A 143,516-nucleotide genomic window follows, 5' to 3' on the forward strand; every position below is an offset into this window, starting at 1 on the left:
TCCTGGCCACCATGGCTTTTTCCTGGTAGATGTATCGGTTATTGTCCAAGTCATTTATCACAGGAGATCAGAAGCCCAAACTCCAAGATGGTCTGAAGGCTAGCTAGATGGCTGAGCTTCTGTTTACCTCAAGCTCTGAAGAGGAATTGTACAGGACTATCAATAATATTATTCTGTATCAGCCCATCCTTTGGAGTGGTCTTTGATTTTGTTTTTGTTCTGGTGACTTTGTGCCAAGGGGCAAGAGTGATCACGTACTGTGTATGGGCCTGCACTCTCCCCTGAAGGTAATAAACATTGTCATTGTCGGTCATTCTAGAAGAAATGAGTATGAGGCAGGGCTGGACTCCAGAGCATTTCTGTTGCACTCAGGTCATCTGGCCTCTGGAGCATGGGGAGGGGTGGGTGGAGCTGAGGGCAGGCAGAGAAGTATCCAGGAGAGGACCCTGGTGTAGACCCCAAGAGCAGTGATACTTGGCTTCTAAGTTCCCACTTTGGCAATATACTTATCACATCACTAAGCCTTCAGCAAAGTCTTAACAAAACTTCTTTCCTGATCTTAACAGTCACTGTATGGAACTGGAGGTAGGATCAATCTCAATCCCCAGGTTGGGCAAAATGGCACAGGGAGAACAGAGGAAAATGGACATAACTGTGGAAAGAGAGGGCAGTAGTTTGGATCCCTATGACGATGACAAGCAGCTACCAGAATTGGTCTGTAGAACATGTAAATACTTCTTAAGGGTTTCTCAGGACTCCCTGGAAACAGGAGCCTGGTAAAAGATAGTAAGTACTTCTGCCATGAAAGGAGACAGAGTGTAGGCTATGGTGATTTTGGGCATGAGGTTTGGACATTTGGATTACAACATGTTCTTTCTAGTGCTCGCAACCCCCACGGCAAGGTGATTTTATTATCTCAGAGGAGAGTGAGGCTCAGGGAAATGCCAGCCTCAGGCTTTGGGGCAAGTAAGCGACAGGTAGGGCTGAGTCCAATGTCAGTCCATTCTGCCATGCTACCTCCCTGAATAAAACTCCCTTGGGAACTTCCTTTCAAGACTTCCAAGAAAGGCTCAAGTCATTTTCCTTTTTTTGTTGTTTTAAGATTTTATTTACTTATTTGACAGACAGACATCACAAGTAGGCAGAGTGGCAGGCAGGGAGAGAGGGGGAGGCAGGCTCCCTGCTGAGCAGAGAGCTGAATGCGGGGCTCGATCCCAGGACCCTGGGATCATGACCTGAGCGAAGGCAGAGGCTTTAAACCCACTGAGCCACCCAGGTGACCCATGTCATTTTCTTTCTGCTCCACCACCAGACTCTGGGAGAGTAACCTGTGGAATAATGTGGGAAATGGCAGCTACAGGAAGAAAAGAAGAGAAAAACTTTTAGCAGAAACTGAGGTGTCTTGTTCTATCCTCTAACTTCTCACTTTCTCATCTACAAAGCTGTCAGCATCCTACCCATTCTCATATCCTGCTTTCCCCTTCACATAAAGTTCTCTTTTCCCTTTTGAAGCCAATCTTGTACCTAGGCCGTCTCCCCTCCTCTTAGACTTTGATCCACCTGCCATTCTCTTTACTTTACTTCCTGTCCCTGTTTGTTCCCATCCCTAGGCTTATATAAACACCTTCTTATCTTTTCCATTTTAACCCAACATTTCAATTAACTTTCCTAGTGTTGTCTGTACTTCCTCATTCTCACCTGGCTTATCCCTTCATTTATGTCACCCTAGGTCCTCATGAGTATTTTAAGAATCCTTTAAAATTATACTCATATAGGGGCACCTGGGTGGCTCGGTCTGTTGAGTAGCCAACTCTTGGTTTCGGCTCAGGTCATGATCTTGAGGTCGTGGGATCCCACCCCATATTGAGTTCTTCGCTCAGTACAGTCTGGTTCAGATCCTTTCTCCCTCTCCCTCCAGCTCAGACACACACACACACACACACACACACACACTCTCTCTCTCTCTCTCTCAAATAAATAAATAAAATCTTTTAAAAAATGAATAAGATTAAATTAAACTCATATGCATATAGAAAAATACATAAACATGTACAATGCAAAGAATGATCACATAGTGAACACATCTGTGTATCTGCCACTAGGTAAAGCCTTAGGACATTCCCAGCACCCCAGAAGCCCTATGTTGTTCTTCCAATCATTCCTTCCTCCTTCCTTCATAAATCTACCATCATCCTGGTTTCTCATACCATGAATTTGTTTTGCTTGTTTTTAACTTCATGTAGATGGAACCTTACATTATGTGCTGTTCTGTGTCTGGTCCTCTGGCTCAACATCACATGTGTGTGATGTAACCATGTTGCAGGCAGCAGGGGTTTTACTTACATTTTAACTGCTGTATAGTACTCCATTGTAAGATTATTCCACAGTCCATACATTTCACTGTTTAGGGACATTCGAAATTATTTCCAGTTTGAGGCTATTTCAGATCAGATTTCCATGAACATCCATGCATGCCTTTTTAGTGTGAACATGCCCATATTTCTTCCTCTGTTTTTAAAGGAAGGAAGTAGTTTGGTTAGCACCACCGTAAAATAGGTTGGGAAAATTAAGGCACAATAATATTCAACCATCTTGGCAAGTTGATCATGAACAATCACAATACTTACACAGAGAAACACAGGATACCAGGGAAGCCAAGAGAAGATACTTAGGGAAGAGATGTGTCCTTGCACGAGGGTGTAACACACAGAGAATAGAGAACAGAAACTGACCATGTAATTAAGTACAAAATTGCATAGGCCCAGAGTACAGACAACTTTTAGAACCTCCTGGCAAAGACTAGACAGTTTAATACCAGGGCTGGATTCTCCACTCCTGCTCACCCACCCTGTCTGTGACAGAAGAGGTACCTGGAGGCCACTCATGGGAGAGGGAAAGGAGCTGTAAGTCCGAGGGTCATTTCTATAGATCCCAGACATATTTCTGGCTGTGTCTTCTGCCCTTTGCCTCCCACCCTAAAACTGAGACTAAAACCTCTGTGAATGGAGACACCTCCGATGGACTTTGCATGCATCCCACCCTTCCCACCCTACAGAGGTCCACCTGGGAGGGAGAAGAGAGCCGGCAGATGGCCCACAAGCCAGTGGGGTTTATCAGATGCAAATTTTTATGTCTGACCACTGAAGCCTGAAGTCTCTGTGTGTTTGGAAGCCAATGAATATAAGGGTGGAGGAGGAACTGAAAGGCTGTATGGGATTTGGGATTAGACCCCGAGTGCAGACAGCTGCCACTGACATCATCATTATCATCCATCATCATCATGGTCACCACCACCACCATCATCATCCCTTACATTCCTATCACAGAAGAGTCTACAAAGAACTTTCTGTTCCTCAGCTTTCACATCTCTGTGGGGGCCGCAGGGCAGGAATTACCCCCACTTTGCTGATTTGCCAGAGAACGCTCCGGAGGGAAGGCAGGGTCAGAACTCGCGAAGCGCCTCTCCTGTCCCTCCTTGGGAGCCCAAAGGGCAGCCGTTGGCTCGATGGCTCACTGCTTCTTACGGAAGTGAAACAGGGAAAAGAGGGAAGGACACGTGCCCTGCGGTGCAAGGACTCAGAACGCCAAAGTGCTGGAACTGGCCAGAGGCTAAAGCGGCTGCAGGGTGGGGAGAGATGAAAGGTGGAAGCCTGTGCTGACTCCGAGAATTCTGTGCGCTCTGAGGTAAGTCCGGAGCCACCTGGAAGAGGCACGGGTGCCCAGAGGGGTGCCCAGTGGGCACTGCCAGCCCGTCCGCCGAGGTAGGGCGCGACCGCGTCGCACCCGCGCGTTTGGGGACTGCGGGCTCCGGCAAGTCGAACTTCCCGGGGTGCCCCACGGAGGGTGGGAGCGCGGTGGCGCCGCCTCCTCGCGGACGCGCGTCGAGCGCCCTCTGTCACCCACGCCACCCCGCCGGGGGCCCGAGGGCAAAGCCGGCCCGCCCAGGTGCGCCGGGGGTTGGCCCGCAGTCCGGAAGGTGCGCCGCCTCGTCCCGGGCCTGTGCCCTCGGCCTCCCCCCGCGTGAAAGCGAAAGTGCCGGGCCCGCGAAAGGCGAGCTTTGGGGGCGGGGCCGGCGCGGACCCGGGACCGGCGCCGGGCACTCGCCGGGCCATGGACGGGCTCGGCCGCCGCCTCCGAGCCAGCCTGAGACTGAAGCGCGGCCGCGGGGGTTAGTGCGGGGCTGGGGCGCGGGGGCGGCACCGACGTCGGAGGCCCGGCCACTAGGCTGGCGGGGCTGGGGGCGGGGGGAGCTCGGCGCGGGGGGGCGGCTCCGCCGGCAGTCCGAGGGCCACTAGGAGCGCAGCCTTGGCGCCAGGTGAGCGGGAGGGCGGACACAGGTGCAAGGGACGGGGCCAGGTGGCCGCGGGGTCGGAGGTCTGAAGAGCGGCCGGGCCCTTGGGGGCGAGGGGGAGGTGGCGGGCCAAAGGAAGCCTTTGTGGGGCCCCGGGGCCACGTGTCCTTCCAGCCAGGAAGCTTGTGGTGCAACCGCAGTGTGCTCGAGGCGCCCTCCGGGAGCCCCCGCCTCAGTCCCGCCCCGCCCCGCCGCTGGGCTCGACAGGAACTCGGCTCCCCGACGTGACCACCCCCACCTGCGGGTGGCGGCGGGGCCGGGGAGAGCGTGGCCCCCAGCAGACGGGGACAGACCTGCTTTGCTGCTGCCTTAGAGTGTGTTATCCAGACAGGGCGCACCTCCTGTGGCTCCTGACACCCGCCACCACCCCCCTTCTGCCCCCCCCAGGTGAGGGGAAAATAATTACAGGGTTGTGGGGTTTCAATCAGAAGTCACTGCTCGATCCCTTTCTTCTTAGCAGGGGCACTGGCTTTGCAAGAACGCCATTAGTTGTTCATTCATGTTTTTAATTCATTCAACAAACATTTATTTCGATTTGCTAGTAGCCCGTCTTGTGGCTGGGCAGCAGGAACCCTTAGATACTTGCCCAGAGGTCCTACCGACTGAGGAGAAAGTAGCCAACTAGAGAGTAAATTGGGGCCATTCCAAGCTGTCTAACATTGGCAATCAAAAAGTTGAGTGAGAACCCTTCCTACTCCAGGCCTGGGAAACGGGGAGATCTGGGAATGAGATCAGTGTCCCTTCTACCATCACTCCTGCACCCCCCCCGCCCCACCCCCACAGACCTTGCTGTTCACCCTAAACACAGGCTTCCAGTATCTGGTCCCTTTCAAGGCAAAGAGGTCAGAGACCAGAGTGGGGACCCACTCTGGCACCCCTAGTGTCCTCTTTTCTATGGAGACTTACTGGTCTGCTCTTTACTGGGCACCCTTAACTCTCAGAAATCCATGTGAATGGAAGAGTTCTGCTTTTTGCAGCCACGAAGAGACATTCCAGTTGTTTCCACACACCCCAGCCCCCAAACTGGGCTGATGATTGCAGCTGAAGCAGCTACCTGGGCATGAGAGTAGCTGTGAGATGAGCAGCCTGTATTACCTGTTCTGAGGTCAGCCACCTGTCAGGCCAGGAGAGTGTGCCCTTTTCATCTTCCATACCATCCTCCACCTTTCTAAGGAGTTCCCGTCTTCTTTTGCCCTTTTGTCCTCAGGGCAATTGTGTGATAAGAGGTGGTGTGTGTGTGTGTGTGTGTGTGTGTGTGTGTGTACATGCATGTGTAAGTCATCCTGGTGCGAAGACGTGGCAGTGGGGGTGGTCCTGAGTTGGGAGCTGCTGAGCTAGAAAAGGAAAGGCCAGCTTTCCAAATCAAAGTTCCAGAAAGTTCCCTCACCTATATTCTAGCTGGTTCTGTAACTTTACTCGGGTGCCTGTGGGAGGAGTTTCCTGGTGCAGGAACAAGTGTAACCAGACTCCTGACTTCCCTGGAAAGGGTGGCTCCCTCCTCAACTGAAAAACTCAGGACAGTAATTTCATTCCAGGGCTCTGGGGATTAAATGAGATGGCCTATATTAATAGGGTAGAGTGTTTTCTTTTCTGCTTTTCTCTTGTGTTGATAAACCTCTTTGAAAGGAAGAAGAAAGCAATCCTTTTCTGGATTTCTTGGGTTGCAGCCCAAAAGTTTAATAACTTCTTTTGTTTGATTTTGCGTGTTTTGCTGTTCTCCAGGCTCTCCTGATAATGCAGGAGGAAATGGGCTGAAAATGCAACCCCTAAACCCAGGGTTTAGGGAAAGGAATAATTTCCTGAGGTTCTGGAACGATCAGTGAAAAGATTTGGGTTCTCAAAGACTTTTGCAAACAGGAGGCACCCTACATTGGTGGGATATTTGGAGTGTACTGCATCCAGAAGGTGGGAACATAGACATGGAACTCTCATAATTCCTACTCCAAACAGACTCTGTTAATAGTCCCTAAATAGCCCCTGAATTATTCTGTGCCTGAGTTTCCCCATCTGTATCAGGACAATACTTGTTCCTCAGACAGGTGGTGAGGATTGTGAACAAGTCTGCCCGTTTTGAGTAAGACGTAGCGACAATTCTGAGTGTTCTGGGTCATTGTCCTCACCATTACAGCTTTTGTGACATCCTTATTTACTGTGATTGGGCTTCTCCCCAGGAGTCATGTCTGGATCCCCAAGTATTGGCTCTTACTAGTCCCACAAAAGCCTGGTCTGGAGCTCTTAAGAACAAGACAGCCATCTCCCCATATTCCAGCAACCCACTTTCTGCCAGAAGTCTGCTAATTCTTTGCTGAAGCACAGACAGGGCCACCAAACCCTTTTGCCTCCTGGCTCTTAGCCCACAAATTTGCTCATTCGGAAGTTTATGTGAGACTCCCAGGTGACTTAGTGCTATTTTTCTTTTTTCCCCAGCCTCCAGACACAGCGTTGAGATACCACTAGAGCTCAAGGGGCCAGCTGCTCTGCTCTTAGCTGACCTGACCCAACAGGGATAAAAGACTGAGCAGGACTGGGGGTGGGGCCAGGATCACCTCGTAGCTTTCCACTGTCACGGAGTTAGCCTCAGGCTGCTGATGCAACCAGTCCCCTACTGTGGGCCACGGGGTGGGGGTGGGGGGAATGTCCTGACTCAGTGCTTCCTATCTGGGAGGAGGCATTCTTTGCTGGAGCCCCGGAGTGGGTCCCGTGAGAGAAGTCAGTCTTCGGATATATTGCAGGGGGATGCCTGGGCGACTCAGAGGTTTAAGCATCTGCCTTCAGCTCAGGGCATGATCCCAGGGTACTGAGATGGAGTCCTTCAGCGGGGAGCCTGCTTCTCCTTCTCCCTCTCCCATTCCCCCTGATTGTGCTCTCTGTCAAATAAATAAAATCTTAAAAAAAAAAAAAAAGAAAAAGGATATATCATAGGTGGTAAGAGATGCACCATTGTAGATCATCCTGACATACCAGGAACTCACCAGCTCAGAGATGGATTTGCTCTCTTTTTTACGTCCAGGAGAGGAGGGTTTTAAGGTTTGGATCGATTTCCACAACTCTTTAGCTAGAAAAAATTTTCCATGGAGGAAATTAATGAGCCGAGTCTATTTATCTTAATCAGGAGAGGCAGTGGCATGCTGGCTGTGGGAAAGGTTTGGTATCGTGCGCTTGCTTGCAGTCCTGAAGTTCTGGAAGCTTCCATGTGCAGCAGGGGGGCCTCGCAGGGTTTTTTGGCCATAGTGAATCAAGTTGAGATGTGAAAGGTCAGGAATCAAAGTTACAGGAATACAAAAATCCCTGTCCTGGGGCTGGAGAGGTTCTGGTGCCCAGTCTGCTGCTGCTGCGCATTCTTCACTGTCCCAAGGTTGTCCATAAACCCACGGCACAGTCCGCAGCACAGGATTCAAAGCCCTTAGCCCAGAAACAGCTGGGCCTTAGAGGTGTTTGCTCATGACCTTTTTTCTTGCCACACCCCGGGGCTCTTGGGAGGAGCTGAGGTCAGAGCAGCAGTGCCAGGATGCTGCCTCTGTCAACGCGGGCGTTCAGCTGCCTTCCTGGGTCCCGTCACATCCTTCTTGCTCAATCATTGGGTGCTCAGCATGGAAGCCGCTCTCCTCTCTCTGGAAGGCAGCGCCTGGCGTGGCTTCATGGAGTTGTGGCTGGAGACGGAAGCGGCAGCCACTCCTTAGACTTTCTGTAGCCAGCCTGTGTCCTGAGGAAGGGGAGACGCTCCATGGCCCCCGCAGGCTGGAGGAGATGGAAGGACAAGTGGTAGGCGGGATGCTCAGGCTCTTCCACAGCCGGCTGCCTCGACTCCGAGCAGGTCTGGACTGGACTGCCCACTTCCTGTTTTCTAGGGTGACCCTCTCCCACGGGGCTGTTTCCTCCTTGAAATGCTTCTTCCTTCTCTTCCACATAAAGTCTCTATAGCCTGACCTCCACTTGGTCCCCCATGTGCGTAGGCCAGGATGCTTCCCCTATTAGATTGCAGAGCCGGTCATGCCAGCCATAGGGGCCAGTGTGGCCACAGACACATGGCCCTAGGACCTGCTCTGATTCAGGTCCATCTCTACGTAGTCTTTCCTGCTTCGGGTCTTGCCCTGGGCGCCTTTGAATGGGCCCAGTCTCTGCCTCCACAGTGGCTCCCCAGTACATTTCCTTGGCTTCCAAATCAGCGGTTTCTGTTCTCCTCTTGGCTCCCTGTGCTTTCAGAAATCTCCCAGGGCAGGCATGAAAACCATCCGGGTGGCTCTCCCCGTGCTCCGGGCACTAAGTCATTGGGCAGGCTCCGGGCATCTCGGCGTCGGCATGGTGGCCTTGAGGGGCGAGGCTCTCTGGAGCCACGCAGATCCCTTGGGGCACGGGCCACTGAAATACCAAGTGGGCCTTGGTGTCTTGCTTTCAGGATCTCTTCAGGATAATCCAAGGGACCCTGTAAAGGAGCCAGAAAGGCCCCAGGAGCACTGTCTGCCCGCCTTCGCTGGAGGGCAACACTTCTTTGAATACCTCCTCGTGGTTTCCCTCAAAAAAAAGAGTCCGGGGCCTGACTATGAGCCCACCATCACCTACCAGTTTCCCAAGGTAAGGATGGAAGGAGGAGGCAGGGTGAGGCAGGATTTGGGTGTTTGAGAGGCGGTGGGGGGAGGGATGCCCTCTTCCCCACTCCACCCTGCCAGGGCTTGAGTCTGGAGCCGCCCTATGCTCGGTGCTCCCGTTTCCTTCAGGCCCAGCCCCGTTTCCTGTTATCACCCACAGAATCTAGGTCTGGCTTCTTTGTGAGGAACTGACCTGGGCTCCCTGGCAGAGAAACGAGGCTGGTTCTTCTGCCCCTTTTGGGGGGCCTCCTCATTCTTCCAAATTCTGTCCTCAGCCACCTTTCTCTGTAGAGAGGCCTGCCTTCCACCAGACCTCCTGGCCAGCATCCCCTCTCTGGGGTGGGTGGGAAGGAGAGGGTGGGGCCAGGTCTCCGCTGGTGGGCAGGCTCTGTCTGCGGCTGCAGCCCAAACGCCAGGCTCCTTCTAGTCTGCTCTGGGGGTAGGGTCAAGGGTGGGGATGGGGTGTCCTTCTTGTGCACCCCGACGGCTCGACAGCTGAATGAGTCACTACTCTGCTCTGCTGTGGTAGCTCTCCCACGTGGCCCTCCCAGGAGGCCAGGCAGCCTCTGGGCCTTTCTGTGTTCAGTGAAGCCCTGGCTCCCTTCCTGCCTATGTGGGGCCTTAGGGTCCTGATGTCTAACTTGGGCTCATGTAGATTTGGCCTAGGAGGGACTGTTTCAGCCTTGGGGTGCATCCAGCGCCAGAATGAAGTTTCTGTGGGGAGGGCTGGTTAGAGGCACACTCTGAGCCACCATGCCAGCAGGAAGGCTTATCGTCAAACTGCCCTAGATCCACAAAAGAAGCCTGCCAGCCATGAGGCCCTCTCTGCCGGCCGGCCATGACCTCCACAATTCCCTGGTCTCTTGCTCTTCCTTCTAGAGGGAGAACCTGCTTCGGGGACAACAGGAAGAGGAGGAGCGGCTGCTCGGGGCCATCCCCTTGTTCTGCTTCCCAGATGGCAATGAGTGGGCCTCACTCACAGAGTATCCCAGGTAACCGCTCAGGCCTCGGACCGAGGAATCTGGGACAGGGGGAGAAGAGAGAGGTGCGAGCTCCCTGGGCCCTGTGGCTCCCTCCCTCGCTGTATACGCCAGTTTCTCACCAGCTTCCCTCCTGAAGGGGAGGGACTGGAGTCGACTCCCTTATAAACATCTTGCCTGGAGTCCCCCAGGGCCAACGATCTGGGCCAACCACGTTGACCCATCTGTCATCTGTGTCCAGAGAAGGGCAAGAATGTCTCACCTGTCCTGGGAATGACGGTTGCCACGGTTGACTGCTTCTTGCCAAAGCTGGACTTTATGCAAGGCCTTTGGCTTCTGAGAAGGCAGTGTGGCAAAGTCCCTCTCAGCATCAGCCCTGGGATTTGGCTGCCTGAGTTTGGATTTTGCCTCAAAACATTTGAGTCGAATGACTTTGGATAAGAACAACCTTCTCAGCCTCGATGCCTTTGTCCTTAAAGTGGGGATAACAACTGAATCCACCTCAACGGATTGTTTTGGGAATGAAATGAGGGGGCATGTTTAGAGCTAGCTACCGATACGCATTTAATAAATTACTGATGTGATTATTACTCTCATGATTCATCAGCAGCTTCCGCTGCCCTCCTGACCCCCCTCAGCATCTGTCTGAGGCCAACCACCTTCCTCTCTTAGGATCTGGTGAGTAAATGCAAACCATATGTCTTCTCTTCCTCAGGGAGACCTTCTCCTTCGTCCTGACCAACGTGGATGGGAGCAGGAAGATCGGCTACTGCAGGCGCCTCTTGGTCTGTGCCACTCAGAACTGCCCCCTCCTCTCTGCAGCCCACTGCGCTCCACAGCTGGGCTTGCTTGAGCTTCAGCTGCAAAAGCCTCGGCTCCCTGGCAATGGCGGTTGCCTGGAGAGCCCGGTCCAGCCCCTGCTGTCACGTTAGCGCCCTCTATACCCCTGCAGTACGGGGACGCAGGCCCCTCCTTGCCAACCCACGGGACCTTTGCTGGCCCGGCTGTGGTCTCCGCTGTCCCCAGGCTTCCAATAGCTCGTCCTGTGGGAGGTTCCCACCAGATCCTCTCTCTAGCCTCCGTGCCCATGCCTAGCTGCCTTGGCCCCTGGAGCCTCCTGAAGCAGGGACCAGAATTCAATGATACTTGGGTCTGCAGAGGCTTCTCCAAGTCCCTTGTACAGTGTTGTTGCCTCTAGCCTGTCCCTCATCTCCACAGCATGCTTGCTCCCTCTCTCTGCAGACCCCAAATGGTGCTGGCACTGATGGCGGCAGTGTTTGGCCCCTTCCAAGCCATTAGCTTTTGACTTTGGGGGCTGCTCTGGCCTTCCTGCTGCCCCGCCTTGTACAGAACTTCTGCCCGGCCACGTCTTTCTTCCTCTGACCCCACTTCCCCCTCTGAGTCCCCCAGCCCCCACCTCTGGGCTTGCGCCCCATCAGCCCCAGTAGGGAGAAGCCCTGGGGAAGGCGGTGGCCCTGAGGGAGCCTCTCTGTCCCTCCCCAGCCCACCGGCCGTGGCCCTCGCCTCCCCAAGGTGTACTGCATCATCAGCTGCATTGGCTGCTTCGGCCTGTTCTCCAAGGTACAGGTGCAGCGGGATTCCCCGGGGCCTGCAGGGCCTGTTCAGCTCCTGGGTCAGTCTGCCTGGCTGCCTGACCTGTCTGTGCTCCCTGGGCCCCAAGCGGAGCTTTGCCCTCAGCACTGGCGGGCAAAGCAAGGCAGAGAGGAGCTTGGGCTCGACTTGATTTCGGAGAAAAGTGGGCACTGAACCCAGGGGACTGTCTCCCCTGCCCTGCAGAGAGCCCAGGCCCCGCCTCGGGTCAGGGAAGAAAGCAGGGGAGCGGGACAGCAGGGAGAGCCCCAGGTTAGGAGGCAGGAGTCTCCCGTTCCTCACCTGGCAAAGGTGTGTGACATCCCTCACTTCCCTGACTCGTGGTCGGGCATGAGACTCGAATGAAGTGACAGGAGAAACGCGGAACACTGAGCAGATATGAAGACAGTTACTATACGGAGTCATAACATGCTTTTCCGAGACTCGCTCTGACTCCTCCAAGGGCAGAGGTCTCTAGGGCTTCTCCTGCCGGAGTAACTGGAGTGCCAGGACACCTGAGGAGGTCCTTAGAAGGGACCTTCTAAGGAAGGTCTTGGTGGCCACAAAAGAGCTTCAGTGTGCTTTATCTCCCCAGGCCCTTGGGAGGATGAGGGCGGGACACGGTCAGCCTTTGCTTGCTGGAGTGCTCCTCCACACAGGATTCCGAGGGATGGAGTCTGCCCAGGTTCCCAGGCTCCCGCTGCATCCAGCTTGACTGGACATGGTGCTGTCATGGATGACGGCTTACCCTGGGAGGACTCCGGCGGGGGGGGAAGGCAGTTTACATGAGGCGCTAGGAGGAATGGGGACCGGTGAAGAGGATAAGAGGAAGAAGGTGGCAGGTCTCTTGCAGCAGGTCAACAGCAGCCTGGGCTCTGCCAGGGAGGAGAGGGGAGCAGTTGGCGGAGGGGCCTGGAAGGTCCTCAAGGATTGGCTGGACCAGGGCAGGGGTGGGGTTGGTGGGGTAGTGGAGGGGGGAAGGCCTCTGCCACCTCCCAGTGGCTGCCTTTGAGCCTTGCCTCCCAAGGTCCCGTGCCTTGCAGATCCTGGATGAGGTGGAGAAGAGGGACCAGATCTCCATGGCGGTGATTTACCCCTTCATGCAGGGCCTCCGAGAGGCGGCCTTCCCTGCTCCTGGGAAGACTGTCACTCTGAAGAGCTTCATCCCCGACTCGGGCACGGAGGTGGGTTACTGAGGGTGTGAGCCCCTCCCTGGCTGGAGAGGGCAGCCTCTGGGGGGTGCCACTCTTTTAGTCCTGCCGTCCAGCCGGTTAGCACAGACAGACTGAGCCAGGCGGGGACAGGGGCCCGACGGGACTTGTTGACAGAGCTGAAAATCAAACCCATGGTTTCTGATCCTCCCAAGCACCTCCTTACTTACTGTTCAAGTCACCAAGACTTGTATTTATAGCGACACACGTAAGCTGAGTTTCCTGGCACTAGAATGGATGCTGCCTGCAGCCCCCAAATTGCCGCTTGTCCCCAGTCCCCATCATCTTCCCGTGGGTGTCCAGTGTCTCTATCTGATGGCCTCCATCTCTCTTCTTGTCATCCATCCCCACCCCTGCGTCCCCACCCATGCCTCACGGCGATGCTACCGTTGCAGGCACTAAGCCCACTGAGGCCGCAAGTAGGACATTGGTGTAAGCATCCCAGGCCTGACCCTGGGGACTGTGGAAGATCAGTGTGTCCCTCTGAACTTTGGCTCCCCCACATAAAAATAAGGGGCGAGGCTTTTCCCTTTCTCCAAAAATAAGCATAGAATGCTTGCCATGCTCCAAGCGGTACTATTTTCTGGATGGAAAGTGGTGAGTACAATCAATGCGATTCCTGACCTCCTGGAGCTGAAAGTCTAGTGGGGGAGACGGATGTTAAATGTTCAACACACAAATGAAGTACAGAATTTATAAAGGTGTGACAGTGATGAAAGGGAAGAAACGGGATGCTGCCTGGGTACATGATGGGAAACACGCATCGAATTAGGGGGGCCTCTGAGACAGAGGGAGGGGGAGACAAGAAGAGTGACCCGGGGGGCCCAAGCTGGGGAGGCCCTCAAGCAGAAAGTGTGTGCAATGGAGGGGGGCTCACAGCCAGCCTGTGGGCCAGGCTGGGGATGGGTCAGCATAGCCCTGAGCTTGAGGGAAAGGAGGGGAGGGGCAGGATCCGATGTAGGCAGGTGGGGAGAAAGGAGCGGAGGCTGGTGGAGGCCCAGAACTCAAGACCTTGCGATTGTTCAGCGTGGTGATGCCTCCTCTCTCCAATTCCCCTGCAGTTTATCTCTCTGACTCGGCCCCTGGACTCCCACCTAGAACACGTGGATTTCCGTTCTTTGCTGACGTGTCTCAGTGTTGAGCAGATCCTTCAGATCTTTGCATCTGCGGTGTTGGAGAGAAGAATCATCTTTCTGGCAGAAGGTCTCAGGTGGGTCCAGCTGCCGAGCAGCTCTCCTGGGCTGCCTGGCATTCCTGGGTTCGGGGGACAGGCCGGAGGGCTCTCTGAGGGAATCAGGCTGTAGGACCTGTGGGCTCACCCTTCTGCCTCCAGGTCTGATTTTGTACTAAGCCTTGTAGAGAAACACCTGTTGCAATTCCCCTGCTTCTGCCTCCAAACTTGATTGCTTCCTGCGCCTGAAGAAAGTTCCAGATTTATCTCTGAACAGGGCCCGGAGTATTCCTGGGACAGCTGAGGTGGAGACCAGTCAGAGCAGGTGCAGATGTGATGGCTTAGGGAGGGCACAGGACAGGGTGAGAAGGCTTATATTGGTATGGAGGTAAAGCCCGTCTGTCATCCTTAAGGGCAAACACATCCATCCATTATTCACTCATTCAACAAACATTTATTGTGTGTCAACTGTCTGCCAGATGTCAAACATCAGGGAGATGCAGACAAACTTGACCTGGTCTTTGACCTTAGGGTATGTAGTATTCTATAGTGGTTGAAAGCAGAGGTGTTGAAATCAGCAGAACAGGGTTCCAATCCAATATATTCTTCTACCTTAGCTATGTGCTTCCCCTTAGGTCAGTTTCTTCACTTCTTGAAGTCATGATCTCATCTGTAAAATCAAGATCACGATTGTATCATAAGGCTGTGTCGAGGGTTAAACGAAATAGGGCACACATCAGGTACCTACCACTCTAGCAGGCACACACATACTATTAAGAGCTAGCTGGGATTTTTTTTGGGGGGGGCTGTTCTTTATTTTTACTTATTTCATGTATTTTTATTTTTTAATTACTTTCTATTAAGTATAGTTGACATCCAGTGTTATATTAATTTCAGGTGTATAACATATTGATTCAACAATTCTATACATTGGGGCATCTGGGTGGCTCAGTAGGTTGGGCCTCTGGCTTCAGCTCAGGTCATGATCTCAGGGTCCTGGGATCCAGCCCTGCATTGGGCTCTCTGCTCAGTGGGGAGCCTGCTTCTCCCCCTGCCCCCACCTGCCTCTCTGCCTACTTGTGATCCCTCTATCAAATAAATAAATAAAATCTTTTTAAAAAAGCATTTCTAGACATTATGCAATGCTTACCAAGATAAGTGTAGTCAGCACCTGTCACCATACAATATTATTATAATATTATTGACTGTGTTTCCCATGCTATACTTTTCATCTCCATGACTTCTTTGTTTCATAACTAGAAGTCTGTACCTCTTAATGCCCATCACATATTTTGCCTGTCCTTCTTCACACCTCCATTCTGGAAACCACCAGTTTGTTCCCTGTAGGTATGAGTCGGTTTCTCCTTTTGTTTGTCTTGTTTTGTTTTTTAAATTCCACATAGAAGTGAAATCACATGGCATTTATCTTTCTCTGTCTGACTTATTTCACTTGGCGTGATATCCTGGAGGTCCACCCATGTTGGTATGAATGGCAAGATCTCATTATTTCATATGATGTATAATAGTCACTGTACGTACTTCTTTATCCATTCATCAGTTGGTCGCACTTAGGTTGTTTTCGTATTTTGGCTATTGTGAATAGTGCGGTCATGAACATGGGTGTACATATAGCTTTTCCAAGTAGTGTTTTTGTTTTCTTCAGGTAAACACCCAGCAGAATTACTGGGTTGTATGGTATTTTAATTTGTAATTTTTTTGAGGAACCTCCATACTGTTTTCCACAGTGGCTGCACCAGTTTGCATTCCCACCAACAGTGCACGAGTGTTCCTTTCCTCCACATCCTCGCCAACACTTGTTATGTCTTGTCTTTTTGAGACTAGCCATTCTGACTGGAGTGAAGTGATATCTCATTGTAGTTTTAATTTGCATTTCCCTGACAATCTGTGGTGTGGGTCATCTTTTCGTGTTAGGCCATCTGCATGTCTTCTTTAGAAAAATCTCTGCCCATTTCTTTTCTAGAATTTAGGACTACTACATGAACACTTTTTATTTTATTTAAATTTTTATTTTATTTTTCATTTCATTTTATTTTATTTTTCAGTGTTCCAAGATTCATTGTTTATGCATCACACCCAGTGCTCCATGCAATACATGACCTCCTTAATACCCACCACCAGGCTCACCTAACCCCCCACCCTCTTCCCGCCACAAACCCTCAGTTTGTTTCTCAGAGTCCACAGCCTCTCCTGGTTCCTCTCCCCCTCCGATTTCCCCCAATTCACTTTTCCTTTCCTTCTCTTAATGTCCTCCATGTTATTCCTTATGCTCCACAAGTAAGTGAAACCATATGATAATTGACTCTCTTTGCTTGATTTATTTCACTCAGCATAATCTCTTCCAATCCTGTCCATGTTGATACAAAAGTTGGGTATTCATCCTTTCTGATGGAGGCGTAATATTCCATTGTATATATGGACCACATCTTCTTTATCCAGTTGTCTGTTGAAGGGCATCTTGGTTCTTTCCACAGTTTGGCAACTGTGTCCATTGCTGCTATGAACATTGGGGTGCATAAGGCCCTTCTTTTCACTACATCTGTATCTTTGGGGTAAATACCCAGTAGTGCAATTGCAGAGTCATAGGGTAGCTCTATTTTTAATTTCTTAAGGAATCTCCACACTGTACTCTGCCCATTTCTTAATCACCTGATGGTGATGATTCTTGGTGCTGAGTGGTAGGAGTTCATATATTGTGGATATGAACCCTTTATCAGATTAGATCATCTACACATGTTCTCCCATTTAGTAGGCTTCTCTTTCATTTTATTGATGGTTTTCTTTGCTGTACAAAAGCTAGCTGCTATCCTTAATATTAAGTTCTCTGTTGACTATATGTCTGGGCATAGTCAAAGAAGGATACTGTCATGTCTTGGTCTCTGCCTCTTCGGGGCTTCAAATGTGAGAATCCTTGGGGAGACATGTGACAGAATGGTGGAGAAAAATAACATGGAAAGAGTGGGAGGCTGACCTTCTGTGGCTGTGTGGGAAGGAGAAAGCCAGTGAGACTGGGCTGACATCCCTGGTTCTGTCTTTTAGGGAAGAAGAAGAAAAGGATGTTAGGGACTCAAAAGTTAGGCCAGAGGGTCAGGTGGATATCATGGGTTTTAGAGGAAAGGAAGTCTGGGCAGGGAGTAAGGGCTGTGGGTTGAACCTTTTGCAAAATCAGTGATAACCAAAAAGGCACTAGTTGTGAGCCAAATCCTTAAGGGAAGTGGTGTAATCTTTTGCTCTGGAAACAGTGCTTCCACTTTCAACCCTGTAGAAAAATGAGAAGGTTCTGTTGTGGCTAGAGCTGGGGTTCCTGCCTTCCCCCTGCGATGAGTGTTCAAGAAGTGAAGGTGATTCCAGGTGCCAGCTAATCTGGATCGAGGCCCAGGCTGGCAGGATTTGTCTCTCGGGTGCTCACTTTCTCCAGGGAGATCCCGAGACTCCGCAGTTCCTTCCCACACTGCGTTTGTCAGGGCCCCGAAGCCCAGGCAGGGAGGGGACTTCCAGGCAGCCTCAGCCTTGGCTGGACCCTCAGAAAACCAATCTTCCTAACTCAGGAAGTACAAGCTCCATACCAAGAACTGAAACAGGTTTCGGCATCCGTGTTTTTATTGGCCTTGGTTTGAGGCTTGTTTGGAGGAACGAAGAGCCATCCATGAAGAGGCTGTGGAGAGGACAGAGAGCGGGGCTGGGTGTGTGTGCTGGAGGGCGGGGTGAGGAGTCCGCCTGAGCCACACAGGGAATCACACAGGGAATGCTTTACTGGAAGGGTGGAGGGCTCACCTCTCTGGGACTTTCCGGCGGGCAGTCGCCGGGCAAAGGTTCCTGGAATCTAGGAATTTCCCAGACTAGCTCAGGCACCGACCTGTTCACTTGAAATAACCTCGAGGGGCCAGAGGGAGCTGTGAGACTTAAAGGCTGGGGGTGAGGGTGGAGAGCCTCCAGGAGGAAATGGGGCTTGGCCTCTCTGCTCTGCTCCACTGTTTACATGTTTGTCTCCTTAACTACGCTGTGAGTTTGTCAAGCCGGGTCAGTGCCTTGGACTTCCTGGTATCCACATCCTTAGCGCCCGGGCGAGCCTATAGATGGGCTCACCCAGTGATCTGCCCGAGTGAAGGCATTTCCTCTTTCCTCCTCTTTGGGGCCACTAGTGTTGTGCGGGGGTGAGAGAGAAGACTAACGGGGAAAAGAAAGATCAGAGAGAGAGAATCCCTGTCTTTGATGAGAGGAGCCTCAGCCTCTTCTGGCTTCTGTCCCTCCCCTCCCAGCTACTCAACAACCTGCCCTGCTCCCAGACTCGCTTCTACGGTCTGTGGGGAAGGGACTGTGGGCGCTGCACAGGGGTGGAGGCGCGGGCAGGCCTCTGTGACTCATGTTCTCTGTGCCCTGTCCCTAGCACCCTGTCTCAGTGCATCCATGCTGCTGCCGCACTACTCTACCCCTTCAGCTGGGCACACACCTACATCCCCGTTGTCCCTGAGAGACTCCTGGACACTGTCTGCTGCCCCACCCCCTTCATGGTCGGAGTCCAAATGCGCTTCCAGCAGCAGGTCATGGAGAGCCCCATGGAAGAGGTACGGTGTGGGAAGGAGGGGGTGTGACTCCAGGACCACTGGCGTTGGACCTGGGCTCTCTGTGGCTAAGGGCGGCGTCACTCGGAGCAAGTTGCTTCACCTCCTTAAGCCTGAGCTACTTATCTGAGAAATGCGGACAGTGGTTTTCAAGTGCTAGCTAGGGATTAGAGGGGACATAACATACAGAAAGCTCATAGCCTGGAGCCTAACATAATTGATGCTCAGTAAGCGGCTGCTTCCTCCTGCCGAGCGGTTTCCTTTTGGGTGTAAGAGGCAGCTCATGCAGGGGTCATCCAGCTGTCCTAGGTCAGTTACCAAAGGGCAGGGTCTGGGCTGTCCCGTCTCTCATCCGAACGGACAGGCACAGCTGGTCTATACAACACACAGCCCATTAGAATTCATTCGCATTCCTTGCAAGTGAGCTAATGTAGCCCTCCTACAAACTATGAGTCTTGAAAAATGCAGATTTATGTAGCAAGAGTTCCTTTTTTTTAATTTTAATTTTAATTTATTTTAGAAGGGGTGTGTGTGCACGCAAGTGGTGGTGGGGCAGGGGATGCACAGAGGGAGAGGGAGAGAATCTTAAGCAGAATGTGTAGCCCGATGTGGGGCTTGATCTCACAAACCTGAGCATGATCTGAACTGAAATCAAGTCAGATGCTTAACAGGCTGCGCCACCCACGTAACCCAGGTTATTTTTCTGACTACCTCAGTGTTCACTCAGCCAATGAGAATATAGGTCCAGATCCCACTTGATTTTGTCATCTTATTTCTTTGCAATGCCCTGGACACACCAGAAGTGTCAGTTGTGAAAATGGGCATTGGTAGCATAAAGCTATCTCCAGTGTTGGAAAGACAACTCAAAACATGCACTCCAGTTTCAGTTGTCAGTAGCCACTTTCTGAAGATCAACTTACTCTATACTCTCAAGCTAAGAGGATTCCTTAGGTCTATCTGCATTGTTACCCTGCGCAAAGGGCTGACCAAAGGAAGAGGTGGGATCTCGTCTTAAGCTACTGAAGAGGCAGGAACCAGCCCTGGTGGGAGGACTCCTTCTACTTCCATAAGAAATAAGGGAGGTCCAGAGAACTCAGTTGACATATTCTAGGCCCCACAGGCAATGAGGGAACCTAGCACCCCAGGGAGAACCAAAGCCCTTCTTATACAAAATATTGCTGGGAAGTAAAGAAGCAGGCTGTTTCCCTTCCTGCTTCCTTGGCCTTCCCAGCCCTCCTCAGAAGTGCTGAGTAGACGGGCCCTTTGAGGGAGTCTTTGCCATGTGACTAACTGGGTCAGAGTATCAGCCCCATGTTTGGCAATGACTTAAAATGTCCCAACCCTAGGAATTATGAAACTTGCTGATGATGCAGTTCTAGCTCCTCCCCTGACAGCCAGGCAGGAAGACACCCCAAGGCCAGCCAGACTGCAGCTCCTGCTATCCAAGAGCCTTGGCCCATTTTAGTCCTCAGCAGCCGCTCTGTGAAATGGGCAGGGGATGAGGAACGGGGGAGGGCCAGGGCCCACTGTGGCTGTGGGGGGATTCTCTGCCCACCAAAGCTCTGGAAGGGATTACTCGACAGACAGTAATAACGGCAAATACTAGAAAGATTTGGGGGAACTTCACAAAAAAATTCTTCATGCACATTCTTAGCTCCCTGAAATGAAGAGCCTTCCCTGATTAAAGAAAGGCATCCCAGCCTGTGTATTCAAAGTGGTCTCAGGCCTGAACTAGTTCAGCTTTTCTCCCCTGATGATGAATGATTACGCTGCCTGCGCTCTCTTTTGGCACACTTTCCAGTTGCTCTTTTCCTTTATTTGGAAGAAGGGAGCATAGAAGGAGCGTTCACCGTACTGACAAGACCAGAGTCTAAAGGAAAAGACAGGCTCTGCAGGCATTTAAATGGCCAGCCCAGGCTTTGGGGGATCCTGGTAAACTGTGGAGCACAGACCTTCCTAAGGGAGGCAGCTGCCCTCCGTTCCATCTGAACGCGGTCCTTTAGAAACGTCGTCAACCAACCAGTGTTAGAGCCACTGACTTTTCAGAAGCACCTAAAGCAAACTTGATGTGAAAATTTCCAATTTAAATATTGGAAACCAACTCCAATTATTTAAAAGCACTCTGAGGTTTCGAGAAACAGATCAGCAGGTTGGAATCTAACCAGCAGGATGCCAATTTATAGTGTCAGGTCTAGATGGAGGGCCCCTCGGCAGTGATGAACTCAAAGGCCAGCCCTGTGTTCGCCTTTCGCACAGCCCGCAGACACACAGTCTCCTCACTGCCTTTCCATCCCTGTTCCTGTTGCCCTTGGCACATTTCCTTCTCTTCCTATTTCCTGCGGGAAGGCCCAAAGATCCCAGGGAGTTTTTAAAGTAGGATTCCCAGGCAAGTACATCAAGTTGTTGCAAGCATTAAAAAAAAAACAAAAATTATGGGGCACCTGGTGGCTCAGTGGGTTAAAGCCTCTGCCTTCAGCTCAGGTCATGATCCCAGAGTCCTGGGATTGAGCCCCACATCGGGCTCTCTGCTCAGCAGGGAGCCTGCTTCTCCCCACTCCCCCCACCTCTCTCTGTGCCTGCCTCTCTGCCTACTTGTGATCGCTGTCTGTCAAATAAATAAAAACAAAATCTTTAAAAAAAAAAAAATCAAAAAGTGTCCGGTGCTGGCCAAAATCTGACCAAGACGGCAGGGAGCTGAAGGCGTGGGGAGGACAGGGATGCGGTATCTAGAACAGCTCCATCTACGCTTGGAAACCGGTTCTACTATTTGTAGGAACTTGGGCGACTTCTTTGCCTCATCTGCAAGATGGGGATAGTGGGAAGGATTGAACGAGAGAAAATCCTTCCTATGGGAAGGATTGAACGAGAGAAAATGTGCAAAGCCCATCATGTGTGCCATGTGCTAACTGTGCCATATATAGAAGTCATTCCTAGGATCAGTGTTTCATTAAGGGAGTGACTGGCTGTGGTTTCCCCAGTTGTATTCCCTCCTACCGTAGCACTCCTCCTCCCGTTCCTACACCCTCCTACCTTTTCCCAGGAAGGCGACTGGGGGTTTCCAAGGATGGTGAGAAAGGAGGGTATCAGGCAGGAAGGGAGAATTGCTGATCTTGTTGCCACCTGGGCTGACAGGTGCAGCCACAGGCAAAAATGCAGATGCTAAGTGCTCCTGGGGTCTCTGACGGGAAGAGAGAAAGCCATTTGTTCTGTGTTTATTTCAGGTCCTGTTGGTGAATCTTTGTGAAGGAACCTTCTTAATGTCGGTAAGTGTCTGGGCTCCGGCACCCTGCAGGCCCACCGCCAACTCCATCGCTCCAGTCCCTCCCATGCTCCACTTACTCGCACAAACTTGAAGTGCTTTTCCTGGGTGAGAACCCGTGCTAACAAGACCTCTCTGGAGGAGTCCTTGGCAAAGACGGCTCTACTACCAGGCAATCGGTTTGGGTGCTTCTAGATCAGGGATGTAAATCGTGTGCCACAGGGATGCAGGGGAAACTTGCTGATGTTTACAGTCCGATGGAAAGCCAAGAAGCAGCTTCTGTTGCTTCTCACCCACGTGGCCAACTTGGGGTGGAGTTGGGGTGTAAGTTCCATGCCCCTCTCAGGCTTGTACAAACACTGCACCTCCTCCCAGTCTGCTTGACTTCTGAGTCTGAGCTCTTCTCTCCTAGGTTGGTGACGAAAAAGAGATCCTTCCGCCTAAGCTTCAGGATGACATTTTGGACTCCCTTGGTCAGACGACCAATGAGCCATGGAGTAAGTCCTAGGTCCCCCCTATTTTGGGTTTCTCCACAGAACCTGAGGGCGGGATTCCCAACCATCCCAGCCAGAACAAAAATGGACTCACTCAGCAGTCCTGGACTGGTCCCAGGGGCATAGATTCTAGGGCAAGTATGAGTGTGAGATTTTATTCTTCCCAAGCGATGGCAGAGAACCTATACCCAGTCTCCCATTTTAATCAGTAATCATGAGCCCGAACCCAGCTGCCTCCCTGGGAGCTTTCCGCCTGCCTTGGAAGCCACCTGGAGGCAGGAGTGGGTGGTTCTTCTGAGACGGCCTCTGTGTGTCCTGCAGCTTCAGAACAGCTCAATGAGCATGTTTCGGGCCCGTTTGTGCAGTTCTTTGTCAAGACGGTGGGACACTATGCTTCCTACATCAAGCGGGAGGCAAATGGGCAAGGCCACTTCCAAGAACGGGCCTTCTATAAGGCTCTGAACTCCAAGGCCATCCGCCGATTTGTGAAGAAGTTTGTGAAGACACAGCTCTTCTCCCTTTTCATCCAGGAAGCGGAGAAGAGCCAGACTCCTTCTGCAGGTATACGGTGACAGGTCCCTATCATTCAAAGCCCAGGGAGGGTCCAGGTCAGGTGTGGCCCTGGCTCTGGAGGCCTACAGGAGAAGTCTTATCGGTGGGGTTGGACTGAAATAACCTAAAGCCTCAGAAAATGCCTCTGGGATGCCATTTTGTGGAAGTTGCTCTTTGTTTTAATCTGGAGCCAACTGCTATTAATTATTCTATTTGAAAAAAAAAAATCCTATTTGTAGCCCCAGTTTTGGGCCAAACTGAATACCCCGCTCTCCAGGGGCCCATGAGGACATGGGGATCCTGACAGGAATGTAGATGCGGCAGGGGAGCACGGGGAGCAGGGAGGTTATTTCTGATTCTTACCCCTGAGTTTATCATCGTCCACGTGGCCAGACGACTTACCTCTAATACCTGTATCTGAACCTGCAGGCTACTTCCAACGGAAGATACTTGAATATGAGGAACAGAAGAAACACAAGAAATCAAGGGAAAAGACTGTGAAGTAAGAGCTGTGGTCAACCGGAGGGACTGGACTCACAGGCCAGTTTTGGACTTTGGCGCCTGCCAGCACGGTGGGACTGGCAAAGCACGCCACCTCCAGAATCCACAGCCTTCTTCTGGGTCCTGGTAACCAGGTCTTGCTTTGAGCTGGCATCTTGGGTTTGGGATCCCTGGAATCAGTTTCTCTGGACTCTGGAAGGCTCCAAGCTTTGTGCTCACAGGGCTGGGCTCCAAGGGGCATGGCCTGCATGGGAGATGCGGAGCGGCAGACGGTAGTAGCACAGGGTTGGCGAGCCTCCGAAGTTGCTGTGACGGTCCTCTTCCAGGAACCACTATTACTAAATCCTCAACACGGAGAGCAGTTGTGGCCCAAAGGCTCAGTCTCTCCACATAAAAAAGAAGTCTGTGGGCATGTGAAGCTAAGAATAAAGATGAATATCTCCTTGTTGTTTATGTGCTATCTTTGGCTTTCCCTCTGGGGGCTGTGGAGAACCGGGAGTATGAGGCTGCAGATGTGAGAGTCAACTGGACTGGGAGTGGGGGACCTAGGCATAGTGACCCAGAACTCTGGGGCTGTGTGCGGAGTGGGAGAACTAGGAAGTCAGCAGCTGAGCTTCTAACAGGAAGGTGGGGGACACTGGTAGAAATAGCTACAGCACTGGGACAGGGCAACAGTTCTTTGTTCCAGTCAGGTGTGCCTTCCAGAACCTGGGAGGAAAGCCTGCTGGCCAGGGAAGCATCTGTGGTCTAGGGCAACTTAAGGGTAAGACATTTCAGCTTCCAGAAGCCAGGGAAGAGCTCTACATTGCCTCCATAGATAGGTCTGTCTGCCCATCACTTCCGGTTTGGAGCCTTCGGTTGTAGACATCCAGCTTCCTACCTGGTTATTTTGAGAAGCCTGGTTCAACTCCTCAGCTGAAGGTAGGGGGATTGTTTCTCTGCCATTTTTCTCCTTCCAGAGAAGAGTATTATAATCTTAAGAGTCCAAAGGAGTTTAGTGGTCACCTCAACCATCTTCCCTCCATACTTTTTCTTTTTTTTTTTTTAAAGATTCTATTTGAGAGAGCAAGCGAGCGTGGCAGGGTGTGGGACAAGCAGATTTGGCACTGAGCACGGAGCCTGATGTGGGGCTCAATCCCATGACTCTGAAGATCATTACATGAGCTGAAATCAAGAGTCACCATGGCTTAACTGACTGAGCCACCCAGGTGCCCTTCCCTCTATACTTCTAATGACAGCTTCTGTTTCAATACCGTGAGGGATGGAAAACTTTTAGAAACCTCTTGTCTTTCAGAACTTTCATGTTTTTTTTTTTTTTTTAATTTTTTAAAAAAATTTATTTATTTATTTATTTGTTTGTTTGTTTGACAGATGGAAATCACAAGTGGGCAGAGAACCAGGCAGAGAGAGAGGAGGAAGCAGGCTCCCCGTTGAGTAGAGAGCCTGATGCGGGGCTCGATTTCAGGACCCTGGGATCATGACCTGAGCCAAAAGCAGCAAAAGCAGAGGCTTTAACTCACTGAGCCACCCAGGTGCCCCAGAACTTTCAACTTTTTAATGTGTGATGTGCCCTGGCATTTTCCTGCATGCAATTCTCTATCCCAGATGCTGGAGAAGTTGCTAGCAAGCAAAAATAGAGAGAGGTTTCTCTTTACTTCAACACTATAGCCAAGAAATCGAAGGTTTCACTGTTACTGCTACTCAAGATTACACGGGATTAATGGAGACATAAAAAGTGCGAGAAAGCAGAGTTCTATCAGCTGAGGCAGTACAGCTACTGTTCACCCAGGATCATGGCAACAGTATAAACAAACAGCAGTAAGAAGATATCTCGTTTTAGCCAACAGTTTCTTTTCTGCTGTCCCCCTCCATTCAAGCAACTTTACTATCTACATACCATGGAAACAGATCTGGATTATAATTAATGAAGATATCTGGTTCTCATTTCAAACTATAGTATACTGAGGAGCCAGAACAGGAGTACAACTTTTCAATAACTGCCCAGAGAGGCCTAAGCCTCTCGAAAATTTGGGAGAAAGGCCTGAGATTCCTAAAAGACATAATCTTAGGGTGCCTAGGTGGCTCAGTTGGTTAAGCATCTGCCTTCAGCTCAGGTCATGATCCTTGGGTCCTGGGATCAAGCCTCGAGTCGGGCTCCTTGCTCAGTAGGAAGCCTGCTTCTGCCTCTCCCTCTTCTGTTCCCCTTGCTTGTGCTCTCTCTTCTAAACAAACAAATAAACAAACAAACAATAAATCTTTAAAAATAAATACATAAAAATAAATGATACAGCCTTTAAAAAAAAAAAAGCCATAATCTAAAGGGTGACAAGTACAACAACAACAACAACAAAAAAACTTGTCAAGAGGGAAAATGAACACAGTTCTCCTATGTTTCATTTTTTTGTTTTCTGTTTTTTAGTTCTCCTAGGTTTTGAGTTAAACAACTTCAACAAAATAGAAAGATCGCAGGACACATAATGACAAAGCAGCTGACCGAATTTCCTTATTTATTAAAGAAGAGAAATAAATTTTGCTTGAATTTTAAAAAATGACATCAAAACTTAGTTATTTTTCCACTGAATAAAATTGAGAAAAAGGCTGGCTTTCAGGTCATATATTTATTTAAAAAAATAAAATGGATCAACAAAGTTACCACATTATTCTGCATGCTAACAGGATTTCCCAAGCCCATGAGAGATACCATTTCTTGAGCAATAAAATAATGACTTCCTCAACAATGTAAAGATAGGAAACCTTTCAATCCAAATTCAAGGTCTTTATCACTAATTCCATCTCACAAGCTCGTGGGATATGTGCCATAAGCTGAGCTCCTTAGTTAAAGAAAGCCTGAGAAGACACTAAACAAGGATGTCACTAAAAGATGATGATTTGTTAAAATTATAAAGCAACCATCTTTTGGCCTGCAAATATTCTACATTAGAAATCTCCACCACTGGGGATCTGCCCCCCAGGACAATTTTATTCTGAATCCAGGATAATTACAAACACATGGCAAATTTTCCTGCATGCTTCCTTGGGCCAAACCCTGTATGACAACATGTACAATTACAGGACAGGACTTGAAATTCCCATTCTCACACAGGATAGTTAAGGAGTGTTACTGATAACGAAAAGTTATACAACATTGATTATTATAAATTATATTTGTTCTTATCCACCCCATTCTCCTCAATATGTTTGGATTCTTTCCTGCAGAAAACACAAGGTTCCTATATAACACCGAGTTAACATCATTAATGATGATTAGAATGAGCTGCAGAGACCTTGATTCTGAAGACATGTATGTGCAGGTGAGACGCAATCTGATTGCAAACACTGACACAGTAGCGGATCAAATCAAAGAAAGAGAAGACCTGGAAAGAAGAGACACTGTTAGATTCTCAGGACCTTCTTAGGCCTTCCCTAAGCTTCCTGAAAGTAAAAAGGATGGGCTTCTCTGACTTTCTTCCCTTCTTTTCAGATTAGACTTCAACTCCATATGATTTGATAATTTCATTTTCTCAAGGGTTTTTCCTTTACACTAAGGATCATTAAACTCTTTCTCAGAGAGACAGTAAATATTTAAGGCGTTGTCTTCATTTCAACTGCTCAACTTTGCCATGCTAGCTCGAAAGCAGCCACAGACAATACAGAAATGAATGGCCATGGCTGTGTTCCAATAAAACTTTATTTACAGAAACAGGTCACTGGCCCACAAGATGTAATTTGTCAGTTCCTGCTTGAGTCAGAAATCTGGAGTTTCTGAGCACTGACGAAGGCAGGACTAATAAGAATAATGAAAAAAAAAATGGCTCACAGACGAAGCCACAAGGCACTCTTGCCAAGTCCCCTAATTGTGGTTTTTCTGGCATACCAAATCATGATAATTATATGATCTTTCAGGACTGGCTGACAGAAACAAGAAAACAAGTGGCTTCCAAATCATGAAATAGGACACAGTACAATACTTACCAGGGCAATCCAAAGTACAATATATTCATCAATAAAGCTGTTGAAATACTGGTCCAGAAACAAAAGTGCTGGGCCTATGAAAGCTGTGTCGAGCAAATGCATTTCACTTTTAGTCATGTGAGCCACCTGCAAATGAAAGAGAAACCATGATGCAGGTGCTTTCATGCTAGAGCAACTGTGTGCTACACAGTAAATCAGGTTTGTGCTCAAATCACAAGTTTCAAGAATTATTTAGCAATACTTAATAGAAAGTTGCATTTCCAAAACTATAAAACTGACAAGAAGTATGGGTAAGAGCTATACACCAAAGGGACAGCCCAAGTAGCGAAGCCCCCCAAAAGATGCGTTTCATAAAGAGCCTTGAGTGTACAGACTAAGATTGGAGAAGGCACATAAACTAAAGCACCAAATTAAGCTGCAGTAGAAAGAAGTGCTGCGGAGGTCCATGCAGAGGTCCAGGCGGAGGTCCACGGAGCTTCTGGTAATGTCAAGCTGTAGCTTCAAAGAGAAAAATGGCTCCCATGTTGATGGAGGAGAGCAAACTTCAGAACAGAATGGAATAAAAACTAGGGCCATAAAACCAAACCAAGATGAATATTAAAAACAAAACAAATAAAAACTCTAGTGCTTACCACAAGCTTATTAGTGATTTTAGCAGATACAAAACCAAATGTCAGTATATAAAGACAGGGATGCTTTTCAAAAAGCTGAACTGCCGATTTCTTATAGATCATTGCAGCAAGGGTAATCACTGATCCAATATGGAGAAAAGGAGAGAGGACGCTTGTTCCCTGTGCAGAGTAAAGAGAGGGGAGGGATTAACAACACTCAATACCGTCAGATACTACTTGGATCTGCTTAAGGCAGATCAGATCAAATTTTTAAGAACCTCATGGTGCCTGCCAGCCAGCAGTATCTGTAACTGAATACCAGACCAGCTAATGAAGAAAGCAGCAGCAGGGTTAGGCACACACTGAGGATTTTACTTACACTGCCAGGTTTATTTTACAAAGCAGATCATAGTTCTCTTTACTTTTAAATTTATTTTGAGAGAGCACAAGTGGGGAAGCGGCAGAGGGAGACAGAGAGAGAAATATCAAGCCGACTCCATGCCGAGTGTGGAACCTGATGTAGGACTCGACCCCAGGACCCCCAGATCATGACCTGAGCTGAAACTAAGAGCCAGGGGCTCAACTGACTGAGCCACCCAGGCGCCCCCAATCATACTTTTAAACATATGTATGTGTATAAATGCGCGTGTGTCTGTGTGTGCATACACAAAGAAATGCATGTAGGTGTATAAACATATGCATGTATAGATAAAACTGAGAAGTTTTGGATATCACTTTTATTTAAGACTAAGCAGAAACTCTAAATTAACTAGTATTTTATACAATTCAAATGAAAAAGCAATTACAAAACCAAGTCCTGGTATAAACAATTGCTGGAAATCTTAAGATGTACTCACTGCTATTGTTGATCCATTTTTTCCAACACCACCTGTGAAGATTACACGGAAGTAATTTGTACAGGAAAATATTGTCCCTGCTACAGTACAAAGTGCAGGAAAAATTTTCATTTGAATATTCAGCACTGGAATCTTTAATGGGTAGAGAGAGAGAACAATTAAAATCTTTACAAGTTAAAATAAGAAAAATACAACAGATGTTTGATTCATAATGCCAAATATCCTCCATTCCCTCCAGTTTAGCAAATACTTAAATTAATGAACATTTCCCTCTTTCCATTATAAACGGTATAACCAAGAGAAGAGGCTATATAGAAATTAATCTCACTTCTGACACCAACTTTTAAAAATTACTGATTCAACTTCATTAATTTGTGCCACAAGCTAAGCAGAGTTCAACTAAATCCCAGAAGTCTGGCAACAGTGGAACAGGCTGTCTTCTGGACTTTGTATAAATGAAGTGTACTTTGCCTTTTTCTCTGTACATTTTTGGAATTCTGAATTCAAATCTGAAGTTTGTTATTAATTGTTATGGGAGAGAAAGTGTGGAGCATAAAAGACTAGTAATAGTTGCAACTAGATTTTTAAAAAATCTGCAAACTTAGGTGCCTCGTTGACACAGTAGGTAGCACTCAGTCTCATAAAAAATCTAGGGAATGGAAGATGAAGGTTGTACGATTGTACTCGGAAGAGTTCCCAACTCCCAACTGTTAGGATACAAGCAGCTTGAAAATGCAGAGGGCAGCCAAGGGACATTCATATACAGGGCAAAAAAGACGTCAAGCACATCAAAGCAGATACAATTGTGTATCCAAAATTTTAACATGTTAAGTTTCCTTATATAAGCAATAAGCAAATAATGTATCTTTGTAGTTTACTGCAAACACGGATTGATTTACCTAAAGTAAGGGGTGGGGTGCTGTGGGCACTGGGATAATGTATTCAATCTTGCAAACACAATATCCACCATTTCAAATGAAATACATTTGTACTAATTTTTGAAAATCATTTAAGATTTTCTTCCTTTTTGCACTTCTCATTCCACTTTTAAGAAGGCTCACATTTTGTCCAATATGGGTTGAAAATAAAGCAACATAAAGTGATATATTCTATTAACAGAAACAAATGACCACAGCTACAAAATTCCAAAAGCCCACAGGGTTTAATAAACAATGGGTTCTTATAATGAAAACATTTTAATTAGGGCTATTTATACTTTTTAGGGATACCATTTCAAAACCAAATAGGAAATGTCACATTTCCTACTTTTTTTGGTACATATAAAACCCAAGTAATATTGGTAGACATAAATCTTTATCTTTAGATACTCCATTTCTTCAAAACTCTGAAGAACTCAGTTTGTTTACACAGCTCTATGACCTCTTGCAAAACTGCAGCTCTAAAAAAAAAAAAACTGTAATCAGCTGTTCAAATTTCAAGTTGTAGTATGGCAGTGTTTAGTTTTCTAAAATGAAGTAGGTCAAATTAAAAATTAAGCCCAGAACATTAAGGAGTATCCTAAATGGTCTTCTTCCTTCCCTAATTCATTTCTAAACCCAACAGCCCAAAACAAAACTTGTTTACAGTAAAGGAGAAAATCAACACCAGGGATCCTTTGAGCTCCAAGAGATTTTTCTGCTCTAGTTCAGAAAACTAGGGATATTGCAATCTTAATCTGATGCACCTGGCTTAAATTTAATACCCTGGCTAGTTTCCTTTTCCCTCCAGAGACAAAGGACCTGTATGGCAAAGGGGGAAATACTATACTCCCTCAGATTTCAAAAAAAGCAAAGCATTAATCCATTACAGAGGTATGCCTGTGTTAGGGCCAGGATATCACATGAGTGCCAACCCTGGTGTAGCAGTAATCTGTGCCATAATACTACTACAACTATAATTAAAATTTGGTGAAAATGCTTTCAGGTAAATGGAAACTCTTGCCTGTTGAAAGAAGAAAGAATACATAGAAATATTAAAGAAGCCAGGCAAATTAGTAAATGCCTGAGCCACATTAGTGAGTTATAGACTTAGGAGGAAGGTATCATAAGCATTCTTAGGACGCTCTCCATTTCCTTCATAGAGGATAGCTATATACACCAAACCATAAGCTCCTGAATGTTTGCACTGATTTTTATATTCTCTCTACAGCCATGCTTATTATAAGTGCTCAATATACACTTGTTGAATGAAGATTAAGATCTCCCTTTCTCTTAACTCTCTATGCAGTCTTACTGTTATGGGAGAATATGAAGACAGATCTTACCCTCATATTAAGAAGAAAAAGGATGTTAGCTACAAGAAAATCTAAGGCAAAGTGAAGGGAAAGCTAGAATGAGAGGAATCCCAAGGCTCACCAGGCAATCCCTTAAAACTTAGCACCAACTGAACCATTTATAAAAAGCTCTAAAATTGTTGCCATTTTCACCTCCCACCCAAGATCGAGGAGGGTGGGCACATTCTATCTTTCTCAATCTTTCCTTTTCTGTCTTCCTCCTCTTGGAACTCATCTAAAGCAACTCACGGGCATCCACTCTACAGAAATAGCAAGAAAGCTACATTGAAAACACCTTTATCAGAGCTCTGGGTCTTTTAGACCTTGAGTCATGGTGTCTGCTCTATAGCCAGGGGAAAAGCCTCTAGATTCATGCTGCCACATTATGTGTTTAAATAGTATCATCCAATCTAACTGATCTTAAACAGGGTTAGAGATGGAAAAGCAGTTTTAAATTCTCCGATTTACCAGATTACAATGGACGTGTTTTGGTTCAACAGTTTGGATTAATACAGAATATCAATTATTAATTTGTTAAGACAAGTTTTCTTAGGGACATAATAAAATGTTCTTATAAGCTTTGCAAATTTCAGCAGAAATATAATGTATCACTTTGAGATTAGATACTATTAGCTGTCTTCGAAACAATGTGGCAATGACTGTAAATACTTTTAATATAAGTGATTTCCATCAAAATTCAATATAACAATGATTACAGTGTCTACCAAGTGTTTTATGAGAAATCACCATGTCTGAATTATTTAATTGTAAGGGCACTTTGTCAGTCTTTTAGTTTAAGAATGAGACACAATTAAATTATACCACATAGTAAGTCTTTAGTTCTACCTAAACAATTCTGAAACTTCACCTGAAGTCTTTCACGACTTGCCTTAACTGGATTCCAGAAGGTATCTCACGGTTTAGTAAACATTTAATAAACTACTACATTTAAAAGAATCAAACATCAGTGAAAGCAACCATGAGGGGATTACATGTGGGTCCCTTTCAAAGTGATGAGATTCTCCTTTAAAAAAAAAAAAAAGAGTGATATGATAAAAAATAGTTTCAAGACATTCCAAAAGAATATATACTCTTTCAGGAAAGCAATACAAAAAATCCACATATTATGGGCTGTTGTTTTGTGTCTTGCAATGTGTTAACGTTGCACTGACTTTTGTGCATGAAAATAATTTCTTTCCTTCGAAAAAAGAAAAAAAAAACACAAAAAATAACCAACCAAAACCAACAGAACTAATTACAGACTTTGGTAAAAACCCACCTTCTCTGAAGAAAAAAAAAAAAAGCAGCAGAAAAAAATGGGTAATTCATAAACAGCAGATATAAATCACTTATCTTTGCAAAACAGCTGATCTTTTGGAATCAGCTATATGAAAACATTTGTACTGTTTTTGTTTGTTACCAAAAATCTGCTTCCTATCAATCAGTAGAAGACTTTTAATGATGATTTGGAAACCAATTTCCATTTTATGCCTTCAACTTTAAAAGAGACAAAGATTTCACATTTGGGCCCGAAACCGGTATCTGCCCTCCATTCTGGAACACAAATAAGTCAGAGTATTACATATAATCCTTCCTAAATTAACATAATGCCATTTGAAACACCACATTCAATGATGAATTATGGGCTATGTAAAAAGAAAAAAATACAGTGGTCTGAGGCCAATTATGGGAATCTGTACTGGTAATAGCTCAAAGTACACAGTATTTCTCTGAGCCTCCAAATATCACCAGAGAAATCAGGCCCTTCCCTTTCAGCTTAATGTAGGGCCAGTAACACTAAGACAAAGGGAATCTGTCTCCCTACTGCAACCTAATCTCACTACTACTGGAACTAGATTGCTGGGCCTGGGGATTTTCAATCTTGGATCTGACAGTAACTAAGGTTACTTTTTAAAATATCTAATAAAAAAGGATGATTATATTATTTAATTATCAATAAAGATAGGACAAAATATTTGATCCTTTTGAAAAAAAATCATTCTGTTAAGTACTTTGATATAAATCCTAGTAAAATAAGGTAACAAGTGCACTTGAAGCAAATTCACTGCCAGACACCACCTAAAGAAATAGCGATATATAGGGACTCAGTCAGTTAAGTGGCTGATTCTTAATTTTGGCTCAGTCATAATATCAGGGTCGTGAGATCAAGCCCTGAGTTGAGCTGGTTGCTGGGCACAGTGCCTGCTTGGGATTCTCTCTGTCCATCTGTCCCCCCACAACAATAGTGCACTTTCTCTCTTTCTCCTCACACACTGTAAAAAAAAAGGATCCTGTCTCCCTCTGCCCCACCCCCCCATCTTACACCTTTTCTCTCTTAAAAAAAAAAAAAAAAAAGGATGTGTGTATAGCCTATAACTTTATTTGCAATGCTTTATGCATTTCCATACTGATAAGGATAATCAGGTATATATGACCAACACTGACTTGTTTTCCAATGATCAAGCAAGAAATCAGTTTTTTGGCTATTGGTATGACAAAACTCTACAGGTAATTTATACATGTTTAAGATAAGATACTTAAAAAATTTTTGGAAGAGGGGAGATTTTGGTATAAAGCACAAAGCCTATGAACATAATAATCAACATGGTCAAGAGATACAAAAAATTTAAGTCAACATACAACTGACCCTCAAATAACACGAGGGTTAGGAGTACTCAAACCCCACTCCAGCTCCACGCAGTTGAAAATCAGCATATAACTTTTGACTCCCCTCAAAACTGAACTACTAATAACATACTACTGACCAGAAGCCTTACGATAACATAATAAATTAACATGTATTTTGTATATGTATTATATACTGTATTCTTACAGTAAAGGATGTTAGAGAAAATAAAATGATATTAAGAAAATCATAAGGAAAATACATTTACTGTACTGTATAAAAAAAATTTTTTTTTTTTTTCTTGTGGGACGCCTGGGTGGCTCAGTTGATTAAGTGGCTGCCTTTGGCTCCGGTCATGATCCCAGTGTCCTGGGATGAAGTCCCACAATTGGCTCTTTGCTTAACAGGGAGCCTGCTTCTCCCTCTACCTCTGCCTGCCACTCTGCCTGCCTTTGCTCTCTCTCTCTCTCTCTCTCTCTCTGACAAATAAATAAAACCTTAAAAAAATTTTTTTTTTTTCTTATAAATGGACCCTCATAGTTCAAACCTGTGTTGTTCAGGGTCAACTGTAGAGAGTAAAAGTAATAAAATTCTCTGTATCCATTTATCTCTATGTATGTATGTCCATATTCTATCCACAGAGCTCAGATTTCACTAGAATATATCTTAGATTTCACTAAAGACCCTACTGGCTTTTGAGACTAATGTGTAGGAAAGATGTGAATTTGAATGATATTATATACATAACTGGATAGTTTCAGAATTTTCCTGGTTGACTATGGATTATTTTTATTCCTTTATTTCCTCCCTCCTCACAACCCTATCCTCCCAACAAAAGGCATTAAACAATTTCTGGTGATGAGTATACAGGGAAGTATGTCAACTACACCTTCTCACTAATTTACCATCATAAAGTGAATCAAGTGTGGGAAAGATCTTGTTCAGTCAATTCCCTTATACCCTAAAATCAATCTGATATATTTTTTTTTTTTAAAGAATTTTTTGTTTGGAGTAGTACATCTTTTGGTGAGATGACACCAAATGAACTGTAAGTTCTGAAGCGGTGTTGGTACTGACCAGCAATTACCTGGACCAGGGCTTACAAACGACTGTGACTCAAATCTGGAAGGGTAAGTTGCAACTGTAAGAACGGCTTTCACTGATACTAGATACACACTGTCCTAAAGGCTTTACATGCATTACTCATTTAACAAAAAAGAATAACACTATGAAAAAAGTACTGTGATTGTCCTCATTTTACAGAGGAGGAAACTCAGCCACAGAGAGTTGAATAACAGATGGTGTTCACATAACAGGCAGCAGAGCCTGATTGAACTCAGGCAGTCTGATTCCTAAGTCTTGGCCCACATATTATATATATTATGTTCCCTCTTTCAGAAATTTGTGGAAAAAAAAAAAAAACTGTGTTTATGGGTCAGGCTGAAAATCAAAGTCCTGGCTTGTTGAAAAAATTCTATGGCACAATTTCAGTAAGCATTTGTTCTGTTTTGGGGCTAGTTTATCTACTACCCCAAATTTGTTATTCAGCTTTAAGCATATGACAGAAAAACTAGTAGACTCATATAGCTCAGAGAGAGAGAAAAAAGTCTCACCTTGTCTTTGGTTAAGTTGTTATACCACCTGCTGTTTCCTCAGATGTAAAATGGGTCAACAAATAATAATCGAAATACCCTTCAAAAACAATAGCCAAGGAATGGACCTAATGTACCACCTAACTCTAATTAATAAAATTCACCATGTCTTAAAGAGAAGTTTGTGTCCTACCATTGCTGTGGTTTTTCATTTTCATAAAGAGTAAAATAATTTTATATATCACCCTTTAACTGGATTATCCTATACTGGAAAACACAAGCGAAAGACAACATGCATTACACGGGATACACAATGTGAACAAAGTTACCATAGATTGCCAAAAAGGTGGTCCTCCAATCACTGCCAGCAAATGCATGATTATTATGAAGATTTGCACTTCAGTCACATCAATTCTGATTAGGTACAAAAAGCCAAAAAAGCAGAATTACTCAAAACAATTTCAAGTTAATTACTTGCAAGCTTAGCAGCATTCCTCTATCATGCACAATAGAAAAAAATCTCAAATATTGAGGAAAGGGGAAAAGGAGGTATCAAAAATTTGTTATGAGCAAAATCAAATAAAATCCAGAGGCTTTTAATTTAATTTGATGAATTTCACAGAGCAATAAAAACCCCTCCTTTCCATAGGAAATTTCTGACTCATTGAAGTTGGGCTGAAACTACAGCTTCACCTTTCCCACCAAAAATATAAAAACAGACAAAAACAAAACAAAACAAAAAAACACCAAGAAACAAGAAAAAAGGGGTTGGGCAGGATATGTGTGTATTAAATTTCGAGTCTCAAGCAGAGAGGACTGCATTGTACTGCTATATAATATGAAATCTTGAAACAAGTGCTTTGTAATACCAAGTGAAGGAAATGGTGAGTTTTTACAAAAATAACATTATCACTGATATCTTACAAAATTTACTGCCCTTTAGTTATATTCAGTTAATGCCTTCAATGGTAGGGGGTTTGAAAAAAACTTTTTTTCTCTCAATTCTCAATCAAATTCTTATCCTTAGGTCAACTACTCTAAGATTTCTGGAAAGAAGAACTGAAAGCAGCCAAGAATTAGTTTTGAGGTTGCTGAAAATGATCTTATAGTCAAGAAAAGACAAACCTGGTACAAAAACAGGGCAGTAGAAATTAGAAGTCTGAAAGTCTGAAAAAAAAAGAATATGGACAAAAAGACTGAGGAGCAAAGCACAAACTGGTATTCCTTTCTTTCTATAGACTAGCACTTTGTATAATCTTGAAATCATCATCCTCAGATTACTGGATCCAAACTAAAATTCTCAGAACTTATCTTAGAGAAATGATTGCACAAAATGTTTACACAAGGTTATTTATTACAGCATTATTTATAATAGGAAAATTTTAAAATAGCCCTCAGTGAGGAAATAGTTACAGAAACTCTGGTACTTCCATACAATGGAATATTTGGTAGTTCTTAAAAAAGGAGTGGGCAGCTCCCTACATAGTGATATTGAAAAATATCAAAGGTATATTAGGTGAAAAGGAATGCTGCAGAGTGTACAAATAGTATCTTTTTTGTGTAAAAAAGGAAAATAATATTTTCTTTCTTTCTTTTTTTGCCAGCAATTACATAACAAATTTCTGGAAGGATACATTACAAACTAAGAACAGTGGTTACCTATTCAAGAGGACAGTGTGGGAATGGACAGCTGGGAGATGAGGATGGGAAGGAGACCATACACTGCATACCTTTTTTATGTTAGTTTTAAATGAAGTGAATAATCTATTAAGGTAAATTTTTAAAAAATTAGTCTAAGAAAAATAGGTATCAACAGTAAGGGGATTCAACTCCCAGAATAGAATGAAACCCCCATTTCTAAAATTGACACTTAAAACATGTAACATGAGCTAGATATGTAAGCTTTCATGCCCATAATAAATACTAACCTGAAACCAGTCTCTCACAACTAAAAAAAATTGAGCTTTCTTTTCTTTGCTCAAGAATGTTTTTTTAACAGAAGCTTATTAAGTTGCAAACAAATTGTGATGTAGTTCTCTTTAAATACACATTTATTGGGGGAAAAATGGACTGAATTAGGCTAAAAAGAATCTGTAGAGCTGACCTGATGAATGGTGTTGCCAATAAGGGGAATTACACTCAGTAGCAGATTCAGGAGACTAAGCAGGTGTCAAAGATGATCGACTCTGTCTTGGGTGGAGGAGGGCAGACATCTTACAACATTTTGCTGGATATATGAAGTAGCCTTTTGGGAGGGGAAGGGCCAGAAGTATAGAATTACAAAATAAAAATGGAGGGAACCTCATGCAATTAATCTTTGTACCTCGGATGAATGTAAAAGAGAATAGGAAACATGAAAGATCTTTACAAAGCCCCAAATGGGATTCCTAGGTAAAATTTTATGGATTAGCTTGTTCGAAAATTTTGGAAGATAGAATTTTCAAACCCATCCAGATACTGTCATTGTATTTAGATCAACAATGCCTTAATGTTAGGAGGGAGAGCTCAGGAAAGCTTACTTACCAGTTGTAGGTAGTTAGGAATATTTTTTCCTGTTTGCTTATCTGATTTAGAGGAATACTCAGTACTCCTGGATAAGCCCCTCCTGCTCTGAATCAGAACTGCCTATCACCACTCCTGGAGGTGTGGCTCTAATCTTGACTGTCAATCTAAAAGGTGCAGTAAGAGGCCATCCCCAGAGGCAGGAACTGAGTAAGCTTATTAGGGGACAGGAGGCAGAAGCTATTAACAATGAACAAAAAAGTCAATGATTCTATTAAGGAAAGAGCTGGTTATGTGGCAGTTCACCTTCCCACCTTTCCACTAAGACGTTTCTTAGTGTGGGCTGAACTTATTGTAACATGTATTTGGACAGGGCTCATTTCTCTCCTCTCGGCTGGGGAAGAAAGACAGTTATCCTGAAGGAAGACTGTTAAGGAAAGCCAGGAATCTGGCATTTCTGTAGTCACTTCCTTATTATTATTTTCAAAATAATAACATAGGTGATAAAATTCCCAAATGTTGGGATTACTCAAAAAACAAATAAACAAAATCATCCTCTATAACTATACCAAAAATAAGCCCTTCAAGATACAAAGAATATATGGTACAACAGCATCCAAAACACCAGAGTGATTTCTTTTACAAGACCTATGGGAAAACAGGTCTCTACAGCATTAGATTGCCACAACCTAAAAGTTTCTGAGGGGGGTAATCTGATGATAATCTACTTAATTTTCTATAACCATGAAGGTATTTGAATATCCTGAATGGTACTGCTTTAAATAATTTCTTATTTCCACTTCATTGTAGCACAGGTTATCAAAGTACAAAAGGAACTTCCCCAATTGCTGTGTAAAATCCAACTAAATTGCTACCACAAGCCAGCAATAAGCAACATTCTGATTACTGATAGCTGCCACAGAAGACAAAGGGAAAGAAGCAAGTCAGTTGTGGAGACTAAGCTCCCTCATTCTTCTGGTGGGGAGGCTCTAATATGGCACTCAAAATAACTTTGAATATTCATAATAAATCCCCTGGGCCCAACACTTCGAACAACATCTCAATGGTCTATTGAATGAAGAGGTAAAGAGATCAAGGTATCTTAAATGAATATGAGTAATTTTAACTTCTAACCAGTGAACAGAAACTCTCTAGTTGGACAGAACTCATGGGGCCTTCATCCCAACAGAAAGGCAGCCTAGATCAGTTCTTACATCAGAATTACAGGTTTAAAATGTGACTCAGGGGTGTAACAACCCCAAACTACCTATGTTAACTAATTATGAAGAAAATTCCTATTTTGAGTTTTTTATTTCTCAGTGTTTAGTGAGATACCTAACAAATGCATTTGGTTTGAATCCCAACAAGACTAAGGAATAACTGAGGTATGTAAAGGGATTTAACTGACATTCTGTGAAATTCGGTAAGCATGTTAACCATCTTTTCCCAGAATGTTTTATGTATTTCCACTCTAATATCAGAAATAAGACAAGTTTATTTTTCTTGTACAGGTAACATACGCATTCAAAGATATATTTGCAGCTAATTTGCAAACATAATTTGTTTGTTAAACCACACATGGTAAGTAAATATAATTGTGTTATAATTTGGGTTGGCTATTACCTTGGTTAACACAGAATTTGCACTAGGGTTAAATTCATAACATCAAACAACCCCAGATTTGTACGACTTAACTTGTGAGCTATTGATTATTTAAAAAGAAGAATTTTGTTTGAAAAGACATTCACTGAGGGTGTCTGGAATCCAATTCAAGAATTAGATTGTTATTAACCACAGATTTGCAAGTATCTATAAATGGATCTGAAGTTCTAGGGAGCTTTTACATAACCAGAATACTTATTATACCAGAAACAGCATGGGTGGAGTGAAATCTTGGTAGACTGCCATGAAGAGTGGTCTAGAAGTTGATCATACTCCCTTCCAATACTTTGCTTCCTACCCTTGATAATGGACAAACTGGGTAAGGCAAGCTAAATGTTAAGTAACATTAACCAGACAAGTGAATGATAACTATATTTTAAAATCAAGTGGTACATACAGAGAAAGTCTAAGCATCTATTTTTGAGATAAGCTGAATTATTTAAAACCGAATTATCTACCACTTGAATTATTACATGGATCTTTCGATTATTTGAGAAGAATAAAAACCACAAACAATAGTAACCCATCCAGTGGTTTTTGAATAGGAAGACAAAAACACCCAAAGGCTAAAACATAGTCAGTCCTCTAAGAGGAACTAAAATTCAGGTCTCACATTTAAGGGGACAGCAGACCCTTACATCCTTGGAAATGGAAGAATTAGGAGAGTCCTCTCACCTCTTTAGTAATAATGTTGATAGAGTTAAAGGAAGGGATCATGGACCTACTGTTCCTAGCACAATGAATTCTGGAAGAAATCTGGAAACTGTAGGGAATTACTAACACAGGTCTTAAAATTAATATAATAATAGTGGTAACAAACACTATGCACCAGGCACTATAGATAACACATTACATTTTGACTCTTAATCTTCACAACTATCCCAGGAGGTAGAACTTCTGCCACCATTTTACAGATGAGGAAATTCAGTCACACAGGTTAACTGACTTTTCCAAGAAATTGGAAGTGTTGTACCTACAATAGTGCTAAAACTCTTTAGTATGCTGATCAATTGGGGTAAAATATGTCCTAAGTTTTTAACTTTTTATCACTAAGCAGCCCACATAGGATGATGCTTCTTACATACTAACACAACTTTCCTTAAATTGGAAGAAAACAAAAGCAACAGAATAAGAAGTTTAAATGCTAATAAATTAACTGGAAACAAAATATAATGAACAACTAACTCTTTCTTAAGCTTATTTCCCCCTGAACTTTGTAAAAAAAAAAAAAAAAAGAAAGAAAGAAAGAAAAGAAAAGAAAAACCCACAAAGAAACTATGACAGTCTCATCTCAATGATCAAATCAAAGCAACAAATATTAAAAGCAAATCTGTGCAAGTTAGCAATTGATAAAAGAATGTATTTCCAAAAGATTTTTTAGGATGTTAAAATTAAAATGCATTAGTTTCTAGAAACATTTTAATAGGAAGGCTTTATATATACAGGTACTTTGTTATCAGAAACAAACAAGATGAAAGTAATATGGTCAATACACTGATTATTTTCATTAAGAACACTGGGGAAAAAGACCTTTGGTGAGTGTAACTAATAATAATCATAAATGAGCCAACAAAAATGATAAATCTAGACAACTGCAGTAAGTGTAAGTTTCAGGTCTTTGAAGAAAGTACCAGAAGACAGGTTATGGGTAGAGGGGTGCTAACAGTGACACATTCTGAACTATGCACATTATTCCACCCTAGGAAGGACTCCCACAAATAATTGTGCAAATACATTGTGAACTCAAGTAAAAATGGCTTTTGGTTTTGCTTCTAAATCATGCCTAGAGTACTTCTCAGTATTTTCCAAATTCTAAGCTTATTTTATGTGTGGGGGAGGAAGATTTAGACTATCATTATTAATCTGTCCCCAAAGACGTCACTACCACTACTGATTAAATGGATTTACAATGCTACAAGATACTTTTCAGAAAAGAACTCTGCTACTAGACTTTAACTATTTCTACCACATTACTGAAACATTTTTAGGCATGGGATTCAATATAGGAAACCTAAGGCAGCCTTGTATTGCTAGAACGATCTGTAGGTGTCCACATGAACAGTTCCCCAATGTTCCGTGAATGCAAAATAAATGGAATTTAAGCTCTCTTTTTCTTGTGAATAAACCTTTCATACTGAAGTGTGAAGAATTCTTGGCTATTCTACTGGAAAACCATTTTCTAATAAATCTTTCTGAACTTTTAGAATTCTTAAGGTCAAATTATAATTCTAATATGAGAGGAAAAGGAGAGGTTATTCACTCAGCATTAACTAAGGAAATATGTGTTTATTAAAAACAAACCAAACCTGAAAAAGAAGGGTATTCAAAAGATGGCTAAAGTAACATGAAAAGCGAAGGACACTAGTTTTAAAAGCACAACTAAGAGAAGAAAACAATAAACGATACAAATAGAAATGAGAATAGCTTCAAGCATTAATTTTCTAAAAAATGAAGATCATTGAAAACAGAAGCAGAAATGGTACTAGATTGCTTAAAGAACATATTCTAAAAGATTTAAGAGAATACACAGAATCTCTCCTACTACTGTTAAGAGTCCCCTCAACTTACTAATCTAAAGGGAAACTCTGCTTACTTTATTCTGTTTTCAAAATATAAATATCAAAAAAAAATCTATTTAATGGTGGAAAGGTATCTGTTTTTAAAAAAAATACTACATAGAGCAAAAATTGTATTAGGTATAGTAGGTGAGAGAGAATTTTTTTAGCATCAAATCACCAGAAATATTATTTTCAAAAAATTTTAATAGGGTGGATTTTTATTGCCCTATATATATTAAAATTATTTTCTATTAACCTGTTTGTCTGTGAAATACCACCAGAAGGCTTTTTATTTTTTACATTTCAATTACTCTGTGCATGACAAAGGTGCTGTCTTTATTGAGTTCACGCCACTGTTCATTGGACAGCATGAATATTCTAGCAGTTACCGTGAAGTTCCAGAACCAAGGTCCCAGGGTTCCTGTGAGAAGCTGGCATATTATAATTATGATCTGGGACTCTGTAACATCGAATCTATGCATAAGGAAACAAACATTTCAAAACAACTTTACTCAGAGCTTTTGCCAAAGAGCCTTACAGGTAGCAAAAACAGATTTAGAAGGTAGCATTACCCATATAACAACATGTAAAGATTCAATGATACAATTTATACAGTACTATTACTATCCTTATGCAAACATGTATATTTCTTACCCACACCAAAATAGTAGAAAAGTTTAAAAATTCTAACTGTAACAAACTGAATAAATGACTTGTTAAAAGGGAGCTGGTAACACCAGAACTAAAAACAGAGTCAACTCTTAATTACCTAAGTAGTGAATACTACTTGCCAAATAATCACATTATCTTTAACGTAGGTCCCGTCCGTGGCAGAACCTACCCAGACTTCTCTGGAAAGGAATGTTTTCCAGAAGCTCCAGTGCACAGTCATCTATGTGTTTGAAGAAACACTAATCTATCCCCTCCACTGCCCCACATATCATCATACTCCTACCTGTGCTAATCTCAGTAGAATTAGCCCATGTATATGGAAAAGGTAAGGAGAAACTGTGACTACTTCAGATACAATTAGAACCCAATCAAACTGGTCAAGTCCTTGTCCTGTTTCCTAATAATCTCTAGTCCAGAATTTTATCCTTTTCACTCTTTCTCTTCCCTTAATTCCAACCAGCATTATAACTCTCTACTATACTGGATTAGTTTATTAGTGGTAAAAATAAGTAAAACATCCAATTCAATCACGAATGAAGTTTTGGAACATAGATGGTGACAGAAAAAGACTAGCGGTACGGAACAGGCTTCAAATCAAAATCATATCATCAAAATTAAGAGCTGAGGAATGCTAAAAAAGACAGAAACTGGTCTATGATTTTACCTGATGATCCAAGAGTCCAAACTGCAATCTAGGCTTTAGGTTAATGTAAGTAGGTGTTTTAAGATATGTTCTTTAACAACTTAATAAAATTAAAATGAGCACAGTCCTAATGACTGACTCATTACCAACAGCAACAAAAAAATACACAGGGAAACTAAAATCTGCAAGGAAAATCTCTGATATTTTTCAGTTTATGTGATAAGTCTTTAACTTTTAAGGATAAAAATACCCTATACAGGCATTCAATAGGAAGTTTCCTAATTCTTAATCCATAAAGAGTGGATCATACAATAACAGACAGTTTGGATTATAACATGAACAGTTTTTAATTAATAGGATATCTGCAAGTATTTATTCTTTAGAGGTTTCTTGGGAAAGAAATGAACTGGATTTGTCAGATTACCAATAGAGCATAGCCTATTGACTTTTCTTATTCAACTAGAAAAGAAAAATTCAGAAGTTATCAACTTACATAGAAATAAATGTGGTAGCAGAGTTATTAGCTAATTTAAATGTGAAACATTAGAAGCATGAACTGAAAAATGTAATAAATACTCTGCCTGTTGTAAGTAGTAACTACACTGGAAACAACATCTGTGAAATTAATAGACTCACAGAAGGAACCTTAGATACCATCAAACACAAAACTCTGATTTACAAATTAGGAAATTAAAGTTATAGGCCTTGCCCAAGCTTATATACAGTATTATAATTTGGAGATAACATTTGAGGCAAGATATACTGATCTAGTTCAATTCATTATAATTTTTTTGTCTTGTGAAAAGAGTATCCTCCCCATTCCCCCAAGCTCCCCACACAATGATAATTTAAGTAAGAATTCTACTTTTCAGGGTGGAGGATTTTTTTAAGTCCAGTACTTTGCATAAATAGTTTTATCGGAGATTATTTAGAGTTTCTAAAAATTTAATTTATAAAAATGATTCCATATATATATGTAGAAATTATGGATTTTAAAATATCTAGATACACAGGGTTTAAGCCTTAAGAGAGGAAACATGTTCTCTTCCATTTAATATAATCCATAAACATTTTAAGAAATATTTTACAAATATTTACAAATGAGCTTCAACTCATAATTCTTATTTTTTTTCCACCCACTTGTTCCTTCTGTGAAGTTCTAGTTCCTCCCCAGTCTTTCAAATTCCGGCTAGTAAATATCCTAACGAGCCCAGCTGGACCTAGAAAGGTCCCAATGAGCAATTCTCATCTAAGTCAGATCTGTACTAGCTCAGTCCAGGACTGTGAGGACAGGGGTCTGTCTAGATGTGAAAGGTAATAATATTCTCGCAGTTTCCAGCTGTGATCAGAGCAAAGTGTTGAAAGATTTAGCTCATAATTTCAGGGATAATGTATCCAAATCACATTGGCTTTCTCATAATATCTGACTTTGAAAGGAAATTACTTATTATAGAGGAATTAAACTATGGAGCCTATTTCTAGTCAAGATATTATAAGCAAACTTAATAGTAACTAAAAATTGTGATATTAAAAGACTAAGCAAAACAAAAATCTCTTATTTGGCAAATACAGTATGTGGTTATTAAACACACAACAACCTATATTGGTTATATATAAAAAAGAAAATCTTGTGATCTTTTTCACTTGTGTGTAAGCATCAAAATAAAACAATTAAAATAAAAATACTTTAAAATAAAGCTCCTAAGGTACCTAAAGCTGCTTTCACTTTCCTCCAAAAAAGAAGTAAGAAAAAGCAAGGAATTAAAAAAACTTTTTTAGTCTAATTCCATTTCAGAGTTTACCTTATTATTTTCTAATTAAACAAAATAAAGTTTGGACTTTCTCCTCCACACATATAAACTTCACTTCAATATTTAGCCTATTATACATCTGCCTAGTCTCTTTGTTCTTGAAAAGAACATGAAATCTAAAGTGGCATTTAAAAAAAATTCTTCAGGAATATTGCTATTATTCCATATGCTATTACACTGCTATTTTGATAACTATCTCCTTAAATAAGCACTCACAGCACATTACTATGACTGTTGAGAACTGCTTTTACTTTAAAAAAGAAATAGTGCAGCTTAAATATGAATATAGGATTTCAGAAAATTGTATTCAAATTTTCCAAATGAAAATCAATTCCTTATAATAATAATATGTAATTTAATTGAGATATTAAATTCAAACTGTCCCCAATATTTCTATATATATTTTCATCACAAGGAAGCATGAGAGTCTCAGGGGGAGAGTGTCCTCCATCGAGCCCCTCTGCCTGTTACCCTAAACTCTGGTCCTGCATCCATGTATCTAGCAATCTAGCTAGATACAACAATCTAGCTCCATGTATCCATCTCTCTTTTTTCCCCAAATATCTTCAATCTCTTCTCTAGTCAATTTCTTCTGCATAAATACAAAACCCTCCTTCCTTTGAGCCTAAGTTTTATCTTCTAACAGATGCCTTGCTCCTTCCCATCATCACAGCCATACATTTTGTAAGTCACCCGTATTAATGTGTGCTTATTTATTCTCTTAATTTGTCATCCCCTACAATCTGGCTTTTACCCTATCTGCTACAGAGAAACGCCTCTGGATGGCCTCACACTGCCAAATTCAGTGTACAATTTTCTGTCCTCGTTCTGAGTCTTGGCAACATTTTGCATTGTTCTCTTTTGAAATCTCTGGCTTTTTATTCTGGTATGCCTCCTCCTCTGACTGTTCAATAATTTTCATAGGCTTCTTTCTAGGCTTGCTTTCTAAGTTTTCTAAGCTATTTTCATTCTATTTGGATGTCTAAAATCCCTCAGATACACATTCTAGGTGGAACTCTCCCTTTCAAATTGGTTCTTCTGCCGATAGGGCCTTTCTCCGCCTTCCATCCAACCACCCCTGGAGGGGAACTGGAGTTACTTCAGTCTCTGCTCCCTCATTCATTCCCCATATGCAGATAGAGATGAGGTCCTACAGTTTCTACCTCTTAAGCCTCTCTCCAACCTGTGACTTTCTCTCTGATTGTGCTGTCATCGCACTAGCTCAGGCATCAGCATTCCTCACAATAATGATGCTGATGACTCCTAAGGGTCTCCTTACCTCTGTCACAGCTCACTCTAATTCATCCTCCGATTACTGCCAGCCTGCTCTTTCCAAACTGTTGTTTTGTCATTTCCCTGGGTTAGGTTCTACTAAGGTTCCCCACAGATTCAGAACAAAAGCCCATATTTCTCGGCAGGACACAGAAGTCCTTGATTCTTTGGATCTTCTCCAGCTTTGTCTCCTGCCACTGCCCTACAAGCATCTTATGATTTAACTGCTGTTAAGACAGAACTACTCATAGTTCTCCAAATACATATTTAATTAAAAGAATACACCACAAGGGACCTTCCAGGACTAGCAAATAGGCGTGATATCAAATTGCTCCTAAAAAACACTATTCTCCCCCTACTTCCATGGTTCCTTCGTCCTCCTTCCTTCAGTTCCCGTACCACAAGGTTGGCGCTGCTTTACTTGAAAGGGAAAGATCGTTATATTTCTGATAATTAATCAGAATTTCTAAGCTGGTGATCAATAAGCTTTCAAAATAAGGGCTTGAAAGTTAACTATGAGATAATAACCAATGAAACAAACTATATAAAATCTAGGTACTATAAATTCTGCTATTTTTGAAAACAGTAACATCACTAAAAACTAAAGGGTGAACCACATGTTCTTAGAACTCTAATATTTTGTAGTTTCACCAATGCAGAGAAATGCTATGAAAACATTACTGAGATAAAGGCTATAAAAACAACATTGAGAAAAAAACATCTGTACATAATATTTTCAATTACTGCTTTTTTTCCTATCAGAAATCCATAGTATTTTCTGAGCACTGATCATTTTATATACTGCTAAAGAACACAGAGGCATATAATTTTCAACTGGACACACATATCTGCTATTGCACAAAGGGTATTACCTTAAGATGGGCCTTAAAAATGTTTTCTAAGCCTCCAGGACATACCTTTTAATTAATATTCAAAATATTAATAAGTATTATTACTGCTATAAGTTAAGAATATCTTAAGTTCTATTTAAATAAGTTTAACAAAAATCATTTGAACTAAACTTGTAAGAACAGCCGAATTTCTGTGCATCCCAGCTCTTACAAAACCTAGAAAACTAAGTTTATGTGGGATCTAAAATTGAAATATCCATTAATGATTCATCTTAAAGAGACTAGGTTAAGATGTTCCATCATCTGCAATCAGAGATTTTTATTTGGATATTTCATGAAGTATTTAGTCTTTTCTCAAGTTCTTTGTCTTTTAATCCTACACCAAGAAAAAAATAAGACTAACTTGAGCAGTGTAAACAGGATCTGTGATACTTAATTAAACACCAGTTGATGAATTCCATCCTTCACCTCATTCCAAGACTAGTTTACTCATTAATATTTATAGAAAAGTACTGATCACCAGGTAGGAACCATTCATTTTGGAGTTTGAAAGCAGTTTGCTATATCATTTTTTAAATTCTTGGGCATCTTGTTGGTGGTAGTAATCTACATGGTATGTCATGTCAGCTGAATTATCAAGAACTTATATTTTTATAGTCATAAAGAATATAGAAAGAATAAAATTTAATTAAACTATGATATTTAGAGATGAAAGTTGCTCTGTGCTCTCATAAACTATCTTATTTTTCCTGAAAACACATTTTCATGTGTCAAAATAAAACACAGAGTTACGGTGAATAATAGGAAAAATACAGTGAATTTATCTGAGGGAAAAATAAGTGGGTATTAGTGAGGAGGGACTCCTGCTTTTCATGTTATTGAAAAGAACAATTGGTTGGGAGGTTCTAATAGTTCCTTTTAGGCAGTATGATAGAACAACAGACCATTAGGCAGCTATAATAATGAATTTTAAATTTCTTTGATTTGTTAAGCTAAAATTGTGCTTTGATCATTCCTAATATTGAAATACCTAAAAGCAACATTCACCATATCTGAAAGAGGAGACAAACAAAAAATTACCATTAATTGTTACTTACATTCCAAATCGCAATGTTCCAGAAACATATGTCTGCCAGTGTGCACAATAGAACATGAATGTCCCAGCAAAACAACAAAAAAACATCCAGTCAGGATTTGTCCCCAGCTGCACTGCAATACAAGTTCCAAGAACCACGAAAACTGCAAGAGAAAGATCACAATAAAAACTGAATAATCTGAAAAATCAACATTAACTGAGCCGGGAATGTTGTTAGATGAGGCAAAACGAAGACATGCTATGAATGTACAATTTTCTCTCAGTTATTCAAGGTACCAGAAAAGCAGGATGTAATCTTTTACCCCATAATTTCAATTTCTTCTTTCACTACACCACATACTGGAACCAAAGGTAACTTAAAAAAAGGTAACCAAAAGTAACTAAAATACTTGAGCATTTCTGAAGTATTCTCCCAACTCAGTAATAGTGATACTAATGAACAGTAAAAATTTACAGACCAAGGTTAAAAAAAAACAAAAAAAAAGAAAAAGAAAAAGAAAAAGAAAACCACCCCCTGTGCCTTAGTTTCCTCATTTGTAACATGATGATAATAACTAGATAAAATGTATCAGTATTATAAGGGATTTCAAATAGTGCCTGAAACAGAGTAAATACTACATAACTGTTGAAAACAAAAAAACAAAAAAACCTTAAGGCCTACATAATTCACAAAAGGACTTTTTTAAAAAAGATTTTATTTGTTTATTTGACAGAGAGAAAGATCACAAGTAGACAGAGAGGTAGGCAGAGAGAAGTAGAAGCAGGCTCTCCACTAAGCAGAGAGCCCAATGTGGGGCTCGATCCCAGGACCCTGAAATCATGACCTGAGCCGAAGGCAGAGACTTTAACCCACTGAGCCACTCGGGTGCCCCAGGACTGACTTTTCTTAGATTCATAGCTATTCCAAGTCTGCAACATAATCTTAAACGTCCACAGAATATCCATTTAAATATAAATACCATGAATTTCCTAGTCTCCCACTATTGTACTCATCTATAATTTATGAGACTTTTTTTTTTAATTTTTTATTTTTTATAAACATATATTTTTATCCCCAGGGGTACAGGTCTGTGAATCACCAGGTTTACACACTTCACAGCACTCACCAAAGCACATACCCTCCCCAATGTCCATAATCCCACCCCCTTCTCCCAAATCCCCTCCCCCCAGCGACCCTCAGTTTGTTTTGTGAGATTAAGAGTCACTTATGGTTTGTCTCCCTCCCAATCCCATCTTGTTTCATTTATTCTTCTCCTACCCAGTTAAGCCCCCATGTTGCATCACCACTTCCTCATATCAGAGAGATCATATGATAGTTGTCTTTCTCTGCTTGACTTATTTCACTAAGCATGATACGCTCTAGATCCATCCATGTTGTCGCAAATGGCAAGATTTCATTTCTTTTGATGGCTGCATAGTATTCCATTGTGTATATATACCACATCTTCTTGATCCATTCATCTGTTGATGGACATCTAGGTTCTTTCCATAGTTTGGCTATTGTGGACATTGCTGCTATAAACATTCGGGTGCACGTGCCCCTTTGGATCACTACGTTTGTATCTTTAGGGTAAATACCCAATAGTGCAATTGCTGGGTCATAGGGCAGTTCTATTTTCAACATTTTGAGGAACCTCCATGCTGTTTTCCAGAGTGGCTGCACCAGCTTGCATTCTCACCAACAGTGTAGGAGGGTTCCCCTATGAGACTTTTGATGATGACAATTATGCCCTAAGATTTTAAAAACAAGAGGTACCAAAAGAATACTACTTAGGTTTAAAAATGACTTCAGGAGGTGCCTGGGTGGCTCAGTGGGTTAACCCTCTGCCTTCAGCTCAGGTCACGATCTCAGGGTCCTGGGACTGAGTCCCGCATTGGGCTCTCTGCTTGGCAGGGAGCCTGCTTCCCCCACTCTCTCTCTGCCTGCCTCTCTGCCTACTTGTGGTCTTTCTCTCTCTCTCTGTCAAATAAATAAATAAAATCTTTTAAAAAAAATAAATAAAATAAAAATGACTTCAGTAGAAATTAACATAATTTCTAAATTTCCCCTTATAGCCAATAATGAACAAATATTAACTGTATTTATAGTCTTTTGAAAACATTAAAAGTAGATATAAATCACTTATTCTGATAACTATCAAAACATCATAAACCTCTTATTCATTCCAATTTTTTTCACATTAATTTTATCACTATTAATCATTAACATTTAAAAAAATCAACAATACCTGTTGATAGTGAATCACAACCATGATCAAAAAGTTCTCCCAAAGGAGAACTGCTATTGGTTCTTCTTGCCTGTTTCCCATCTATAGCGTCCAAAGACTGGTAAATGAAAAGGCCACATGCACAAGCAATATATGCCCACAGAGGAGCCTATGAAACAAAAAGTTAGAAACACAAGAGTTATAAAGACATTCGTTACTATGTTTCGCTGATATATTTTTACTCACAGGTATTTTATCTTTACTCTCCAGAGAAGAACTGCTGGTTGGAAGCTATAGGAAAGAATCCCAGGGCTATGTAATGGAAAACTTTTTGGGACAATCAGAACTATAAGAGAATCAAATTCTTTGCTTTGTAGGGGTGCTCAAGCAGATGCTGGATAACTACTACCATGTAGGTTATATAAGAGATCACACTAGGTGACCTCCATAACATTCTTCCTAACATTTAGACTCTAAGAGTCAACTAAAAAAATCATCTAGTGTAGTTGTTTCTAAACCGTATATTTCAAGATGTTTACAGGTCTTATGTGAAGAATATGAATTCCATGCTAAGCTCACATGGGAAACACTGGATCAAACAATGTTAAACAGATCTCTACTGCAGGACTTCTTCCAGCCCTTAATTTTGTTAATACATACTGTGAATACTCAAGAAGGGGGACACAATATGCTGCCATTTTCCAAATTTATTTGAGCATGTAATCTATTTTTCAACACACCTCTTCAACCTCTTCCTAGAATAACACTAGGAAAATGATGATCCAGTACACAGAATGTTTAGAACATTATTTTTCAAACATTTTTGGACAACATTTTCAAGGAACCAATTTCTCTTTTCCCAGACAGAAATTGAACCACTAATACTGGATTTAAATGTGTTAAAAAAGGAGAACTTCTATTTGACATCTTTTTAAGAATGTATAAGAGTGTTTTATATCACTTTTCACTATTTTCCGATGCCCAAGCCAGGAAAAAATTTCTATAATCACAAAGTATTTTCTCAGTATTGGTTATCAAGTTAAGCTGAGTGTTAAATGTCACAGCAGCATATTAAAACTACTCAGAGCTGCAAATAATATTTATATTCTGCATTGCAAAGAAGTTTCTCTCAAAATCCTATTTAGTTCTCAGTATTAAAGGTAAGGATCTTCTCTTAAACATTTTCTTAAAGTCGCATGTTTTAGAACACTGAAGCTGTCAAAAGGACCATAGCATAAACCAGAGTTACAAACCCTGAAAGCAATCACTGTGATTGTGTAATCATACTTTATGTGCAAGCTCACTGTACTGATAAATCTCAACTGACTAAGAACCCCACCTTCTAGACTTTGAGGCTACTACTTCTTGCTCCTAAAGGAATCTAGTAACTCTCTAGAGCTGCTCTGTCCTACACAGTAGCCATTAGTCATATTAGTTTAGATTATTAGATATATTTTTTATTACTTTATTTTCAGTTTAGATTATTAGATATATTTGGATTAGTTATTTTAGTGTAGATTCACTAAAATTAAATAAAACTACAGACTCCATTACTCAGCTACACTAGGCACATTTCAAGTGCTCAACAGCCAGATGTGGCTCTGCGTACCACACCAGACCACAAAGACACAGACAGAACATAACCAGCATCACCAAAATTTCTATTGGACAGTACTGCTTAATAGGACTAGAAAGCTAGGGACTTTTTGGGGTCTAAACTCTGGATTTTAATGGGGGCAAAGTGTTAGTCTGAAACAGAGACAACTTCAACCATCAGTATACACACAATCCTAGGAAATGGTAAAAAAGTAATTACATATATATGAGAAAGCAAAGTCTTGTGTCTTCCGATCGTTCTTTCCTCCCGTGAATCTGCAGAATACTAAAACTAATATTTATATATTTCTTCATTGTTCCCATTGTTTACAACTCAGATTTGTTTTAGGAAGCAAGCTTTCTTGCAGAGCCTGGGTGGCTCAGTTGGTTAAGTGTCTGCCTTTGACTTAGGTCATGATCCCACGGTTCTGGGATTCAGTCCCGCATTGGGCTCCTCTGCTCAGTGGGAGTCTACTTCTCCCTCTCCCTCTGCATACTGCTCTCTGCCTACTTGTGCATGGGCACTCCCTGTCTCTCTTTCAAATAAATAAGCAAAATCTTAAAAGAAAAAGAAGAAGGAGGAGGAAGCGGCTTTCTCACTCAGGAATAAGCAGTGGTTTCAGCTGGTTTAAGAGCCTGAGAGATACACTGCATCAATAAAGGACACATTTATCATTCAGAAAACCATCACACCCTGATAGGCAGGAAGAGAACAATTAGCATAGGAAAATAATCTTATCACAATCAGGCAATAAACTGACTTGCAAAATCTTGCAGAGATGTTCTCATATGAGTCAACTCAGGTGAAAAAAATCTAAGAAACATGGTTTTAGGGAGCTTTTGAAACAGAACTGTGGGGTTTACATACATACAATTGTGTACATATACTGAGCAAGAATGTTTCTTTTCTTTTTCCTGGGAGGACATATCAAAAACTTGTTTACATTATGTACAAAAAAGAGGAATTAGAGGTAAGAGTGTAAAGAAAAGTCAGGTAAAAAAGATTTTACTTTCTTTTATACCATTCTGTTTGAATTTTTCCAATATGTAATGTTTCCCCTTTCTTTTTCAATGTCAGTAGGAGTTAACTGGGCAATAAGATTATGCACAATGTGCCACTTTAATTTTCTTTCCAATCTTGTATATTAAAAGGAAAAAAATCTAAGAAATTTCTTAGCAAGTTAGATCAAAAACATTAAATATAGCAATATAAAACAGTAACAAATGAATATTAATACAAAAAACTCCGTCTCATCATATTCCAAAAAGTTTTATTTAAACTTGATAAGAGCTCCTATTAGTAACAGCTATTAGTAACAGCACATAGCTCAATTCTGGTTTTCCTGTTTATAAGATAGCTAACACTAATTTCTTTCATCTATCTTATGTGGCAAAGATATGTCAAACATATGTAAAATTAACAAGCTGCAATATAAATTCTAAATTAACTTATGAAACTAAGACCAAAGCTACTAGCTGATGAGATTTAAATACTTAGTCTCAGAATTAGATCACGAGGATATTTTGGTATCCATAAAAAAAGGGCTAAGTCTACATTTCTATCTTAGAAATATGAAAAATAAGGGCTGATTTTCCTTTCTTATCTACTGTAAAGTTATTTTCTAAGAAGAATGGCAAACTCCACTGAAACCATTACGATGACATTCTTTTCTAGGAGAAAGACTGGTATCTGAAACTATTAAGAAAATATCAGTAACATGAAAAATATATGGAAACCTCACAATACCTGGAGACATGAAATTTAATATTCACCCACTGGGACAAGGCCCAAAGGAATTAGACCTAAAATGAATGAGAATGTCCCTGAGTAATGGAACTCTTTTGACTTAAGGAACTCTTTTGACTCCAAAACAGTAATTAAAAAAAAAAAAATAAGAAATCAATAAGGACTTATATAATTTGTGATTCCATATATATGTATTTTTAGAGGAAATCAGGAATAAGAGGAAGGTTGTAGGGAAGAACAGGTTACATACTTAATGTTCTTGACCAATGAAATATTAACCATTTATTGAACTTTGTATGGTAGGTACTCTAAATGGATAATTTTATTTCTCTTAATACTACAAAACAAAATTTCAAAGGATAAATAAACTGTGTCTTAGAAAATTCACATAATAGGGCACCAGGGTGGCTCGGTGGGTTAAAGCCTCTGCCTTTCGCTCAGGCCCTGATCCCAGGGTCCTGGGATTGAGCCCTACATCAGGCTCTGTGCTCCGCAGGGAGCCTGCTTCCTCCTCTCTCTCTGCCTACCTGTGATCTTTGTCTGTCAAATAAATAAATAAAATCATTAAAAAAATTAACATAATTTACTGAAGATCACAGAGATAATAAGAACATACCATGGAAGACAGCTATGACCTATTTTAATGCACTGTGATCTAAAGCCTAACTAGGATTTCTACTGTGCAGCTATAAAGCATCCAGGCATGGCCTTTGTGGGACACTACCTTCCCTAGCAGAGCACGAAACAGTGGCTCAGTCATGTTCTACCTTGATTCCTCCTAGCAGCAATTCTAAAAAGTTCTCTGTGATTAGAATAGTTTCCATTCTGGAATTTTCTTCAAAGATTTAAACTAATTCGAGGATTACTGTAAAAATTCCAAATCACTTAAGTACAGAGGCTAAAGAAAAGTATTATAGGGAACATGGTACCTGGTACACTCTGGGGTATTCAATAAATAACTAGTAGTGGCTGAGCTACCTTTGAACTTGCTCTCAGTCCCTGATCCCCATCATGGAAATAGCTTAGGATTGTGGGAAAAACTTCCTTTGGAATCAACACACCTTCCTGTTGTTCTGCTGTATCTCTAAGGATGTGTGTGATCTGGACCAAGTTCGTCTGAAGTGACTATCAGGTCCTCAAGTAAGCCACAGATACAATAGTCCAAAGGACATGTTATGATAAAGAATCCCAGGACACATTTAAACAATCACACTGGCATTTAAGTTTCCTGATTGATATAAAGGAAGATAGTTAAGAAAATGATAAAAATTAGAAATATATTCATACAATCTGTATGGACAGGATTTGTATAGTAAAAGAGGAATTAAAATAAAAGTATTTAAGGGTGAGGAAGAAATGAACATCTGGAAGAAAACAACAAAAAAGTAAACGTGTTTTATAGGTAACTGTGATGTTCAATAGCTATTTACTTTAAGAGCGCTATGAGGAAACAAATTAATTGATGATAACCAAAAGGAATAGAGAGTTGGAGGGCGATAATTTTATCACAAAGAACGAATCATCTGAAAAGACTACTTAAATGATTACTTACAGCTTAAAACAAGATAAGGACTATTGTGACCATTACGATTTCTTATGATTCAGAGTCACCTCTGACCCCTTTAGTTGAGGATCACCTTCTATCTTCTTGGTTACCTGGGACTGATCACTTGGATTAATAAAGGCACAATAAATGTTTCTGATTCTCTTCCATTTACCTTACTGTTTAGCTCCCTTCTTATCAAGGAAATTTTGAAACCAAAGAGATAAACACTAATTTACTTATTCTGATGAACAGTTCTAGTTTCAGTTTTGGTTTTAAGTAACAGGTACAGAAGGAAAAGAGGGACCAGCAGTAGACTTTTACTTAAGGCGGCCCAGGGAGAAAGTCTTTGTCAGCAATAACTACTCCCCTTCTTAACAGCAGCTGTTGCATAATACAGAACAGGAAATGCATTCTATTGACTTTTTCTTGTATGTCTTTTGCTTTGTTAGTATAACAGAAATATGCCTGAGATCTATCAGTCACAAATATTTATAGGAAGAGAAAAGGGATAGTCAAGTAATTCTTAACAGGAATGGAGAGGAAACCACTTTTGGTAAAACCGATTTACAGGTGTGCCATCTCACTACTTTTTCTCTCTGGTCATCTTAAACTTTTCTAAGATTTCATTCAGCTATTAAAAAATACTTTAAAAATTCATTCATTTTTTGAAACTTTTTTTGTATTGAGATTTACTGATTTTAAAAGGACTGTCTTAACATGTTAATCCCTGATAACATTAATTTACCTACTAGAATCAGACTGTACCTTTTGCTTCTGGTTTTCATAAACAGAGGGTATAAAGCAGACTGTTATAACTTTATTAATAGTATGTGTGATACAATAATACAATAATAAAAAATTTTAAAACAGTTGATAAACAATTGTCGAATCATCTTATCTTTAGCTAAAATGACCTAAAAGTCCCAAGTACAGAGTTTTTTGTATATAACAAATGCGCCTAACTGTTAAGAAATCCATCTTACCTGCTCTGTAGCTGTGGGACAGTAGAAGACTAACAAAACGGTTGTACAGATGTTTATTGACAATCCAATGATGGTGATGAGATTTGGGGCAATCCAGGAGGGAACTCTTCCAACTAGCCATTCCCAATACCCCTGCATTAAGGGCTCCAGCAGGGACCGTCCAGCACTCTGATATCTGTGTTCTTCTAGCCGCTTTAGTTGGTGTCTTGATAATGGTGGTGTAGGTAACTGAAACAATTTATTTAATACACAACCTGGAGTACTCATATGCCCGAAGCCCACAGGGGACTCCGGGTGAGAATCTCCACATCGTTTCCTCGTTGATCGATGCCCACTCATGGATCTTGGCTGTCTTATGTGAAGAGAATAATTTATCTTGTTTCACGACTTTTTTGCAGCTGGTCTTTACCTGAAAAAAGAGAAAAAGACACATCTGTCAGCCACCATTTATATCAATGTCAGTAGTAAATTAAAAAGAAAAAAAAAAAACTGGTAACAGTAATATGTATCAAACAGATCAGAACACCAGGGATCTGCTTTTAGTTCTTGTTCTTATTAATGGTATAAGCCAAAACAAGTCCTATAACTTCACCCTCAGGCAAAAAATATTAAGGGATTTTAACAGTAATATGCTTCCTAATACCTTACAGCTTGTGTGACTTCAAAGCTCTTGCCTTTTTTTTCCTTTCTCACACTGATTTCAGTAATATAAAGGGACAAATCTTAGAAATGACTTAGTCATTTCACATATATGGACACTGAGATCCACAGACATCCCCAAAGACAGCTAGCAAATTAGTATTAATATCAGAGGAATGACTTGAATAATATGGGTCTTAAATCAGATTTTAATTTAATGTTAATAGCTAACACTAGGCACCTACTACACACTAATGCTTCAAGCATTTCACATTTTTTAAAAAAGATTTTATTTATTTATTTGACAAAGAGAGACACACAGAGAGAGGGAACACAAGCCAAGGGTGCAGGAGAGGGATAAGCTGGCTTCCCACCTAGCAGGGAGCCTGATGTGGGTCTTGATCCCAGGACCCTGGGATCATGACCCAAGTGGAAGGCAGCTACTTAACGACTGAGACACCCAGGCACCCAATAACATCATTATAAGTTACTAAGCAACATAAGAAAATGACAAGAATATTCTCAAGATTAAAGGGTAGTTATATATATTAATCAGACTGCATGCAAAATGTAGTATTAATACTCAAAAATTAGTATGGTGACTTCAAATGTTTGAAGTGGGGAGTGCCTAGAAGAGGGTGGTAAAAATGGAAATGTGAAAGTCAAATCTCTAAGTAATTTCTATGTAGAACGAGAATCAAAGGAAAGCACTTAGGAATTAGATATGAAAGGTGAAGGAGAAGAAAACACAAATCAAGAGACTAAAAAAGAGAAGTTAGGGGGAAAAACAGTTATTTTGGCTTGGAAGGCGATGGGAGGGGATCTGGGGATAGAGGTTAGAAAAATATAAAAGTAGCTTTTAAGTAGGTATGTTTTAGACAAGATCAAACACCTGGAGTTTAAGCAAGAGATGAAAATTTCAAGTTATCAACTCTGGATGCTAAAGTCTAGTGCTTGTTTGTTTGTTTGTTTTTGAAAGAAAAGTTCTTAAAGGGATTAAGTAGAAAGAAAAAAGGAAAATAATAAGAACTTGTGGGAAACTTGGTTATAGAGCAGAAGAAAGGGAAGCCATAAGAGGATGGGAGGGAGGGGGGGAAGGAATCATGTCAACAGAACTGAAAGGGTAGTGGCATCAAACCAAGAGAGGTGTACTTTGATATTCTGGTAGAAAGCTATCCAGCACGCAATATGAAATTCCCAGAAATGTTCCACTATGAGAATACAGAATGTGATACAAGAAGTAGGACATTTCAACAATGGACACGGTATCAAACATGCCTAAGACTACTTCTCTCTTTTCTCATATACATCAAGTTCCAAAATTTCAGTGTCACCAAGGATCTAGAGTGACAACCAAAATCTCAATCATGTGTCTCAATAACTGGTTCAGAAAATAGTTTTTTAATTATCAACTGCCTTAAATAAATTTTCAAAAATCTTAAAAGAATCAACAGTGCCACGATTTACCTAAAGTGTGAGATAAAAATACTGAAATAATTTTCAAACCAAAGCAAATTATTTCAAAGAATACTGCCACTCACTCAACTATATCACAAAACAACTGATTAATGTCAAAGAACTGGTTACAAAATCATTTTAGAGAAAGTGACAGACATAACCACCCAAAACTTAATTTTGTAGTAGTCAAATTTTCTGTAGTTAAATTAAATGACACAGCTTCACATTTGGTGAGCTATAATAAATCAGCTTCTACAGAATTCAACTTAAACGTGGGAATAAAAAGTTTATTCATCTCAATTTGTACTTTACTATTGTAGTATTCACTTATCCTACTGTAAAAATGAAGTGACATATTGAGGGTGTTGGCTTCCTTTTGGCACTAAACAACTACAAGCAACTGATCCTAATGGTTTTAAGTTTGAGCATTTGGCAGGATTATATGATAAACTGATACCTTCCTTCTGAGTGTTTTCCCCCTCTGACCTAGATTTTTTTTTTTTACCTTTTAATTCTCTTAGAAAAGTCTACAGTTTGACAAACCTTAATAGATCCAGCCATTACTTATTTCATACATGAAAAAAAGCCAGTGAGTTTTTAACTATTTCAATTTGGCAACATTGTTTCTGTGAAGCTACTAGCAACAAGATTGCAAATATAAATTCAGGTACATGTAGCCCAACCTACAGATAACCACTTTGCTTTCAATACATGCCTATAGACATAGACACAGAGGGTGTTGTCACTGCTATAGGTCCATCTCCACTCTTCTTCATCTGATTACATCTGAGACGCAGAGGCTACTGCAATTCAAACCATCTCAGGAAAAAACAGGAGCTTCTGAATTTCAGCAAAGGAAAAGCAAGCATATCTCAAGGGAATGCAACAGGGTAGGTGACTATTATAGGAAGAGTGAACTTTATGTAGAAAAAGGGAAACGTGATGTGGGATGGGAATATGCAATGGAGAAGCAAATAGTATAAAAATTATTCTAGCCACTTGAGATTTTTTAACCTAGTCAGGCTTATGCCGAAAAGCGTGAAGAGAAAATGTCCTTTTGTTGCCATACTACAAGGAACTAAAACAATTAATATAAGGAGCTAAAATTTATTGCTGGCTAGCCTAGAAACCACCAGTCATAAGTTTTTATGAGAAAATGAATTCTAAGTTCCAAATGCATTCAGCCAACATTGAGTGCGGTAAGCAAGATAGACATCCTCCTGGTTCCCATGTTCAGCTGGAAAATAACTAAAAACAGGTAAACAAGCAAATAGCATTACACACTGTAATGGGTGCTATGAGGAAAATAAAGTGTGGAGCCAGAAAATAGTTAGGGGTGCACATTTTAGATAAGGTGGTAGGAATCTATGAAGAAGTAACATTTATATCAGATTCAGAGGATGAAAAGGACCTAGTCCAAGTAAAGGTAACAGGCCCTGAAGCAATAAAGAGCTTGTCTTATTCAGGTGCCTTTGAGATCACTACGGCTGGACAGCAACAAATCAGATGGAAGAGTGACATAAATAAAGTTTGAAAAGCCAGACAATGCAGAGGATTACAGACCATGATAAAGAACTGAGATTTTATTTTGATGTTTTCAAAAGTCATCAATGAGCTTATAAAAATTTCTATAATTTTGTAGCACAACCTACTTATTAACTGAGGATGTGTTTTCATAAATCGTAATAGTAAAAGTGAGTATTTTAGCTGAAAAACTTCCCATCACCTGGAATTTATTTTAGTATAATACTGTTCACAGGTCTATAGCTATTGTAACCTTTCCACTTATTATCAGCAAATTCCCCTTCTCTGTTATAACCTGGCTCTACTGCAATACTCATTTCATAGCACTTAATACATTGGGTTTTTCTGTTTGTTGTATTGTTTCTGGTCTTCTCCCCACATTGGTCTATAAGCTCCAGGAATGCACAGGCCATGCCTGTCTAACATTCTTTTCCCACACTCTCATACCATACCTAACATTAAGTAGGTAATCAGGACTTATTTGTGGAACAAGGAACAAAAATGGCTCATTATTATTTAATGAGCACCTAGTTGTTCTAGACCCTGAAGAAACAGAGACTAAAGTATGGCCATCCACGATCCCAAGAAACTTAAAGGGGGTGGGAAGGAGAGTCTTATAAACAACTAAGTTATAGTGTGCTGTGAACAAACTGTTGTGGGAGTCCAGAGAAGGGGGGTACATATGGTATAACAAAAAAATTTTCTTTGTGCAGGCATGAATATTTATGTGAAAAGCCCAACAAAGGTACAAAAATATAATCAGAGCTATTTAGTGAATACCTTACTAAAATTACAAACAAATTGTGAAGCTAAGTCTATGACATAGAACATCTGTGCTCATAGCAGCTGAGGAAAATGGCATGCTGCCTACATTATTCCTGTGTTTAGCTTTGGGGAACATCTGACAAGTATCCCACTAAAAAAGGCATCTCCAACTGCTCAGCAGAGCATAAGGTAAACTTACACAATATCCAACCTGTAGTGTGAAATTCCAGAATTCCCATCCCCCACGTCTAAGGGTGCCAAGGTTTAAACTCCACCGATTCAGCAGTGTGTTTACAGTCCTTTCACGGGAATTGGTGATTACACAGTTCTTTCCAACCTTTATGGCACTAATAAAGAAAATTACTAATGGCCAACACTATTTGGAAGGCAGAGCAAATTACAAAATTTTTTTTAAGAAAGGAAAACTAATAGGATCACAGGATTACATTCAGCATTATTTAACAAGTGGTACATAGAACAAGTTAGCAAAAACAAAAGCCTTTTCAGCAGTCTCGGAAGCAAAAACAGTACTGTGTAATACAATTTAGATCTACTGTTTTGAAGAGAAATCTTGCATTCCTTCAAAAAAAAAAAAAAAAAAAAAAAGGAAATAACTTCCCCCAGAAAAAAGAAGAAGAAGAAAAGCAAAAGCCTAGTATTTTATAGATTATTTTCGTATTCCCCTAAAAAAGACAGCACAGCATGACCCTCAAAAGAACATCACCAGCACTTTTAGCCAACTTAAAGAACAACTCTACTGCTGCCTAGAAAACAAACTGACTGTGCAATAAAATGTAATTTGGCTTATGGCAAAGTTTAGAGTTACAGATATCAAACATTTAAGTGTTTATAATGTAAATTTGAAGAGACTGGGTGTGGGAAAGGAAGGAGAATAAATTTATGAAATCATAGTTGTAAATATTCAGAACAGTCTTTTAATTGGACAAGAAATAAAGACACCTCTAGTGGAACAGAGGCAGATTTGTCACACTTATTTCTCTAATGGAAGCATTGCGCAGACAAGTTGTACAAGGGACTCTGAATAGTTTTTCTCACCACAGAACAGATAAGCAGCAAAATAAATGCTTTTAGGACTTCAATCGCTGGAACTTTATGTGACTGCCAATGTTCCAAAGTAGTAAAGCTAAATATCCTTACCACAGTCTAACTTGTGGTGTTAGTCAATTAAATACACACAATGAACACAATTCTATCCTACTAGTTTGAGTGCAGAAACTGAATCTTTATTCTCTGCCCACATACAAGATAAGACATTAATATCTGCTGAAAGATAACTATGAATTTGCCTATCATAATATGGATTCATTAATAAACTAAGAGACCTCAAACAAAACTATATATTCGATACCAATGATCCAAAACAGCTAAGTGACATAACGCCAAGCACCAAATTGGAGAAGACAAGTTAAACACAGCTAATTGTAAAGACCCCATCCATCCAGTGTTCCTGGGAACACCTGCAAACACTAGCAACCCTCCTGTCCTTTCTCCTTCCAAGAATACTGCTGAAACAAACCCCAGCTATTTATACGTAAATATACGCTAGTATTTCTAGAAAAGTTGCTGAACAAGAAGCGTGGCCCAGCCACACGAGCACCGCATTCCAAAAGGCAGGCCACCCCGTCACCGAATGCAACACTGTTTGGGGACCTGGAAGCACCTGAGCAGGAGGGTGTGGACCCGACATGGCACGGTCGGTTCCACGCGAGCAGCGTCCCCGCCCGCCCAGCCCGGGCCGGCCGAGGTTCTCCGCGCCACGACTCCCAACTCCTACACTCAGCAGTCCCCGGACTCCCGCGCTAGCACTTCGTCACCTCAGTCTCTCCACCTGGGGCCAGAGGGGCAAGCGCCCCTCGCCCTCCCCACAACCCCGCGCGCGAGGCCAGCCGGCGCGAGGAAGCGCTGCGTTCGCCTCGCCGAGTCCATACACACCTATATTCCAATGCCCCACCCCAGAGCATGCAGCTCTCTCCACGCCTCTCGAGAGTCGTGCCCCCCAACACGTCCGTCACACCCGGCCATCTTCCCAAGGCCGAGCCCCGCAGCCTTACCCCGACCCCCGAGAGCACACCGCTAGAAATAAGCCCTCCGCCTCCAGACGACTGAGTGACTCCGATCGGCGGCAGCCCGTTCGCGACACTTTCGCGTTGCCGTAAAGGGATACAGGGTCGGAACGAGCGGCGGCGCGGGCGCGCTCCTCCGGGCGGTAAGCGCGCCCCAGGCCTGGCCCGGCTGCTCGGGAGCGCGCCCTAGGGTCCCGCCCTGTCTCGGTCCCGCCTGCCGGCTTCGAACGCTGCGGCTGTCCCTGGCGGGGTCATCCACACAAGGTAGGCCAAAAAGGGCATGAAGGCGGGCCCCAGCCCCCTGTAGGGGTGTGGGTCAGAGAATGGGATCGGGCGGGTTTGGCAAGTGGAAGCCGCCCGGAGCTTCACCCCAGTGGCCCGCGCGCGAGTCGCTTGCGGGCTGGCTCTGCCTCCCGGGACCACACTGCGAAACGCTGGAGAGGGACCCGCTGGTGGCCGGAGCGCAGGCGGGCTCCTGGGGACCTGAGGGACGGGGGCGGGGGCGGGCTGGGCTCAGGTGCCCTTGCTTCACCTTTGCCTGTCCATCCTCGGTGTCTCCGGGTTCCTCTCCCCTCCTACCCCCGCGCGGGCCGAGTCAGGCTCCGCCTCCCGCATCTTTTCCTGGCCGCAGGCACAGCCCGGCCGAGATCAGAGTCCCCGGGCTTTGCGCCCCTGGAAGAAGGCAGCCGTGTAAATAATGCCTTGGTTTTCTTTTAAGCGGCTACGGAGAACCCTCATCCCAGTCCCACAAAAACTGCGGTTGGGTACCGTTCCAGTTTTCACTCCTAGGCTCAGATTCCTTTGGGGGGGGGCGGTAGGTTTGAAATTGAGATCTGTGGTGACCTTGTGTTTATCTGAAGCTCGTCTACCACGCGGAGTTCTGGTTTACTGGGCGCACGTGAGGGGTGTGTGGGCCCAATACAGAAAGGTAGATGGCTGGTCCTTTGTAGCCTCACACTGTTCGTTCTTTACATTAGGATACATTTGAAAACCAGTAAACACACCGGGGAAATACTTTTTCCAGTTCTCCCAAATTTTAATTTATAAATCAGTACCCAAATGCAGTTTTGTAATTATTGTGGCATCATCAGATTCTCTTCCCACCCCCTTTTCTCCCCTTGTAATTTTTGATCAAACTTATTAAAAAAAAGTTACTTAATTTTCTAGACTCTTTGGGATTTAACAGTTACGAGAATATCACATTTGTCAGAAGGCCAGCTTAGAGTTTAGAAAAATAACTGTTTTCTCTTACGCTTTGCTTTGGGCCTGGTGGTTTTGTGGACTTTTAAAAAAGAGCTTAAGACTATCTCTCTTTACTTGGAATATCCAGAATTTACTTTCTTATTGTTTCTTAGCAGTCACCGCTTAGAGGAGACAGTAAAAGGAATTAATCTTATTACCAGTGGCTTTCAAATATTTGAGAAATTTAAGAATTGTGACTGCAGTTCTGATTCATGGATCTTCAAAGAAAGCAGAGAAGGTAGGTGAGAGAGCTGGGATAATTCATTAAGCACTCTTACTTCTAGATGGAGGTTATTCTTTCATATTTTCAAAGGCTTCTTAAATCATTAACCGTTCAAATTTTAACTTCGCTTGCTTGGCAGTTAACCAGCCACACTTCTAGCTTTCCACTGTGAAAATGCATGGGCAAAAGTAGTCTTCCTCACTAAGTCAGGGCGCTTAAGTTTTTCAGTTGTCCTTAGGAGACTGGTAAATCATTTCAAGCCTTGCTTGTCTTCTAAACTGTTAGTTTAACCAAGAACCCTCAAAGCCTGAGGAGATATGAAACCCATGATTCACTCTAGTAAAGAATTAAGTGTTGTTCCCATCCTTGTGGCTAGAATTGACAAATCAGCTATCATTGTTATATTGTATGCTTTCTCTGTTCTATTCGAAGGAACAACCCTTTGAGATAGCTACTTTACAAATCAGAATACTGTAACTAAGAGAAGCTTAGTAACTTTCCAAAAATCATACAGCTGGGACTTGATAAAGCTAGGATTTGCATTTGGATAAAGCCCATCTCACAACTGTATTCTTCCCTTTGCATCACACGGACTAGTTAATGTTTTATTTTGCTTAATAATAAACTATCCTTTCCTCATTTTTGTCTTTCCTTCCATAGGAGGAAATTCAGTGTTTTTCCTTTTATTTTATCTTTTTGATGTCAGTGAAAGGTGTCTAATGTGAGAAAGGATAGGAAAATTGATATCCTAGATTTGAAATATTATTTAATTTCAGATGGTACAATATCATTATAAAACACACTAGTACACTTAACCCGATCAGCACCAGGTACTGTATGGAAGTTTTGAATCACTGTTTACACACCTGAAACTAATATAACCTTGTATGTTCACCAAACTAAATTTAAAATATAAAAATTAAACACATGTATTGACTCTTTAAAGAAAAATAACTTATTAGTAATTCTATAGCATAGTGTCCTACCCATGGACAAATATTGGTGCATTGAATTGAAATTGTACATGTTTAAAAGAATGTGGTTTGAAACATTTTCTTATTTTCTTTGTATGTAGATTTCAGGATTTACAAAGGTACAGGTTTGTGCAGATTTGAAGACCAGTATCTTACGAGCTTGTAAAACAGGTAATTTATCTTTTACAGTCTAAAAGAGAAACAGCCATTTATTGATCATCTGTGACAATGTTTTACATATATTAACTCATTTAGTTCTTGCATGAACCTCTGTGAAGCGGGTATTATTTTAGACCATTTAACAGTTAGTACTAAAAGCTACCACTTATTATGTATCAGTAGTGTGTTTCTTTACTTGTGCTGTGTCAGTGCAGTCCCTGTAAGAGCTACTCAGCATTGTCCAATAGAACTTTCCCATGATAATGGAAATGTGCTCTATGTTCACTGTCCTTTGGGGTAGCCACTAGACACATGGGTCTTTTGAGCACTTGACATGTGCCTAGTATGACTGAAAGACTGAATTTTTAAGTTTTATTTTAGTCCATTGAAATTTTAATTTTTTTAAAAAAGATTTTATTTATCTATTTGACAGAGATAACAAGTAGGTGGAGAGACAGGCAGATAGAGGAGGAAGCAGGCTCCCCGCTGAGCAGAGAGCCTGATGTGGGGCTTGATCCCAGGACCCTGGGTTCATGACCCAAGCCAAAGGAAGAGGCTTAACCCACTGAGCCACCCAGGCACCCCTGACATTTTAATTTAAATAGCCACATGTGGCAAGAGGATACTGTCTTGGAACCTTGGGTTACTCGTGAGATCTCAGAATCTGGATAACCTGGAAAAATGACAATACTCTTGACTGAAATAGAAAAGTCATGAATCTTTTTGGGGTTTAAGAATCAATTTGGTTTTGGCTGTTTGTTCATTCAGAAAATATTTTGTGATTAACATGGGGAAGGCCCTCTGCTCTGGTTAGGGAAGTGGAGTCTCTCCTCAAGGATTTTATCCACTTAAGACCCTTTACTTATTTGTCATAGTGTAGAAGACAATAGCCACAAGAGATGTGCAAATCGAGTATTCTCAGAAGAAGGAGTGCTTATTTCTGGATGCAGAGAGATTAGGGAAGGTTGCTGTGGAAGATCATATTTGAGCTTGATTTTAAAGAATAAGGGACATGTGCATACAAAAATGGTTAAAGAAAGGGGGGTTATGCTTCTAGCAAAGGGATGGACACAATGTTTTGGAAATCCCTTTTGCCAGAACACCTAAATGCTGAATAAATTATATTAGCCTTTTAAATACACTGTAGGCCTGTAGAACAGAAAGGGAAATCCCCAGGGCTAAAAGGTCAAAGAGAGAATAGAAACCAGAGTAGTAAACTAGCAGTGTGTCTTTTGGTTTGGCTGATAGCAGAAATAAAGCACAATTAAGGACTAGTAATAGGCTCCTCTTGCTCCCCACCCAAGGTAGAGAGAATTCAAAGCCCTTTGACCTTTCAGGTATACAATTCCAAGAGGCACCATTCACATGGTAGTTTGTATAAATGTGTTTCAGGGGATGATTTTGTTCATAAAAGTTAAAATGTAAATATTTCTACTTGAAATTGTACAACCCATGGCCTTGGAGAACCACCTTTCCCCAGATTCAGCCAGGATTCTCAAAAAACTACTCAGTGAAAGGTAGGCTAGGAAAAATATCTCCTTCCTGGCAAGGGGGATCACAAAGAAATTTGTTCATTTTCACCCAGGTCCAGGTGGGTGAGTAAAGCTACTTCTTGAGAACTTGAAACTACAGGGTTTGCCAACACTCAGATTCAAGGTTCAAATTTACTTATCTACATGGTCTAAAAAACCTGGAAAAAAGTTGGCCCAGGTTGGTAATGCGCCAGACTGTCTGGCAAAAATAGATATAGACCCACCCTCTTTGAAAGAGACCCATTCTCTTTCAAAGAGAATAAAGGAGAAGAAATAAAGATTTTAGAAATAATTTAAAATTTGTAGAAATTGAGAATTATTATCCCAGAAACTTATGCTGGGGAAAACACTATAGGAATGTGGCAAGGAATTATCACGTTTAACTAGACTGATGAAGAAAATTGTTAGAATGTTAAAGACTAAAAAGGAAAAAAAAAACCAGAAAGGAGGAGATTTTGATAATTCAAGGAGGAAATTACTCATATCGAGTCTATAATGGTGACTTTAGGGAAAAAGGAAAAGAAACTTAACTTAGCAAGACTTAAATGTATATATTTAGCAACAAGTCAGATGATCAGAGTAAATGATGAGTACAAGTCAAAAGTGGCTGAGATTTCATTATTTGGAAGAAGCTGAGCACATTGGAGGATTATGCATGTAAGAGTTGTTCTTACAGCGGCACCTGGGTGGCTTTGTGGGTTAAGCCTCTGCCTTTGGCTCAGGTCATGCATGATCCCAGGGTCCTAGGATCCAGCCCCACATCAGGTTCTCTGCTCAGCAGGGAGCCTGCTTCCTCTTCTCTCTCTGCCTGCCTCTCTGCCTACTTGTGATCTTTGTCAAATAAATAAATAAGCTCTTAAAAAAAAAAAAAGTTATTCTTACAAAGTTCATGGGAAATATTTAATTTCTGTCCATCAAACTATGAGAAGATACTCCTCTAAACATGACATTTTCATATGCATAGCAGTAATTTCTTATAACTTGAGGGTATTTCTGTATTTATTTTTAAAAATTAAGTACCTTCAGATACGTTAGTATCAAGTAATCATTAGTGAATTCGGAAACAACATCCTCAGTCTGGAATTTAAGAGAGAAAGTGGTGATGTGTGATATGTGTGTATTTAGGTACTCTTTTTCTTTTCCCCCTCATGCAGGAGCTGGAAATATAATGGTGAACAACATGGTTGGTTCCTGCTCTGTCAGAAGTTAAGGTTTAGTGAGGAAGATAAAACCAAGCAAACAAGCAACAGTTAAGTGAGATGAATGTCTTGGTTGGGGAAGTCAAGGGTGTTCTTGGAAACAAAGCAGGGACATTCAGCTGAAGCTGTAAGAGTTAGTACTTGAAAATATATAGGAGTAGGGATGTCTGGATGGCTCAGTCGGGCATCTGCCTTCGGCTGGAGTCATGGTCCCACATCAGGCTCCCTGCTCAGCAGGGAGTCTGCTTCTCTCTGTCTGCTGCTCCCTCTGCTTGTGCTGTCTCTTTCTCTCTCTCTCTCTGACAAATAAAATAAAATAAATTAGAAAAAAAAGAAAATATGTAGGAGTTAGCAGGTGGTAGTGAGGCTGAAGGGTGATATCATGGTGGTCTGTTACCCAGTCAGAACAGTGTACATGAAGGTCTGCGAGTGTACAAGAGAGCATAACAGATTTGAACATCGGAAAGAAGTTTCCTATAGCCATATAGCACAGTGATTGGTGCTGGAACAGAAATGCTTTAGTTCAAATTCTGAGTCCCAGCCCTGTGACCTTGGACAATGCTCTTAACCTCTGTAATTCTGTTGTGAGAAGTAAATGAGATCATTTATTTAAGGTGATTAGTAATGTGCTGACACAGAGTAGACACTGTGTTTGCATTTGTAATGATGATGAAAGCTAGAGCAAGGAATTGGAAACAAAGAAGTAGCCAGAGATGAATTACCAAAAGTTAAGTAGAGATCAGACAATGCAAAGACCCTGTAGATTGAGTTAAGGAGGAAAGACAATTTATAAGGGCACAGGGAGGCCCTGAAATATTCTTTATAGGAGAACAGGTAGATTGATATTTCAGAATTTTAGAATGATCACTCTGGCTTTAGGGTGGAGTCTAGATTGATCATGGTCCATACTACAGAAGAACCATTTGGGAGATTATAATAATAATTGGGCCAAGAAATGATGGTATTTTCGGTAGAGTAGTGGCAGTGAAGATGGAAAGAAAGGGTAGATTTGAAGGAAACTTAGAAGGTTGAATAAATAGTGCTTACTACTTGATTATGTGTAGAAACCTGAGGGAGGAAGAATGTTTCTGGATATGGCAAGTGGGTGAAGTTTGGTTCCATTTACAGAGAAACTGAAAGGAAGCAGGTGTTAGTAGATGGTGTGGGGGATGATATCAGAAGTGGAAAGCTCATGGTGATAAGTATAAGATAGTGGGAGTGGATGGCTAAAGTAGAAGAGATGAAATACTTGTGAATAATTTTCTCTAATTTGCTTTTTCTACCTCAGAAGACCTGTTTGAGATGTGGTGGTTTCAACAAGGTCTCAGTTTCCTCCCTTCTGCCCTAGTAATTTGGACAGCTGCTGCTTTCATATTTTCATACATTACGGCCATAACACTTCACCATGTTGACCCTGCTCTGCCTTATATCAGGTCAGTGAAATGTATTTTTTTATAGGAGATTGTTTATGTATCATTCACATTTTAACAGTGAAGCCAACATTCCATGTTAACATTTTAAAATTCAGGTTTTATGTTCGACATTATAACAACACAAAGAGTCTAAAAAGGAAGTTGTTTTTGGTTCTTTCCATGTGATAGAGAAAGGTGGAGACAGGGATATGATTTACTTAGTGAATTAGTTAGTGAGTTAAGACACTTTAAGTGTCTTGTCTCCCAAATAAATATTTGAGGTTGTCTCAGAAGATAGAAGTAGAATTACTCTCCCTTTAAAATTCAAAAATGCTGCAAACAGCAATAGTAGTATTAAAAGATAATGGTAATGACAACTATTTATTGGTCTACTTGCTATGTACAAGGTTATGTTCTAAGCATTCTTCAGATGATAAATAATTGAATCCTTACAACTACCCTATGAAGTAAAAATTGTTACCCCCATTTAAGATAGAAGGAAATAAGTTATTTGTTCAAGGATTCATGACTCAGTAAGAGGTGGAACCAAAATGCGGTTTGGGCAGTTTAACTCTAGAGACCCTGCTTTTAATCTTTATGACATATTGTCTAGGTCTTTTTGACACATTAAGTATCAAAATTTATCAGTAATATTTTTGAAATTTCAAAACTAATAATGATATAAGTATGGGTACTCAGTTGCTTGTGCTATGTTTGTAGCTCTCTTTTCCCAGTTATAAAGACAATATATACTTATCCTAACAAATTTTAAATAATACTAGACTGATTATAAAAGTAAAAAGTGAAAGTCTGTTTCAGCCCCTCTCCTGCTCCTGCCTGTCCAGAGGTAATTAATGGTTTGGTTGGTTTCCTTCCATAGTTTGTTTTGTTGTTATAGTTGTTTCATTTATTTATTTGTTTATATTCTGAAAAAAATGACCTATCCAATGTAGAAAATAGTGAATTTTTAAAGGGTGATGAACCAGAAGGCTAAATTTATCTTTTTTTTTAAATTTTTTTTTAAGATTTTATTTATTTGTCAGAGAGAGAGAGGGGGAGAGAGCGAGCACAGGCAGACAGAACGTCAGGCAGAGGCAGAAGGAGAAGCAGGCTCCCTGCCGAGCAAGGAGCCTGATGTGGGACTCGATCCCAGGACACTGGGATCATGACCTGAGCCGAAGGCAGCTGCTTAACCAACTGAGCCACCCAGGGGTCCCTAAATTTATCTTTTTAAAAGTATCAAGAAGAGGGGCGCCTGGGTGGTTCAGTGGGTTGGGCCTCACCTTCGGCTCAGGTCATGATCTCAGGGTCCTGGGATCAAGCCCCGCATGGGGCTCTCTGCTCAGCAGGCATCCTGCTTTCCCCTCTCTCTGCCTGCCTCTCTGCCTACTTGTGATCTCTGTCAAATAAATAAATAAAATCTTTTAAAAAAAAGTATCAAGAAGAGATCAGAATCTTACTATCTACATTTGTTTCCACAGTGGTATGGTATGGAGCAAAAGATAGCAACAAATTGGGTACACTTTGGGAAGATGTACAAAAACCAAAGATATTTTAGAATTGAAGGTTCCGATTCTAGGAATAATTTGTTGAATAATCACCACTGATCATAGCACGCTGCTACAGAAACATGTAGCTTAAGGAGACAGTTCATTCTTTAGTAACTTTTTAGAGAACATACATCAGTAATTTCTGAGTGCCTTTCAGCATTTTTATTTCCCCTTTAAGAACTTGTCTGCTTTCACTTTAAAAAGCTTTTAATCATTTAAGAGGCCTTTGGGTTCTTTTTCAGAGTTTCAGTTCTCTGATGGTACTGCATGTGATTTTCTGACAGTACCCTAGACACTTCCTTTTCTGTCCCTGTTCTACCCTTTTATTTTTCTGCGACTGACCTAAGTATTATTACCCTGGGACCTTTCTCCGATGTTCTAATACATTTAAACTTAGTACTTAATTTTACTTCTCGGGCTCATTTCCTTCATCTGAAGAATGATTAAGTTAGACTAGATGCTCTGCAAAGTTCCTCTCAGTTCACAGACCCCATCTAAAAGGTTTAATTGTTAACAGTCCCAAAAGACATAACCAAATGTAAATTTCTACACCAAAGACAATTTCACAGCAAGTATGTTTCAGGTGTTCTCTTAGTTTGTTCAGGTAGTGGATGCCTGCGTAGAATGCAGGAGATGAGTACTGGGGGAAGAGAACAAATTAGAATATCTATGTATATTTTAAAATCTTGTTAATTTGAGCTTAACTAATAAATACATATATTTTGAAGTTACACAATCAGACTTTTTAATTTTTTTTTCTTTTTGATGGTGTGTGATCAAAATAGTTTGATGATCACTGGGTTGGAGTGCTGTATGATGAGGTGATGGACTTGGCTGATTTTACTTGTAGTCCAGTTTGTATCAGACTGTTCCAGAGCCGAGGCAGGAGCACACTTAGCCAGCCATCTTGGAAATGCATGCTTTTGTTTCCTTACAGGGTGTTTCTAAACTGTAGCATCTCTTGAAATACAACTATTAAAATTTTAGGAAATCAGAAATTTTTTGATTATAGGAATGTATATACATTATTTTTTAAAAATTGGAAGGTAGAAGAAACAAGCAGCTAAACCATAATTCTCACTACCTGAAGATGATCAAAGTAACAGAATTTTTTGTTTCTAAAGATACATCTTAGAGTTGGAAGGAGCAATCCTTATATGTGTTACTTCACTTTCCCTAAACTAACCCAAATTTCACCAAACACTATTGATTCCTTACCAGATGTGACTTTCCCTCTCTTTTTGATTCCAATTAGATTGGGTTAGCTGAGATCCTTATTATCTCTTTCCTTTAGTACTTCAGTTTGTGGCCAAAGACTTTGTCTTTTTCATCTTTACTGTAGTTTGAGGGAAGGGAAAGGAACTAACATTTAATGGGTGTCTCTCCTGTGTCTGCTGCTGTGCTAGATCTTCACATGTATTGTCACTTTCATTTCCTCATGTTGCAGATGAGGCTGGAGGAAATTAATAGCCCCATTTTGCAGACAAGGAACAGTCATAGAAAGATAAGAGAGCATACCCAAATTTGCACAGTAAATGGTAGTTGTTGATCTGGATCTGTGTTTGCCCTGAAGCACAAGCATGTAAGCTGATACATTGTAATACATTGTGATCAGCAATTTTAACAGAAGTCTGGACAGGTGCTCTGTGATTTCTCATTCTGCTAGAGGAGTTGGCCAAGGCTCTGGAGGGCAGAGAAAAAGTGGTCTCATGTGGAAGCTACAAGATGGGAAGGGCTTTGTCTCTTTTACTGACCACTGTACTCCTGTTCCTAAAATACTGTCAGGCACATAATAGGTGCTTGGTAAATGTTTTTGAAATTAACAGGACATGATTAGGTATTAATTGAGTTATAGACAGGGTCAACAACAGATGACAAAAGCAGAGTTGTGAAAGGATCTGTAGTGTTTCGAGAACATCCAGACAGAGGAACACACCTGACCAATTGATGGAAATCAGTAACACAGCCCTAATGTACCCAGGGTAGGTATTTTTTGTTATTTTTTAAAAAAGATTTTTATTAATTTATTTGAGAGAGAGAATGAGCAGGGAAGTGGGGCAGAGGGAGAGAGAAGCAGGCTCCCTACTGAGCATGGAGCCTGATATGGGCCTCAATCCCTGGACCCTACAATCATGACCTGAGCCAAAGGCAGCTGCCTAACTGCCTGAACCACCGGGTGCCCAGGTTTGTTTGTTTTTAATCAAGTTCTGTTGATTTCTGTTATCTGAAAAAGAAGTAATCTTGGGGTGCCTTGGTGGTTCAGTCAGTTAACTGGCTGCCTTTGGCTCAGGTCATGATTGCAGGGTCTTGAGATCAAGCCCCGAATCTGGCTCCCTGCACAGTGGAGAGCCTGCTACCCCCACTCTCTCTGCCTGCCGTTCTGCCTACTCGTGATCTCTCTCTCTCTTTCTGCCAAATAAATAAATAAAATCTTTTAAAAAAAAGTAATTTCAAGTGGTAGGAGAAAGAAGTGAATTAGGGCTACTGGGTGGCTCAGTTGGCTAAGTGTCTGCCTTTGGCTCAGGTTATGATCTCAGGGTCCTGGAATGGAGACCCACATCAGGCTTCCTGCTCAGCAGGGAGCCTGCTTCTCCTTCTTCCTCTGCCATTCCCCCTGCTTGTGCTCTCTGTCAAATAAATAAAATCTTTTAAAAAAAGAAAAGTGAACTAGATAAATACTGTGAGTTCAAACTGTCATGTTCTCATAAAATTATATGAGTTGAACTTAGGAATGTGTAAAAAGATACAGGATTTGAAGTAATCCATTATTTCTTACTCCTTAGAAAAAAATACACATGTATATTTAGTGTGAGAAATCCACATACCTTCTTTTTTTTCTTTCAGTGATACTGGTACAGTAGCTCCAGAAAAATGCTTGTTTGGGGCAATGTTAAATATTGCTGCAGTTTTGTGTAAGTAATGGAAATTGTTTTAAAAATCAAAATTAATAGCAAAATTGCCCTTTCCTTCTTTAAACACTTGTGTTACTTGTTTTACTTTCTGATTATACCTTAGGGAATGTTATCACTAAATTATTGATCCCAGATATGTTCCTTTTCAAAGAAAGGCAGTTTCTAAAAATACTAAATTATAGAAATAAACCTTAAAAAATATCTATAAGGCTATTTGACTACTCATCCAAATAGAAGTTGTAAAGTATAACCAAATAGTTTTTGAGACCTTAAGTGGATTTCTTAAGTGACCAGTAGAGGACAGAAAGCTTATAAACACACTGACTACAACTAACACCAACTAAATTCATTTAGGATAAACAATTTATAAGTTTAAGAGTAGTGGTAGAACTGCGTTTTGATTTTTGAACGATGTTCTAACGACAAAGGACTGGAATTCTACTGTAATTTACATTCCTGTTCATTATTTATTTTTTGAATCAAACTTGTATTAATGATTAACTAAAATATTTTTTTCATCAATTGTGATTATTTTAAATATTTGCACTTTTCCATATGGTATTTACTATCTCCTTGGTTCAAAAATTGAAGTCAAGGAAATAAATGATTCAGTGCGTAGAAGTTGATCTTATGACTAAAGTTTTCAAAAACATGTCAACAGAAGCATATCTCTGTTTCATTTTCTATACTTTCAAATTATTTGGCAATACTTTTGTAGTGGGAAATTTGACTTGATTTGACCCTTTGCTGATAACAACTATCGTAAAATTGGTGTTTTTGTTCTGTGTAATTGACTGCTATATCTGATTGAACCAAGTTATAATAATTTGAAATAAAATGAAATGGGAGTGAGGCAAATCACCTTTTAGTGTTTCTTTTTTTCTTTTCTTTTTTTTTTTTTTGGTTGGTTGATTTTTGTTTTGTTTTGTTTTTTTGCCAGTACCCGTTTTATCCATATTTTAGCAATAATTACTATAAATGTTAATGCTAATCATCTAGAAAATTTTGTTTTATATAACACTTATCATTAGAGATTTTCAGAAAACATCAAACTTATCTCTTAAATTTTGTCCTAAATATTTGTAAATGTGAGGCCCATGAGAGTGCCCTTCAGTCACACAGAGATATTACTAGTTCCATAATGCAACCTTAAAGGTTCTTTAAAATCAACAGCTATTTGTTTTTTGGTTTTTCTCTTCTCTCAAATTAACTTTGAAAGGAAGTTTTATGTTAGGTGACCTTTGTTAACTCTTTGTTGGCAACTTTATTCCCTGGTTACTTATTACTTTGCTGTCTTTTGGGTTATCTCTTCCCAGGCATTGCAACCATTTATGTTCGTTACAAGCAAGTTCATGCCCTGAATCCTGAAGAGAGTCGTATCATCAAATTAAACAAGGCTGGCCTTGTACTTGGATTACTGAGTTGTTTTGGACTTTCTGTTGTGGCAAACTTCCAGGTTTGTATTTTAGCCCAGCATAAGTATTTTCCTGAGGTACATAAATTAATACATGTTCAAAAGGAAACCTGAAACATTCAGTTACACACTGTTATTGTTTCTTTGCCTTAACAAAGTAGAATCCCCTGCCTTTAGATCATTTGACCTTCTTAGGGTTCACTACTTTCACAATTAGAAAAATTCATTCTCAGTAAACTCCTGAAAACCTGAAAACCTATAAATTATTCTGACCTTTTAATCATTCACAGGGCTCTATTAGACTCTTCATTACTACTTAGTTGGAGATTACTCCAAGACCAGAGAGAATTGATATAAATTGTAAGCGACACAATTATAGATTTGAACTTTGAAAAAATATATATTGCTAGGGGCACCTGGTTGGCTCATCTGGTAGAGCGTGCAACTCTTGATCTCGGGGTTGTGAGTTCGGGTCCCGTGTTGGGTGTAGAGATTGCTTAAAAGTAAAGCTCTTTGGGGGAAAAAAAATATGCTAACAAACTACACTCATTTACCTATTTTATATTCTTGTTTAGATGTTCCCATTGATCACCTCTATTTCTGGAGGTGCTCAGCCCCTCATATGAGGAAGTAAAGGGAGTATATGGAGCTTTTCACCTTTTTCTCAGGGAATTCTTAAAATAGCAGGTTAACTTTCACAAAATTTGCAAACTCTTCACATTCCTTTCAACTGACATTCTTTCCGATGAGTCTTCGGTAATACCAGCTATGTCCTGGGCATACGGGTGTGTTTTGCTTAATGGCTCTGCAGTCTTCAGAGTTTCAATTTAGACATCTAATAACTATTTATACACCCTCATACAAATACACATATAGAGGCATATTCATGCATCCACTGCAGGTATTTTTGCCAGATAGATGGCTTTCCTCCCACAGTGATTTAAGGCACAGACATCTTTGAGCTCTCGCATTCCCTAAGTCCTTACTGTCTTCTGCATCCAGCCAACTGGAACAGTCAAAGAGAATATGCAGAAATCACACCTGCTTCTTAACAACCTTGACCTGACAGTGACTCACATCATCCTACTAACATTTGCTAGACACAACAAGAGGGACTGGGAAGTGAAGTCATGCTGAGCATCAGTTCCTGAGACAACTCCATACTGTGGAAGGGACACAGGACTTTTGGTGGCTAGCTAGCTAGCGGTCTTTGCCACAAATAGGATTCTGTCTTCACTAATCACTTTCTGAAGCTCAGTGTTAAAAATATGTTTTGGGGAAATTTTAGTATATGGATAGTGATTCTTTCTTCCAGTTGTCCCTTTACCAATTTAACAGTATCTCTCATCCCTGTGTGGTAAGAATGGATCCCAAAGTGACCTCCACACGTAAGATGCTACCTGTGTTAATAATTAATACTTGTTTATGCAATCCAGTAAATTCCAATGGGAGTTCCTAGTTGTGGCCTGTGCACGCTGCCTTTCTGCCTTTTTCTCATTTACATATAAAAATGGTTTATATACTTTTATTGCTATGTTCCTTTTAGCTTTAATTCTAATTCACCTTCACCACAGGGGTCCCTGGGCTTTTTAATTTTGAATCAAATTCCTTTTTTCTCTCTTGATCACATCCCTTTTCATGTAGCTTTGCACCTGTTGAATTTCCTTCACATCCTTCACTGATGGCTTCATTGCTGGGCCCTATTTATAAGCAGATTCTGTAACAATACCCCAATATCCTTCCTTGTATAAACTTTTAGTGCTTAAGTGGTGAGCGTATTGCCCCTGTCTCTTCCCACTTATGTGTTGCAGAGTTTGACTTGGAAGAGACTCTAGCACTGTTTTAAAGTAGGGACTTGTTGGTTTTACCCCTTAAACATTTCTTGAAAACATCTACTTCTCTGCATTTCCATCTCTGCTTGCTCTCCCTACCATCTCTTCAACCAGTTCAGATTTCATTATCTTTCATACCCTGGTCTAGTACCATAGCCGCCTAAATGCTTCCTCTGCCTTCACTCTTACCTCCCTTTCATCTTAATATTGCAGCCAGTGTAATCTTTTGTAATTATATGTACATCTCACTCTGTTTCCCTGTACCCCATTTAAAGCTGTACAGCTCCAAGCTTCCATGAAAAGAGATGTAATCAAGAGAGAAAAAGGAATTTGATGAACCGCCAAGCTTCTTAATTAATTCAAAGGTCTTGCATGATCTACTTCTCCAGCCTCGTTCTTTGTCATTCCCCTTCTTAATATCCTCCCTTGTACATAACACTGGACTTTCTTTATTCCTTAAATAAGACAAGTTTCTTTCACTCCATTTCACGTTTCTTTTGTTGGACATTTCACTACCCCATACCTAAATAGATCTAGGTGTCTTCAGGTTTTCCGTGCAGACCTCTTCCTCAGAGAGATCTTCTCTGTGACTAGACTTGTTCCCATGTAGAGTTTTCTTTATTTGTATTCTTTGTGTTCTCTTAGCCTCTGGAAACAAATTCTTCACAGCACTTACTATAGTCTAATTTTTTTTTATCTATGGTTTTAAAAATTTTTTAGTTGATGTGTTTCTCCATTAATTATGAGCACAATGGTTGTGTTCATCGCTGTATATTCATCACCTAACGTAGTACTTCAAACAAAGATGTTCTCATTGTTTAGTGACTTATTAAAGAGGCTAAAGGGACTAAGCAGGATGAATAAAAATTCTTTTGCTACTGCTGTGGTTGTCGGTGCTTAAAGAGACCTCATGTGATTTGGAAAACTCTGACTTAAAAAATGCAGATTTAATTTCTTTGAAAACAACTCTGTATAATAATATTCAGTAAACACAAACACATGATAAGCATCCTCAGTGCCTACTTAGAGGTATTTTTCCCTTTGAAGGACATTTATCTTTGAGGAAAGTTGGAAAGAATAAGTAAGCAGAAATCTGTATTAATTTCGTAGGGCTGCCATAACAAAATACCATAAATTGAGTGACTTACAGTAACAGAAATTTATTCTTTTAAAGTTCAGGAGGCCAGAAGTCTGAAACTAAGGTGTTAGAAGGGATAGTTCCCTTTTGGGGACACATGCCTCTTCTCTAGTTTCTAATAGTTACCAGCCATCCTTGGTATTGCGTGGCTTATGGCAACAAAACTCCATAATGTGTGCCTCTGTTGTCACATGCCATTCTTTCTTCCTATAAACTTTATCTTCAAGGAGACTTCAGAGAGAGGGTAAGGCTAAGAAAGCAGAAGATTAGTTCCTAAGTTTCATTAACTGCTTATAGGTAAAGATTACAGACCATTCATTGTATACTTTTTAAGTTCTTTATCAGACATTTGCTCCTGACCACACATATCGCTGTAATTTTTCTTGTCTTTGTCAAAGAATAAGTTTTTGTCTTTGCTTTGTGAAAAGATATATTTTTAAAGAGAATAATATAATGACTTTTGTACATGTTATTTAACTTACTAATTAATGAGGGAAATAGTAGGTAGTACAAATCAGCTGAAAAGAGAAGTCAAGGTACCACAGGTTTGTAGTCAAATAAGGAATGCTAAAACAAATTTATGATGTAAAACTGGACATTATTCACAGTGATAATTAATAACATTCAAAAAGACACAATTGCATTTGTATAGTTATGGGTTATTTGCATTTCTATCAGTTTTCTACAAATTAACTTCTGTCTCTACACATAACTTCTATCATTAAGGAAGTTTTCAGAGTCGAGTAAAACTGACATTCGTGTAGAACCAGTGCCAGAGGCTTTAACATTCCACTGGAGTACTCTCTGGCCTATTTCAAGATCTTTTGCTGTTTCCCTGGTCTCTAAAGTAACAAAACTGAATGTCCAAGCAGAAGTACTGCCAGTTAAAACCAGTTTTAAATGCCTTTATTTTTAATCATAAAAATACGGTAATAAGTGCCCTCCATTCTTTGCTTTTACTTTTTTTTTAATTTTAAAAGATTTTATTTATTTATTTGACAGAGATCACAAGTAGGCTGAGAGGTAGGCAGAGAGAGAGGAGGAAGCAGGCTCCCTGCTGAGCAGAGAGCCTGGTATGGGGCTCGATCCCAGGACCCTGAGATCATGACCTGAGCTGAAGACAGAGGCTTAACCCACTGAGCCACCCAGGCACCCCTGTTTTTACTTTTTAATTCACAGGATTTTGTTGTTGGAACTATGTACTGATCACAGTGGGCATCAATCAGGCTATATCAGTATTTAGCTTCATCAATTTATATGAGAATTTTTTTTTAAAGATTTTATTTATTTATTTGACATAGAAAGAGAGATCTCAAGTAAGCAGAGAGGCAGGCAAAGAGAGAGGGGGAAGCAGTCTCCCTGCTGAGCAGAGAGCCCGATGTGGGGCTTGGTCCTAGGACCCTGAGATTATGACCTGAGCAGAAGGCAGAGGCTTAACTTACTGAACCATCCAGGTGCCCTATATGAGAATATTTTTAAGGGGAAAATTTATCCATATTCCTGCTTGTGGCCCTAAAATTGTTAATTTCGTTTTTGCCTATATTTTTCTAGACTTTAATCATATGTATAGATAAATTCTCAGAAGAAGGGCGCCTGGGTGGCTCAGTGGGTTAAGCCACTGCCTTCGGCTCAGGTCATGATCTCAGGGTCCTGGGATCGAGTCCCGCATCGGGCTCTCTGCTCAGCAGGGAGCCTGCTTCCTCCTCTCTCTCTCTCTGCCTGCCTCTCTGCCTACTTGTGATCTCTCTCTGTCAAATAAATAAATAAAATCTTTAAAAAAAAAAAAAAAAATTCTCAGAAGAAGATAATACCATTTTGTATTATGTTTTATGGGTACTGAAGTTTTTTTTTTATTGTTACCCAAAGTAGTAATAGCAATGCATTCTTTTCTCTTTCCAGCACTCGTAACTTATTGCCAGTTAGAACACCACAAACCAAATCAAAATAGCTCTTCTTCTCCAAAAGAAAACCAATGGCTTTGGCAAAAACATGATTACCTTTTACTTACTATAGCTTCAACTAAGAAAACTGGGTGCTATGTTTGTGAATTAGCACAGTCAGTTGTGAAAGAAGGGACCCAAGTCCTAACCTTTCCCCTCTTGTTACCCCGTCCTACACTCTGCCAGGTGCTCTGCAGTGCCTTCTCAACCAAGCGAAATACAGGCTGCATCAGCTTCGAAAACTAGAGCAGTTCAACCAAAAACATTTGTAGAATTTTTGGAGAGCTACCGTTGTCACTTTTAAGCAGAGGGTACATGTAGTAAAAAGTAAAATGTAAATGGATACTGATAAAAAGGAGGAAAATATTGGAATTTACGGTAATCTCATGTATAATTTATCCAAAACCAATCAATGTGAGCCAAGAGGGAATGCTTTAATTTTCTGAGCCTTTAAATTGCACGCAGATTTAAATTAGATTTAAGTTGAAACCCTCCCTGCAGCTTCCCAACCATCCTGATCCTCCTTTGCCATGTACTATCCTTTTTCTATAACCCTAATTACCATCTAACAAATGATGGACTTCGCTTATTTCTAAAGTTTGCCACTTACTGTTTTTGCTTCTTCACTTGAATGTAAATTCTGAGGGCCAGATTTTTGTCTGTTTTGTCCACTAATGTATCTGAGTACTTAGAACAGTGCTTGACATAGAAGAGGTACCCAAATAAACATATTCATGAGTAAATGAATAATTCTTGCCATGTTTTCAGTCGTGACTACTGATTTAACTGCAATCTTCTGGCTTTTGTGGAGTACTCTGGGAGAGAATTGCTTCAGGAAGTAGTCTCTGGAATTCATAGTGTTTTTCCATTCAGCGACTGTTTTTTTGAGATCACTAACCTGTGCTTTTAAATATTGTGTTGGCAATATGTTTTGAGCTTCTCTTATTTATTTCTTCTTTCTACCTCTCAGAAAACAGCCTTTTTTATTGTACATGTATGTGGAGCTGTGCTCACCTTTGGCATGGGCTCGTTATACATGTTCGTTCAGACCATCCTTTCCTACCAAATGCAGCCCAAAATTCATGGCAAACAAGTCTTCTGGATCAGACTACTGGTGGTTATCTGGTGTGGAGTAAGTGCATTTAGCAGTATCCTTTGCTGTAAAACGTAGCTGTACTTGGAAGGGAATTAAATAACAGAATATAAGTGAACACTGTTGGCATATTGTGAGCAGGCATTTTGTGGGGGAAGATTCTTGGGTTACTAACCCTAAATTAAAGGACGAGATTCAAATTTGACATAGGATCTCAGTAATTGAGCTGGGAACAAAGATAAAATTCAGCCCGATCATACTCACTTTAGAGATGTGAAGGATGAGTTAATGCCCTCCCGAGAACAATTATTTAGCAGAATCTTAGGCTAGTACTGCTAATTTACTGAGCAAAGAGGGATTGACTATGCAAACCATTTCATAGTAATCCTCTGGGTACATTTTAATCTTCACTACTACTATATAATATCGAGTCTTTAAGGAAATGGGTTTGGACCTTGGAAATGAATGAATAATCCTTGTGGAACTTTAAAGTGATTTTTATTTTGAAACTAATTTAAACATACAGGTTTTCTCTGAGATTCTCCTTGACTTACTTTTTGTATAGTGCTGACTTGCTCATCACTTTTGTACAGTGGGAATTTTGGCACAGATATTGTACAGAAACTCCATTGGAACCCTGAGGACAGAGTAAGATCTTGGAATCTATAAAACATAATTTTATATTAAAGATGACTATTTTGGTTGATTTTGATGTATTTTTCATGTCATCACTAAAAATACTACTTTTCTAGAGTAATCATTTTGTTAAATTAGGATTATTTTCTGTGTCTGATAGAGTTTGTGTAGCACTACCAGTATTTTCTGTCTCAATTCAACAATGAACATTTTCAAGACACAGGAGAATTGTGATGGCGAAGAGTTTTCTCAGAAATTGACTCCTCCAAATATGGATGTAGTGTACAACATACCCAACTGAGCTCTTTTATTATTGGAATACTTGTTTCCTGAATTACCATCTAGAAGTTTATTATTACGTACTCTTCATTTAGGTTCCAGTATAATGCATATCTGAATGGAGATAACATCTTTGACCCTGAGGGAAAAAAGAGGAGGGACATATACTAACTAGATGACAAAATTAAGTTAATCTGTTTTCACAAACCTCTCAGTGGCATTTCATTTTGAATTATTTTTAAAGAATTAGCCCTGGATAGGACATGTTTGTAAGAATAAAAGAGTGAAATAATTTGCTAGTTTCCCTCAGTTATAATCTATATATTATTTAATGCTTTATTTTTAGTGTAAAAATAACACTAAATTTATTATGAGTATTTTTTACTGAAACATTTTTAGTGACATTTAATGAATCTTATGGCTGTGGGAAAAGCGGTAGCTTCCCAAGTATAGAGTAGAGGTTCTCCGTTCTTAGTTCTTCAGATGGAAATTTTATTCCCTCTAGATGAAGTTACGACAGCTAGATCATTTAGGAAGACTTTCCTAATGCCTTTCTTCAATTCTTGAGATATGTTCATCATCATTAGCCATCAAGGAAATTCAAATCAAAACCACATTGAGATATGTTCAATAAATTAGGATTGTTTTGTTTTGTTTTTTTTTTTTTCTCCAGAAAGTTTGGATATGGAATTATTTATAAAAGATAAATAGAATTAAGTTTTTAAACAAATGTTATTTTAGACAGTTTTATATTTACAGAAATATTGTGAAAACAGTGCAGAGGGTTCTTATCAGTATATTCTGTACACACACTTTTTATTAATATCTTTAGTATGGCATGTTGGTTACAATTAATAAACTCACATGTATATAGTTTTTGACAAAAGGCCATAGTATATTAATATGTCCTTAGTGTTTATCTCATGTCCTTTGAATTTCAGAAGACAGATTGGTTTGCAGATTTTATGGTTCTTTTATTTGAGAGAAATTCTAGATCACTCAAGTGAAATTTCAAAAAATTATTCTGTTTTTCCATTGTCACTCAAGGGTTACGTGCTTCACATGATTACCACTGCAGCAGAATGGTCTATGTCTTTCTCCTTCTTTGGTTTTTTCCTGACTTACATCCGTGATTTTCAGGTAAGAAAACACAACATTATATTTATGTAAACTTCCCTCAGGTGGCATAAAAGAAGATGCTATAGTCAAGTCTCCAACGTTTTTGAAAATTAACTTCATAAGCAGCGATGCCATAAGAAGAGCTGCGCAGGTAAGTCATTTCTGTGTTTGGGAAAACAGTGTGTTGTTAGTAAGGGGTTCATCCTTGAAAATCAGATTGTAAAACAGGTCAATTTCATCAACTCTGCCTATGTTTATGTAGGCCAACCTCAATATTTCGTTTCACCAATTCCTTTTAGAAACCAAAGAAAAATGAAGAGCTTCTGAGTAGAAAAGCTTGGTTTTCCTAACTCTGTTGGTACTACAGATGATACCTTTGGCAGTACAACATCTGTTCAGTCTTTTTACTCATTGGAATAGATTTACATCTCCAATCCCAAAAATATTCTTCAGAACATTTTGAAGATGGAAAGTTGAAGACGTTGAAGATGTCTTTAAGGAACAAACGCCTATGTATAATTTTCTTTTCTGTTACAGAAAATTTCTTTACGAGTGGAAGCCAATTTACATGGATTAACCCTCTATGACACTGCTCCTTGCCCTGTTAACAATGAACGGACACGGCTACTTTCCAGAGATTTATGATGAAGGGATAAAATACATCTGTGATGATTACGATTCTCAGGGATTTGGGGGAAATGTTCATGAAAGTTCCTTATTCTGCTCTGAAATTTTTAACCAGTTAATCAAGGCTGACAGTGATATCGATGAATACTGATAATCAAGAGACATGAATAAAGCCATTTGATAAGTTATTTTCAAGGATATCTTCAAGAAGACCCTGTAAAAACATTTATGCCTATACGTTCTTTTTAATCCCAGAAAATAAAACCAAAGGACTACAACAACACTGTAGATTTTTTTCTAATTTATTTGAGAGAAACAAGATGTGCACCGAGCAATCTACAAAATCCAGCCTTTCATATTTTCTAAATCACTGTAAACCATGTTTTGCTTGGAACACTCTTCTAAGAGACATTTTCCAAGGACCCCGGATAATCATTATTACTCAACAGCTCCTTTAGAATTGGATTTTGAAGTAATAGTTTAACCATTTCAATACATTTCTTACAGTCTTTATAAATTTTTTTTTTTTGGAATCCACTTACTAATGGGAGCAGAACTGAATTCAAGTGCTTTCATTGCTTAAGTTTTGCACAAGTGCTTCTGTAGGTATGGACTTGATTCCTGCCACAAGGCCAAATACTATGCCAAGTGGTCTGTCACAGTTTCATGAAGCTTAGTCTCTGAAATGAGATTTTAATTACTATTGCATGAGAGAAGTAGCTGTAGGCAGATTTATTTCAGTTGTGTTTTACATAAAACAAAGGTTAGTGTTCATACGTAAGGCTGAGCAATTAGTGAATAACAGTAGATATGATTAATATAAGTAACCACAAACTGTAGTCAAGAGCTTCTTAGATTTTCATTTATAGCAAATTATAATTACTTATAAAAGTAGTCTTGAGTGGGCAGATATTAAGTCTTTTGAGCAGGGTGTGATCTCTGTAGAACCCAGATTCTATTAGCAATAATCGCGCCTCGGATAAACCTCATTGGCTACGATACTGCCACTGCGCAAAGCTTAGAACCCAGATTCTAAAGGACAAAATCAGTCCCCAAAAAAACAAGGCACAAAATAATTTTGATACCTGTATCCATCAAAGCTGTCTTTTTCCTCTCTCTCTGTCATGCAAATGATCATATAGCTTCTACTTGGATCCCTATCTGGGCAGATAAAGGATGGTTTACAAATCCCAGATAAAATTCATATTCAAATTATTCATCCAGGAGGTGCTCAGTGACTGGTTCTCAAAGGATCTTTGAAGATTACCGAGGTTTATCATTTTAGAAGAAAAGGTTCTGTAGCCAAAATAAAAAATGGTGAGAACAAGTTTAAAGCACATAAAGAAGGAGCACTTTTAAAGGAACAATGGATATATGGTGGAACCAGATCTTAATTAGGAATAAGTTGCTAGATATAAGACTGTGTAAATAATATTTCTGAAGACTTATGAGCCCATAAGACAAAATGGAATAAAATACTGTTTACATACATCATGCAGCAGTGAACATGGGAGATATTTCAATAAATACTGATTCATTGAAATCTGGCATCACTAGAAGAAAACGTGGATACAAACCATGAAAAATTTCTGTCATGCCTCTGAAAATTTATGGTGTAGCCTCACCTGAGAAACAGCATTCAGTGCTGACTCCTGTACATCAGGAAGTTGAAATTCAAGTTGTGAAGGACAGCAGTGTAGTGAGAGAGGGATTGATAGAATCAAAGTTTACAAATTATATATGGGGAGGATGGCATAGGGAGAAACTTGGATTTACAGGTCCATACTAGAATATTAGGCTTAAAAATATGCACTAACACATTAAAGAAATTATTTTAAAACAAAAATGTTACTTTGATAGTGTTTTAATTCCATCCTTTAACCTTAACCCTTAGAGGCTGAAAGAGGCTGAAAATACAAAGTTCAAAGGGGGATTATAAGCAGAGATTTTTGAATGTGTGTTTATCCTTCACTTATGGCTGAAGTAACGGGAAGGTAATGACCCCCTCCCTCAAAATATGCCTTGCCTCTACCACCAGTACAGTAGCTTGGATAAACAGATAAGATATTCCTTTTCAATTCAATCAACACTTTTTTATTGAATGTTTATCCTTAAAAAAAGAAGGTCTTAAGCTGACAAAATTAGTAAGTTCTATGAACTGAGTGTATCTATTCCTTTTTTGACCTGAATATACAGCAAGACTATATTTCCCAGCTTCCCTTTCAATTAAGTATGAGCATGAGACTGAATTTTAGGCAGTGAAATGTAAATTAAATGGATGTTCATTATTTTATTAGGATTCTGAGAAATGGTAATGTTCTTATCCAGTTTTTTCTCCTTACACTAAAAGGATATTGATGACAAGATTTTAGGAGATGGCAAAAATCACATGATAAAATGAACCTGAACTAGTCCACTTCTAATTTTAGATTTTAGAAATCAAATGAGATCTTTTATAATTTAGGAGCTCCATTTTTATCCATATCCCAGTTACTTAAATTATATTGTATGTTGCCAGAATAGTGCCATATATTGTAAGTGTTCACTGGATTTGTGAAAGAGAAAGAGAACTTTTCTTATCTCTTCAATGTCCTGTATAGACTCACTGTGAAATGAAGTTCAGTAAACATTGGCTTATTAGTAACTTTGTAAATCCATGATGTATGTCTTACTTCTTTTCATCCAGCCAGATTGCTACTTTTAGTAAACTATTCATTTACTAGGAGGATAAGAACATATAACAGAACTAAAATAAAGAATAAAATATTTCTGAGACATTGTAAGTGTAAGCAACTGGGTCCTCCAAAAGGCGTGGTAATTTGAGAGAAGTCACCTACTGAGGAAGCCTGAGTAGAATACAAAGAGAATACTTCAGGAAATCTAAAATATGCTATTGAAATGTAGTGCAGAGAACAAGTCCCCATGTTTGGATATCAGGCAGTTTAGCTAAAAAGCACAAAGATTCCACTCATCAGTGCTCAGATCCGAATCTCCACTGAAAGGCAACTCTTTTCATTTAAAATATTTGAAGCAAGTGCTAAAGTTAAACTAAATCGGCTGCAGAGCTCATCTCTACCTCAACTGCAGGTGAGATTAACTGAGTTTCCCACTCTAAGAGCCTGACAAAGGAACATCCATGCCCTTTTGTGGCAGTAACTATTATTTATTTTCATTTTATTTTTTATTGTTCTTTTATGGAAAATACCAGCACACAGCAAGAAATTTTAAGACCCGGAGAGAAGCAAAAAGTTTGATCCAGAGAGCAGACAGTCAACAGAAGCAAACTCAGATTCCCCAGATGTTACAGTTATCACAGGTAGATATGATAAAAATGCTGAAGGAAGTAGTAAAAAGGGTGGTAAACATGAAGAGATGGGGAATTTTAGCAGAGACATGTAAATTGCGGGAAATAAAAAAAGAATTCTAGAATTGAATATGATAGGATTACACATAGAAGAAATGATTTTTTAAACTTGGAAGACAGGACAATTGAAAATAAAAAGAAAAAGGGAGTGAAAATAAAATGTATAGAGTATTTGAGTTTTGTAGGCAAAATCAAATGGCCTTGAATCTCATAACTGAGTTTCTGAAGGTGAAGATAAAGAATGATACAGAAGAAATGTTTGAAGACATGATATTGACTGAGAACTTACACACAGTTGTTGGAAATTAAAACAGAAAAACAAAAGTGAGATTTTGAAAATTATAAAAATTGATAAACACCTATCAAGATTAATATACTGGCTTGAGTAATATTTCCCAAAAGGTCATGTCTATCTAAAACTTCAGAATGTGACCTTATTTGGAAATAGGATATTTGCAGAAATAATTAGTTCTGAGGTCATATTAAATCCAGTGATTTGGTATCCTTATAAGAAGACCATAGAGACAGAGAAACAGTAGGCCAAGTGAAAACAAAGGCAGAGATTGGAGTAATGCATCCTCAAACCAAAGAATGCCAGCAACCAGAAACTATTAAGAAGTAAGGAATAATCCTCTCCTAGAGCCTTTAAAAGGAGCCTTGATTTTCTATTTCAGTCCTCCAGAAATCCGAGAGAAATCTCTGGTTTCGAGCCACTCAGTTTATGGTAATTTGTTATGACTGCATAGGAAACAAAACAAACAAAAACCTGATCAAGTGAAAAAGAGAAAATACAAATACTAATATAAAAAACGAAAAGGAAGGTATCACTACATAGCTTGTTGGACATTAAAGATAATAGCATATTATGGAAAACTTTATGCCATTAAGTTCAACTACTCAGATGAAATGGACAAATTGCCTTTTAGCCCATAGCTTGTGAAAAATACAAGAAGAAAATAAATCTAAAAATATTTCCATATTTATTAAAATATTGAATTTGCAATTACATATTATTCCAATAAGAAAACTTCTAAACCCTGATTAATTCATTGGTGAATTTTGTTAAATATATTAGTTAAAAATAACACTGGATTTTAAAAAAGCAAACACTGAATTCTACATAAACTCTTTAAAGAAATAAAGAGGACTTTCACCTTGTTTTATGAGGCCAGCATAATTCTAGTAACAAAACTTGACAAATATGAGAAAAGAGAAAAGATTAATATCCCTCATGAATACAGATGCAAAAATATTTAAAATAGTAAGAAACAGAAGTTAACAATGAAAAAAAAATTATATAGCATGACCAAGGTGGGTTTATCCCAGCAATATAATTCACCAACTTAACATAAAGGGGAAATGACAGTAATGAGAATAGTTTGACAAAATTAAACACTGAAATTCAAAAACTCCCAGCAAACCAAAAATAGAAGAGAATTTTTACCATTCGATAAGGACATCAATGAAAATCTAACAGCTAATATCATGTTTAGTGATTTCATATTAAATCCTTTTCCCCTGGAATGGAAAGGAGGCAAAAAATATCTGTCCTTGCCCCTTGTATTCAACATTGCAATAGAAACCCTACCTTCTAGGTAAGAAAAAGAAATAAAAAAGATTAAGAGAAACAAAATGCAAGTATTTGTGTATTTACAAAGTTATATGAAATTTTCAAAATTACTAATTTTACATGAATAAGTGAATTTAGAAAAGTTACAGGGTACAAGTTCATTAATGATAAACTGCAATTCTATATTAATAATGAAGACTTGAAAACTGAAATAATATGATTTAAGCATAAAATAGTCTTATCTAGGAAGAAATCTAATTACATATGTATGAGAACTTTATACTGAAAGGTAAAAAAGTTGCTGTGAATAATTTAAAAATGCCTAAATAAATGGAAAGTTATGTTGCATTCCTATGTTGGAAGACTCAGTATTGTTAAGATGCTAATCTCTACTTGATCTATGGATTCAGTGTAACCCCTAAAAAACCCCAGCAGGATAGTTTGAGGAAATTGACAAGCTGATTATACAATTTGGAAATTTATAACATCTAGAATAGCAAAACCAATCTTTTTCTTTTTAATTAATTAATTTATTTTCAGCATAACAGTATTCATTATTTTTTCACCACACCCAGTGCTCCATGCAACCCGTGCCCTCTATAATACCCACCACCTGGTACCCCAACCTCCCACCACCCCCCCCCCCCGCCACTTCAAATCCCTCAGATTGTTTTTTCAGAGTCCATAGTCTCTCATGAGCAAAACCAATCTTAAAAAAAATTGGAGGACTAACATTACACTATCCAACTTCAAATTGTATTCTAATTAAAATAAGGCAATATAGTATTGGCATATGGATAGCTAAGTATACCTTGGAACATAATGGAGTCCTAAGTTAGACCACACATTACATAGTCAATTGGTTTTCAACCAGAGTCAAGAAAATTAAACAAGAAAAGGAAAGTTTTCAGGGCGCTTGGGTGGTTCAGTGGATTAAAGCCTCTGCCTTCAGCTCAGGTCATGATCCCAGGGTCCTTGGACCAAGCCCCCCGTGGGGCGCTCTGCTCAGCAGGGAGCCTGCTTACCTGCTACACACCCCCACACCTGCCTCTCTGCCTACTTGTGATCTCTGTCAAATAAATAAAATCTTAAAGAAAGGAAAGTCTTCAACAAGTGATTTGTGATTTTACAAACTACACCATCCAAATGGAAAACAGTGACCTCAACCTTTACCTAGTTCTAAATAGACATTTTGAGGTATTTCATGGACTTAGAGAAAAAGCCCAAACCATTAAGGTTCTAGATGAAAACCTTTGAGGATATATTTGCAACACTGGGAAAGGCAAAATTTCCCTAGAAATAAAAAAGAAAATGATACAGAGGACTTTTTCAAAATTTAAGATTTCTGTTCTTCAGAAGATACCTAAGAATCTAAACAGGCAGACCACACACTGGGTGAACATATTCACAGTATGTACATTTTACAAAGAATGTTTTTGCAGAATATATAAACATGAACAAATAAAAAATAAAATGAACCATCCAGATTTTTTCATATGTGCAAAGTACTTAAACAGATACTTCACAAAAGATATATGAATGGACAAACTGCACATGAAAAGACACACAACATGGAGTAATAGAAATAAGGGCCAGAATCAGGTCATCCCCACTGGTGACTTACACAACAAATTTATTTTTTATTACAGTTCTGGAGGCTACAGGTCCATGATCAAAATGTCAGCATGTTTGGTTTCCTCTGAGGCATCCATTTGGCTTCCAAATAATTGCCTTCTTGCTGTGTCTTCACACATGTCCTCGTGTGCATTCACATGTGTCTCTTAATGTGCCCAAATTTCCTTATAAGGATACTAATCAGATTAGATTAGAGGCCACCCTAATGGCTTCATTGTAACTCAATTACCTCTTCAAAGCCCTGTCTCCTGAGACAGTTTTATTCTGAGGAACTAGGGATTAAAACCTCATCATACGAATTTTGGGAATACACAACCCAATACCTAACAGTCCACCCTCTGGACCACCAAAATTCATGTACTTATATGCAAAATACATTCATCATCAAAACACCCCATCATCATCTAATTTCATCCTGCTAATTTCATCATCAACTCTAAATCTTAAATCTCAACTAAGTATCATCTAAATCAAATGACTTGAAGTATGTATGATTCATCCTCAGGCAAAATTCTCCAGTTGTGAAACTATGAAAGCTATATAAGTTATCTACTTCCAAAATACAATGATGGAAGAGACATAGGTTAGACATTTCCATTTCAAAAGGGAAAAATTAGAATGAAGAAAGGAGTCATGGTCCCATGTAAGTTCAAAACCTAGGAGGGAACATTTGACTAGATTTTAAGATTGGAGACTAATCCTCTTTAGCTCAGTGCTGTGTCTTCCAGGCCCATTGAGGAGTAATCCCACCTTCTTAGCCTCCTAGGGTAATAGTGTGTTCTCCCTGAGTCCCTGGGGCAGTCTTTACAGCCCTGGGCAGCAATCTGGCCTACTGAAAAGCAGGAGATGGCTCTGACCTCTGGAATCAAAGGAAACAAAGGCTCCAAGAGGAAACAAAGCCTTGACCTGTGGACCTGTGCCTTATGATCCCATAGTAGCTAACAGACTTACCAATCTCTGAATACCTTCAGGGTCATTGTTCCCTTTTCTTGAAGTATAAAATATGTTCACAGATGGATAGTTCTGAGATCTAGTTCTGTAGTATCCCAGAAGTCTGATAGCCTGCCTTTATATCTTTCCCATCTCTGTCCCCTTCAGTCCAAACTAGCAATATTCTACTAGTATAAGCCCCATCCCTCTATTCCTAGCTACTGTTGAGACAGCTGATTGGATCTATGAGTAACATCCTGTCTTAGTCCTTCAGGCTGCTGTAATTTGGTTTATAAATTTGGTTTATAAATAACACATTCTATCTCACAGCTCTACAGACAGCTCCAGTCAATCAAAGTGCCAGCAGTTTTTGGTGTCTGGTGAGGGCCCTCTTCCTGGTTAATGTTTTTTTTTTTTTTTTTTTTTTTTTTTTTCCCCTGTATTCTTACATGGAAGAAGGAGAAAGGGAGCTCTCTTGGGTCTCATTTTTAGAAGGGCAGTACTCCCATTATGAGGGCTCTATCCTCATGAACTAATCACCTTTCAAAGGCCCTACCTCTAAATACCATATTGGGGAATAGGTTCAACATTTGAATTTTGAGGGATACACACACTCTTTATCAGATGAGTACTTAGCCATACCCTTAGTGTTATCTCAAAACATGGTTTCTTGATTTTTGTAAAATGACTGGGCTGGAAATAATCCAAATTATCAAGTTTAGGGGAGGAGCAGGAAATGGAGAGAGAATTTCAAGCTGGCTCCACGCTCAGCACAGAGCCTGTATGGGGCTTGATGTCACAAACACTGAGATCATGATCCGAGCTGAAATCAAGTCAGAAGCTTCACTTACTGAGCCCCCAGGTGCCTGACAGCTTCATCTTTTTTCCCCTCTTGTTTATTTTATTATTTTATTTTACTCTATTTTATTTTATAAATTCAATGAATTAACATATAATGTATTATTAGTTTCAGAGGTAGAGTTCAGTGATTCATCAGTTGTATATAATACCCAGTGCTCATTACATCATGTGCCTTACTTATTAATGCCTGTCACCTAGTTACCTACCCCATCAGCCCACCTCCCTCCCCTCTGGCAACCCTGTTTGTTTCCAAATGTTAAGAGTCTCATGGTTTGTCTCCCTCTGATTTCATCTTATTTTTCCCTCCCTCCCTCTATGCTCCTCTGCATTTTTTTTCTTTTTGTTTTCTTTAAATTCTACATATGACCACTCTATCGTCCATTATCTTTCTCTGGTATTTTACCATAAGTAGTAAGTAAGAGCAGGCCACTTTAGCAGCACTTTGCTTAGAAATCTGACTTAGGGGGGGCACCTGGGTGGGCTCAGTGGGTTAAGCCTCTGCCTTCAGCTCAGGTCATGATCTCGGGGTCCTGGGATCGAGCCCCACATCAGGCTTTCTGCTCAGCAGGGAGCCTGCTTCCTCCTCTCTCTCTGCCTGCTTCTCTGCCTACTTGTGATCTCTGTCTGTCAAATAAATAAATAAATAAAATATTTTTTAAAAATCTCACTTAGGGGTGCCTGGATGGCTTAGTTAAACATCCAACTCTTGATCTCAGCTCAGGTCTTGATCTCAGGGTTGTGAGTTTGAGCTCCACATTGGGCTCCACCCTGGGCATGCAGCCTACTTAAAAGAGAGAGAGATAGAGAGATCCCTTAGTTAGATATTCAATTTCATCACCTACAAATTCTACCTTCCACAAAACACTAGAAAACAATCTAGACAAGTTCTTTGTCACTTTTTAACAAGGATCACCTTTCCTCCAGTACACAACACATTTCTCATTTCCACTGAAGGCCTTCTTAGAAGCACCTTTAAGATCCATATAACTGCCAATTGTGTCTTCAAAACAGTGTAGGCTTTTTCTAACATGCACTTTAGAGGTCTTCCAGTCTCCAGTCATTAATTAGTTCCAAAGTCACTTCTTTAGATATTTGTTATAGTAACTTCCCACTTTTTAGGATTACAACCTGTATAATTTTGTTAGGGCTTTCTTAACAGAATTCCACAGACTGACATCATGCAGAATACCTTCTTTGACCACAATGGGATGGCATTAGGAATTAATAACAGAAGGAAAACTAGAAAATTTACAAATTTCTGGAAATTTAACAGCATAATTTTTGTAAAAAATGGGTCAAAAGAAATCACAAGGACAATTTGAAAAATGTAGGGATGAAGGAAAACAAAGAAAAAAAACACCAAAACTTGAGGGACACAGGAAAAGAAGTGCTAAAGGAGAAATTTATAGTCATAAATGCTTACATTATAAAATGTAATAAAGTACATTATTACAAAGTACTTCAACAACCTAATTTATAATTTAATGAACTAGAAAAAGAAAATAAAGTAGCAAAAAGGATATAATAGAGATTAGAGATTAGCAAAATAGGAAGCTAATAGAGAAAATCAATTAAAAAAGAAAGTTGGTGTTTCAAAAAAGTCTGCAAAATTAATAAGCCATTACCTGGATGGAGAAAGAAAAAGGGGAGAAGATTCAAATTACTAAAATCAAAAATGGAAGTGGGAACATTCCAATTGATTCTACAGAAAATAGGATTGAGTCTACAGCCATACAACCCTGAATGCACTCAATCTCGAAGCTAAGCAGGGTCAGCTAGTACTTGGATGGGAGAAATAAACAGGATTGTGAGTACTATGAATAATTGAATGCCAACAAACGAAATAACCTATATAAAATGAACAAGTTCCTAGAAATTCAAAATGCACCAAAACTAAATAATGAAGAAATAGAAAATCTGAATAGACCAAAACTCCTAAGGAGAGTGTATCAGTAATAAAAACATTTTCAAAAAAGAATACCCCTGGACCTGATGGATTCATGGTGAATTCTGCCAAGCACTTAAAGAAAATCTAATACCAACCTTTCCAAAAAGTGAAGGGTACATTTCCTAACTTATTCTAAAGGGCAGCATTACCCTTAACACCAAAGAAACTACAAGAAAACTATAAACCAATATCCATTATGAACACCAATGCAAAAATTCTCAACAAAATACAAAGAAGCAGAATTTGGCAGCATATTTGAACGATTACACAACCTGAGTATTAAAGTTTATTCTTGGAATGCAAAGATGGTTCAACATACAAAAATTGATCAATGTCAGGGCACCTGGGTGGCTTAGTCAGTTAAGTGCCTGATCTTGATTTCAGCTCAGGTCATGATCTCAGGGTCGTGAAATCAAGCCAGGGGTCGGGCTGCATGCTCAGTGGGAGTCGGCCTGGGATTCTCTATCCGTCTTTCTCTCTCTCTCTCTCTCTCTCTCACCCTCACCCTCCATCCTTCCCACCCCTTTAAAAAATATGCTAAAAGTAAACAATCTGAAAAGGAAATTAAAGCAATTTTATTTAAAATAGCATGAAAAAGAATTTAAAAATTGGGAATTAACTTAATCAAGGTGGTAGACAACTTGTATAATGAAAACTACAAAACACTGCTGAAAGGAAACGAATAAATGGAAACACGTACTATGTTCCTGGATTGGAAGATTTGATATTGTAAAAATGTGAGTACTACACAACGTTATCTACAGATTTAATGTGATCCTTAACAAATCTGCGATGACTTTTTTTCAGAAACAGAAAAACGTATCCTATAATTCATGTGGAATCTCTTGACCCTGCATAATCAAAAGAATTCTGAAAAATAAAAAAGCTGGAGGAATCATACTTCCTGATTATAACACTTATTATGGAGTTACAGGAACCAAAATAGTGTGGGTTGGCATAAATGCAGAATTATAGATCTATAAATAGATGGAGAATCCAGAAATAAATATTTATTATATAAAGATAGACATGGCCAAAGGATTTTTTCCCCAATGTTTTATTTAAATTCCAGCTAGGTTAAATACAGTGCAATATTAGTTTCAGGTGTACAATTTAGTGACTTATCAGTCACATACAATACTGGGTGCTCATCATGACAACTGCCCTCCATATTACACATCACCTACTTAACCTATCTCCCCACCAACCTCCCCTCCAGCAACCCTCAGTTTGTTCTCTGTAGTCAAGAGTCTTTGCTGGTATGCCTCTCTCTCTCTCCCCACCCACCCCACCAATGTTCATCTGTTTTGTTTCTTAAATTATACATATGAGTGAAATCATACAGTATTTGTCTTTCTCTGACTGACTTATTTCACTTGGCATAATATTCTCCTGCTCTATCCATGTTCTCACAAATAGCAAGATTTCATTCCTTTTATGGCTGAGTAATATTCCATTCTTTCTCTCTCTCTCTCTCTCTCTCTCTCTCTCTCTCTCTCTGTGTGTGTGTGTGTATACACAACACATCTTCTTTATCCATCCATTGATGGACATCTGGCCTCTTTCCATAATTTCACTATTGTTGATAATGCTGCTGTAAACATCAGGGTGCATGTGCCCCTTTGAATCACTATTTTTTGTTCACTTTGGGTAAATACCTACTAGTGCAATTGCTGGGTCTTTGGGTAGCTCTATTTTAAGTTTTTGAGGAACGTCCATACTGTTTTCCATGGTGTCTGCACCAGTTTTCATTCTTACTAACAGGGTGAGAGGGTTATCCTTTCTTTGCAACCTCATTAACATCTCTTGTTTCCTGAGCTGTTAATTTTAGAGATTCTGATCAGTGTGAGGTGGCATCCCATTGTGGTTTTCATTTGTATTTCTCTGATGAAGAGTGATGTTGAGCATTTTTTCATTTGTCTGTTAGCCATTTGTATGTCTTGTTTGGAGAAATGTCCACGTATGTCTTCTGTATTTCATTTTTTTTTTCCAATTTTTTTAAAAAATTATTTTCAGTGTTCCAGAATTCATTGTTTATGCACCACACCCAGTGCTCCATGCAATATGTGCCCTCCATAATACCCACCACAAGGCTCACCCAAACTCCCACCCCTCTCCCCTCCAAAACCTTCAGTTAGTTCCTCAGAGTCCACAGTCTCTCATGGTTCATCTCCCCCTCCAATTTCCCCCAACTCCCATCTCCTCTCCATCCCCCCATGTCCTGCGTGTTATTTCTTATGCTCCACAAATAAGCAAAACCATATGATAATTGACTCTTTCTGCTTGACTTATTTCACTCAGCTTAATCTCTTCCAGTCCCGTCTATGTTGATACAAAAGTTGGGTATTCATCCTTTCTGATGAAGGCATAATACTCCATAGTATATATGAACCACATCTTCTTTATCCATTTGTCTGTTGAAGGTCATCTTGGTTCTTTCCACGGTTTGGTGACTGTGGCCATTGCTGCTATGATCACTGGGGTACAGATGGCCCTTCTTTTCACTACATCTGTATCTTTGGGGTAAATACCCAGTAGTGCAATTGCAAGGTCATAGGGTAGCTCTATTTTTAATTTCTAAAGGAATCTCTACCCTGTTTTTCAAAGTGGCTGCACCAACTTGCATTCCCACCAACAGTGTAAGAGGGTTCCCCTTTCTCCACATCCTCTCCAACACTTGTTGTTTACTGTCATGTTAGTTTTGGCCATTCTAACTGGTGTGAGGTGGTATCTCAATGTAGTTTTGATCCGAATCTCCCTGACGGCTAGTGATGATGAACATTTTTTTCATATGTCTGTTAGCCATTTGTATGTCTTCTTTGGAGAAGTGTCTATTCATGTCTTTTGCCCATTTTTGACATGTTTATCTGTTTTGTGTGTGTTGAGTTTAAGGAGTTCTTTATAGATCCTGGATATTAGCCTTTTGTCTATATGGTCATTTTATTCATGTTTTCTGCATTTCTTGAATGGATTTGTGCGTGTGTGTGTGTGTGTGTGGTGTTGAATTTGGTAAATTCTTTTTTTTAATTAATTTTTTAATTTTTTCAGCATAGCAGTATTCATTATTTTTGCACCACACCCAGTGCTCCATGCAATCCATGCCCTCTCCAATACCCAGCACCTGGTTCCCCCAACCTCCCACCCCCCACCCCTTCAAAACCCTCCGATTGTTTTTCAGAGTCCACAGTCTCTCATGGTTCACCTCTCCTTCCAATTTCCCTCAACTCCCTTCTCCTCTCTAACTCCCCTTGTCCTCCATGCTATTTGTTATGCTCCACAAATAAGTGAAACCATATGATAATTGACTCTCTCTGCTTGACTGATTTCACTCAGCATAATCTCTTCCAGTCCCGTCCATGTTGCTGCAAAAGTTGGGTATTCGTCCTTTCTGATGGAGGCATAATACTCCATAGTGCATATGGACCACATCTTCCTTATCCATTTGTCCATTGAAGGGCATCTTGGTTCTTTCCACAGTTTGGCGACCGTAACCATTGCTGCTATAAACATTGGGGTACAGATAGCCCTTCTTTTCACTACATCTGTATCTTTGGGGTAAATACCCAGTAGTGCAATTGCAGGGTCATAGGGAAGTTCTATTTTTAATTTCTTGAGGAATCTCCACACTGTTTTTCAAAGAGGCTGCACCAACTTGCATTCCCACCAACAGTGTAAGAGGGTTCCCCTTTCTCCACATCCTCTCCAAAACATGTTGTTTCCGGTCTCGCTAATTTTGGCCATTCTAACTGGTGTAAGGTGGTATCTCAATGTGGTTTTAATTTGAATCTCCCTGATGGCTAGTGATGATGAACATTTTTTCATGTGTCTGATAGCCATTTATATGTCTTCATTGGAGACATTTTTTGATATGATTGTCTGTTTTGTGTGTGTTGAGTTTGAGGAGTTCTTTATAGATCCTGGATATCAACCTTTTGTCTGTACTGTGATTTGCAAATATCTTCTCCCGTTCCGTGGGTTGCCTCTTTTTTTTTTTTTGGACTGTTTCCTTTGCTGTGCAGAAGCTTTAGATATTGATGAAGTCCCAAAAGTTCATTTTCGCTTTTGTTTCCTTTGCCTTTGGAGACATATCTTGAAAGAAGTTGCTGTGGCTGATATCGAAGAGGTTACTGCCTATGTTCTCCTCTAGGATTCTGATGGATTCCTGTCTCACGTTGAGATCTTTTATCCATTTTGAGTTTATCTTTGTGTACGGTGTAAGAGAATGGTTGAGTTTCATTCTTCTATATATAGCTGTCCAGTTATTCCAGCACCATTTATTGAAGAGACTTTTTCCACTGCATATTTTTTCCTGTTTTGTCGAAGATTAATTGACCGTAGAGTTGATGGTCTATATCTGGACTCTCTACTCTGTTTCACTGGTCTATGTGTCTGTTTTTATGCCAGTACCATGCTGTCTTGGTGATCACAGCTTTGTAGTAAAGCTTGAAATCAGGTAACGTGATGCCCCCAGTTTTCTTTTTGTTTTCCAACATTTCCTTAGGGATTCAGTGTCTCTTCTGATTCCATACAAACTTTAGGATTATTTGCTCCAGCTCTTTGAAACATACTGGTGGAATTTTGATCGGAATGGCATTAAAAGTATAGATTGCTTAAGGCAGTATAGACATTTTAACAATGTTTATTCTTCTGATCCAAGAGCATGGAATGGTCTTCCATCTTTTTCAATTGCTTTTATGAGTGTTCTATAGTTCCTCAAGTACAGTTCCTTTACCTCTTTGGTTAGGTTTATTCCCAGGTATCTTATGGTTCTTGGTGCTATAGTAAAAGGTATTGATTCTCTAATTTCCCTTTCTGTATTTTCATTGTTAGTGTATAAGAAAGCCACTGATTTCTGTACATTGACTTTGTATCCTGCCACGTTACTGAATTGCTGTATGAGTTCTAGTACTTTGGGGGTGGAATCTTTTGGGTTTTCCATATAAAGAATCATGTCATCTGTGAAGAGAGAGAGTTTGACTTCTTCATTGCCAATTTGGATACCTTTTATTTCTCTTCATAGTCTGATTGCTGTTGCTAGGACTTCTAATACTATGTTGAACAAGAGTGGTGAGAGTGGGCATCCTTATCATGTTCCTGATCTCAATGGGAAGGCTTCAAGCTTTTTCCCATTGAGGATGATATTTGCTGTGGGTCCTTCATAGATAGATTTTATGAAGTTCAGGAATGTTCCCTCTATCCCTATACTTCGAAGCGTTTTAATCAGGAACGGATGCTAGATTTTGTCAAATGCTTTTTCTGCATCAATTGAGAGGACCATGTGGTTCTTCTCTCTTCTCTTATTGATTTGTTTTATCACATTGATTGATTTGCAAATGTTGAACCATCCTTGTAGCCCAGGGATGAATCCCACCTGGTCATGGTGGATAATCTTTTTAATGTGCTGTTGGATCCTGTTTGCTAGGATCTTGTTGAGAATCTTAGCATTCATATTCATCAGTGATATTGGTCTGAAATTCTCCTTTTTGGTAGAGTCTTTGCCTGGTTTGGGGATCAGGGTAATGCTGGCTTCATAGAAAGAGTCTGGAAGTTTTCCTTCTGCTTCAATTTTTTGAAACAGCTTTAGGAGAATAGGTATTATTTCTTCTTTGAAAGTTTGGTAGAATTCCCCAGGGAATCCATCAGGTCCTGGGCTCTTGTTTTTTGGGAGGCTTCAATCTCATTACTAAATATCAGTCTATTCGGGTTGTCAATTTCTTCCTGGTTCAATTTTGGGAGTTTATAGTTTTCCAGGAATGCATCCATTTCATCTAGGTTGCTTAGCTTACTGGCATATAACTGTTGATAGTAACTTCTCATGATTGTTTCTACTTCCTTGGTGTTCATTGTGATCTCTCCCTTTTCATTCATAATTTTATTAATTTGGGCTTTCTATCTTTTCTTTTGGATTAGTGTGGCTAATGGTTTATTGATCTTATTGATTCTTTCAAAAAACCAGCTTCTAGTTTCATTGATACATTCTACTGTATCTCTGATTTCTACCTCATTGATCTCTGCTCTAATCTTGATGATTTCCTTTCTTATGTGTGGAGTTGGTTTGATTTGTTGTTGATTCTCCAGTTCTTTAAGGTGTAGAGACAGCTGGTGTATTCTGGACTTTTCAATTTTTTTGAGGGAGGGTTGGATGGCTATGTATTTCCCCCTTAGGACCGCCTTTGCTGTATCCCATAGGTTTTGGACCGAAGTGTCTTCATTCTCATTGGTTTCCATGAATTGTTTCAGTTCTTCTTTGATCTCCTGGTTGATCCAAGCATTCTTAAGCAAGGTGGCCTTTAGATTCCAGATATTTGTGTTCCTTTGGAACTTTTCCTTGTGATTGAGCTCCAGTTTCAAAGCACTGTGATCTGAGAATATGCAGGGAATAATCTCAGTCTTTTGGTATCAGTTGAGTCCTGATTTATGACCCAGTACGTGGTCTGTTCTGGAGAAGGTCCCAGGTGCACTTGAGAAGAATGAGTATTCTGTTGTTTTAGGATGGAATGTTCCGTATATATCTATGAGGTTCATCTGGTCCAGTGTGTCATTCAATGCCCTTGTTTCTTTATTGAATTTCTGCTTCAGTGATCTGTCTGTTTCTGAGAGAGGCATGTTAAGATCTCCTACTATTAATGTATTCATATCAATATGACTCTTTATTTTGATTAACAGTTTTCTTATGTGATTGGCTGGTCCCATATTGGGGGCATAGATATTTACAATTGCTATCCATCTTGGTGGATAGTCCCTTTAAGAATGATGTATTGTCCTTCTGTATCTCTGACTACAGTCTTTAGTTTAAAATCTAATTTGTCTGATATGAGAGTTGCTACCCCAGCCTTCTTTTGAGGCCCATTGGCATGAAAGATGCTTCTCCATCCCTTCACTTTCAGTCTGGGTGTATCTTTAGGTTCAGAATTGGTCTCTTGTAGACAACATATGGATGGCTCCTGTCATTTTATGCAATCTGTAACCCTGTGTCATTTTATGGGCGCATTTAGGCCATTCACATTGAGAGTGATTCTTGATAGTTACATTTTTATTGACATCGTGTTACCTTTGAAGTCTTTCTGTAGATTGTCTCTATATTTCTGTTCAATGCTCTTAAGATTTTTCCTCTTTTATAGTACCCCCCCTTAATATTTCCTGCAGTGTCGGCTTGGTGGTTGTGTAGTCTTTTAAGCCTTGCCGGTCTTGGAAACTCTTTATCTCTCCATCCATTTTGAATGTCAGTCTTGCTGGATAAAGTATTCTTGGCTGCATGTTCTTCTCATTTAGTGCCCTGAATATATCTTGCCAGCCCTTTCTGGCTTGCCAGGTCTCTGTGGACAGGTCTGACGTTATTCTGATGGGCTTTCCTCTGTAAGTAAGGAGCCTCATTGTCCTAGCGGCTTTCAAGAGATTATATCTACAATTATGATTCCTCAATTTGACTAACAGAAGCCTTGTTGTTTTTCTGATATCTATAATCTTGGGTGGAGACCATTATGCCTCTAGTACATGAACGCTGTTTCCATTCGCAAGATTGGGAAAATTTTCATGAAGAACTTGTTCCACTATCTCTTCTAGACTTCTTTCTTTCTCCTCCCATTCAGGGATTCCAATAATTCTGACGTTGGAATGTTTCATGTCATCATTTATTTCCCTGATTCTGTTTTCGTGGCTTTTAAGCTGTTTGTTCCAGGGTTCCTCCTGATCCTTTCTCTCTGTTTGTCCTCCAGATCACTAATTCTATCTTCTGTCTCAGTTACTCTAGCTTTGAGAGAATTTAGATTAGATTGGAACTCATTGAGAGCTTTGTGAACCTCATCCCTGGTAGCTTTCAGCTCAGCCCTAACATTGTGAACATCTTCCCTGGTCGCTCTCAGCTCAGCCCTAATCAATTCCGTTTGGTCATCCATGGCTTTCTCCAACCTAGCTATTGCCTGGATAATTGTTAGCTTGAATTCTCTATTCGACATATTGTCTATGTTGATAGCCGTTAGCTCTGTTGCAGAAGGCCCATCCTCTGTATTTTTCTTCTGTTGGGCATTCCTCTTCCTAGTCATTTTGGTGAGAGATGACTGAATGGATGTAGCTGGATATATCGACTGTGATGCAGTCAAGGTGGACCCTGGAACACTTCTGAGTAATCAGGATTCCCCACCCAAACAAGAGAAAAAAGAAAAGAAAAAGAAAAAAAGAGAAAGAGAGAAAGAGACAGGAAAAAAAAAAGGGAAGATAAAAGAGAAGGTTCAACCCCAATGGGCCCCAAGGTGAGATTTAGGAAGTATGCAAACAAAAACAGACAAACAAAAAGACTGATAAAAGTATATGACAAGAGGCAGTGCTGCCAACGCCCTGGGGGAGAAGCTGAGGTCATCACTGAATTTTGAAGTATTTTAAGTGGATACAAAACTGTTTCAGCAATGCAGACAATTAAGTGTATTGTTGTGGGCGATGGTGCCGTTGGTAAAACATGTCTCCTGATATCCTACACAACAAACAAATTTCCATCTGAGTATGTACCGACTGTTTTTGACAACTATGCAGTCCCTGTTATGATTGGTGGAGAGCCATATACTCTTGGACTTTTTGATACTGCAGGGCAAGAGGATTATGACAGATTACGACTGCTGAGTTATCCACAAACAGATGTATTTCTAGTCTGTTTTTCAGTCGTCTCTCCATCCTCATTTGAAAATGTGAAGGAAAAGTGGATTCCTGAGATAACTCACCATTGTCCAAGGACTCCTTTCTTGCTTTTTGGGACCCAAATTGATCTCCGAGATGACCCCTCTACGATTGAGAAACTTGCCAAGAACAAACAGAAGCCTATCACTCCAGAGACTGCTGAAAAGCTGGCCCGTGACCTGAAGGCGGTCAAGTATGTGGAGTGTTCTGCACTCACACAGAGAGGCCTAAAGAATGTATTTGACGAAGCAATATTGGCAGCCCTGGAGCCTCCCAAACCGAAGAAGAGCCGCAGGTGTGTGCTTCTATGAACGTGTCTCCAGAGCCCTTTCCGCACAGCTGGTGTCAGCATCATACTAAAAGCAATGTTAAATCAAACTAAAGATTAAAGATTAAAATTCGTTTTTGCAATAATGACAAATGCCCTGCACCTACCCACATGAACTCGTGTGAGACAAGGTCCGTAGGTATGGTCCCCTTCCCCCTCTCAGTACTAGTTAATTTGAGTAATTGTGTATTGTCAGAAAAGTGATTAGTACTAGTTTTTGTTTTGTTGTTTCAAAAAAAAATATTTTGTTTTGTTTTGTTTAAAAGCAAGGCATGCTTGTGATGACTCTGTAACAGACTAATTTGGGTTGTTGAAGCTGCTCCCGGGCTCCATCCACTCTGGAGAATGATCTGGGACGTTTAGGGTTTTTTGTTTTTGTTTTTGTTTTTGCGGGGGTGGGGTGGGGTGCGGGGAGTGTGTGTTGGGTTTGTTTTTATTTAGTTATGTTTTTTAAATTCATTAACCATCGGATAGCCCTTAAAGGGAGGAGGACTGATTGATTCCACATTCCACTTCCTAGATCTAGTTTAGAAAACTTGTTCCCCACCTGGTGCTCTTAGGAAGGAGTATAGTAAATGCCTCATTTAATAACATACTCCTTTTTGAAAGTTGCCTTTTCTCTCCACCCTTGAGTAGGCCCAGTATTTGATGAAACTCATGAAAGTGGGTGGAACCTCTCTTGCCCCTCCTCTTTTCTAGGATGCACTATATATGTGACTGTGACTTTCAAGGAAATTTGTTTGCCATGTGCTGATTTTTTTTTTTTGAAGTTAATTTCTAACTTCTTTCACTGATAAATGAAGAAAAGTATTGCACCTTTTGAAATACACCAAATGGATTGAGTACGTAATTAAAAAACTTTTTTTTCCCCCTGTCAAAAAAAAAAAAGTATATGACAGGAAAAAATATATATATATAAGCAAATAAAGGAAGAACCTCATCAAAAAGAACACCAAGTGTAAGATTTATATACTATCAGGACAAACACAGAAACACTGGTGGAAGAAAAAGGTGGGAGAGGAAGGTGGTTTTGATTCTTCCTGGATGTATCTTGATTTCTTTGTTAAAGGACTCAACTTTCCTAAGATAAAGGGGGATTAAAAACTGGTTTACCTATAGGGGTAGCATTGATTGGGGAAAGGGAATTACCTTGAAGTTTAACTCTATATGAATATTAGAAAATAAAAATAAAAAAGGAATAAACTCGATTAAACTAAACTAAAATTTAAAAAAATTTAAAAAATCGAAATGCAAAAGAAAAACACAGGTGTATGAATCAAAAAAGTTCAGGTTAGAAGGTTATTATGGAATTTGATGTACTGGACATCTCACTGTGATGGTAAATAGGTTAAAAAATTATCTATCTATCTATCTATCATCCGTCTATCTATATCTATCTATCTATCTATCTATCTATCTATCTATCTATCTGGACCAGAATAGTGGGAACGAGTTAAAAATAAAAGTTGTCCTATGAAGTAGAGGTGGTTGTTCTCTTTTCTTTCTTTCTTTTTTTTTTTCTTGTTGGTTTTCTGGGGGAGGGGCCTGCCACGTGGGTTTTCAGTCAATGATGTTCCCTGAGTTAAGTCCTCCCTCCCCCCTCAAGTGGGTGGGCTCTGAGGAAACCGGTTTTTTCAGACTTGTTCTCTGGAGGTTTTTATGTTATTTCACTTTTTTTCTTCTCCTTGCCTTGACCGCTTTTGATGGTTTTTGTAAGTTTAGAGGAAAGCAAACTGCACCCTGACCTCCCTCTGAGAGAGAAGCCTCAGTCTGGCTGCAGAGCCCCAATAAATTCCCTCTTGGCTGCTGGCAGACCAGGTCCCGAGTCGAGGTCCTTGGGGATGCAGGATCTTCTGTTTGTACCCAAAACCATGGCAGCTGCGGCTGTCTGGGCAGCTCCAGACTGCCAAAGAGGTTCCAAGCAGCAATCGCATGCTGAGATTTTCCCGGGTGGCCCAGGCTGGGAGTGCCTGGTTTTTATGGGTCTAAGAGTGCCAGGCTTGCACGCACCTCTCTCAGGGGAGTGTGTGGGGTGCGCGCGCACCTCTCAGGCTCTGGTGGAATGGCGGGAGTCTGAGAGAACCAGGCTGGGCCTTTGAGCAACACTCTCAGGGGAGTGTGTGCGGCACGCGCGTGTGTCTCAGGGTCTGGTGGAATGGCGCAGGTCTAAGAGCACGGGGTGCGTGGGGAGGGGAGTGCACGTCTCAGGCTCTGTAGCACCTGCCCTCTGGCTCTGGAGCCTCTGCCTTCTGGCAAGGCTCCCAGCCCCTCACAGGAGCCGGACCCCACATGTTCACGTGCGCGCTGGCTGCTCAGGACCAAGACCTGGTTTCTCCGCAGCACTCTCTCTGGCTCAGCGCCAGGGGAGGCTGTCCTGGGTCTGGGGACTTAAGCCCCTGTCCCTAGCTGCCCCGATTCCTGCAATTTCCCCCTTTGGTCCTTTGCTCTCTTTGAGTGCTTTCAACCAGACTCCAAGTTAATGCTGGTCCCCAGAGGCAGGGCACTCTCAGGTTGGGGTATTACTTTCCAATCAGTTGTCTCTGGTGGCTCCCTCCCCCTTTTGTTTATCTTCTGATATTAGTCCGAAGTTCCCACTCTGCTTTACCTGCCCACTGGCATCTTCTGCCCCTATAGAGATCCAGACGTGTATAATTCTGATCTCAAGCTGTTTTCATGGGTGATCGGAATTCTTTGGTAGGTAATCAGCTCACTTTAGGGTACAGGTTGAAAAGGCGCCTTCTCCTACTTCCCTGCCATCTTGTCTCCCCCGAATTTGGTAAATTCTTTATAGTCTTTGGATACTAGCCCTTTATCTGGCATGTCATTTACAAATATCTTCTCCCATTTCGTAGGTTATCCTTTAGCTTTGTTGATTGTTTCTTTTGTTGTGTGAAGCTTTTTGTCTTGATGAAGTCCCAGTAGTTTTTTGCTTTCCTTTCCTTGCTTCTGAAGACGTGTCTAGTAAGAAGTTTCTGTGGTCTAGGTCAAAGAGATTGCTTCATGTGTTCTCTCAGATTTTGATGGATTCCTCTCTCACATTTAGGTCTTTCATCCATTTTGAATTTAGTTTTGTGTATGGTATAAGAAAGTGGTCCAGTTTCATTCTTCTGCCTGTGGCCATCCAATTTTCCCAACACCATTTGTTGAAGAGACTGTCTTTTTTCCATTGGATATTCTTGACTGCTTTGTTGAAGATGAGTTGAGGGTCCCTTTCAGGGTTCTCTACTCTGTGTACATTGATTTATATGTCTGTTTTTGTATCAGTACCATGCTGTCTTGTTGATTATAGCTTTGTAATACAGCTTAAAGTCCAGAATTGTGATCCCTTCAGCTTTGCTTTGCTTTTATAACATTACTTTGGCTATTTGGGGTCTTTTCTGGTTCCATGCAAATTTTAAAATTGTTTGTTCCAGCTCTGTACAAAGTACTGGTGTTTTGTTAGTGATTGCATTGAATGTGTAGATTGCTTTAGGTACTAAAGACATTTTAACAATATTTCTTCTTCCAATCCATGAGCATGGAATGTTTTCGCATTTCTCTGTTTCTTCCCCAATTTCTTTCCTAAGTGTTCTATAGTTTTCAGAATACAGATCATTTACATATTTGGTTAGGTTTATTCCTAGGTATCTTATGGTTTTTAGTGCAATTATAAATTGGATCATTCCTTGATTTCTCTTTCTGCTTCTTCATTATTAGTGTATAGAAAAGAGAAATTTATGTACATTCATGTTATATCCTGTGACTTTGCTGAATTCCTGTATCACTTCTAGCATTTTTTTTTTTGTAGAGTCTTTCAGATTTTCTATATAGAGTATCGTTTCATCTGTAAGTAGTGAAATTTTGACTTCTTCCTTGCCTTTTATTTCTTCTTCTTGTCTGATTACTGAGGCTAGGACTTCCAGTACTATGTTAAATAACAGTGGTGAGAGTGGACATCCTTGTTATGTTCCTGAACTTAGGGGAAAAGCTTTCAGTGTTTCCCCATTGAGGATGATATTAACTCTGGGCTTTTTTGTATCTGGCCTTTATTATGTTGTGGTATGTTCCCTCTAACCCTACTTTGTCACATGTTTTTTTCTGCATCTATTGAAATGATCATATGGCTTTTATCCTTTCATTTATTTATGTGGTGTATCATGCTTTATGACTATTGAACCATACTTGCAGCCCAGAAATAAATCCCACTTCACTGTGGTGAGTAGCTATTTTAATTTACTGTTGGATTAGATTTACTAGCATTTTATTGAGAATTTTTGCATCCATGTTCATCAGGGATATTGGCCTGTAGTTCTGTATTTTAGTGGAGTCTTTGGTTTTGGAATCAGGGTAATGCTGTCCTCATAGAATGAATTTGGATTTTCCTTCCATTTCTATTTTTGAAATAGTTTGAGAAGAACAGGTATTAAGTCTTCTTTAAATGTTTGGTAGAAATATCCTTTGAAGCCATCTGGCTCTGGGCTTTTGTTTGGAGATTTTTGATTACTGATTCGATCTTTTTTGCTTCTTATCAGTCTGCCAAAGTTTCTATTTCTTTCTATTTCCCTTTTGATAATTTATATGTTCTAGGAATTTATCCATCTCTTTCAGTTTGTCCAACTTGTTGGCATATGGTTTCTCATAAAATTATCTTAAAATTGTTTATATTTCTATATAGTTTGTTGTTGTTGTTAATTTAAATTCAATTAGCCACCATATGGTACATCATTAGTTTTTGATGTAGTGTTCATGGTTGTAGTTTCTTCTCTCTAATTGGTGATTTGATTTATTTGGGCCCTTTCTCTTTTTGATAAGTTTGGCTATGAGATTACTAATTTTATTAATTCTTTCAAAGAACCAGCTCCTAATTTCATTGATCTTTTCTACTGGTGTTTTTGTTTCTATATCATTTGTTTTCATTTTCATTTGTTTCCCTGTAATTTTTTATTTCTTCTTTGACGTCCTGGTTGACCCATTCATCGCTTAGTAGCGTGTTATGTAACCTCCAGGTATTCGTGGTCTTTCCAAATTTTTTCTTGTGGTTGACTTCAAATTTCATAGCATGCTAGTCAGAAAATATTCATGATATGATCTCAATCTTTTTATATTTGTTGAGGCCTCATTTGTGAATTAGTATGCAGTCTATTCTGGAGAATCTCCCATGTGCACTTGAAAATAAAGTATATTTTGCTGCTTTAGAATGAGGTGTTCTGAATATACCTATTAAGTCCATCTGGTCCAGTGTGTCATTTAAAGCCATTGTTTCTTATTGACTTTCTGCTTAATCTGTCCATTGCTTTAAGTGGGGTCTTAAAATCCCCTACCATTATTGTATTATTATTATTAATGAATTTCTTTAAGTTTGTTATTAATTGATTTATATATTCAGGTGCTCCCAAGTTGGGGGCATAATTATTTACAATTATTAGATCTTGTTGGATAGTCCCCTTTATTATGATGTAATATCCTTCTTCATCTCTTGTCAGTCTTTGCTTTAAAACCCAGTTTGTCTGATATAAGTATTGCTACTCCAGGTGAATGTCCATTTGCATGATACATATTTCTCCATTCCATCACCTTTTTTTTTTTTTTTTGAGATTGTATTTATTTGTCAGAGAGAGAGAGAGCACAAACAGGAGTAACAGCAGGCAAAGAAAGATGTGTGCTCCCCATTGGGCAGGACACCCAATGTGGGACTTGATCCCAGGACACCGGGATCATAACCTGAGCTGAAGGCAAAGCAACCCATGCATCCCTCCATTCTCTCGCTTTCAATCTGCAAGTGTCTTTAGGTCTAAAATGAATCTCTTAGAGACAGCATATAGATGGGTCTTTTTTTTTTTTTTTAAATCCATTCTGATATCCTGTGTCATTTGATTGGAGCACTTACTACTTTTACTTTCAGATTAATTATTAATAGATATATTTCATGCCATTTTATTACTTGTTTTGTTGTTGTTTCTGGAGATTTTCTCTGTTCTTTTCTAGTCTTTGTCACTTTTGGTTTTTCATTTCTACTTAAAATTCTCCTGTAGAGTTATTCCTAGAAAATATATTGTAAACCCTAAGGAGTGACTGTGGAAGCAGGTGAAACATCAGCACCATTCCTATTCTTGGGCTGTTGAACATAATGACCTGGTAGGAGCAGGATCCTATGATCCCCAGGGGCAAGGCATAGGTTTGGAGCTATGAAAGAATGTGACCCTCAGTCCCCTCTTTCTGCACCTGGTGATTGGTAGCCCAAACATGCCGTTTCTCCTTTATCCCGTGACTGACTCCCTGCATGCCTACATGTAGGGGAAGATACAAGCCTGCTTCAAGATATTTGCCATCCCTTTGTACTCCTTTGTCACACTTGGAGGCACCTATCTTTGCTGATAAGTAAATAAGTAAGTAAGTAAGTAAATAAATAAATAAATAAAAGGCTATTGCAGGATTCAGCTGCTGCTGCTCTCTTTTGCAGAGGCACTCCTGCATGGCTCCTCAGATTGGTGTTTGAAAACTTTATTTCAGTGAATGATGACAATCTCCTTTAATATTTCTTGTAGGGCTGGTTTAGTGGTCATAAACTCCTTTAGTTTTTGCTCCTCCATGAAACTCTATCTCTCCTTGTATTCTGAATGGTAGCTTTGCTGGATAGATTATTCTTGGCTGCAGATTTTTCCCATTCAGCACATTGAATATATCATGCCACTCACTTCTGGCTTGACAAGTTTCTCTTAAGAGATCTGCAGCTAACCTTGTGGTTCTTCCCTTGTAAATTAGGGCCTTATTTTGTCACCACTCCTAGGATTTTTTCTTTTCTTTCTTTTTTTTTTTTTTAAAGATTTTCTTTATTTATTTGATAGATGATGAGAGAGGGAATACAACCTGGGGGAGTGGGAGAGGAAGAAGCAGGGTTCATGCTGAGCAAGGAGCATGATGGGAGGCTCAATCTCGGGACCCTGGGATCATGACTAGAGCCAAAGGCAGGCACTTAATGTTGAGCCAGCCAGGTGCCCCAGGATTTTTTCTTTATCACTGTATTTTGCAGATTCAATTACAATATGTCTTCGTGTTGTATGGCCAAGTGATTTTTGAAAAGAATATCAAGATCACTCAATGAGGGAAAACTCAGTCTGTTCAACAAATGATTCCAGGAAAACTAGATATCTACATACAAAAGAAAATATTGGACCCTAATTAACACCACTTACAAATTTAAAATAGGTAAGGAATCTAAATATAACACCTACAAATGTAGATCAAAAGCTTCTTAGCATTTGATTTGGCAATGATTCCTGAGATATAACACACTAAAGACATGGATATCAAATAAGAAATAGACACATTAGACTTTCTGAAAATTAAAAAGAATTGATATATCAAAAGATACTATCAACAGAGTACAAAGACAACACACTTAAAAGTTATAAATACATTTGCAAGTCATCTCTCTAAGAGCTTAATATCCAGAATATATAGAGAACTCCTAAAACTCAACAGCATAAAGCCAAATAAATCAATTCAAACTTGAGTGTAGGACTTAAATAGACATTTATCCAAAGAAGATATGTAAATATGAAAAAATACTCAATATCACATCATTAGGGAAGTACAAATCAAGAGCAAAATGAAATACCACCTCACTTGCATCAGGATGGCTACTGTTTAAAAAACCCACTATTAAAAAAGCCAAAACAAGACTTATTATTGCTTTTTATTCCTTTGCCAAAAATCATTGCATAGTATAAATATACCACATTTTACTTATCTGTTTATCAATTGGTGGAAATATGTGTTCCTACTTTGGGACTATTATGAATATTGTGGTTATGAACATTTGAGTACAATTTTTTTTTTTGTGGATGTATGTTTTTATTACTGAGGTATATACTTAAGATAAGTTGGGTCATATGGTAAGCACCTTCAGTAAGTGTAAGGGTTTCCAAACTTTTTTTCTAAGTAGTTGTAGCATTTCATAATCCCACCATCAATGTATAAATCTTCTAATTTATCCACATGCTACCCAACACTTGCTTATCTGACTTTTCTCTTGTTTGTTTTTTAAGTCATCCTGGTGGATTTGGAGTGTATTTTATATATATGCCACGCCTATCCATTTACCAGTCGATGGGCATTTGGGCTTTTGGAATAATTTGGCTATTGTTGATGATGCTGCTATAAACATCTGGGTGCATTTGTCCCTTCAAATCAGTACTTTTGTATCCTTTAGGCAAGTACCTAGTAGTGCAGTTGGTAGGTCATAGGGTAGTTCTATTTTTTTTTTAAGATTTTATTTATTTATTTGACAGACAGAGATCACAAGTAGGCAGAGAGGCAGGCAGAGAGAGAGAGAGAGGGAAGCAGGCTTCCTGCGGAGCAGAGAGCCCGATGAGGGGCTCGATCCCAGGACCCTGAGATCATGACCCGAGCCGAAGGCAGCAGCCCAAACCCCTGAGCCACCCAGGCGCCCCGGGTAGTTCTATTTTTAACTTTTTGGGGAAATTCCATACTGTTTCCCAGAGTGGGTGTACCAGCTAGGATTCCCACCAACAGAATAAGAGGTTCCTCTTTTTCTGCATCCTTGCCAACACCAGTTGTTTCCTCTATTGTTAATTTTATCCATTCTGACAGGTGTGAGGTGGTATCTCATTTGTAGTTTTGTAATTCCCTTTGGTAGCCTCTTATTTCTGTCTGGTCATTAGAGAAGTACCTTTGATTATTTTTAATTTTAGTAATTTTAATCTTCTGTTTTTCTCATTAAGTTTTGGTAGGAGTTTGAATAGGATTGGTGCTAATTTTCTGTGTTTTTTTTTTTCTTTCTTTCTTTTTTCTCCTTTAAATGATTGGTACAATTCAGTAGTAAAGCTATTTACTCCTGGACTTTTCTTTTTTAGAAGATTTTTGATACTGGTTCAATGTCTTATAATAAGTCTATTGAGATTTTCTGTTTCTTCTGAGTCAGTTTTGGTGATTTGTGTATTCTAGGAATTTGTCCATTTTATCTAGATTATCTAAGTGTTTTGTATTATTATTTATAGGATTCTTTCAAAATCCTTTTAATTTCTTTAAAGTTGGTAGTAATGTCTCCACTTTCATTTCTAACTTTAGTTATTTGCATCTTCCTTCATTTTTGTTAGCATAGGTAAAGATTTGTTGATTTTATTGTTATTTTCAAAGAACCAACTTTTGATTTAAGTCATTTTCTTTTTCTATTTTCTATTTCATTTATCTTTGTCTGATTTTTATTACTTTATTCTTTCTATTGGCTTTAGGTTTAGTTTGTTCCTTACTTTTCTGATCACTTGAGGTATTGGCTTAAGTTGTTGATTTGAGATATTTATTTATTTATTTAAATTTATTTTTAATATAAGAATTTTTAGACATAAATTTCCCTCTGGCCCCACTTTGGCTTCATATTTAAGTTTTGAAATTTTTATTCATTTTAATTCATCTCAAACTATTTTCTAATCCCCACAGTAATTTTTTCTTTGACTTATTTGTTGTTTAAGAGTGTATTTACATGGAAGGTATGTGCCATGGTGAGTGCTGTGAAGTGTGTAAACCTGGCGATTCACAGACCTGTACCCCTGGGGCTAACAATACATTATATGTTAATAAAAAATATTTTTTTTAAAAAAAGAGTGTATTTACTTTCCTGATAGTTCTGAATTCTACAGTTTTCCTTCTATTATTGATATGTAGCATTTCTGTTGTGTTTTAAGATATTTTATAGATTTAATCTTTAGAATTTTATTGAGAATTATTTTATATACTTGCATGGTCTAACCTGAAGAAGGTTCTATGTGTACCTGAGAAGAATGTGTATGCTGAAGTTGGATGGAGTCTACTATGTATATCTGTTAAGTTTAGTTTATTACAGTGTTCTTCAAGTCCTCCTTTTCCTCACTGATCTGTCTAGATGTTCAATCCATTATTGGAAGAGGTGTATTGAAATAAGAACTATTTCTCCCTTCAATTTTGTCTATATTTGTTTCATATGTTTTGGAGCTCTATTGTTTGGTGCATGTATGTTTATACTTTTTGATGAATTATCTCTTTATTAATATATAATGTCCCTCAGTCTCTTGTAACAGCTTTTTATTTAAAGTCCATTTTGTCTGATATTAGTATAAACATCCAGGTCTCTTGGCTGTAATTTGCATGGGATATCTTTTTTCCATCTTTGCACTTTTAACATATTTGTGTCTATGTATTTAAAATGAGTCTTGTCCATGCAGCATATACTTGGATAATTTTCTATTGATATGCTATGACAAATCTGTCTTTTAATTTTGACTTCAGTACATTTAAGTTTAAAGTGATTATTGACAATGGACTTTTACAATTTTACTATTTATTTCTATTTTTTAAAATTTGTTTATTTATTTTCAGAAAACAGTATTCATTATTTTTGCACCACACCCAGTGCTCCATGCAATCTGTGCCCTCTATAATACCCACCACCTAGTACCCCAACCTCCCAACCCCCACCACTTCAAACCCCTCAGATTGTTTTTCAGAGTCCATAGTCTCTCATGTTTCATCTCCCCTTCCAATTTCCCCCAACTCCCATATCCTCTCTAACTCCCCATGTCCTCCATGCTATTTGTTATGCTCCACAAATAAGTGAAAGCATATAATTGACTCTCTCTGCTTGACTTATTTCACTCAGCATAATCTCTTCCAGTCCCGTCCATGTTGCTCCGTCATCCTTTCTGACGGAGACATAATACTCCATAGTGTATATGGACCACATCTTCCTTATCCATTCGACCGTTGAAGGGCATCTTGGTTCTTTCCACAGTTTGGTGACCATGGCCACTGCTGCTTATAAACATTGGAGAATAGATGGCCCTTCTTTTCACTACATCTGTATCTTTGGGGTAAATACCCAGTAGTGCAATGGCAGGATCATAGGGAAGTTCTATTTTTAATTTCTTGAGGAATCTCCACACTGTTCTCCAAAGAGGCTGCACCAACCTTTTTTCTTCCTCACTTTTCTTTTTTTCTATTCTTTTATTATGTTATGTTAGTCATCATACAGTTCCTCACTTCTTTCTAATAATGCCTGTGTTTGTGTTTGAGTTGTGTATGTGTGTGCATGTGATATAGAATTTTGATTCTTTTTTTATTTACTTTTTGGTGTCTATACATGTTTCTTCGTTATTTTCCTAGTGGTACTGTGGGCAAAGATAAAATGCTAACTTTACAATAATCTAGTTTGAGCTGATACCAACTTAGCTTCAAAATATACATGAAAGCTTCTCCAATTTAGTTTGATCCCTCTTTTGTGTTGTTATTGTCACAAATTACATCTCTTTATATAGATTTATATTTAATCTTTTATGTGTTTGCCTTTTCCATCTTATAGGATATAAAAAGAGGGCTTTGAAACTAGAAAACAATAACACTTGCTTTTATGTTTACCAGTGTAATTACCTTCACCAGTGATCATTATTTCTTTGAATGACTTTGGGCTACCCTCTAGTGTCCTTTCATCTCAGCCAGAAGGACTCCCTTTATCATTTTTTTTTTTTTTTGGTAGGGTGACTCTGATAATGACAGCCCCTCTTAGCTTTTGTTATTGTGAGACTGTCTTATTTTTTCCTTTATCTTTGAAGAGTAGTTTTAACAGATATAGATTTCTTGGTTGACAGATGTTTTTTCCAATTTTTTTTAAAGATTTTATTTATTTATTTGACAGAGAGAGATCACAAGTAGGCAGAGAGGCAGGCAGAGAGAGAGAGGAGGAAGAAGGCTCCCCGCTGAGCAGAGAGCCCAATGTGGGGCTTGATCCCAGGACCCTGAGATCATGACCTGAGCCGAAGGCAGAGGCTTTAACCCACTGAGCCACCCAGGCGCCCCTTGGTTGACAGATCTTTAAAAAAATTTTCAGCTTGTTTTAAATATATCACCCAACTATTTTCTTCTTTAAAGATTTTTATTTATTACTTTAAAAGAGAGAGAGAGAGAGCAAAGCAGGGGGAGCAGGAGAGGGAGAAGCAGGATCCCTATTAAGCAGAGAGTCCAATATGGGGCTTGATCCCACGATCCTGGGATCAGGACCTGAACTGAAGGCAGACACTTAACCAACTGAGCCACCCAGGCACCCTCATTCTACTACTTTCTTGCCTCCATAGTCTCTGATGAGAAATTGGCTGTTCCTCTTGAGGATTCCTTGTACCATGATGAGTTGCTTCTTTTTTTAAAGATTTATTTCTTATTTAGAGAAAGGAGGAGGGCCAAAAAATGAGAGAGAATATCAGACATACTCTGTGCTCAGCATGGAGCCCAGCATGGAATTTAATCTCCTGACCCTGAGATCATGACCTGAACCAAAACCGAGAATTGGATGCTTCCTTGAGCAACCCATGTACCCCAATTAGTTGCTGCTTCCCTTCTGCTTTTAAGATTCTGTCTTTGGTTTTGTCTTTCAGTAGTTTGAAATAGAGTGTCTTAATGTGAATCTGTTTATCCTGTTTGTAATTTGTTGAGCTTCTTGGATGTGTAGACTTACAGCCATCATAATTGGGAGTTTGGGTCTTCAAATTTTTCTGTCTTCTTTTCTTCTCTCTTCTCAGACTCCCATAATATGTATATTGTTAACCTTATGGGTGTCCCACACATGCCTTGGTCTCTGTACACCCCCCTTAATCTGTTTTATTTCTCCTCTGAATGGCTAATTTTAATTACTCTGTCTTCAAGTTCTCGGATCTTTCTTCCTATCAGAATCTGGTACTGAGCTGCTCTAGAGAATTTTTTTTAACTATTTTATTTTTCAGATGCAGCATTTCTATCTGGATATATATCTATATATATAGATATATCTATCTATCTATCTATCTATATATATATATATAGTTTCTCTTCATTGATATTCACTACTCACCCATACACTGATATCCTTTATTTGTTCATTATCTCCTTCAGATCTTTGAGCATATTTAAGACAGTATTTGTGTCATCAAGTTCAATGTCCAACCTTACTCTGAGATCGTTTCTATCAATTTTTCTCTTTCCTTTGAATAAACCATGCTTTTCTTTCTTTGAATGTTTTATTATTTGTTGTTCTTGTTGTTAACTGGACATATTGACTAGCATAATGTGCTGACCCTGGAAATCAGATTCTCTCCTTGTCCAGGGAGTTTAGTTGTTCATTGATGATAAGCAAAATTGTTGTTTCTTTAAAAGGTGACTTTGCAAACCATTTGCAAGTGTTGTATTCTTTGTCATGTGTAATCATGATGTTTCTGCTCTGTTATCTAGATGTTTAGCCAGGGGCTTTACAGAGGTTTCCTTAAATACTTGTACCCAGAAGGAAAATACAAGTGATCTCTTTCTTTAATTCTTTAGACAGTGGGAATCATTTCTGTCTGTATTTGAAATGATCACCCACTGTGCTCTTTCTTATTTGAACATCCAGTCAGATCAAAATATAAACCTAGAGTTTCAGAGGACAAAGCTTTTCTGGAACTAAGAAGCCACAGCTGGATATGGCTTACTATCTTGATGGCTGGCAACTGCAGGGCTGGGACTGGGGGGATGATAAACGCAATGCTAAGCATAAAAATTTACCAATATTTGACAGCCTCTTTCTTCAACAGTGATCCCACTGATGACTTCAAGTTTTCAACTAGAGCAGATTTCCAAAGTCCTTGATTTTGATAGTTTTTATCATTTCGGTAATTGTTTTGCTGGAGGGATGGATTCCTAGAGCTTCTTACTGCACCATTTACCATTCTATGACTCTTTGTTTTCTACATTTCTGTATCTTTATTTTTTCTCTATTTCTGTGTTACTGGTTTCTTTTTTATTAAATAGGTGTTGTCAATTCTACCAGCTTAGCTCCTATATATTTTTGTGTCACTTTTAAATTATTTCCTTAGTGATCACTTTTGGATTATAATTATATTTTAACTCAAATCATTTTAGTTCACCTTAGTACCAACTTAATTTCAGTTGTATACAATACATTGCCCTAGTATGGCTATATTATCTCCCCATGCATTTGTGCTAACATTTTCATATATATTACATCTTTATAAGGCCATCAATTTTAAGTCCCTCAAAACAATTTTGTAATTATTGCTCTATGGAGTTATGTTTTGAATAAAATTGGAGAGGAAAAGATTTATAAGTCAAATATATTTAGACTACATATTTCTTCATGTAGTGATCTTTAGTAGTGCTTTTTACTTCTTTGTGTGGATTTGACATATTCTCTATAGTTTCTTTTCATTTTGGCCTCATGGTTTCCTCTTAGTATTTATTATATGCCTGGCCTGCTAGTGACAGCTTATCAGTTTTTGTTTGTCTGGGATGATCTTAATATCACCTTAATTTTTGAAAGATGGTTTTTATGGACTTAGAATTATTGGTTGACAGCATTTTCCTTTCAACACTTTCAATATGTCATTCCATTGCTGGCTGGCTTTCATGGTGTTTGATGAGAAGTCAGTAGTTAATCTAAATGAGGATTCCCTCATGAGTAATTTTGTTCTCCTGCTTTCTTTTTATTTTATTTTGTCTTGTTTTATTTTAATTCCAGTATAGTTAGTATACAATCTTACATTAATTTCAGGTGTACAATATAATAATTAAACAATTCTCTATGTCACCCAGTGTTCAGCATGGTAACTGCACTTCTTAATCCCCAACACCTGTTTTATCCATCCCTCTGGTAGACATCAATTTGTTATCTATAGCTAAGAGTCTGTTTCTTAGTTTGTTTCTCTCTTTCTTTTTTTTCCCCTTTGCTCCTTTATGATTGCCTGTTTCTTAAATTCCACATTTGAGTGAAATCATATGGTATTTGTCTTTCTCTAACTGATTTGTTTTGCTTAGCTTTATACCTCTAGATCCATCCTGCCATTTGGCAGGGTTTCATTCTTTTTTTTTTTTTTAATAATTTTTTTTTTTAGTTTGGTTTCATTCTTTTTTATGGTTGAATAATTGTCCATTGTGTATATATATCTTTATCTATTCATCAGTCAATAAACACAAGGTGCTTCCATAATTTAGCTATGGTAAATAATGCTACTGTAAACATAGGGGTTCATGTATCCCTTTGAATTCGAGTTTTTATATTTAGGAGTAAATATCCAATAGTGAGATCATAATATGGATCAAATACCAATATGGTATTTGGATCACAGGATAGATATTCGTAACTTTTTGAGGATTGTGTATTCAGCTTTCCACAGTGGCTGCACCAGTTTGCATTCCCACCAACAGTGCAAGAGAGTTCCTTTTTCTCCACATCCTCACCAACACTTGTTGCTTCTTGCATTGTTGATTTTAGCTGTTATGACAGGTGTGAGGTGATGTATATTGTAGTTTTGATTTGCATTTTCCCGATGTTAAGAGATATTTTCATGTGTCTGTTGGCTATCTAGATGTCTTTTTTGGAGAAATATCTGTTCATTTCTTCTACCCATTTTTTTAAATCGATTATTTGGGTTTTGGGGGTGTTCTACTGCTTTCAATATTCTTTTGAAAAGTCTTGCATTTGACAGTTTGACTTTGATGTGACTGTGTGAATCTTTTTTAGTTTACTGTAGTTAAAATTCATTGCTTCTTGGATAAGTATATTACTGTTTTTCTGTAAATTTGGGAACCATTTGGTATTTATTTTTTGAAGCGTTCTTTCTGCTCCTTTCTTCTTTCATTCTGGAATTCCTTTAATGTACATGCTGGTGCACTTGGTGTTTCAGTGGACTCTTAGATTTTGTTTATTTCTCTTCATTTTTTTTTTTTAGTCCCTCAGATTATATAATCTCAGTTTGACCCATGCTCAAGTTCACTGATTTTCTTCCCCACCAGTTCAAATTAGTTGTTGATCTTTTTTAGTGGCTATTTAATTTCAGTTATTGAAAGTTTCTCTCCAGAACTTTTATTTGGTCTTTTCCCCCCATGATATCACTTTATTGAAAATTTTTATATGACGGGATATTCTCATTTTTCTTTAATCCTTTAAACACAGTTTTCTTCAGTTCATTAAGCATATTTATAATAGATTTTTAAAGTTTTTATCTTGGGGATGCCTGGATGGCTCAGTCAGTTAAGTATCTGCCTTCAGCTCAGGTTATGATCCAAGGGTCCTGGGATCAAGTCCTGAATCAGGCTCCTTGCTCAGTAGGGAGCCTACTTTTCCCTCTGCCTGCCACTCCCCTTGCTGTGCTCTCTCTCTCTCTCTCTCTGACAAATAAATAAAATCTGTTTAAAAATTAGAAAATAAAATTTTTATCTTGTAATTCCAAAATTTGAACTCCTTGCAGACAGTACCAATTGACTGTTTTGTATTGGCCATACTTTCCAGTTTCTTTGCATGATTCATAATTTTTGTTTAAAACTAGTTACTTTATTTTTCTTATTTATTTATTTATTTTAGTTTTTAAAATTTTTCCCCATTTAAACACACATGCAGCAATGGGTTTAAAACTCAAGCCATAAAAGCTCATTAATCCAAAAATTCCAAGTTTTGATAGAAAAAATTTCCCTTAAATTTAAAAATACTGAGACCTACATACTCCCAACTTAAATTCCTACCTAAGCAAGTTTATAATATTTATAAATAAGTCACAGGCTAATGTTGAATTGCTTTTAACATGAATTCACTCTAGAGCAACAAAGACCAAAATATCATTGAAGCTAATTAATATAATACAAAGTTAAGTTTTAGACTTACAGGTGACAAACAATACCAACATGAGACATCAGAGAAGGTAACCTAACCCAATAAATCTACAGCAGTTTTGATAAAAACCCCTGGAGTACAATGCACAGCTAAGGGGGAACATGCAAGGGTCAGTTCCCTGATGCCACAGGTCTTGATGCAGTGATTTCCTAAGTGGATGGTCTTCACAGGATGCAGGATATCCTTACCCCTGAACAAGTCTAGCTTCCTTCTTTCGGCTAACAGCCTGCAAGTACCTGTCAGCTCCAGCCTCTGGGTGCTTACCTCTACCTTGGGAGAACAGAGCAAGTGGGCAGGCTAGGTTGGGGCTGTACGCCCCCTGCTGTCTGCCATCACACCAAAAGCTGAGTATCTTCCCAGTTTAGGCCAATTCTGGCTGAAATCCATGGAAGGATATTTCTGTCTGTACATAATATGTTGCCCTGGTAAGCACCATGGGTCTCCTAGACCGAGAACAAGATGCTCTTTGTGGCCACTGGAGCTGGGACCTAGGCACTATCCACTACTGCTTGGCATCTGCCTGAAAACCTCACTGGTCACTGGATAAATGAGGTCCTCTTAAGGGCTGGACTAATTCTGGCAACTAGCCAGAACCTATCACTTTGCCCATGCAAGGTCAGTGAGAAATCACCTCAGCAGCTGCTCCACAGGCCCTCAAATGACTCTAGTTGTGGTGGCCACCTCCCAAGACATCTGTTCTGGCCTCCTTCCAGTGCCATTGTAACACACAGCAGGTCAATGGCTGCAGCTAAGCTCAGGGGATTCCCTCTTTCCTCTGACAGCATTGTGAGGGAGGTGGGGACCAGTCATAGATGTCAGAGAGCCACAGCTGCACCTTCTGCTTGTACAGGTAGGCCTCTTGTGTCAGTGTGTCATGCTTCTCCAGCATGTTCTCTAGGCTTTGCTTGTGTGTCACCAGGTACTGGTTGTTACAGCCACAATACTTGTATTTGCTGTGGTAGTCTGGGTTTCCAGGCTGTATATTACTGTATGTTCACAGACACCAGCCAGGCACCTGGGAACACCTAGATACTGTGTCACATGCACAAGTGTGGCTGAGATGCAGGTAATGCATCAGGTTGCTTGAGAATACATAGCCACCCCCCAGCACGTATGGTAGCGAGTAGTTGCAGAGCAGCCAGGTGGCCTCACACTAGCACCCCTAGACTTGACATGGATTTGGCCTGAAAAGCAGCTTTGGTAGAGGTGGCTGCAATGCACAGGGTCACACATGTGCAGCTTGGCCAGCTGCCGGTCCAGCTGCAGGAGCAAGTCCACAGTGAGCACAGGCTTGAAGGCCATGTGCTTGGCCAGCTTGCCAGTACCTTGACTGTGAGGTTCTTGTATGCACTGTGCATTATGGGCAGCAGCAGCAGGTCACCATGCTGTGCCTGCTCATGCCTTAGGGCATATAGTTCCCCAGCGCCCAGGCTGCCTGTGCCCACCATGAAGCATGCCTACACATCATCCCAGCTGCCTTGCCATGCCACTACCAGCCACCCAAGCCCAGTGCCATCTGGTCCCACCATGCAGGCCACAGCAGCTTCATGATGCACATGTGGGAAGCACCCAAGGCCCTGAAGCCAGTGGGAGGGCCATGTCCACTGGATGTGGAAGCAGAGGGCCAGGGAAAAGCTAGTATATAGGAATTCTAGAAATCAGTCCTACTCACCCTTCACCCCCATTTCCAAAATCCTCTTGTTTTGCATTTAGATTACTTATTTGGATCAGTTCTGCACATTCCATATTTTTTGTTGTATGGAGCCAACAAAATCTTTGGTAAGCATCATAGTCAGCTAGTGACTGGTAGAAATTTTCTTAAATGCCTTAAAGCAAAAAAATCTTCCACCATTTGCAAAGAAGCTCTGTGTATATATGTTGCAGTATGCCTTCAGTATTCTAATAGTTTATAGTTCTTTCTTAGCTTTCATTTCCTGCTTGTGCAGTAACTCAGTCTCCATAGGGAAAAGATTAAGGTCTTTTAAATGATATTCTTGAGTGCCCATCTATCCTTGCCCATGATTTCTACCATCTAGATCTCTAGGAATAGGGTGTAACCTTTTAAAGCCATTTGTGAACATTTATTCCCTTGATTTTCCCATGTAATTTTCTTGGCCATCTTTCTTTGCCCTAACTAGTTTTTCTGCCTGAGGCAGCTGCAATTTTATACAATTGCTATTATTTGGTTTGGAGTAACAACCAGATGTTTCCTCACTGTGTGAACTCTGAGTCAGTTCAAAGCCCTGTGAATGGGCATTTCCAGGAGCTTCCAGTCAGGTCAAATAGTGAGAGTTCTCTGGCAGTGGGCTTTTTTGGAAACTTCCCAACCCATTGTCCCTTCAGTAGCTACTATGCTGCCGAGGTTTTGTTTTGTTTTGTTTTGTTTCATTTTAAGCTACTCTTGCTCTCAGGCCTCTCATTTTTAAGACTACCACTTACCTGTGGAAGTGAATAGGAACAGAGAATCCTCAAAGCTCACTATTCTCACAGAGATTTAATTGTTGTTCCTGAAGAAATGCTCTCCAGTTTGTTGCACCTTTGGGTAATTTCCAAAGTTTTGAAAAAGCTGATGTTGGACACTTTGCCAGTGTTCCCTCTATGTCTGTCTTTCTGTCTCTCTCTTTCTCTCTCTCTGTCTCTCTTATAAAGGAGTGCATATAAGAAGTCCTTACTTGAAAATTAAAAATAGAACTTCCCTATGACCCTGCAATTGCACTCCTGGATATTTACCCCAAAGATACAGATGTAGTGAAAAGAAGGGCCATCTGTATCCCAATGTTTATAGCAGCAATGGCCACGGTCACCAAACTATGGAAAGAACCAAGATGCCCTTCAACGGACGAATGGATGAGGAAGATGTGGTCCATATACACTATGGAGTATTATGCCTCCATCAGAAAGGATGAATACCCAACTTTTGTAGCAACATGGACGGGACTGGAAAAGATTATGCTGAGTGAAATAAGTCAAGCAGAGAGAGTCAATTATCATATGGTTTCACTTATTTGTGGAGCATAACAAATAGCATGGAGGACATGGGGAGTTAGAGAGGAGAAGGGAGTTGGGGGAAATTGGAAGGGGAGGTGAACCATGAGAGACTATGGACTCTGAAAAACAATCTGAGGGGTTTGAAATGGCGGGGGGTGGGAGGTCGGGGTACCAGGTGGTGGGTATTATAGAGGGCATGGATTGCATGGAGCACTGGGTGTGGTGAAAAAATAATGAGTACTGTTTTTCTGAAAATAAATAAATCAATTTAATTAAAAATTAAAAAAAGAAGTCCTTACTTGACCATTCCAGAAGTGTTCTCTAAGACACTTTTAAGTAAAATATTTAGAGTTTGAGAGTGTTAAGTGAAAATACTCTGTCAACACAAGATTCTTACTAGCCCCATAATCAGGTGAACCATTTCAAATAAAACTCTTTTTCAAGAATTTAGTTTTGGAAGTAGGGGGTAAGAAAACAAGTCTTGCTTATAAAAAACTATGAAAAGAATACATCACGTATATCTGGCCCAGATATTTTTAACATGGATTCCAAAGAAATTCAGTGAAAAAAAAGCTATAGTTTTTTTAATCAAATAGCACTGGAACACCGAATAGACAAATAGAAACAAAACTGGCATTTAATACCTTGCACAAAATACCTATTTTACATAGACATCTATTTAAGATTTCTAATACTATAAAACTGATAAAATTTATCTATGAGTAATTTCAGCAGTCTTGGGTAGGTAAAGTTTTATATACATTAAAATGTAAAAGACTTCAGCCATTAAAATTGATAAATTAGGCTCATCATAATGAAAATTTTCTGGTTCAGACACTCTGTGATGATTAATTTCATGTGTCCAGTTTGGCTAAGCTATGGTACCCAGTTTTTTTTACCAAACACTAATCCAGATGTTGGTGTGAAGATACTGTTTTAGATATGATTAACTTTTGTTTTGTTTTGGTTTGATTTTGTTTTTGTTTTCAAATATTTCTTTGTTTTTAATTTAATTTTATTTTTTCATTGTTCCAAGATTCATTGTTTATGCACCACCCAGTGCTCCATGCAATACATACCCTCCTTAACACCCACCACCAGGCTCACCTAACCCTCTACCCAAACTCCCTCCAAAACTCGCAGTTTGTTTCTCAGAGTCCACACTCTCAAGGTTCATCTCCCCATCCGATTTCCCCCAATTCACTTTTCCTTTCCTTCTCCTAATGTCCTCAGTGTTATTCCACAAGTAAGTGAAACCATACGATAATTGACTCTCTCTGCTTGACATAATTCACTCAGCATAATCTCCTCCAGTCCCATCCATGTTGATACAAAAGTTGGGTATTCATCCTTTTTTAAAAAATTTTGTTTTTTTTTTTAATTTCTTTTCAGTGTTTCAGAATTCATTGTTTATGCACCACACCCAGTGCTCCATGCAATACATGCCCTCCATAATACGCATCACCAGGCTCACCCAACCTCCCACCCCTTCCTCTCCAAAACCCTCAGTTTGTTCCTCAGAGTCCACAGTTTCTAATGGTTTATCTCCCCCTCCAATTTCCCCCAACTCCCTTCTCTCCATCTCCCCATGTCCTCCATGTTATTCCTTATGTTCCACAAATAAGTGAAACCAAATGATAATCGACTCTCTCTGCTTGACTTATTTCACTCGGCATAATCTCTTCCAGTCCCATCCACGTTGATACAAAAGGTGGGTATTCATCCTTTCTGATGGAGGCATAATACTCCACAGTGTATATGGACCACATCTTCCTTATTCATTTGTCCATTGAAGGGCATCTTGGTTCTTTCCATAGTTTGGCGACTGTGGCCATTGCTGCTATGAAAGTTGGGGTACAGATGGCCCTTCATTTCACTACATCTGTATCTTTGGGGTAAATACCCAGTAGTGCAATTGCAGGGTCATAGGGAAGCTCTATCTTTAATTTCTTGAGAAATCTCCACCCTGTTTTCCAAAGTGACTGCACCAACTTGCATTCCCGCCAACAGTGTAAGAGGGTTCCCCCTTCTTCACAACCTCTCCAACACTTATTTACTGTCATGTTAGTTTTGGCCATTCTAACTGGTGTAAGGTGGTATCTCGGTGTGGTTTTGATCTGAATCTCCCTGACTGCTAGTGATGATGAACATTTTTTCATGTGTCTGTTAGTCATTTGTATGTCTTCCTTGGAGAAGTGTCTGTTCATGTCTTCTGCCCATTTTTTGACATGATTATCTGTTTTTTGTGTTGGGTTTGAGGAGTTCTTTACCGATCTTGGATATCAGCCCTTTGTTTGTACTGTCACTTGTGAATATCTTATCCCATCCCATTGGTTGCCTCTTTGTTTTGTTGACTGTTTCCTTTGCTGTGCAGAAGCTTTTGATCTTGATGAAGTCCCAAAAGTTCATTTTCACTTTTGTTTCCTTTGCCTTTGGAGACACATTTTGAAAGAAGTTGCTGTGGCTGATGTCAAAGAGGTTACTACCTATGTTCTCCTCTAGGATTCTGATGGATTCCTTCCTCACATTATGGTCTTTTATCCATTTTGAGTTTATCTTTGTGTATGGTGTAAACGAATGGTCGAGTTTCATTCTTTGACACATAGCTGTCCAATTTTCCTAGCACCATTTATTGAAGAGACTGTCTTTTTTCCAGTGTATATTTTTTTCCTGCTTTGTTGAAGATTAGTTGACCATAAAGTTGAGGGTCCATATCTGGGCTCTCTACTCTGTTTCACTGGTCCATGTGTCTGTTTTTGTGCCAGTACCATGCTGTCTTGGTGATCACAGCTTTGTAGTAAAGCTTGAAATCAGGCAACATGAAGCCCCCTGTTTTGTTCTTCTTTTTCAATATTTCCTTGGCCATTTGGGGTCTCTTCTGATTCCATACAAATTTTAGGATTGCTTGCTCCAGCTCTTTGAAAAATGCTGGTGCAATTTTGATCAGAACGACATTGAAAGTATAGATTGCTTTTGGCAGTATAGACATTTTAACAATGTTTATCCTTCCGATCCATGAGCATAGAATGGTCTTCCATCTTTTTGTGTCTTCTTCAATTTCTTTCATGAGTGTTCTGTAGTTCCTTGAATACAGACCCTTTACCTCTTTGGTTAAATTTATTCCTATGTATCTTATGGTTCTTGGTGCTATAGTAAATGGCATCGATTCTCTAATTTCCCTTTTTGTATTTCATTGTTAGTGTATAAGAAAGCAACAGATTTCTGTACATTGATTTTGTATCCTGCCACATTACTGAATTGCTGAATGAGTTCTAGTAGTTCGGTGGTGGAGTCTTTTGCATTTTCCATTTAAAGTGTCATGTCATCTGCAAAGAGAGAGAGTTTGACTTCTTCTTTGCCAATTTGGATACCTTTTATTTCTCCTTGTTGTCTGATTGCTGTTGCTAGGATTTCTAATACTATGTTGAGCAAGAGTGGTGAGAGTGGGAATCCTTGTCATGTTCCTGATCTCAAAGGGAAGGCTGTCAGATTTTCCCCATTGAAGATGATATTATCCTGATCCCCAAACCAGGCAAAGACCCCACCAAAAAGCAGAATTTCAGACCAATATTCCTGATGAATATGGATGTCAAGATCTCAACAAGATCCTAGCTAATAGGATTCAACAGTACATTAAAAAGATCATCCACCATGACCAGGTGGGATTTACCCCTGGGTTGCAAGGGTGGTTCAACATTTGCAAATCAATCAATGTGATAGAACAAATCAATAAGAGAAGAGAGAAAAAACACATGGTCCTCTCAACTGATGTAGAAAAAGCCTTTGACAAAATAAAGCATCTGTTCCCAATTAAAATGCTTCAAAGTATAGGGATAGAGAGAACTTTCCTTAACTTCATAAAATCTATCTATGAAAAACCTACGGTGAATATCACCCTCAATGTTTTTTATAAATTCAAATTTACAATTACCATACAAGTCAGCCGGATATTTACCCAAAATAAATGAAAAATTAAGTCCACAAAAAACACTTGTATTGGAACTTCATAAAAGCCGTGTTAATAATGACTATAAACAGGTAATAAGGCAAATGTCTGTCAACAAGTAAAGGGATGAACACATTATGGAATATCTGCACAATGGAATGCTAATAAAAAACAAATTGCTGATATATTCAAAGATATAGATGAAATTTTAAAACAGTTTTTGGCTAGACACAAAAGAGTATGTTAATATAATTCCACTCATATGAAATTTTAGAAAAGACAACAAATTGTAATTTGTAATTATATAAGACAAATCCATCTTTGCCTGGATTTGGGTGTTAGGAGATTGGTTGCATAGGGAATTTGGGGGAAACAATGGAATACTTTTACTTCCTAATTCTAGTAGTGTTTACTTTGCTGTATATAGTTTTCAAAGCTCATCTAACTCTATACTTATAATGAAATCATTTATTTTATGTGAGTTACACGTCAATAAATTTTATACTAAAATGCATAATTATGTTGAAAGGCATCAAAATTTGCATAGATATTGCCAAATTTAGGAGCCAAACTTTAAAAAGAAGAAATGTTCAAAGAAGCAATCCTGACATTGGTGCTGCTTTTTCCTCAAATCATAGTAATGGCCAATTCTGAAAGGAGATACTGAGAGGGTACAAAACCAAGCATCACTTTCTGTGTAGCCAAAAGTAGTATATTGACAAATATTGCAGTATTTGACCCTTATTAGGAGGTAAGACCTTGGGAAATGAGACCACACATTTAGTTGGGACTCTGAAAGGAGTGAGGCTGACGTACATGTAGAATTTCTCTTATATAATTTGAAGCCAATCTTTAGATCATATTATTCTTTGTTGGGTTTTTTTGAAGAGTTTATTTATTTATTTGACACAGAGAGAGAGAGAGAGATCACAAGCAGGCAGAGAGGCAGGAGAGAGAGAGGAGGAAGCAGGCTCCCTGCTGAACAGAGAGCCCAATGTGGGGCTCGATCCCAGGACCCTGAGATCATGACCTGAGCCAAAGGCAGAGGCTTAACCCACTGATCCACCCAGGCGTCCCTCATATTAATCTTTGAATAAGTCATCCTGGTGTGGGATTTCTAGTTTGTTTAGCCTATCTTCCTAATAGAAGCATGAGCAAACCCTGTCTGGAGAAAGGTCACATTATCCAGAGTCTCAAATTATATCTACAGTTTTTCAGATTAAATCTCACAGTAATATATCTGACAAACAAATGAGTATATGGGTGGAAGATGGGGGAAATCCAAGAGCCAAGAAAATATTTTTAAGAAAATATTTTAGACCACCAAGAACCCAAATAATGGAGTTAACAGGTATGGACTTTAAACCCATACAAAAGGATCAAATGGATTTATTAGATTAAAACATGTAATAACTGGAAATAATATTCACTTAACAGATTAGATGTAGAGGAAAAGAGAATAAGCAAACTGGAAGATTGGTCAGAAGAAAATATTACAGTGATGTCACTATAAGAAGCAAATAGGTGGATATTAATAAAAGGACCATAGGAGATATGTTGGTTATAGTGAGAAAATACTGATTGAAGAAGATGGTGGAGAGAGAACAGGGATGAACAGTACTTTAAGAGACACTGGCAAAAGAATATTAGAAGACTGAAGAAAAATCAACCTACAAATTTAAAAAAAAGCACTATAAATTTTCAAAGGTAAGTTAAAAGCAAACATACATAGGTACATTATAGCAAAACTAATAAAAATTAATGACAAGGAGAAATCTTCAAAGCACCAAAGAAAAGAAAAGTTGTATTTAAAGGGAGAATGAAACATTTACAAGTGACCTAACAGAAGTGATGGAAATCAGAATGCAGTGGAAGAATGTATTCAAAGAACTAAAAGAAAAAGAAAACAATTGCCAACATAAGCCTCAAGTGAAACTATCAAAATTATAAAATGATGACATTCTATCCTTTTCCCCCTTCCCATATATTCATTTGTTTTGTTTCTCAAATTCCACATATGAATGAGATCGTATGGTATTTGTCTTTCTCTGACTGACTTACTTCACTTAGCATGATACACTCTAGCTCCATCCATGTCACTGCAAATGACAAGATTTCATTCTTTTTGATTGCTGAGTGCTCTTAATGATAGAGAGCCAACTGAGGGTGGAAGGAGGGAGGTGGGTTGGGTATGGGTTAGATAGATCAGTGATGGGTATTAAAAGGTGTTGTGAATCACTGAATTCTACTCCAGAAATCAATATTGCAAAGTATGTTTGTAAAGTTTTTCCAGCGAGATCAACACAACACCAGGCAAAGTGGATGCAAGGCAAGATTTATTAAAAACACTCTCCGGTGAAGTTTCAGGGCTCAGGAGAAGGGGAGCCAGGAAAGTTGCACCGGCAGGAGGTGGGCACCCTCGGGCGAGGTTCCACGACTCTGGAAAGCAGAGTGGCGGAAGTTGCGCGGAAGACAGGGAGGAGGGGGCTTTTAAGGAGCCTCGAGGGGAGTTCAGGGGTCTTTTGGCAAGTTTCCCTTATTTGGATATTTCGCCTGCTCGTTGGGGTCCCATTGGTCCACTGGAGCTCGGGGCGGGAGGGTTTTCAGATTCCTGCTTGGGTCTTTGTTCTCCTGTCCAAGCTCAGGTTTTGTGGCGGGGACTTTCACCATCTTAAGTAGCCCTTTCTTTCTGCCAGCCCAACATTCCAACCTTTTGCTTTATATAGTGGTGCCAGGGGCGTTGACTCAGTTCTGGCTACTTCCTGCTGACGGGGGGCTAGGGGGCATCATCATAGGGGTAGTCAGAAGTGGGCAGGCGAGAGTAGGGGTGAAGGAGGAGTTGACTGATGGACACTCGGGCAAGTTCTTGTAGGCAACCCTGCAGGCATCAGAAAAGACAGGGAGCAACTGAGACTAGAAGGAGGATTATGCATACACGTCCTGCCAAAGGGAGCAGCCAGGTTACCCAGGTGTAGGGGTCCAGGCCCCAGGAAGACATGTCTCGCCGCCGTGCTTGAATCCGATCCCTGAGTTCTTTAATCCTGGAGGTAACTATACATGATTGGTTAACAAAGTAACAACATTCTTCATTTAAGAGTAGGCAGGTCCCCCCTTTTTCGGTGGTCAGAAGGTGTAAGGCCCATCGGTTCTGCAAGGCTAAGGTCGCCAGGCTGGTAACTTGCATCTATAGGGCTGTGAGGGAGTCAGCAATCCGTTCCATGTCATCATTCAGGGCTTGGGAGAGTTTGTAATAAAAGTCTATGTAAGTTCCTAACCCCGCTGTTCTGGTTACCACCCCTGTGGCTATTCCTGCCCCTATTATGAATGGGAGGAAGGCAGCCCTTCCTCCACGGTGTTGGGGGAATAGGATGGATTGCAGTTGGGATTCAGAGTAGATAGTGGTAGAAGGAGATAGTAGAATGAATATACAGCCTAGGGAGTCATTAGTAGTCAGGCAGTGATAGGTTCCCTGAGGGCACGAGAGAAATATTCCCGAGGGAGTACAGTACAGGAGGGAGGAGTTAGTGATGTTGGCAGCTGTGCTGGTAAGGGGGAAGGACACATTAATAATAGGTATGTTTCCCCCGATGGGGCCGATATGGACTGTATTATTTGTGGCCGTGGAGTTGTGGAGTGGCCAGTCAATAGGGAGAGGTATCCCTACAATGTTGGAACGTGTTGAAAAAGGGAAACAGATCCAGCAGTCACTCTCACCATTCTTCAACACATTTTACCATAGGTTGTAACTAGAGTGCAGGAGGGCCACTGTCAGTTGTTTGGTGGTAGGGAATTTTTGGGTGCTACCAAGATTGATGCCCTTATAGACCTGGTCGCTGGGGGTTTGGAGTCGTTTAGTCAGGTCCGTGACCACTGTTTTAATGCATTCGCGGCTAGCCTGGTCCTGGAACCCCCCCTCCCCCATCGCCGTCAGAGAGACCGACATGACCCAAATAGGTCCAGCAAACTTTTCCAGACCTGGGGTAGATGTTGCTGTAAAGTTTTTTTCCGGCGAGATAAACACAACACCAGGCAAAGTGGGTTCAAGGCAAGATTTATTAAAAATGCTCTCCAGCAAAGTTTCAGGGCTCAGGAGAAGGGGAGCCAGGAAAGTTACGCCGGGAGGAGGTGGGCACCCTCTGGCGAGGTTCCACGACTCTGGAAAGCAGAGTGGCGGAAGTCGCGCCGAAGGCAAGGAGGAGGGGGATTTTAAGGGTCTCAAGGGGAGAGCTCAGGGGTCTTTTGGCAAGTTTCCCTTATTTGGATATTTCGCCTGCTCGTCAGGGTCCCATTGGTCCACTGGAGCCCAGGGCAGGGGTCTCAGATTCCTGCTTGTCAGGGTCCCATTGGTCCATGGGAACCCGGATTGGGAGGGTCTCAGATTCCTGCTTGGGCCTTTGTTCTCCTGTCCGAGCTTAGGTCTTGTGGCGGGAACTTTCACCATTTTAAGTAGCCCTTTCTGCCAGCCCAACAGTTTGCAGGGGGCAATACCGCGTTTGGCTGTCACGAGGCCAGAGACCCAATAGGTTTTCTGGTCATACATACAGGTTGTTGGTTTCTTTCCCCGGTAGCAGGTTGCAGGCCTATAAGTAAAGGCTGAGAAATAGCGAGAGGTACCTGAACCCCTCATGCAGCTAGACTCACATGGATCCGCCTGGTTTGTTCGGATTAGAAGGAATATGAGAAGGGGCCCTAACCAAGCGGAGTTTGGTGGGGCCTGCCATCTGGGAAGTCCAATCAGTATCTGTGGGTGCCCATTTGAGATTGTTGATATGTACCCATGCAGAGTGCCCCAACAGTTTCGCAGCATTTGGGGTGGTAAGGACAACCGTATGAGGCCCAGTCCACCGGGTTTGTAAGGAGCCTGGCCACAAGCTTTTGAGGAGGACCTGGTCCCCAGGAGATAGATCTCGTATATCCCCTTTGAAAGCATGGTTGCTTGGGGCTGGGATGACAGTGTTGGCGTGGGCCCTTAAGAGAGCTCAAGGAGAGTGAGGTAAGGCAGATAGGATAAAAGAGGCAGGGAAATGGCCGGAAGGCTATGATTTATAAGAAAGGGCCAGCTGTATAGTAATTCGAATGGGCTTAAGCCCGAAGGCCCGCGGGGCATAGCCCGGAGTCTGGTGAGCCAGGGGCAGAAGTGTGGGCCAGAAAATGTGGGTCTCTAGGGTAAGTTTGGTGAGTTGGGCTTTGAGCAGCCCGTTGGCCTTTTCTACCTTATCCGATGACTGTGGGTGGTATGGGATGTGAAGTTTCCAGGTTATGTTGAGGCTCTCAGCAACCTGTTGGGTTACACTGGAGATGAAGGCGGGTCCGTTGTCTGACTGGAGGGTCCGGGGCAATCCGAACCTCGGGATGATGTGCTCGATGAGTATTGTAGCCACCATGTCCACTGTTTCCCGGGGTGTGGGGTATGCCTCGATCCAGCCTATGAATGTATCAACCAAGGTTAATAAGTAGCAAAAGGTTTTATGGCATGTGAGTGAAGTCCAGTTGCCAGTCTTCCCCCGGCTGATGACCTCGGAGCTGATGGTTAGGCCCTGGTCTGTGGATTCCTCCTTGAGAATTCACAGCTGAACAGGTTTTATAAGCCCTGTGGACAACTTCGATTACCTTAGATAAGGAAGGATGATAGAACAATGGCTGCAGAAATTGGTGGAGAGCCTTTGGGCCAATATGGAGGGATTGGTGGATGTCAGTAGTTAAGGTGTGCGCCAGATTGCCTGGCAGAGCAATCCTGTCCTGAATGTAGATCCACACCTTATCTCCAATCTTTCCTCCCTGTGCCTGGAGGGCTTGTGTTTCCTTTGTAGAGTAGGAAGGCTGGTGAATGGTGTTAATAAGAAAGAGGATAGGAGACGCAGGGGTATTTAGGGCCGTTTGTCTGGCCACTGAGTCTTCCCTGTTGTTACCTAGGGAGACCATATTCTTGGCTGTTTGGTGGCCTCGACAGTGAACAACTGCTATTTCAGCGGGCATACTAAGGGCCTCAAGTTACTTGGCGATGAGCGGTCTATTAGCTATAGGGGTGCCCTTGGTCATTAGGAACCCCTGTTCTTGCCAAAGAGTAGAGTGTATGTGAGTTATGAGGTAGGCATATTTTGAGTCAGTGTAAATGATGACTCGTTGTCGCTTCAACAAGTGTAATGCCCTGGTGAGAGCTACGAGTTCAGCCTTCTGGGAGGTGGTTCTGATTGGGAGGAGAGCCGTCTCTAATACCGCATCCATGGTGATCACAGCATAAGCAGCATATCTTTGGCCATCTGAGGCCAGGAGGGAACTGCTGTCCATGAAGAGTATGCAGTCAGGGTTGGATAATGATTGATCAGAGAAACCGGGATGGAGAGGAGTGAGGTCCTCTAGAAGTTGTAGGCAGGAATGAACGGGCTCCAGGGTGGGTGAGGGTATAGGCAGTAAAGTTGTGGGGTTTAAGTGGGGGGAGGTAGAGAGAGATATATGCGGGTTTTCTAGGAATAGCAGATGGAATAGCTGGAGACGAGAAGGAGTCAGATGGGCCAGGGATCGGTGGCTAAGGAGGTCCATGAGTCGGTGGGGAGAGTAGACCGTGATGGGCTGCCCTAAGGTCAGTTTGAGGGCCTCTTTTGTAAGAGAAGCGGCTGCCACTAGGGCCCTGAGGCAGGACTGCCATCCCTGGGCAGTGACATCCGGTTGCTTGGACAGGTAGACTATAGCCCTATGCGTAGGCCCCACCAGTTAGTTGTGTTAGGAGGCCGGTGGCTGAGCTGGAGCGCTCATCAGTGTAGAGATGGAATGGTTTAGAGAGATTGGGTAGGGCTAAAACTGGCCCGGTGGTAGGGCGGTCCCTTAGTTTAGAGAATGAGTGGTAGAATCAGTTAGGGGACCCTGGGGGGGGTCTCTTTAGCTGCCTGGTACAGAGGATGGGCCAGGATAGAGAAATTTGGAATCCAATGTCTGAAGAACCCAACCAATCCAAGAAAAGAGAGTATTTCATCCGCTGTTTGGGGAGGTTGGAGTTCTTGGAGGAGTCGTATGCGGTCCCCGGTAAGAGACCTAGAAGTGGGAGTCAGAAATAGGCCCAGATAGGTAACTGAATGGGCACACAATTGGGCCTTAGAGGGGGTGACTCGATATGCCTTGGCCCCCAGGAAGTTAAGTAGGGCGGAGGTGTCGTCCTGGGAGACCGAGAGGGAGGGGCTACAGAGGAGGAGGTCATCCACATATTGTAGTAGAGTACTGGCCTTAAGGACGCACTGCTGTAAGTCTGTAGTCAAGGCCTGGCCGAAAATGTGGGGGCTGTCCCTGAAGCCCTGGGTTAGGACAGTCCAAGTTAGTTGTCCAGAACCATGCGTGCTGGGATCCTCCCAGGTGAAGGCAAAAAGAAAATAGGAATCAGGGTGCAAGGGGACAGTGAAAAAGGCGTCCTTTAGGTCCAGTACTGTAAAGTGAGAGGTGTTTGGGGGAGCACGAGACAATAGGGTGTAGGGGTTAGGAATGACTGGGTGGAGGGGGACCACAGCCTCGTTGATAAGCCTAAGGTCTTGTACCAGTTGATAAGCCACTGAGGGCTTGCGTACTGGGAGGATAGGGGTGTTACAGGGGGAACTGATGGGGATCAGGAGTCCCTGACGTTTAAGCCGTTCTATGATAGGTTTTAGGCCCTGGCGGTGGGCTAAAGAAACAGGAAACTGAGCTCGAGAGGGAAACTTGGAGTTATCCTTAAGCTGTACTTTAACCAGGGTAAGGTGGGAAGCGATGATGGGCTCTGAGGTGTCCCATACCCAAGGATCTACTACTGGAGTGGGGGGTCAAGGTTGTGGAGAGGTGTAGGATGAGACGGGTTGAGGTGGAGGGAGGGGAGGAAGGGGAGAGGCAGATAGTTGCCGTCAGTTTCTGGAGAATGTCCCTCCCCAGTAGAGGGACCTGGCAGGAAGGAATCACTAGGAACGTGTGGGAGAAGGGGAACCCATCCAGGCTACAGGTAAGGGGAAGGGTCACCCTAGGATTGGAGGAGGTCCCATGGATCCCCATAACAGTAATTGGTGAGGTTTGAGTAAGTCCTGAATAGGAAGGCGGAACAGAGTAGTTAGTCCCCATGTCCAGCAGAAAGGAGATGGACTTACCCGCTACCTGGAACATGACCCTGGGCTCGACCTGGGTGAGAGGGGTGGCCGAGTCTGGGCTTCATCAGTCGTCCTCCAATCCAAGCAGTTGAAAGGCCGGACTTACTGTCTCGGGGGCTCCCCCACTTTGAGGCGCCGAAGATACCCCGAGGTTAGGGCAGTCGGATTTCCAGTGGCCCATCAAATGGCATTGAGGGCAAGGCCGAGTTGGCGGCTTTGGATTGGGGCACTGGCGAGCCCAATGTCCCTCAGCCCTGCATTTGAAACAGCCCCCCGGAGGGGTGCAATTGGTTACCCCTCTCTATTTTCTCCTGGAGCCGGCTGGCCGCAGGGCTGCTACCAAGGCTTGGGTCTGCAACTGAACCTTTTCCTGGAGTCTGGCTTGTCGTTTAAGCTCAGCCGCATTCTCACAGGAATTAAAGACCTTACATGCCATTTTCACCAAGTCAGAAATGGGGGTCTGAGGGCCCTCCTCAGCCTTTTTTTTAACTTTCTCCATATATCTGGTGCCGATTGAGAGATAAAATGAGTAGCCAGTACGTTGGCCCCTGCAGGAGAGGTGGGGTCCAAGCGAGTGTACTGGGTTAAAGCCTCGGTTGGTTAAGAAACATGGCGGGGTTTTTGTCAGGGGCCTGGACAATCTCTGTAATCTTGTCGTAATTAACGGCCTTATTAGAGGCTGCCCACATGCTGGTTATGAGACATTGGACCATGAGGTCCTGGCGCCGGCGGCCATCTTGGCCATCCTGATAATCCCAACCTGGTTCTACAGCTGGGACCACCTGGGCTCCAACTGGCATGACAGCATCAGTGAGATGGACCTGATCTGCGTGCTCCCGGGCAGCAGCCTGGATGCGTTCCCTCTCCCCTGTGGTGACGGTGGTGGTCTGGACCACATGTAAATCACGCCAGGCAAGGTCGTAGGCTTGGGCCAGACATTGGAATTCTTTGATTTAGTTATCAGGATGGGCCGAAAAGGAGCCCAAACGTTTCTCAATTAGGGAAAGATCTTGTAGAGAGAAGAGCGCATGAATTTGAACAACTCCCTCAACTCCAGCAGCCTCCCTTAGGGAGCAGACTAAATCAGGAGAGGGTTTTTGAGCCCTGTGCAGGTGGAGATGGGAGGGGAGGCTGGAGGGGACGAGGGCGCTGGTTCAGAAATCCTGAACATAAGGGACCTTGGCCCATCTGCCTTGGTGTCTGCCTACGTTGCCTAGGTCCATGAGAATCTGATAGTCAAATGTGCCTTCCAGAGGCCACTGGGACTGATTGTCTAATTGGTATTGTGGCCAAGCGATGGTACAATAATGTATGAGATGTTACCTTCACAGGTCCTGGTCCAGTTCCAGGGTTTTAAGATTGGCCAGCAGGCACCCCAGGGATGTTTTAGAGTCGAATTTGGATTGGGAGGTCCCCATGATTCATTGCCGGGCAACCCAAGGTCTGGAGAAAGGCGTCTCTTCATCCACCACTGGGTTGAGGGAAAACTATGTCGACTGGCGTAGAGGTTAGGACGTCTCCCAGCCTTGGAGTCATGGAGGTCACCTGGTGACCGGCGGGGTCTGCCCTGGCGCAGCGGCGATTAAGGCAGGGCTTTCTGGAAGGAGGCATGGAATCGGGGGAAACTCACCACGGCTTTGGAAGTGGTGTTCGGAAAGGCATGTCCGAGTCTAGTTAGGGAAAGGAGAGAGCCTCCCCACTGGGGTGGGGGCTCAATCTCCTTCCTGGGCTTCGGCACCAAATGTAAAGTTTTCCGGCAAGATAAACACAACGCCAGGCAAAGTGGGTGCAAGGCAAGATTTATTAAAAACACTCTCCGGTGAAGTTTCAGGGCTCAGGAGAAGGGGAGCCAGGAAAGTTGCGCCGGCAGGAGGTGGGCACCCTCGGGCGAGGTTCTGCAACTCTGGAAAGCAGAGTGGCAGAAGTCGTGCCCAAGGCAGGGAGAAGGGGGATTTTCAGGAGCCTCGAGGGGAGTTCAGGGGTCTTTTGGCAAGTTTCCCTTATTTGGATATTTCGCCTGCTCATCAGGGTCCCATTGGTCCACTGGAGCCTGGGGCGAGGGTCTCAGATTCCCGCATGTCAGGGTCCCATTGGTCCACAGGAGCCCGGGGCAGGAGGGTCTCAGATTCCTGCTTGTCAGTGTTCCATTGGTCCATGGGGGCCCAGGGCAGGAGGGTTTTCAGATTCCTTCTTGGGTCTTTGTTCTCCTGTCCGAGCTCAGGTTTTGTGGCCAGGACTTTCACCATCTTGAGTAGCCCTTTCTTTCTGCCAGCCCAACAATGTTCACTAACAAAATTTAAATAATAAAATAAATGAAATATTCTTTTATTAGAAATTAAAGAATAAACAGAAAGAATGTATATATAAGTGGGTAATTCTAAATTACTGTTGATTGAAAACTACTTTTTAAAAGATTTTATTTATTTATTTGACAGAGAGAGAGATCACAAGTAGGCAGAAAGGCAGGCAGAGAGAGAGGGGAAGCAGGCTCCCCACTGAGCAGAGAGCCCAATGCAGGGCTTGATCCCAGGACCCTGAAATCATGACCTGAGCTGAAGGCAGAGGCTTAGCCCACTGAGCCACCCAGGCGCCCCTATTTTTTAAATTTTTAAAATTAAAAGACACAAAAAGATGGAAGACCATTCCATGCTCTTGGATCACAAGAATAAACTGTTAAAATGTCTATACTGCCTAGAGCAATCTATACTTTTAATGCTATTCCAATCAAAATTCCACCAGTATTCTTCAAAGAGCTGAAGCAAATAATCCAAAAATTTGTATGGAATCAGAAGAGACCCCGAATCGCTAAGGAAATGCTGACAAACAAAAATAAAACGGGGGGCATCACGTTACCTGATTTCAAGCTTTACTACGAAGCTGTGATCACCAAGACAGCATGGAACTGGCATAGAAACAGACACATAGACCAGTGAAACAGAGTAGACAGATATGGACCCTCAACTCTATGGTCAAATAATCTTCAACAAAACAGGAAAAAATATACACTGGAAAAAAGACAGTCTCTTCAATAAATGGTGCCGGGAAAACTGGGCAGCTACATGTAGAATGAAACTGGACCATTCTCTTACACCGTACACAAAGATAAACTCAAAATGGATAAAAGACCTCGATGTGAGACAGGAATCCATCAGAATCCTAGAGGAGAACATAGGCAGTAACCTCTTTGACATAAGCCACAGCAACTTCTTTCAAGATATGTCTCCAAAGGCAAAGGAAACAAAAGTGAAGATGAACTTTTGGGACTTCTTCAAGATCAAAAGCTTCTGCACAGCAAAGGAAACAGTCAACAAAACAGAGGCAACCCACGGAATGGGAGAAGATATTTGCAAATGACAGTACAGACAAAAGGTTGATATCCAGGATCTATAAAGAATTCCTCAAACCCAACACACGCAAAACAGACAATCATATCAAAAAATGGGCAAAAGATATGAACAGACACTTCTCCAATGAAGACATACAAATGACCAACAGACACATGAAAAACTGTTCATCATCACTAGCCCTCAGGGAGATTCAAATTAAAACCACATTGAGATACCACCTTATACCAGTTAGAATGGCCAAAATTAGCAAGTCAGGAAACAACATGTGTTGGAGAGGATGTGGAGAAAGGGGAACCCTCTTCCACTGTTGGTGGAAATGCAAGTTGGTGCAGCCTCTTTGGAGAACAGTGTGGAGATTCCTCAAGAAATTAAAAATAGAACTTCCCTATGACCCTGCAATTGCACTACTGGGCATTTACCCCAAAGATACAGATGTCGTGTAAAGAAGGGCCATCTGTACCCCAATGTTTATACCAGCAATGGCCATGGTTGCCAAACTGTGGAAAGAACCAAGATGCCCTTCAATGGACAGATGGATAAGGAAGATGTGGTCCATATACACTATGGTCCATATACACATTATGCCTCCATCAGAAAGGATGAACACCCAACTTTTGTAGCAACATGGATGGGACTGGAAGAGATTATGCTGAGTGAAATAAGTCAAGCAAAGAGAGTCAATTATCATATGGTTTCACTTATTTGTGGAGCATAACAAATAGCATGGAGGACATGGGGAGAAAGAGAGGAGAAGGGAGTTCGGGGAAATTGGAAGGGGAGGTGAATCATGAGAGACTATGGACTCTGAAAAACAATCTGAAAGTTTTCAAGGGGCGGGGGGTGGGAGATTGAGGTACCAGGTGGTGGGTATTATAGAGGGCACGGATTGCATGGAGCACTGGGTGTGGTGCAAAAATAATGAATGCTGTTATACTGAAAATAAATAAAAAATAAAATTAAAAAATAGATAATCATATACTAAAAAGGCTTCAATACCAACATCACAACCCTAAAAGAAAAGATAAATAAGTTTTCCAGATGTAATGTATGTAATGTGAAGTAAGACTGTTTGTAATACTTTATTGTGTCTTTGAGGGGGAGGAGCAAGATGGCAGAGGAGTAGGAGACTTAAATATCATCAGGTCCCAGGAATTCAGCTAGGTAGTTATCAAGCCATTCCAAACACCTGCAAACTCAACAGGAGATTGAAGAAAAGAATTACAGCAACTCTATGAATGGAAAAGTGACCACTTTATGCATGGTAAGATGTGCAGAGAAGTGAATCCAAGGTGATATATGGCAAGACAGACTTTGTGTGGAGGGCCCAGCTCTCAGCGAGTGGTAGAGCAGTGAGGCACAAAATCAGAACTTTTAGAAGTCTGCTCCAGTCAGGGATGTCATTTCCGAGGCTAAGCGGGGGGTGAAACCCTTGTCGGGACTGTGATCTCAGGACCTGCAGGGTCACAGAAATACCGGGGGTGCCTGAGTGTGGCAGAGCTCCCAGTTATCAGAGAAGGGATGCTGGCTGCAAAGACAGAGCTGAGGAGGGGGCTTTCAGTTCAGGGTTGCCATAAGCTGTGATCCCTGGCACAGTCAGGCCACTACTCTTTGAGCAGGGACCCCACCAGTGATAGATCTGGGGAGACCCTCCTCCACCACTGGGAGAAGCAGCATGGGAGTGTGCTGTGGGAATCTGCTGGGTTTGGGGACATGTGCCAGAGATAGAAATGCTTGGTCACAGGCTAGGTGGGCACAGAGTGTGGCCAAAGACAGAGAGACAGGAGTGATTGACTGCTTTTCTCTTAGGGTATGTTGAAGAGTGGGGCCCCAAGCTCGTGGCTCCTCTGGGCAGAAGACTGGGAGGCTACTATCTTCATTCTCATCCTCCAAACTGGTACAGAAAGCTTTCAGGGAACAAAAGCTATGGAGAGCAAACCTGAGCAGATTGCTTAACCTGGCCCCTGACAAGGGTGGTGCAATTCCACCTCGGGCAAAGACATTTGAGAATCACTGCAACAGGCCCTCCCCCAGAAGATCAGCAAGAACATCTGGCCAAGGACAAGTTTATCAATCAGTGACAACTGCAAAACTCCACCACTAGGGGAATACAGCACATAGAATTCATGGCTTTTCCCCCATGATTCTTTAGTCTTGCAAATATAAATTTTTAAAGTTTTCTTTATTTTTTTTTCTGTTTTAAAATTTTTTCCTCTTTCCTATTTCAACCAACATCTTATCAATACCTTTTTAAAATCTTTTTTAAATTTTTATTTTTATAGTTATAGTATATCCCTTCATTGTATTTAACCTTATTTTTGCATATATATTTTTCTTTCTTTAAAATTCTGGGATATACCTTCTACTAACAGACCAAAATATACCCTTAATCTAGTGTATGACTTTGTTCTAGCCTCCTGCTTGATCACATTCTCTCCTTTTTAAAAAAAAATTTTTTTTCTTTCTTTCTCAACCAACTTTTTATCAATTCCTTTTTAAAAATCTTTTTAATTTTCATCTTTCAGTTGTATTCCATCAGTTCATCATATTCACCCTTATTTTTGTGTATGTGTGTGTGTCTGTGTATATATATATATATTTTTTTTCTTTCTTTCTTTAAAAATTTGGGAGGCAATTTCTTCTGACAGACCAAGAGACACCCAAAATCAAGTCTGAGGCTCCTTTCTATTCATCAGCCTGAAGATAGATAGATAGATAGACAATATATATATATATATATATATATATATATATAATTTTTTTTCTTTTTTACCCATTTTTGTGTCTCTTCTGATTTGTTTAGTGTATATTTTTCTGGGGTCATTGTTACCCTTTTAGCATTTTGTTCTCCCATTCATCTGTTCTTCTCTAGACAAAATGACAAAGCTGAAAAACTCATCTCAAAAAAGATGAACAAGAGGCAGTACCAACTGCTGGGACCTAATCAATACGAATATTAGTAAGATGTCAGAACTAAAGTTCAGAATGATGATTATAAAGATACTAGCTGGTCTTGAAAAAAGCATAGAAGATACTAGAGAATGAATCCCTTTCTGAAGAAATAAAAGAACTAAAATCTAACAATTGAAATAAAAAAGCTATTAATGAGGTGCAATAAAAACGTAGGCTCTTACTGCTAGGATAAATGAGGCAGAGAGAGAATTAGTGATATAGAAGACCAAATGATGGAGAATAAAGAAGCTGAGAAAGAGAGATAAACAACTACTGACCATGAGGGAAGAATTCAAGAGATAAATGATACCATAAAATGAAACAATATTAGACTAATTGGAATCTCAAAAGAAGAAATGAGGGTAGCAGAAGGTATATTAGAGCAAATGATAGTGGAGAACTTACCTAATTTTGGGAAGGAAACCAGCAATAAAATCCAGGAGGAACAGAGACACCCCCTCAAAGTCAATAAAAATAGGTCAACACCCTGTCATCTAACACTAAAACTTACAAGTCTCAGAGACAAAGAGAAAATCCTGAAAGTAGTCTGTAACAAGAGGTCTATAACCTACAATGGTAGAAATATTAGATTGGAAGCAGACCTATCCACAGAGACTTGACAGGCTAGAAACAACTGGCATGATATATTCAGAGCTCTAAATGAGAAAAGTACGCAGCCAAGAATACTATGCCCAGCTAGGCTTCATTTAAAATAGAAGGAGAAATAAAAACCTTCCAGGACAAAAACTAAAAGAATTTACAAACACCAAACCAACCCTACAGGAAATATTGAAAGGGGTCCTCTAAGCAAAGAGAGAGCCTAAAAGTAACAGACCAGAAAGGAGCAGAGACAATATACAGTAACAGTTACATTACAAGCAATACAATGCCACTAAATTAATATCTTTCAGTAGTTTCCCTGAATGTAAATGGGTTAAATGCTCCAATCAAAAGACAAAGGGTATCAGAATGGATTATAAAAACAAGATGCATTGATAATACTCTCTGCAAGAGACTCATTATATTTATTTATTTATTTATTTATTTTTTAAATTTCTTTTCAGTGTTCCAGAATTCATTGTTTATGCACCACACCCAGTGCTCCATGCCATACGTGCCTCCATAATACTCACCACCAGGCTCATCCAGCCTCCCATCCCCCACCCCTCCAAAATCCTCAGATTGTTTTTCAGAGTCCACAGTCTCTCATTGTTTGAAGAGACTCATTTTAGACCCAAAGACACCTCCAGATTTAAAGTGAGGGGGTACCATTTGCGACAACGTGGATGGAACTTGAGGATATTATACTTAGTGAAATGAGTCAATTGGAAAAAGACAACTATCATATGATCTCCCTGATATGAGGAAGTGGAGATGCAACATGGGGGGTTTGGGCGGTAGGAAAAGAATAAATGAAACAAAATGGGATTGGGAGGGAGACAAACCATAAGAGACTCTTAATCTCACAAAACAAACTGAGGGTTGCCAGGAGGAGGGGGGTAGAGAGAGGGTGGTAGGGTTCTGGACATCGAGGAAGGTATGTGCTATGGTGAGTGCTGTGAAGAGTGTAAACCTGGTGATTCACAGACCTGTACCCCTGGGGGTAATAATACATTATATGTTTATAAAAATTTTTTTTAATTACAAAAAAAATAAAGTGAGGGGGTGAAAAACAATTTACCTTGCTAATGGACATCAAAAGAAAGCTGAGGTGGCAATCCTTATATCAGACAAATTAGATTTTAAGCCAAAGACAGCAATAAGAGATGAGGAAGGGCACTATATCATACATAAGGGGTCTGTCCAAGAAGAAGGTCTAACAGTTTTAAATATCTATGCCCCTAACATGGGAGTAGCCAATTATATAAACCAATTAATAACAAAATCAAACACATTGACAATAATACAATAACAGTAGGGGACTTTAACACCCCCTCACTGAAATGGACAGATGTAAGCAAAAGATCAAGAAGGAAATAAAGGTTTTAAATGACACAGTGGACCAGATGGGCATCACTGGTATATTCAAAACATTCCGTTCCAAAACAACAGAATTCACATTCTTCTCTAGCGCACATGGGACATTCTCCAGAATAGATCACATCCTGGGTTACAAATCAGGTCT

The 143,516-nt window shown here is 40.4% G+C and overlaps 5 protein-coding genes and 1 pseudogene across 24 annotated transcripts; 3 read left to right on the forward strand and 3 right to left on the reverse strand.

Moving 5' to 3' along the window:
* Positions 1–1,233: 1,233 nt before the first annotated feature.
* LOC116566913 lies at positions 1,234–7,555 on the reverse strand. Of its 5 annotated transcripts, none has more exons than XR_004276044.1 (3): positions 7,324–7,555; positions 2,344–2,508; positions 1,234–1,354 (listed from the first exon to the last, which is right to left on the reverse strand). XR_004276044.1 is itself a non-coding variant. In XM_032301576.1 (2 exons), exons 1-2 carry the CDS (start codon positions 4,110–4,112, stop codon positions 2,443–2,445), a joined length of 783 nt encoding a protein of 260 aa, XP_032157467.1. In that variant the 5' UTR covers positions 4,113–4,132; the 3' UTR covers positions 1,973–2,442. The 5 variants fall into 5 exon arrangements, 1 of the variants encoding a protein (XP_032157467.1); XR_004276043.1 differs by lacking the exon at positions 7,324–7,555 and adding an exon at positions 3,396–4,132; XR_004276046.1 differs by lacking the exon at positions 7,324–7,555 and adding an exon at positions 3,314–3,886.
* DENND2D (DENN domain containing 2D) lies at positions 4,086–23,723 on the forward strand. Of its 4 annotated transcripts, none has more exons than XM_032301575.1 (12): positions 4,086–4,168; positions 8,748–8,923; positions 9,817–9,929; positions 10,633–10,702; positions 11,421–11,498; positions 12,551–12,691; positions 13,780–13,928; positions 18,295–18,472; positions 21,691–21,732; positions 22,141–22,225; positions 22,544–22,783; positions 23,204–23,723. In XM_032301575.1, the coding sequence occupies exons 1-12, from the start codon at positions 4,111–4,113 to the stop codon at positions 23,278–23,280; spliced, it is 1,407 nt and encodes a 468-aa protein (XP_032157466.1). In that variant the 5' UTR covers positions 4,086–4,110; the 3' UTR covers positions 23,281–23,723. The 4 variants fall into 4 exon arrangements, with proteins under 4 accessions (XP_032157466.1, XP_032157463.1, XP_032157464.1 ...); XM_032301572.1 differs by lacking the exon at positions 4,086–4,168 and adding an exon at positions 7,695–8,165; XM_032301573.1 differs by lacking the exons at positions 4,086–4,168; positions 11,421–11,498 and adding an exon at positions 7,695–8,165.
* A 2,155-nt stretch (positions 23,724–25,878) lies between these two features.
* On the reverse strand, positions 25,879–62,909 carry CEPT1 (choline/ethanolamine phosphotransferase 1). Of its 3 annotated transcripts, none has more exons than XM_032361110.1 (9): positions 62,810–62,909; positions 56,352–56,760; positions 50,501–50,648; positions 48,274–48,415; positions 35,535–35,619; positions 28,716–28,847; positions 27,880–28,038; positions 27,248–27,373; positions 25,879–26,649 (listed from the first exon to the last, which is right to left on the reverse strand). In XM_032361110.1, the coding sequence occupies exons 2-9, from the start codon at positions 56,688–56,690 to the stop codon at positions 26,530–26,532; spliced, it is 1,251 nt and encodes a 416-aa protein (XP_032217001.1). In that variant the 5' UTR covers positions 56,691–56,760; positions 62,810–62,909; the 3' UTR covers positions 25,879–26,529. The 3 variants fall into 3 exon arrangements, with proteins under 3 accessions (XP_032217001.1, XP_032217003.1, XP_032217002.1); XM_032361112.1 differs by lacking the exon at positions 35,535–35,619 and adding an exon at positions 42,317–42,401; XM_032361111.1 differs by lacking the exon at positions 62,810–62,909 and adding an exon at positions 62,691–62,796.
* A 65-nt stretch (positions 62,910–62,974) lies between these two features.
* Positions 62,975–84,383, forward strand: DRAM2 (DNA damage regulated autophagy modulator 2). Of its 11 annotated transcripts, none has more exons than XM_032361115.1 (11): positions 62,975–63,085; positions 64,177–64,301; positions 65,362–65,431; positions 68,106–68,200; positions 69,439–69,583; positions 73,957–74,024; positions 75,341–75,480; positions 81,319–81,496; positions 82,007–82,089; positions 83,404–83,496; positions 84,013–84,383. In XM_032361115.1, exons 5-11 carry the CDS (start codon positions 69,453–69,455, stop codon positions 84,118–84,120), a joined length of 801 nt encoding a protein of 266 aa, XP_032217006.1. In that variant the 5' UTR covers positions 62,975–63,085; positions 64,177–64,301; positions 65,362–65,431; positions 68,106–68,200; positions 69,439–69,452; the 3' UTR covers positions 84,121–84,383. The 11 variants fall into 11 exon arrangements, 9 of the variants coding, with proteins under 9 accessions (XP_032217006.1, XP_032217008.1, XP_032217010.1 ...); XM_032361119.1 differs by having other exon boundaries at positions 62,976–63,085; positions 69,499–69,583; XM_032361116.1 differs by having other exon boundaries at positions 62,977–63,085; positions 64,180–64,301.
* Positions 84,384–84,972: 589 nt separating this feature from the next.
* On the reverse strand, positions 84,973–85,121 carry LOC116568307 (annotated as a pseudogene).
* Positions 85,122–102,705: 17,584 nt separating this feature from the next.
* Positions 102,706–103,496, forward strand: LOC116567717 (cell division control protein 42 homolog). The gene has a single exon (XM_032302972.1). The coding sequence runs from the start codon at positions 102,813–102,815 to the stop codon at positions 103,386–103,388; it is 576 nt and encodes a 191-aa protein (XP_032158863.1). The 5' UTR covers positions 102,706–102,812; the 3' UTR covers positions 103,389–103,496.
* The last annotated feature ends 40,020 nt before the right edge of the window (positions 103,497–143,516 follow it).

This window comes from Mustela erminea, chromosome 10 (assembly GCF_009829155.1).
Source record: "Mustela erminea isolate mMusErm1 chromosome 10, mMusErm1.Pri, whole genome shotgun sequence".
Taxonomy (NCBI): Eukaryota; Metazoa; Chordata; class Mammalia; order Carnivora; family Mustelidae; genus Mustela; species Mustela erminea.

Excerpts from the sequence above, each read along its gene's own strand:
- DENND2D (XM_032301572.1), top strand. The coding sequence starts at position 7,793 with ATGACCTTTTTTCTTGCCACACCCCGGGGCTCTTGGGAGGAGCTGAGG. Across the intron at positions 12,692-13,779 it reads TCCCCGACTCGGGCACGGAG|TTTATCTCTCTGACTCGGCC; the intron begins GTGGGTTACTGA and ends ATTCCCCTGCAG. Across the intron at positions 22,784-23,203 it reads GAGCCAGACTCCTTCTGCAG|GCTACTTCCAACGGAAGATA; the intron begins GTATACGGTGAC and ends CTGAACCTGCAG.
- LOC116566913 (XM_032301576.1), bottom strand. The coding sequence starts at position 4,112 with ATGGCCCGGCGAGTGCCCGGCGCCGGTCCCGGGTCCGCGCCGGCCCCG. Across the intron at positions 2,509-3,395 it reads GGCAAATCAGCAAAGTGGGG|AGGAAGAAATATGGGCATGT; the intron begins GTAATTCCTGCC and ends CTTTAAAAACAG.
- LOC116567717 (XM_032302972.1), top strand. The coding sequence starts at position 102,813 with ATGCAGACAATTAAGTGTATTGTTGTGGGCGATGGTGCCGTTGGTAAA.
- CEPT1 (XM_032361110.1), bottom strand. The coding sequence starts at position 56,690 with ATGAGTGGGCATCGATCAACGAGGAAACGATGTGGAGATTCTCACCCG. Across the intron at positions 50,649-56,351 it reads GTCCCACAGCTACAGAGCAG|GCTCCTCTGTGGGCATATAT; the intron begins GTAAGATGGATT and ends TTTGTTTCATAG. Across the intron at positions 28,039-28,715 it reads AAAATGGATCAACAATAGCA|GGAACAAGCGTCCTCTCTCC; the intron begins GTGAGTACATCT and ends TACTCTGCACAG.
- DRAM2 (XM_032361113.1), top strand. The coding sequence starts at position 67,535 with ATGATGAGTACAAGTCAAAAGTGGCTGAGATTTCATTATTTGGAAGAA. Across the intron at positions 68,201-69,438 it reads AACCAAGCAAACAAGCAACA|AAGACCTGTTTGAGATGTGG; the intron begins GTTAAGTGAGAT and ends TTTCTACCTCAG. Across the intron at positions 83,497-84,012 it reads CTTACATCCGTGATTTTCAG|AAAATTTCTTTACGAGTGGA; the intron begins GTAAGAAAACAC and ends TTTCTGTTACAG.